At 35.1% G+C, this 144,179-nt stretch overlaps 3 protein-coding genes, 2 long non-coding RNA genes and 2 pseudogenes across 5 annotated transcripts; 5 read left to right on the top strand and 2 right to left on the bottom strand.

Moving 5' to 3' along the window:
- The first annotated feature begins 34,017 nt into the window (after positions 1-34,017).
- Positions 34,018-36,598, top strand: LOC131624230 (uncharacterized). The gene is made up of 4 exons (XR_009290541.1): positions 34,018-34,144; positions 34,318-34,434; positions 35,089-35,268; positions 36,070-36,598. It is a non-coding gene; the product is annotated as an uncharacterized LOC131624230 (long non-coding RNA).
- A 1,201-nt stretch (positions 36,599-37,799) lies between these two features.
- LOC131597302 (uncharacterized) lies at positions 37,800-38,156 on the bottom strand. The gene has a single exon (XM_058870010.1). The coding sequence runs from the start codon at positions 38,154-38,156 to the stop codon at positions 37,800-37,802; it is 357 nt and encodes a 118-aa protein (XP_058725993.1).
- Positions 38,157-61,570: 23,414 nt separating this feature from the next.
- On the top strand, positions 61,571-62,541 carry LOC131597293 (uncharacterized; annotated as a pseudogene).
- A 4,487-nt stretch (positions 62,542-67,028) lies between these two features.
- LOC131597280 (uncharacterized) lies at positions 67,029-67,999 on the top strand (annotated as a pseudogene).
- Positions 68,000-81,976: 13,977 nt separating this feature from the next.
- On the top strand, positions 81,977-85,984 carry LOC131597267 (uncharacterized). The gene is made up of 5 exons (XM_058869975.1): positions 81,977-82,091; positions 82,921-83,053; positions 83,203-83,330; positions 84,460-84,516; positions 84,615-85,984. The coding sequence occupies exons 1-5, from the start codon at positions 81,977-81,979 to the stop codon at positions 84,620-84,622; spliced, it is 441 nt and encodes a 146-aa protein (XP_058725958.1). The 3' UTR covers positions 84,623-85,984.
- Positions 85,985-98,339: 12,355 nt separating this feature from the next.
- Positions 98,340-127,744, bottom strand: LOC131645010 (uncharacterized). Its single transcript, XM_058915672.1, has 12 exons — positions 127,547-127,744; positions 127,207-127,332; positions 126,883-126,954; positions 126,732-126,798; positions 107,554-107,689; positions 103,871-103,944; positions 102,008-103,773; positions 101,880-101,938; positions 99,538-101,508; positions 99,387-99,447; positions 99,047-99,266; positions 98,340-98,596 (listed from the first exon to the last, which is right to left on the bottom strand). Exon 7 carries the CDS (start codon positions 103,768-103,770, stop codon positions 102,541-102,543), a length of 1,230 nt encoding a protein of 409 aa, XP_058771655.1. The 5' UTR covers positions 103,771-103,773; positions 103,871-103,944; positions 107,554-107,689; positions 126,732-126,798; positions 126,883-126,954; positions 127,207-127,332; positions 127,547-127,744; the 3' UTR covers positions 98,340-98,596; positions 99,047-99,266; positions 99,387-99,447; positions 99,538-101,508; positions 101,880-101,938; positions 102,008-102,540.
- On the top strand, positions 119,382-126,903 carry LOC131645011 (uncharacterized). The gene is made up of 3 exons (XR_009296844.1): positions 119,382-119,625; positions 119,863-119,984; positions 122,501-126,903. It is a non-coding gene; the product is annotated as an uncharacterized LOC131645011 (long non-coding RNA).
- Positions 127,745-144,179: the final 16,435 nt, after the last annotated feature.

The following is a 144,179-nucleotide window of genomic DNA, read 5'->3' as shown; positions in this document are numbered from 1 at the left end:
CTTCTTACTTACCTCATCCTTACCTAGGATGCATGTTGGATGCATAGGAGTTTTGGCTTCTTTGCAGTCTAGAAGATTAAACTTCTTCCGAAGTTCCTTCACATACTTGGTTTGGTGAACATACGTTCCTTCTGATGTTTGATTTATTTGTATTCCAAGGAAGTACTTGAGTTCTCCCATCATGCTCATTTCAAACTCAGCCTGCATAGACTTAGCAAACTCCTTTCCAAGTGTAGCATTAGATGTTCCAAAAATAATATCATCTACATATATTTGACAAATTAAAATATCCCTTTTAAAGGTTTTACAAAAGAGAGTAGTGTCCACTTTTCCTCTAGTGAAACCATTATCCAGAAGGAAAGAACTTAAGCGTTCATACCAAGCTCTGGGAGCTTGTTTCAATCCATACAACGATTTCTTTAGTTTAAAAACATGATTAGGAGACATAGAGTCTTCAAAACCAGGAGGTTGATGGACATAAACTTCTTCATCTATATAACCATTTAAGAAGGCACTCTTAACATCCATCTGATAGAGAGTGATGTTATGTTGAGTGGCAAATGAAATTAATAGACGAATAGATTCTAACCTGGCCACTGGTGCAAAGGTTTCTGTATAGTCAATCCCTTCTTGCTGACTGTAACCCTGAGCCACCAGTCTGGCTTTGTTCCTTACCACTTCACCTTTCTCACTGAGCTTGTTTCTGAAGACCCATTTTGTACCGATTATATTGAATCCATCTGGTTTAGGAACAAGATCCCAAACATCATTCCTTGTAAACTGATTCAGTTCTTCTTGCATAGCAATTATCCAGTCTGGATCTTCTAGAGCATGATCAACAGAAGTTGGCTCGATCAAAGATACAAGACCTAATTGACAGACTGCATTGTTCTTAAGGAATGCTCTTGTTCTGATTGGATCATCCTTCTTTCCAAGAATGACATCTTCTGAATGACCAGAAATGAGTCTGGATGATCTTCTGACAGATGGTTCTTCAGAAATGCTTAGATTCTCCAGAGAAGCTGATACTTGATCTTCAGATTCTTTGCTTTTGAGAAGCTCTGCTTCTGATGCGTTGCTTCTTGGCTCAACAACTTCTGATACATCAATATCACAATCTGCAAAATTATCATACTGCTTTGGTTTTTCAGAACCAAGCTTATCATCAAACCTGATATTGATTGATTCTTCTACAGTCAATGTTTCAGTATTGTATACTCTGTAGCCTTTTGAGCGTTCAGAATATCCAAGAAGGAAACATTTTTGTGCTTTGGAATCAAATTTACCAAGATGATCTTTAGTGTTCAGAATAAAACATACACATCCAAAAGGATGGAAATATGAAATGTTGGGCTTTCTGTTCTTCCACAATTCATAAGGAGTCTTATTTAGAATAGGTCTGATAGAGATTCTATTCTGAATATAGCATGCAGTGTTTATTGCTTCTGCCCAGAAATGTTTAGCCATATTGGTTTCATTGATCATGGTTCTGGCCATTTCTTGCAGAGTCCTATTCTTTCGTTCTACAACTCCGTTTTGCTGTGGAGTTCTAGGACAAGAGAAATCATGGGCAATACCATTTTCTTTGAAGAACTTTTCAAAGAATCTGTTCTCAAATTCACCACCATGATCACTTCTAACCTTTATGATTTTACACTCTTTTTCAGATTGAATCTGAATGCAGAAATCAAAGAACACTGAATGACACTCATCCTTGTGTTTCAAGAATTTTACCCATGTCCAGCGGCTATAATCATCTACGATGACTAATCCATATTTCTTCCCTCTGACAGATGTTGTTTTTACTGGGCTAAACAGATCAATGTGCAAGAGTTCTAATGGCCTTGAATTAGAAACAACATTCTTGGACTTGAATGCAGGTTTGGAGAACTTGCCCTTCTGACATGCTTCACAAAGAGCATCTGATTTGAATTTCAGATTAGGGAGTCCTCTGACAAGATCCAGTTTGTTAATCTGAGAAATCTTTCTCAAACTAGCATGACCTAATCTTCGGTGCCAGACCCACTGCTCTTCAGAAACAGACATAAGACAAGTCACCTTCTGACTCAAAAGATCTTGCAGATCTGTCTTATAAATGTTGTTCTTCCTCTTGCCGGTAAATAGGATTGAGCCATCCTTCTGATTTACAGCCTTGCAAGACTTTTGATTAAAGATTATATCATAACCATTGTCACTCAATTGACTGATAGATAAGAGGTTATGTGTTAATCCTTCTACAAGAAGTACATTTGAAATGGAAGGAGAGTTACCAGACTTTATAGTTCCAGAGCCAATTATCTTGCCCTTCTGATCTCCTCCAAACTTGACTTCTCCTCCAGACTTAAGCACCAGGTCTTGGAACATAGACCTTCTTCCTGTCATGTGTCGTGAGCATCCAGAGTCCAGGTACCATGACATGTTGTGCTTTGTCCTTTTTGCAACCAAGGATATCTGCAATAGGAATAATCTTATCCTTAGGTACCCACATCTTCTTGGGTCCTTTCTTGTTAGATTTTCTCAAGTTCTGATTGAACTTGGGTTTAACATTGTAAGCAATAGGAGGAACAGCATGATAATTCTTAATGTGAGTTTCATGATATTTCCTAGGTTGTGTCACATGCTTCTTAGTGTGTGTAACGTGAAAGCTTTGTGCATGTGATGTGTGCCTAATATCATGGGAGTGGCCAAATTTAAATTGGTTATACAGAGGCTGTGAATACAAGATTACACTCAAAGATGTTTTTGATTTATGGCAAACTCAAATGAGCATCCAAACAAAGCACAGGATGATCTACTATGCATATAGAATGACTCAACACAAAATGACTCAACACAAGCTGAACAAGGAAAATGCAGAAAATCAGCAATTAGGTCGACCTACTGTCAACCCAGGTCGACCTAAAATGATCAAAAATACATATACTGCTGCTAGGTCGACCTACATAACAACTAGGTCGACCTAATCTAAGAAAATGTTCCCAGAACGCATCAAAAGAGAATTCTGGTCGACCTACCCCTTCAACAGGTCGACCTAACTGGAAGCAAACTTCAGCAAGCACTGCTAGGTCGACCTAACCTCTACAAGAGGTCGACCTAACTGATCAAGAAAGTTCAAAAATCAGTTTTTCTTGGTTCTAACTGTCATGCAATCATATATATTGTGCAAGGGTAATTATTCCTAATATACCAACGACTGAAAGATACACAAACGCTTCTCATCTTCGTTCTTCACCATCTCCAACACAATTACACATAATCATTCTTGAGTTGCGGGTTAGTGATGAGTTCGATAACGTCCATGGAACGGAATTGAAGATTCCTAGTGGGTGAAGGTTTGTGGGGTTTGTTGGTGAATAAAATCTGCGGGTTTTGTCCTCCACGACGGATGGTTCTTGGGGGTTTTTATCAAGAGGCGTTCATTGAGGATTCGGCTGAGTGTAACGATTGAGGAACGGAGAGTTCAAGGAATCAAGACACTGCAGAAGGGAATCGAAGTGAAGCTCTTGGATAACCTTGATCTTGCTCAAGATTAAGGGGGAAGAAGATTCAAAGGATCGACATAATTGGTTTATCGTTTATCGCTTTGTTATCTTCTTTGTATATACTACTTTCAACATTAATGAAAGATTACCCAATTTCAATTTGGAATTGGGGGCAGACGTAGTCGTAGCGAGGACGGTCGACGAACTGCCTAAACAAATATCGTGTTCTTATCGCTTTTATCTTTTTCTTTTTATTCTGCTCATAATTGGTATAATTGCTAAATTGATCAATGATTCAAGTGTTAAAATTGTGAATTAAAAGTTCTGCATAAACATCATAATTCACCACATCTTGAATTAGCATCAATTTGAATATTGTCACCAAGTGTTTGTCTATTTGCTTAATCCACCTTACTGCGTTGTAAATCAAAGTTTATCAATTTAGAAGTTAATTGATATTCAGTTGTGACACGTATTGATTCGATAGCATATCTCCTTATCCGGAATTTCGAATATCTTGTGGTTTTGTAACACATATAACCCTTTGCAATAGTGGTCCGGAATAGACGCAAGTCGATTTAGAACCGCTTTCGCTATAGTCTGTAAAAATCCCGGAAAAACTGTGTTGGATCTATTCACCCCCCCTCTAGATCCTTAGGCCAGCGTCTAACAAGTGGTATCAGAGCTCTGGTTTATTCCGTGCTACGTGAAACACTTATTGGAAAGATGGCTTCCGGACCTAAAGGGGCTCATAATAGAGCTCCAGTTTTCAACGGCGAAAACTACGGCTATTGGAAGGATTGTATGTGTGTCCATATCAATGCAATTGATAGGAACATCTGGACAGCTATTGTCAATGGTCCATTCCAGATCACCATGACAAATGCAGCTGGTGCAGTTGTTCCAAAACCAGAAGATACTTGGAATGCTGAAGATGAAAAGAAATATGCATACGATTGGAAAGCGAGAAACATTCTAATCTCAGCTCTAGGAGTTGATGAATACTATCGCGTTTCCCATTGTAGATCAGCTAAAGCTATGTGGGACACATTGCAAGTTGCCCACGAGGGAACGGATGATGTCAAACTAGCTAGGATCAATACGTTAACTCAAGAGTTCGAACTCTTCCACATGGAAGATGGTGAATCCATCGAAAACATGCAGAAGAGATTCGTTCATCTGAAAAATTGATTAAATTCTCTTGATAGACCTGTTTCCAATGCAGTTGCTACTAACAAAATCTTAAGGTGTTTGAACAGGGAATGGCAACCCAAAGTTACAGCAATTAAGGAAGCAAATGATCTCAACACTTTAGACATTACCACTCTTTTTGGGAAACTAGAGGAACATGAACAGCATCTTAAATGCCTTGACATGCATGAGAAAAGGACAAAGAAAGAAAAGAACATGGAGAAAGAGGTAGAGAAGAAGTCAATAGCTCTAAAAGCTTCGAGCTCCAAGACCTCAAAACGAGAGCCAAAGGATAGTGACACAAGTGATGACGAAGACTCCGATGATGAGGAAATGGGACTGTTTGTGCGAAGATACAACAAATATCTAAAGAAAAATGGAGCAAAACATTCCGACAAAGGCTTGATCAACTATAGAAAGCAATCAAACATGCTCAAACAAGATGACGACAACAAAGGAAAGATCAAAGGTCTTTGCTTCAATTGTGGGAAAGCCGGTCACTACAAACCGGATTGTCCATATCTTAAGAAAGAAAAGGGGAAGAACCAAAGCAAAGGTCATAACAAATCTAAAAGAGCTTACATAGCATGGGAAAGTGATTCATCTAGTGAAAGCTCATCAAGCGATGAAGAAGAATTAGCAAACCTATGTTTCATGGCTCATCAAAACAAGAAAAAGAAAGCTGTAAGTCATCTTAAACCTGAACTCGTAGATAAGGTATCTCATTCTCAACTAAAACTTGCTTTTGAAGAATTACATAGAGATGCAATTAAAGCTTTCAAACTTTTGGCCTCAAATAAGAAAATATTTTCATATCTTGAATCAAAAGTTGAGAAAACCGAAAAGGATATGGAAGCTTTAAAACAATCTATGCTAGACATTCAAAAGGACAAAGTTGAAATAGATCCTACATCATGGTTTGGTTGTGAGACATGTCATTCTCAACTAAAACTTGCTTTTGAAGAATTACATAGAGATGCAATTAAAGCTTTCAAACTTTTGGCCTCAAATAAGAAAATATTTTCATATCTTGAATCAAAAGTTGAGAAAACCGAAAAGGATATGGAAGCTTTAAAACAATCTATGTCTCGTAGATAAGGTATCTCATTCTCAACTAAAACTTGCTTTTGAAGAATTACATAGAGATGCAATTAAAGCTTTCAAACTTTTGGCCTCAAATAAGAAAATATTTTCATATCTTGAATCAAAAGTTGAGAAAACCGAAAAGGATATGGAAGCTTTAAAACAATCTATGCTAGACATTCAAAAGGACAAAGTTGAAATAGATCCTACATCATGGTTTGGTTGTGAGACATGTCACATTTGGCAAAAAGAAGTGAGAGATCTAAAAGCCAAGTTAGACAAGGCTCTACAACCAAAAGTGACTTTTGCGGTTGATCCAAACAAGTTCAAAAGATCGTATACTCCTTTATATAGTAAATACACTTTTGTACCAAAAGTATCAACTAGCAAAACTCCATATTCTCATCATATTACCTGTCATTATTGTTGCAAAAAGGGACATACCATTGAAAAATGCAAATTTAGGAGAATTTTAGTTCCTAAAGGAGTATTTCAATGGTTGCCTAAGTGCAACGAATTGTGTACTCACCATCCAGGACCCAATGAAGATTGGGGACCTTCCACTCTAAATTAATTTTGCAGGAAAAGTGTCTTGACACCGCCGAAAGGTGGTGGTTCCTTGACAGCTGGTGCTCAAGACACATAAAGAAAGACATACCACTATTGGTATGTCACCTATAAAGACAGACTGAAGAACCATACTTGGCAAAGGATATGTAGGTGACCTGGCCATCACAAATGTATAAGATACATCACAAATACAAGTTAACCCGAAAAACACAAAAGACTCATTACTCGATGTGCAATTGGCAAATTGCATCACAAGAAGATTTAAACCTATTCTAAGCAGAATAATGTTTGGGACCCTGTCCCGCATCCGGGAGAACATCAAGTAATCGAGACTAGATGAGTTTTTCGCAAAATCAAGCAATCAGTTATGAAACATTCCATTAAGGCAAAGCCTCATCAAATCTAGGAGTGTGGCACACTGACAAGAGGATTCCACACAATGATGACAAAACACCTACATATTGAGAAAGCGGTAACATGCCTATTGTTCACTTCCAAAAATTCTATTGTTACTATAATATGCTATCAATTAACATGCTTACAGTGACTTCATGTGTTCTTATCTACTCTTCTCAATTAACAATGCTATAATATGTTATTGTATGTGTGTTCATCATTTTCATTCATAACATACAATGTTTGAGCATTCAAGCAAATGACAAAGCAAAAATACATCATATAGAAACATTACTAAGGCATTTTCATCATTTAAGGGAACTTAGGTCGACCTACTCTGTATTTGAGTCGACCTACAGAAGAATTTTCTTTACAGAAATTAAAAAGGTCTAGCTGCGTCGACCTACTCCTAATTTAGGTCGACCTAATTTGGTCATTTATTTTGTTACTTCTGTTAGGTCGACCCAGCTTCACTTTAGGTCGACCTACTGCGTTAATTTTTCCATATTTGGGTCTGTTAGGTCGATCCGACCCAATATCATTCATTCAAAACATTCCATTCTTGCATTCCCTCTCATTCTCAACTCTTTTGGTACGGCTAACCCTAATTCCTCAAACTCAATATTGTCAAAATATCATCCCTCTCTCACTCAAAGCATCTTCAACCATGCCTCCAAAATCAAGAAAAGGAAAGGAAATTGCTTCCAGTTCATCATCTCAACCGGTAAGTGCTCTCGTTCATCCTGATTGTAGAGAAAACTTTGAGAAGTGGCAGATGAAAAGGAAAATTGTTAAGCAATATACTTATGATCCAAATCTTGTCGAAAGTATGCATATTCCTGATGTCGCTGCGTTAATTGAACATCAAAATATTCATCCCTTAGTGCAATGTGATACCCCGTACTGTGAAAAGACCGTTAGGGCTTTCTATGCAGGATTTACAAAAGGGGACGGTTGTAATTTCCGTTTCAAAATGGGATCTAGGTCACACGTTGTTGACAAACGGGTCTGGATTAGTATCTTTGGTCTGACAATCGTTGGTGATGAACTCCGTATGGTAGACGGGGATGTACCGGGAAACTATGACCATGAGGCCTACATGAAGTCAATCCTCAAAGATCCTTCCGTATTTGACAGATCAAATGAAACAATAACAGCCGGTCATTTGAAGCGAGATCCTAGGCTATTGAATTGGGTAATCTCAAGAATCATTCGAGCAAGGGCAGGAGGATATTCGAGAATTGAAAGAAATGAAGTGGTGCTCATGTATCTGCTGCAAAACAGAACACGTTTACACTGGCCTCACTTCCTAGCTGCTAAGTTTCATGAGGTCAAACAGAAAACTACAGCCCTGTGTTATGGTTCAATCATTCAAACAATTGTCAATCACTTTGGTATGCGACTTGATCACTTACACTACACTCGCATACATCAATCCCAAGAATTCTCACAAACCACCTTGACTCTTATGGGATATCATTGGAATCCTGTTAGGAAAACCTATTATCTCATTCAAAAAGGAACAGGGAAGGTTATCTACAACTATGATGATCCTACGGAGTTTGGAAACAATGTAGGAAATGAGGAAGAGGGAAATGATCAAGAAATAGCAAATGATGAGGATCAAACCATGGAAGACATAGCTCATGACACGGATCCAAATTGGCAATATGTTCCGTCTCAACAGGAAGAAATTCCTTGGGGATACACTGCTCCACCTCCTCCTGATCAATCCAACATAATATCTATGCTTGAAGCTATGCAACTTCAACAACAGCAGAACTTTGAAACTCAACAGCTTCAATTTCAAACAATGCAGCAGCTTCAACAAGATAGATATGAGGAACAACAACGTCAATACCAATCTTTGTACGGATTGGTTCAGGAACAAAGGAACGATTTTGAAACGTTTGCATCCAACTCCATATTGAGGCAGAATCAGTTTGAGGAAACAGCATTGCATCGCCATGCTAACATAAGCCAAAGCTTCAACACTCTTAACATGTCTGTGCTGGATTTGTTGGAACAGGTTGAAGAAGATCGACCTCATACATTTCAAAGGGGAAGAGGAAGAAGGGGCAGGCGTTAGGACATATTGTTTACAATATCATCATTTCATTGCATTTCATGCCATTAAGTTTTTTGTCTTTAGTTGTTAAAAACATTATATGATGTAGTACTCTTTGTTTTCTTTTATAAATCTCTTGAACTACCATGTATGTTGTTGGCTTTCTTTAAAACATGATTAGTTCTTATGATTTCACTATTTACATGTTAACTATCTTTATGACTACCGGTATTCTTTATTTCTCTTGTTACTCTCCTACTCCGTTTTCCTTGTTTCTCTCTTTTTGATGTTGTCAAAGGGGGAGATAGATACAATAGATGCTGAGATATAGATGCAATAGATGCTGAGTGTACGGGGGAGCTTTGTGAAGAGATTGCTTGGTTGAGAGATAGATGCTGGATGTACGGGGGAGCCTTGTTGAGCCTTCATCACTTACTACCAAAGCTTTTGACTATTGGTTTGCCATCATCAAAAAGGGGGAGTATGTGAATACAAGATTACACTCAAAGATGTTTTTGATTTATGGCAAACTCAAATGAGCATCCAAACAAAGCACAGGATGATCTACTATGCATATAGAATGACTCAACACAAAATGACTCAACACAAGCTGAACAAGGAAAATGCAGAAAATCAGCAATTAGGTCGACCTACTGTCAACCCAGGTCGACCTAAAATGATCAAAAATACATATACTGCTGCTAGGTCGACCTACATAACAACTAGGTCGACCTAATCTAAGAAAATATTCCCAGAACGCATCAAAAGAGAATTCTGGTCGACCTACCCCTTCAACAGGTCGACCTAACTGGAAGCAAACTTCAGCAAGCACTGCTAGGTCGACCTAACCTCTACAAGAGGTCGACCTAACTGATCAAGAAAGTTCAAAAATCAGTTTTTCTTGGTTCTAACTGTCATGCAATCATATATATTGTGCAAGGGTAATTATTCCTAATATACCAACGACTGAAAGATACACAAACGCTTCTCATCTTCGTTCTTCATCATCTCCAACACAATTACACATAATCATTCTTGAGTTGCGGGTTAGTGATGAGTTCGATAACGTCCATGGAACGGAATTGAAGATTCCTAGTGGGTGAAGGTTTGTGGGGTTTGTTGGTGAATAAAATCTGCGGGTTTTGTCCTCCACGACGGATGGTTCTTGGGGGTTTTTATCAAGAGGCGTTCATTGAGGATTCGGCTGAGTGTAACGATTGAGGAACGGGGAGTTCAAGGAATCAAGACACTGCAGAAGGGAATCGAAGTGAAGCTCTTGGATAACCTTGATCTTGCTCAAGATTAAGGGGGAAGAAGATTCAAAGGATCGACATAATTGGTTTATCGTTTATCGCTTTGTTATCTTCTTTGTATATACTACTTTCAACATTAATGAAAGATTACCCAATTTCAATTTGGAATTGGGGGCAGACGTAGTCGTAGCGAGGACGGTCGACGAACTGCCTAAACAAATATCGTGTTCTTATCGCTTTTATCTTTTTCTTTTTATTCTGCTCATAATTGGTATAATTGCTAAATTGATCAATGATTCAAGTGTTAAAATTGTGAATTAAAAGTTCTGCATAAACATCACAATTCACCACATCTTGAATTAGCATCAATTTGAATATTGTCACCAAGTGTTTGTCTATTTGCTTAATCCACCTTACTGCGTTGTAAATCAAAGTTTGTCAATTTAGAAGTTAATTGATATTCAGTTGTGACACGTATTGATTCGATAGCATATCTCCTTATCCGGAATTTCGAATATCTTGTGGTTTTGTAACACATATAACCCTTTGCAATAGTGGTCCGGAATAGACGCAAGTCGATTCAGAACCGCTTTCGCTATAGTCTGTAAAAATCCCGGAAAAACTATGTTGGATCTATTCACCCCCCCTCTAGATCCTTAGGCCAGCGTCTAACAGAGGCTTGTATGATATTTTCATATCATCCACAGATTCAAGCTTGTATGGGATTTCACCCTCATAACCAATGCCAACTCTTTTGTTTCCAGACACAGCATATATCATAGAAGCTAGCTGACTTCTGCCAATACTTCTAGATAAGAACTTCCTGAAACTTAAATCATATTCTTTCAGAATATGGTTTAGACTAGGAGTGGATTTTTCTGAATCAGAAGGAGATCCAACATTATTGGATAATTTTAAAAGTTTTTCTTTTAATTCAGAATTTTCCAACTCAAGCTTCTTAGTTTCGAATTCAAATAGCTTTTTCAGCTTTTTGTATTTGAGACTAATCTGAGACTTGTATTCCAGAAGTTCTGTTAGACTGGAAACTAACTCATCTCTAGTAAGTTCAGAAAATACCTCTTCAGAATCTGATTCTGATGTAGATTCTGATCCGTCATCTTCTGTCGCCGTCAGCGCACAATTAGCCTGCTCATCTTCAGAGTCTGAATCATCTTCTGACTCATCCCAGGTTGCCATAAGACCTTTCTTCTTATGAAACTTCTTCTTGGGATTATCCTTCTGAAGTTTCGGACACTCATTCTTGTAATGTCCAGGCTCATTGCACTCATAGCAGACAGCCTTCTTCTTGTCAGATCTTCTGTCATCAGAAGATTCTCCACGTTCAAATTTCTTTGAACTTCTGACGCCTCTGAACTTCCTTTGCTTGTTCTTCCAGAGTTGATTTAGCCTTCTGGAGATCAAGGACAGTTCATCTTCTTCTTCAGATTCTGATTCTTCAGAATCTTCTTCTCTAGCCTGAAAAGCGTTAGCGCATTTCTTGATATTGGATTTTAATGCGATAGACTTACCTTTCTTTTGAGGCTCGTTTGCGTCCAGCTCAATTTCATGGCTTCTCAAGGCACTAATAAGCTCTTCCAAAGAGACTTCATTCAGATTCTTGGCAATCTTGAATGCAGTCACCATTGGGCCCCATCTTCTGGGCAAACTTCTGATGATCTTTTTACATGATCAGCCTTGGTGTAGCCTTTTTCGAGAACTCTCAATCCAGCAGTCAAAGTTTGAAATCTTGAAAACATCTTTTCAATGTCTTCATCATCCTCCATCTTGAAGGCTTCATACTTCTGGATTAGTGCAAGAGCTTTGGTCTCCTTGACTTGAGCATTTCCTTCATGAGTCATCTTCAAGGACTCATATATGTCATGGGCCGTTTCCCTGTTAGATATCTTCTCATACTCAGCATGAGAGATAGCATTCAGCAAAACAGTCCTGCATTTGTGATGATTCTTGAAATCTTTCTTTTGATCATCATTCATTTCGCTTCTCGTGAGCCTTACACCAGTAGCTTTAACAGGATGTTTGTAACCATCCAACAGAAGATCCCATAGATCAGCATCTAGACCAAGAAAGTAACTTTCCAGTTTATCTTTCCAGTATTCAAAGTTTTCACCATCAAATACTGGTGGTCTAGTATAACCATTGTTACCATTGTATTTCTCAGCAGAGCCAGATGTAGATGGAGTTGGATTTGCTTGAGATTCACCAGCCATCTTTTACTGAAGCGTTTTTCTCTTCCTGAATCTTTTCTAAACACGGTTAAGTGTTTGCACCTTAGAACCGGCGCTCTGATGCCAATTGAAGGATAGAAAAACACTTAGAAAGGGGGGGTTTGAATAAGTGTAGCTTTAAAAACTTGACTGATAAAAATAAATTGCACAGTTATTTTTATCCTGGTTCGTTGTTAACTAAACTACTCCAGTCCACCCCCGCAGAGATGATTTACCTCAACCGAGGATTTAATCCACTAATCGCACGGATTACAATGGTTTTCCACTTAGTCCGCAACTAAGTCTTCTAGAGTATCCTGATCACAACCTGATCACTCCAGGAACAAATGCTTAGACACAAGCTAAGACTTTCTTAGAGTATCCTGACCACCACGTGATCACTCTAATTACAACTGCTTAGACACAAGCTAAGACTTCCTAGAGTATTCTGATCAACACTTGATCACTCTAGTTACTTACAAATTAATGTAATCAATTCTAAGAGTATTACAATTGCTTCTTAAAAGCTATAATCACAAACTGTGATATTTCTCTTAACGTTTAAGCTTAATCTCACTAATATATTACAACAGCAATGTAGTGAGCTTTGATGAAGATGAAGATTCTGAGCTTTGAGTAGAACAGAGTTTCAGCAAGTTAATATGAGTTGTTTTGTTCAGAATCGTTAACCTTGCTTCTCATCAGAACTTCATATATATAGGCGTTGGAGAAGATGACCGTTGAGTGCATTTAATGCTTTGCGTGTTCCGTACAACATCGCATTTAATGTGATACGCTTTTGTCAACTACCTCGAGCCTTGTTCACGCTGTGTCTACTGACGTTGCCTTTAATAGCTTCTAACGTTCCTTTTGTCAGTCAGCGTAGCCTGCCACTTGTACTTCCTTCTGATCTGATGTTTGTGAATACAACATTTGAATATCATCAGAGTCAAACAGCTTGGTGCAAAGCATCTTCTGATCTTCTGACCTTGAAGTGCTTCTGAGCGTGATACCATGAGAACTTCAGTGCTTCTGCTTCTGATCTCATGTTCTTCTGATGCTTCCATAGACCCATGTTCTGATTCTGCTTCGACCATCTTCTGATGTCTTGCCAGACCATGTTCTGATGTTGCATGCTGAACATTCTGAGACAAAGCTTCTGAGCGCTGAATTATGCATACTCTTTATATATATTTCCTGAAAAGGAAATTGCATTTGATTAGAGTACCATATTGTCTTAAGCAAAATTCATATTATTGTTATCATCAAAACTAAGATAATTGATCAGAACAAATCTTGTTCTAACAATCTCCCCCTTTTTGATGATGACAAAAACATATATAAATGATATGAATTTGCGATCAGAAAGAGCAGACGGCAAAAGACAAATTACACAGCTATAGCATAAGCATGTGAATATGTCTCCCCCTGAGATTAACAATCTCCCCCTGAGATAAATAATCTCCCCCTGAAATAAATACTCGAAGAACTTTAATAAAAGACTTCCCTGATTATTTCGGTAGAGACGATCACATAAGCTTCTGTCTTCAGAGAATTCATAGCTTCTGACTTCTGCTTCCATTGGACAGCTTCAGAACTTGAATTTCTTTAGATCCCTAGAACACTCATAGCTTCTGATTCCTGCTTCCATTTAGGACAGCTTCAGAACTTGAATTTCTTTGATCTTCAGAACATTCACAACTTCTGATTCCTGCTTCCATCTAGGACAGCTTCAGAACTTGAATTTCTTTGATCTTCAGAACATTCACAGCTTCTGATTTCTGCTTCCATTTAGGACAGCTTCAGAACTTGAGTTTTCTGGATCTTTAGAACATTCACAGCTTCTGATTTCTGCTTCCCTCGGATAGCTTCAGAGCTTTGAATTTCTACCAACATCACTTCATGCTAGATTTGTATCAGAACATTGTTGAATGTACCAGAGCATCATCAGAGCATCTCTACATCCTGAAATGTTACAGAACAAAAACTAAACGACAAAAGTCAGCATGAACGAGTCAGAACATAAAATGTATATTAGAACACATGATATGTATCAGAGCCATATAGGCTAAAATAATGTATCAGAGCAAATAGAATTTTGTCAAAGCAAATAGACAAATTTTGGATCAAATTCTATTATCAGTGCTTCTGATTCTGAAGCTTGACAGCACTCAGCTTGCTTCAGTTTCCATAAGCTTATTCTGGTTTTGCTTTGAAGATTCTCTTCACTTCTTTATACCTGCAAAACACTTAAACCATATAGAACTTGCTGTTCTTGTTAGTAAATGTGTGGGAGCTTTACCCAGCAACTGATAGATTAATCAAATCATTTATCATTTATCTTCTCCCCCTTTTTTGTCATAACATCAAAAAGAATATTCCAAAAGATTCAGATGTAAAACAAGAGACAAACGGAAAGAAACATAAATAACTTTTCATTGATTTCAACAAGAAGGATTACAAAAGGTGTATGCAGAAAAAACAGATGCAATAAGGAAAGAAAACTACAAAGACTTAACGCCTAAGACTCTATCCTACGCAAAGACTGCGCAAACAACTCAAGAACCCTCTGGTCTTCAGTTTGTTCAGCCATGAAAACTTGAAAACTCTTCATGCCTGTCCAGACTAGAACCTCCACTGTAGGAGAGATCCAAGAGACCAGAGAGGAAGTGAGGGACAGTTCACAGACAGGGAGCTAATGTTGCAAACGGGCTCCAGTGACTCAAGAAGGTCTTCTTCCTTTGGATAAATGTTGATAACAGCATTTAAGAAGAGATCTGTCTTGAAAGAGACTTGGAGAGCCATCCCAAGATATGCTTCACATCCGGTAACTGAGTAACCCTTCCATCCGTTCTCATTGAGTTGAAAGGATTCATGATGAACGCTAGGTTGAAGATGAATGAACTAGGGTTTATGCCAAGGAAAGGCTTTGTTGGACAAGAGAGAGAAAGAAAGGGAAAGAGAGCCAAGACTTATTGAAAAGAATGCTACGAAATGAAGGAATAAATAGAGGAAAATGAAACGTTCGAGGAATATAAAAAGAAAAGAAGGACAAAAGAAATGATGAATGACTTTTAATGTAACCTGACATGAGGAGAGATAATAAAGACAAATGAGGTGACTAGCACAGTTACCTATGGTCGGGGTCCCTTCAACTGCACGCGCGCTTATCCATGAACAGTAAAGACAGGTTTACCATCCCGAGATAAAACGTTACAGCTGTTTTGCTTTAAAAGAGGTTCTGAATCAACTTAGACAATGAAACGTTAGTAATAACCGAATCATAATTTCTAAAAGATTTTAATCAGAACTTCTGATTAAAAAATAATCCACTTTCATTTCAGAAGATACTCATACATAAGAACTTCTCATCTTATCATTCTGGGCATAAATCCATACTGATGTTCTTCAGAATGAACTTAAACCTATCTTCAACCAGAGGTTTTGTAAAGATATCAGCCCATTGATGGTCTGTATCCACAAAGTTTAAAGATAGAACACCCTTCTGAACATAGTCCCTTATGAAATGATGTTTAATCTCAATATGTTTAGCTTTTGAATGAAGAATAGGATTCTTAGATAAACATATAGCAGAAGTATTATCACAGAATATAGGAATGTTACTCTCATATATCTGATAATCTTCTAGCTGACTCTTCATCCAGAGCATCTGTGTACTGCAACCAGCAGCAGCGACATATTCTGCTTCTGTTGTTGATAGAGCAATAGTTGCTTGCTTCTTGCTATACCAGGAGATCAAATGACTTCCAAGAAATTGGCAACTTCCTGAAGTACTCTTTCTTTCAATTCTGTCTCCAGCATAGTCAGCATCGCAGAATCCTACTAAGTTGTATTCTTTAGATTTTCTGTAAACTAAGCCAACATTAGTAGTACCTTTCAGATACCTTAGAATTCTTTTAACAGCAGTTAAATGAGATTCTCTAGGGTCTGATTGGAATCTAGCACACAAACAAACACTGAACAGAATGTCAGGTCTAGAAGCAGTCAAATATAGAAGAGATCCAATCATACCTCTGTATAACTTCTGATCTACCTTCTTACTTACCTCATCCTCACCTAGGATGCATGTTGGATGCATAGGAGTTTTGGCTTCTTTGCAGTCTAGAAGATTAAACTTCTTCAGAAGTTCCTTCACATACTTGGTTTGGTGAACATACGTTCCTTCTGATGTTTGATTTATTTGTATTCCAAGGAAATACTTGAGTTCTCCCATCATGCTCATTTCAAACTCAGCCTGCATAGACTTAGCAAACTCCTTTCCAAGTGTAGCATTAGATGTTCCAAAAATAATATCATCTACATATATTTGACAAATTAAAATATCCCTTTTAAAGGTTTTACAAAAGAGAGTAGTGTCCACTTTTCCTCTAGTGAAACCATTATCCAGAAGGAAAGAACTTAAGCGTTCATACCAAGCTCTGGGAGCTTGTTTCAATCCATACAACGATTTCTTTAGTTTAAAAACATGATTAGGAGACATAGAGTCTTCAAAACCAGGAGGTTGATGGACATAAACTTCTTCATCTATATAACCATTTAAGAAGGCACTCTTAACATCCATCTGATAGAGAGTGATGTTATGTTGAGTGGCAAATGAAATTAATAGACGAATAAATTCTAACCTGGCCACTGGTGCAAAGGTTTCTGTATAGTCAATCCCTTCTTGCTGACTGTAACCCTGAGCCACCAGTCTGGCTTTGTTCCTTACCACTTCACCTTTCTCACTGAGCTTGTTTCTGAAGACCCATTTTGTACCGATTATATTGAATCCATCTGGTTTAGGAACAAGATCCCAAACATCATTCCTTGTAAACTGATTCAGTTCTTCTTGCATAGCAATTATCCAGTCTGGATCTTCTAGAGCATGATCAACAGAAGTTGGCTCGATCAAAGATACAAGACCTAATTGACAGACTGCATTGTTCTTAAGGAATGCTCTTGTTCTGATTGGATCATCCTTCTTTCCAAGAATGACATCTTCTGAATGACCAGAAATGAGTCTGGATGATCTTCTGACAGATGGTTCTTCAGAAATGCTTAGATTCTCCAGAGAAGCTGATACTTGATCTTCAGATTCTTTGCTTTTGAGAAGCTCTGCTTCTGATGCGTTGCTTCTTGGCTCAACAACTTCTGATACATCAATATCACAATATGCAAAATTATCATACTGCTTTGGTTTTTCAGAACCAAGCTTATCATCAAACCTGATATTGATTGATTCTTCTACAGTCAATGTTTCAGTATTGTATACTCTGTAGCCTTTTGAGCGTTCAGAATATCCAAGAAGGAAACATTTTTGTGCTTTGGAATCAAATTTACCAAGATGATCTTTAGTGTTCAGAATAAAACATACACATCCAAAAGGATGGAAATATGAAATGTTGGGCTTTCTGTTCTTCCACAATTCATAAGGAGTCTTATTTAGAATAGGTCTGATAGAGATTCTATTCTGAATATAGCATGCAGTGTTTATTGCTTCTGCCCAGAAATGTTTAGCCATATTGGTTTTATTGATCATGGTTCTGGCCATTTCTTGCAGAGTCCTATTCTTTCGTTCTACAACTCTGTTTTGCTGTGGAGTTCTAGGACAAGAGAAATCATGGGCAATACCATTTTCTTTGAAGAACTTTTCAAAGAATCTGTTCTCAAATTCACCACCATGATCACTTCTAACCTTTATGATTTTACACTCTTTTTCAGATTGAATCTGAATGCAAAAATCAAAGAACACTGAATGACACTCATCCTTGTGTTTCAAGAATTTTACCCATGTCCAGCGGCTATAATCATCTACGATGACTAATCCATATTTCTTCCCTCTGACAGATGCTGTTTTTACTGGGCCAAACAGATCAATATGCAAGAGTTCTAATGGCCTTGAGGTAGAAACAACATTCTTGGACTTGAATGCAGGTTTGGAGAACTTGCCCTTCTGACATGCTTCACAAAGAGCATCTGATTTGAATTTCAGATTAGGGAGTCCTCTGACAAGATCCAGTTTGTTAATCTGAGAAATCTTTCTCAAACTAGCATGACCTAATCTTCGGTGCCAGACCCACTGCTCTTCAGAAACAGACATAAGACAAGTCACCTTCTGACTCAAAAGATCTTGCAGATCTGTCTTATAAATGTTGTTCTTCCTCTTGCCGGTAAATAGGATTGAGCCATCCTTCTGATTTACAGCCTTGCAAGACTTTTGATTAAAGATTATATCATAACCATTGTCACTCAATTGACTGATAGATAAGAGGTTATGTGTTAATCCTTCTACAAGAAGTACATTTGAAATGGAAGGAGAGTTACCAGACTTTATAGTTCCAGAGCCAATTATCTTGCCCTTCTGATCTCCTCCAAACTTGACTTCTCCTCCAGACTTAAGCACCAGGTCTTGGAACATAGACCTTCTTCCTGTCATGTGTCGTGAGCATCCAGAGTCCAGGTACCATGACATGTTGTGCTTTGTCCTTTTTGCAACCAAGGATATCTGCAATAGGAATAATCTTATCCTTAGGTACCCACATCTTCTTGGGTCCTTTCTTGTTAGATTTTCTCAAGTTCTGATTGAACTTGGGTTTAACATTGTAAGCAATAGGAGGAACAGCATGATAATTCTTAATGTGAGTTTCATGATATTTCCTAGGTTGTGTCACATGCTTCTTAGTGTGTGTAACGTGAAAGCTTTGTGCATGTGATGTGTGCCTAATATCATGGGAGTGGCCAAATTTAAATTGGTTATACAGAGGCTTGTATGATATTTTCATATCATCCACAGATTCAAGCTTGTATGGGATTTCACCCTCATAACCAATGCCAACTCTTTTGTTTCCAGACACAGCATATATCATAGAAGCTAGCTGACTTCTGCCAATACTTCTAGATAAGAACTTCCTGAAACTTAAATCATATTCTTTCAGAATATGGTTTAGACTAGGAGTGGATTTTTCTGAATCAGAAGGAGATCCAACATTATTGGATAATTTTAAAAGTTTTTCTTTTAATTCAGAATTTTCCAACTCAAGCTTCTTAGTTTCGAATTCAAATAGCTTTTTCAGCTTTTTGTATTTGAGACTAATCTGAGACTTGTATTCCAGAAGTTCTGTTAGACTGGAAACTAACTCATCTCTAGTAAGTTCAGAAAATACCTCTTCAGAATCTGATTCTGATGTAGATTCTGATCCGTCATCTTCTGTCGCCGTCAGCGCACAATTAGCCTGCTCATCTTCAGAGTCTGAATCATCTTCTGACTCATCCTAGGTTGCCATAAGACCTTTCTTCTTATGAAACTTCTTCTTGGGATTCTCCTTCTGAAGTTTCGGACACTCATTCTTGTAATGTCCAGGCTCATTGCACTCATAGCAGACAGCCTTCTTCTTGTCAGATCTTCTGTCATCAGAAGATTCTCCACGTTCAAATTTCTTTGAACTTCTGACGCCTCTGAACTTCCTTTGCTTGTTCTTCCAGAGTTGATTTAGCCTTCTGGAGATCAAGGACAGTTCATCTTCTTCTTCAGATTCTGATTCTTCAGAATCTTCTTCTCTAGCCTGAAAAGCGTTAGCACATTTCTTGATATTGGATTTTAATGCGATAGACTTACCTTTCTTTTGAGGCTCGTTTGCGTCCAGCTCAATTTCATGGCTTCTCAAGGCACTGATAAGCTCTTCCAAAGAGACTTCATTCAGATTCTTGGCAATCTTGAATGCAGTCACCATTGGGCCCCATCTTCTGGGCAAACTTCTGATGATCTTCTTTACATGATCAGCCTTGGTGTAGCCTTTGTCGAGAACTCTCAATCCAGCAGTCAAAGTTTGAAATCTTGAAAACATCTTTTCAATGTCTTCATCATCCTCCATCTTGAAGGCTTCATACTTCTGGATTAGTGCAAGAGCTTTGGTCTCCTTGACTTGAGCATTTCCTTCATGAGTCATCTTCAAGGACTCATATATGTCATGGGTCGTTTCCCTGTTAGATATCTTCTCATACTCAGCATGAGAGATAGCATTCAGCAAAACAGTCCTGCATTTGTGATGATTCTTGAAATCTTTCTTTTGATCATCATTCATTTCGCTTCTCGTGAGCCTTACACCAGTAGCTTTAACAGGATGTTTGTAACCATCCAACAGAAGATCCCATAGATCAGCATCTAGACCAAGAAAGTAACTTTCCAGTTTATCTTTCCAGTATTCAAAGTTTTCACCATCAAATACTGGTGGTCTAGTATAACCATTGTTACCATTGTATTTCTCAGCAGAGCCAGATGTAGATGGAGTTGGATTTGCTTGAGATTCACCAGCCATCTTTTACTGAAGCGTTTTTCTCTTCCTGAATCTTTTCTAAACACGGTTAAGTGTTTGCACCTTAGAACCGGCGCTCTGATGCCAATTGAAGGATAGAAAAACACTTAGAAAGGGGGGGGGTTTGAATAAGTGTAGCTTTAAAAACTTGACTGATAAAAATAAATTGCACAGTTATTTTTATCCTGGTTCGTTGTTAACTAAACTACTCCAGTCCACCCCCGCAGAGATGATTTACCTCAACCGAGGATTTAATCCACTAATCGCACGGATTACAATGGTTTTCCACTTAGTCCGCAACTAAGTCTTCTAGAGTATCCTGATCACAACCTGATCACTCCAGGAACAAATGCTTAGACACAAGCTAAGACTTTCTTAGAGTATCCTGACCACCACGTGATCACTCTAATTACAACTGCTTAGACACAAGCTAAGACTTCCTAGAGTATTCTGATCAACACTTGATCACTCTAGTTACTTACAAATTAATATAATCAATTCTAAGAGTATTACAATTGCTTCTTAAAAGCTATAATCACAAACTATGATATTTCTCTTAACGTTTAAGCTTAATCTCACTAATATATTACAACAGCAATGTAGTGAGCTTTGATGAAGATGAAGATTCTGAGCTTTGAGTAGAACAGAATTTCAGCAAGTTAATATGAGTTGTTTTGTTCAGAATCGTTAACCTTGCTTCTCATCAGAACTTCATATATATAGGCGTTGGAGAAGATGACCGTTGAGTGCATTTAATGCTTTGCATGTTCCGTACAGCATCGCATTTAATGTTATACGCTTTTGTCAACTACCTCGAGCCTTGTTCACGCTGTGTCTACTGACGTTGCCTTTAATAGCTTCTAACGTTCCTTTTGTCAGTCAGCGTAGCCTGCCACTTGTACTTCCTTCTGATTTGATGTTTGTGAATACAACGTTTGAATATCATCAGAGTCAAACAGCTTGGTGCAAAGCATCTTCTGATCTTCTGACCTTGAAGTGCTTCTGAGCGTGATACCATGAGAACTTCAGTGCTTCTGCTTCTGATCTCATGTTCTTCTGATGCTTCCATAGACCCATGTTCTGATTCTGCTTCGACCATCTTCTGATGTCTTGCCAGACCATGTTCTGATGTTGCATGCTGAACATTCTGAGACAAAGCTTCTGAGCGCTGAATTATGCATACTCTTTATATATATTTCCTGAAAAGGAAATTGCATTTGATTAGAGTACCATATTGTCTTAAGCAAAATTCATATTATTGTTATCATCAAAACTAAGATAATTGATCAGAACAAATCTTGTTCTAACACTTTGTCTCTCACAAGCCAGGGCTAGAGATGATTCATTTGAGAGATACAGTGCAAAAGATTACAGGTCATTTTCAGGCATCCTTCAAAAGCAATTTTTTGTCAAAAAGGATATGATCAAGATAAAAGCTCCAAATGAAAAATATGTTCCAAAGTGGCTTGTAGAGGACACTTTGAGGTTTCCAAAAAGTATTAGAACTCCCTCATAGCTTAAAAATTGAGTGAGATATGCTTGATCAAAGTTGGGTGCTTTTGGAGGACCAAATGTGAAAAAAGAAGGTTCAAATTGAGAAATTTTGCAAATGGGCCTATGGTTTTATGATACAAACTTGGTCCACAAGCCATTAGCATGCCCAAAACCATTTGCCACGAAAATTAGCATTATATTTGATTTAATATGATTTTTTAACTTCATTTTAATGATTTAATTAAGATTAAAAATCAAATATTTTGTTAGGAAATATATTTTGTTGATTTCCAATCAATATTTATGACAAAATATAATATATTTTCGTGAATGATTGATTGGGAAAAGGTTAATGCATAATTGGACCAAAATAGAAGGTTTGGATTCAAGAAGCAAATCAAATTTCTCAAACTTGCAAGATGGGATTCAATGATCTTTGGGCCTTTATTTTTGACCTAATTCAGTCCCCTTTAAGTAGTGAAGGCATGGCATAGGATTAGGTGGAAGAATTTTCGGAGCAGAGGCATAGTTACAAAAACTCAAGAACACTCAAAGAAATTGAAAACCGGTTCCAGAGAATTAGGGCGTTTCAATCCAATTTGAATGTTGCAAAAGCTTCCTTGGAGTTTCCTGAACGTGCCTGGATAATTACTCTGCTTCAGCAACCCCAGAATTTCTCCAAACAAGCCCAGGTATGTCTCACTGAACTTCGCGTCGATTAGGCTAATCCTTGCGTTATCATGTGAAATTGTTTGTATGTTATGCATTGTTACTATGTGGGGATCGTTTCTGGATCATTAGATTGAAGTTTAGGCGGTCGGAACTCGTTTTGCCATTATCGTCCGTTTTGAGCTTTTAGGGTTTCAATTGGGGGTTATTGGTTAGAAGTAGAATTGGGACAAATTGAAGGCATAGTCAGGTTCGCGTGATTATTACGAAGAGATTGGGGTTGTTGCGAAACATTTATAGGCAAGTATATGGTGTTCGTTGTTTTGCAGGTAAGTTCGCTACGAAAATAATCGTAGCTATTTCGTAGCTACTCGTGTCTGGAATTTGCAAGATAAATGGGGAAGATGATGATGTGCCTGCGTGCCATTGGGCTGTTTGAAAATTCGCGCGCATCAGTCCTGGGTCTCTTGTTCCATATATTATATTATGAAAGTGTTTGCTGAACAAAGTAGTGTGTTTGGTCTGGTGGATTTGCTACACGCTTGTGAGAGGGGGGGCGTGGGTTCGAGTCCCTCCTCCAACGTTATATTTTTATTAATAAGCCTCTCTCGATTCAATGCATGCGCAGCCCTATGGCCCACCATGTACTCCCAGATCTGGACCCTTAATTCTCCAGCCAGCCAGATCTCACGCTCCAGAATCAATACCCATACCATAGACACTCAAACCAACCTTATTGAATCATAACCCTAATAAACAAAATAATTTTAATTATTTATTTGTTTAAATTAAAATACTTTTAAGTATATTTATTAATATAATAATAATTGTTTTTTTTAAATAAATTATTATATGATATTTATATTAAAAGTTCCAATTTGTTGTTCGTGCCGATTAAATCGATTAATCGCTATGGTCAACAATAATTTTAATTAAAATTTTCTATTTAATTAAAATGCAATTCAATTATATTCGATTAAATGGTTGCAACTATCTTATTAGTTGTGATGATTAATCTTTTTTTCTAACTTCAAATTTGTTATTCTTTTTAATCGAATCAATCGATTGCGAGGGGTAGCGATACAAATTAATTATTAAAAATTATTAAAAAATACCTTAATTCATTATTAGTGATAATCGAATCAATCGATTAAAATTGGTAGTGATGCAATTTCAATCTTTTAACTATGGCGATCGAATCTATTGATCGTTGCGGTTAATAGTGCTAAATCAAACCAGGGTTGTACGCCCAAAAACTTAAAACACACTAAACCACGACACCACAGATTTTCATCTCTTCAATATTGCGATGTTCAAACTATGATAAGGTAACTCAAAATACCTTCGAACATTCGCATTTCAAAACAACTTCAAAACAAATTCAAATACATTCAATTCAACTCTAAGGCGTACAATCCTGTCCCCGAACTACGTAGACTCTGATCCTCCCTAAGGAGGTACGTAGGCACTTGGCAACAAGGCGAGTCCCCCTCTTCAAAATTCTAATCATGTCATTGTAATTCTGTTTGCCATATTTCTTTATGAACCCTGCCATGAAACCCTGATCTTTGAATTATTAGCCTTTAGGAAAGGGCTGGGGGTGCCTAACACCTTCCCTCAGCCTGATTATAATAACTTACCCCGAATCTCGCGTCTGCGTAAGGTTCCCTATTCGCCTTGGTAGAATAGGTGGCGAATCTCTAAAAGCTAAATTTTTAGGGCAGGTTGCTACAGAGCTTCAAACAAAGCACCCTCTAGTTAATCCTTTGTTCTATACCCTCCAAAGATAGCAGGGGCAGGCTTTCTGCTTCAAACATGTCCAGGGATCCTGACCTGCGCATTCTTCTCACTATACCCTTCTTGAGGAACATATAGGACAATAATCTTCCATAAGGAAGGCACGTCACCACACCTTGACGAGAAGCATCCATGGAAACAGCTTCGACAAGCCCTTTGAAGATTAGCAATGGAAAGTTGATCTTCTTTCCCCGGAGGGCACAGAGTATAAACTCCAGATCCTCCATCATGATGCTGTCTAGGTTATGGTTTCGTGGGCGGAAGTTGCCCACTAAAAGCTGGTGCCAAATCTTAATGACTTTAGCACTAAAGGGATCACTTTCCATGAGGGTCCTCAACATACGGTAGGAGGTCATATTGATGGTGTTGTCATCAAACGATTCTCCAGAATTGTTACATCTTAGCAGGTCAGAGATGGTTGAAGGAGTGATGGTAATGTGAGCCCTTCGAACCTCAGACACGATGGTGGTTCTCCCTTCTGGATCTATGCGTAGGGACGCAAACATCCAGAAATCTGCTAACATGTTGGGATAAACAGACCCCTCCAGGATTTCGTGATAGAATTGGAGTTGTTGATTAGCAAATAGTGCGCTGATGCTGATGTGACTCTCTTCAAACTCTTCCTCAAAAAGTTTGAACTCCTTTTTGATACAGGCTCTGATGGTATTGTAGGTCAAGGGTTACGCCATTTGAGAGAGAGAATGCAAGAGATTTTTTGTCAAAATTTCTGTGTTTGAAAGGATGCAAGAAGAAGAGAGCAAAGTTTGATAAGAGTTTGGGGAAAGTGTAAAGAAAGGAGTAGAATGCTAACGCCTTATATAGAATACGGTGGCCAAAAAGAACAGTTCATTTTTTAGTGTTGATTGGACTGCGTTTGGTATCCCCAAGAGAAGTTATGGCCTCCGCCGTTTCCCGCCTTGGAAGTTGAAGTGTAATCATGATTGAAAACTGATACACGCACGTCTCAAGTAGACGTTTTGAAAAGGTGATGTCATCATTTAATGATGGTTACGACTAAGGGAAGTGGAAACGTCAAGTCTAGGCTTAAGAGGCTGCGAAGGGTAATCGTGTCACGTGGGTGCATTATTAAAATCATTATGATAATAAAATAAATTTGGCAATTGTTAGGAGTTGCTAAAATGTTACTTATGACAATTGCAAAATCAAATATATGGAAGATGGAAAGACAAAGTTACTTATGTATTCCTGAGGGAAGTTTGATTACAGAGTAAAGAAATGAAAGAACTAAGTACGAAATACAAAAGATAAGTACAAGGTCCAAAATGGTTAATTAAAATCCTTGGGAAGGTTATCTTTCATCTTCGAATATTGAGTTTCCCATAAGGACATATGACGTTCGATTAATGCCTGTTGTCTTTTCAATTCTTTGATCTGTGGCACTAGCTTCTGTGTCGTCTCGAAGTGTCAGATCCCTAATTGCGCCACTTTAGTCAATTCTTCCTGATTGGTTTGTTGGATTTCTACCCGACGAGATTGGGCATTCTTTATCTTCTCTTCGAGGAGTTCAATTTCTTGCTTCCAGGATTTGATTTTCTTTTCACAATCTTCATATTCCTGCTGGTTCTTCGAACGCTCAAGCTTAAGGGCGTCAGCCTTTTTTGTTGCATCATTTGCAGCTTTCCAAGAAGAACTATGAGAAGTCACCTTTGTTGTGAGTTGCTCGTCAATATTTCGTTTTCGAAGAAGATTAGATTGGAGTTGATCAATCAGAGAACCCAGTAAAACAGTCACTTCTGAGACTTCCTTTGAGACTAGAAGTAAGTATACTTTCTTCAAAAGATTGTTTAAGCTATAACATTTGGTGGAATCCCTGCTTAGAGCTTCGACGAGGTTGGTTGCGAATAACTTTTCCCTTATTTGACGAAGGAGATTAGGAATATCATCCTTGTCACCAGTACCCGCCAGGACATTAGAAGAAGTTCCAAGTCCAATGGGCGAAACGTTATCAACACTCATCATGGTCTTGAGGAAGCTTACGGGATCAGTTTTCTTGAGTTGCTCCAGTTCTGCAGGAGTAAGTATCGCGGAGGCCTGCTTCGAAGTAGTCACAGGAGTAACTATAGTTCCGAAGGTCGAAGGTTCATGAAGACCAGGTGTAGGCTGTTTTGAAGTTCCCTCTACAGCATCTTGCTCAGATATAGTATCTTCGCTGCCAGTTGGTTGTCCGGCTGCATTATCACTACTCGAACATTGAGGGTTCTCCTCCATATTTTCATCTTGATGAATAGGTGGAGATCCATCATTTGAATGACTTTCTTTAGCAGGCACAGTTGGAATGATAGTTGCAAGAGGTTGAGTGTCTTCGAGAACTGGAGAAAGCATAGGAGATTTGTGTCGAGGAACACCTGTGTGGAATAGTTAGAATTGATAAAAATGGAAAGTTGCAAGAAATTCGTCTGTCATTCGAAAAGGCATACATTTACCTCGAAGATTGTCAAGATTAATGTTTAAACTTGAGGTTTTGAGATCAGAAGTAGTTGTGCCAGCATCATCCTACATTTACAAGGTAAGATGTGAACTTAGTCATTGGAATTAGAGTTTGAAAAAATGATTAGACTGTGAAATCCAAATACCTTGGTTGGAATGTTGTCTGGGCTTGAGTTATGACTATCCACAATGGGGATAGTACTAGCAGCCTTCAAGGGTGATTCATCAGAAGATATCTTGTCACTCGATGAAGTGAGCTTCGAAGTTCCAGATCCCTTTCCTTTGGCTAAAGGGGTGGCAACTTTCTGTCTTTTCTTTATTGCTTGTCTAGTACGCGGAGGAGATTTATCTTCGTCATCTGAAGCAGCTGTTTGAGGAACTTTTCGCTTCGAAGACGCTGGAGGTTTCGAGCTCTGAAATACATATTAAAACCAAGTGAGTAATATTCATAAATTTCACAAGTTAAAATGCAAGGTATGTATGTACCGTGGGTTTCTTGCCAGTGGTGACAGAATCACTCCCACTCGCCTTGGTATTCCTCAAAGCTCCAGAACCCTTATGTATAGGGGCTTCCTTGATTTGTCTCTTTCGAGTAACGGCTGTGAACAAAATGTAAACCAGTATTTCAGTAAAGAAAGAAAAGTTAGTCGAAAGATTGTCTAAACCCCAACCTTCGGGTATTGGAGTCAAGACGCGAACGTGCTCAAGACCTATATGAAGATGTCCTTTGAAAGTATCCAAGGTATGCTTAGTCGGGACCACTCGTTCAGCATGTTTTTTAGATTCTTCTTGAAGGATTTTTATGAGATTCCCACACACAATCAGTCTGGGAGAGGAGGGCTTAAAGCCACACCAAAATCAGCACTAGGTAGTGGAGGAAATTTTGGAGGATGAAGTTCGAAAGCCACTTTATAACGTAGTTCAGGTCGAACAGACGTGGGCAATTTCAACTTATCCAGTTTAGCATAAAACTTTTCACGTAAAGTGACTGCAGCCTCACGAACGGTCCGACTAAGATCATCAGGCCTGTAGATAGTTTCAAAGAATTTCTGAAATGCTTGGATTTCTTTAATATGAGTCGAAGTACCTTTATGGAAATTCTCCTGCACATCAGCAAAAGCTTCAGTTAGTTCCCGAGTAAGGCTTTCAGCATCAAAGATTTGCATGGAATAATAATCTGTCCACCATTGATGAAAATCTATGGTAGAGTAAAAAGCAGGTTCGAAAGAGATGGGAGACAAAGTGGTGATGCCAACATATTTGGAGATTTTTTACTCATATTAATCTTCTGCCAGATGCGAAGTGTGTAGACACATATGATTCCTTTTGTCATATAAGCATTTTGGTTTGAGTTGAACCAACCCAAATTGTCTCGAAACCAGATTCAGTTGATAACAAAGAAGACAGCAGTGACTCTTTGGAGATCGAAGTCGGTGATATAATAAATTTGGGGTGAGGAAAGCTTCCCAGATAGCCATGGATTCAGCTTGTTGGTCGGAAGAAGCTGTTGGGAATTCTCGAGTAAACCATTCGGGACCCACCTTCCGTTGTACGAATGTAGCCATCGAGGGACTGAATTGATAACGTTTAGCGAACATCATTATGTACGCCAAGAAGGTTTCACGAAGCTTGCCAGTTTCTTCTTTCGGGGTTAGGTAAGCCAGTCTGGTTCCTTCCACTGTTCAATTCTTTATCGCTGCACTTTCTTCATCCACGACACTTTTGTATGGGAGATGAGCCTCAAAAGTGGCACTAAGCCATAGTTGCAACAACCAGAAAGGACCAGCAAAAAGAAGAGATCCTGTTTTGTAGTTCTTAACAAGGTCTGTTGCTTCACCGAGATTCTCGTAGAGAAATCCTAGAATTAACTGGCTAAGGTTTAACTTTTTCCCAGCATTTAGCTGGTTAGCCATGCAAAGGTATCTCTTTGCCACTTGAATGGACCTAGAACAAAAGATGCATCTCGAAAGCCAGAGTGCTAAAAATGCAATATGTTCTTCGTCTGAAACTTCTGTGGTCGTTTCGTTGTGGTATTGTTGAATGAAAGCAGTGTAAGTGACTATTGCTTCATTAAAATTGATGGTGTCAGTATCCATGAAATTGGGGTTGAAGGTTTCCCCAGTTGATCGAAGCCCTGTTATAGCAGCTACGTCGAAGAGGGTAGGGGTAACCATTCCGCATGGAAGATGGAAAGCATTATGAGAAGCATACCAGAAATAAACTGACGCTACTAACATGGTTTGGTTATATTCTAGACCTATTTTGGATAACTGGATTAGGTCATAAATCCCCAATTGTTTCCAGAAAGAAGCCTTTTGTTTTTCCACCTTCGCTAGCCAAGCGTAATACAATTCAGGATCTTTTGCTAAAGGGATTGACCTAAAGACTTTCACAAAATTAGTTACATAGTTTAACCTAATTTTCTCTAAGACCAAAGAAGTTTCGGTTGAGGTTTCTTTTGTGTTATCAGGATCAGCTGAGATTGAATGACCTTCTTCATCTATCTTATTCTTGCTAACTAAAGGTCTAGTTTTATAATAAGCAGGGAAAAATTTACTCAAAGAGGGATTGTTTCCTCCTGGTAAAGGACCCATGAAAGCATGAGTTTTTCCAGAAAGTTCAAAAGGAATGATTACCTGAGAAGCATAGATGGCGCGTGTTAGAACAAGATTTGTTCTGATCAATTATCTTAGTTTTGATGATAACAATAATATGAATTTTGCTCAAGATAATATGGTACTCTAATCCAATGCAATTTCCTTTTCAGGAAATATATAACGAGTATGCATAATTCAGCGCTCAGAAGCTTTGACTCAGAAGGTTCAGCATGCAACATCAGAACATGGTCTAGCAAGATATCAGAAGATGGTCGAAGCAGAATCAGAACATGGGTCTATGGAAGCATCAGAAGAACATGAGATCAGAAGCACTGAAGTTCTGATGGTATCACGCTCAGAAGCACTTCAAGGTCAGAAGATCAGAAGATGCTTTGCACCAAGCTGTTTGACTCTGATGATATTCAAACGTTGTATTCACAAACATCAGATCAGAAGAAAGTACAAGTGGCAGGCTACGCTGACTGACAAAAGGAACGTTAGAAGCTATTAAAGGCAACGTCAGTAGACACAGCCTGAACAAGGCTCGAGGTAGTTGACAAAAGCGTATAACATTAAATGTGATGCTGTACGGAACACGCAAAGCATTAAATGCACTCAACGGTCATCTTCTCAAACGCCTATATATATGAAGTTCTGATGAGAAGCAAGGTTAACGATTCTGGAACAAAACAACTCATATTAACTTGCTGAAACGCTGTTCAAACTCAAAGCTCAGAATCTTCATCTTCATCAAAGCTCACTACATTGCTGTTGTAATATATTAGTGAGATTAAGCTTAAACGTTAAGAGAAATATCACAGTTTGTGATTATAGCTTTTAAGAAGCAATTGTAAAACTCTTATTAGATTACATTAAGTTGTAAGGAACTAGAGTGATCAAGTGTTGATCAGGATACTCTAGGAAGTCTTAGCTTGTGTCTAAGCAGTTGTAATTAGAGTGATCACGTGGTGGTCAGGATACTCTAAGAAAGTCTTAGCTTGTGTCTAAGCATTTGTTCCTGGAGTGATCAGGATACTCTAGAAGACTTAGTTGCGTACTAAGTGGAAAACCATTGTAATCCGTGCGATTAGTGGATTAAATCCTCGGTTGAGGTAAATCATCTCTGCGGGGGTGGACTGGAGTAGTTTAGTTAACAACGAACCAGGATAAAAATAACTGTGCAATTTATTTTTATCAGTCAAGTTTTAAAGCTACACTTATTCAAACCCCCCCTTTCTAAGTGTTTTTCTATCCTTCAGCGCGCGCCTCTGCATCGTTTGGGTCTGGAATGTGTTCTTGATTCTTTATGTGTGTAGGATGTTGAAACTTTTTGATGGGTTGAAGAGCATTGGAAGAAGACGCCATGAGTAAATTTGATTTAGGAAATAGGTTAAACTAAAGCCAAAGAGGATTTTTCTTGTCTATGTTGAAGGCAAGGAAGTTAGGAGTGGAAGTTATGCAAGGGTAGAAGTTCAAGTATTTAAAGGTTTAACGGAAACCCTTTCAGATCTTTTGGGTAAAAGTCAAAAGACACGCGGCAGGCGTTGATTTAATCTAACAGCGGTCGAATAATTATTAGCCTTACTCCTAGTATATAGGAGTAATGATCATGAAGTAATGCCAGAACGTGGGAATGTAAGTTCTGAGAAGACATGTTTGAAAATGACAAGACGTTTTGAAAGTGGAGTCATAAATGATTATGACGTTGGTCAGTTGTCTTGGAACTCTAAGAAGTAAGTAAAACGAAATCTCATCATGACAAGAAATGCCTATTTCTCTCATTTTCGAAATAGGCATTTATTGGGGGCAATTTGTTAGCTGAAGATTTCGTTTAGAAAGAATATCCTTTGAAGAGTTAGAATTCGAAGGAAGATGGTTACTGATGACCATTTTTTGAGTTATGGTTACTGATGACCATTTCTGAGTTTAAAAATGGCTACTGATGGCCATGTTTCGAGAATGATTGTTTAAGTTGAAATGAAGATAGTTAGAAATGGAGCTAGTTCGAAGAGAATCATCTTTGAAACTTAAACGTTTTTTTGCGAAATACGTAAAGTACTGAAGCTTAACGTGTTTTCGTGGCATTCTCGGTTCTGATCACGTTGCCACGCGTCGAAAGAGGATTCAGGCGGGAGGATTTGAATTTCGAAGTAGTTTGTGTAACTGCACAAGGACAGATGGCATCCCAGGGATTCTCGTGGGTAACGTGGCATCAGATTAGTGTAAGACCGTTAGGGTCGAAATTAGTATAAATAAGGGTCTTAATGTTAGAATTTCGTGTGTTCATTTTTTACAAATCACTCACAAACCACTCAAGTATCAAGTGTTTAGAGAACGAGTTCGCTGAGAAATGTACGTATGACACCAACACCAGTTTAATACATTTGTATCTTTCTTTATTCAAGTATCTTTTCATTATTACTGCTTTCGTTTACAGGCATGAATCAAATCATATCGAAAGACAATTGTTTGACTATGTCCTAGGATCAATCTAGTCGATCCTGCGAATAACCAAAGTATATTTTATAGTTTGGAAGACTAGCGGTTGTTTACCGGAAATCACCGTAAACACATGGTTATTTAAAAAAAATTCCCCTCTTTTCATATTTTATTTTGTGTGTTTTATTTCGAAAGCAATAATACTATTTAAATTTATGTCATATCATTTATTTAAGTAAGTTCGTATTAAATAATTTATGTTTGTATAGACACCTAAAATTTATTATAAATAAGTAAAATTAATTTTAATATATTTAATTTATTTTGAATAGAAATAATTTTAGTCCCAAAACTGATTCTAATTTAAAATTAGAAGTAGTAACTTTTTACTGAAAATAGGTTTTATACACTTTGATTTAATGTTCAATTCATCTTTGGATAAATATAATTAAACATAAATTTCTATATATTTAACCTATTTTAGTCAAAATCACATAATCAATTCAATTAAGTTTTTGGTAAGTGTACATTTATTTTTTGTTGCTAGCAATCAGTCATGGTTGAAGTACATTTATTATTCAATTTAATTTGATTTAGTCTTACCACTAGACTAATAATCAATAGTTCAATCAACTAATAAACCAATGATTCAACATTCTTACAAATTTAATAACTAGTCTGATATTTAAAAGGATTTTTAATTGAATTTCTGAAGAACTTCGTAAAAGATTTGTGATTAAACTCTCGAATAAAAAATAAAATAAAATGATTTTTGATTGGCTAATAATCAATAGTTCAATCAACTAATAAACCAATGATTCAACATTCTTACAAATTTAATAACTAGTCCGATATTTAAAAAGATTTTTGATTGAATTTCTGAAGAACATCGTAAAAGATTTATGATTGAGTTCTCGAATAAAAAATAAAATAAAATTATTTTTGTTTGAGTTCTTGAACAACTTAAAAAAAAATACCGATAAAATAATACACAATTGTTCCCATCTTTCTCTCGTCTCTTTTATCTTCTCTTTTTATTTTATAACAGGATGTCACTTTTTTTATAAATAATAACATATGTCGGCCACTATCTTTCACTGTCTCAACTAGAGCTGTCAAAATGGGTTAGCCCAAATGGGCCGGTCCGCCAGACTCGAAAAATCGTAGGGCTCGGGCCTTAAAATTAGAGCCCATATTTTTCAGGGCCTTTTTAGCCCAGCCCTGAAAAGCCTGCTACCCATTAGGGCTAGCCCATATGGGCCGTGGGTAGCCCTTTAGGCCCGCATAATTATAAATTTTTAAAAAATATTAATATTTATATTATCTTACTCCAAAATAGCACATTGAATTTTCTCACTTCACTAAATTTTATCTCTATTCTATTCAATCTTTCCCTTTTAAATATTATATATTAATATAATTAACATTCTTTCATCGTATTATGTATTATTTTTTCCCTTATAATAAATATTCAAGTATTATTATATACAATTTAGACATATATTGTATTTAGACACACATTATAGTATTTATAAGAGATAATATAATACTTAAAAATGAATCATATTTAAAATAACATAATTTTTAATTTTATTTATAATAAATATTATGGCGTTTTTATTTTAATTTTTTAAATAAAAAAATCTATTTAGGGCCGGGTAGTCCGAAACCTATCTAAAATCAAGTTCGGATAATAAATCTCGAGCCTATATTACACAGAGCCTTTTTGGCCAAGCCCTAAAATGCCCATGACCCATCAAAGCCGACCCGTTTAGGATCGGGTAGCCCATTTTAACAACTCTAATATCAACACATATATATTAAGTGTCCATGTGCATGAAGAGGGAAAGGGAACCATAAAGGACCTGAGACTGAGAGATCCCATCACTCAAATCCAACTAGCACCAACCACTTGCCAAAGTAAATACACTATCACCTACCACTTGTGTCCAATCCAACCACATCTTAAATAGACTAAGTGAGTAACCGAAGAAAACACAATAACAATAAATATATCCACTATCTTTCATCTCATGTAGCTTCACTTCTTCTTCACAATCTCATATCTAATCTCTCCCTATTGCTTTTCTATAATCGATCACCTTATAGTTGATAATAGTGTAAGTAGTATGGTGCATTTTTTCCATCAACTTTATCAATTTTCTTGCTTTTGAAATGGAGTCCAAATTTCTTTATATTAAGTTAATATTTATTTTTTTTACTTCGTAAAGACTCATATTCTTTTTTAGTATTGACTCATTCTCTAACATGTGATTATTTTTCCATTTTTCAGAGAGGTTCTAAGTTTTGGAGGTGTAGAAAGTATTAAGATGCCAAGTGATTATTTCGACCCATGGTTGTCGGTTGGTATTATATCAACTGTGATTTCCTTGATTAAACATGCGTTAAGGTATTCTAACAAATTACTTTATTATTTTCTAATATTTTGGTCTAAAATAATTTTCAGTCTCTAATAAGTGATAGTTCATCCTCCTAAAATTTTAAAACAGCCTCTTTCGTTACAAAATTTTAATTTTTGAATCACAAAATTATTTGATAGAGTAATAAAAAAACCATAATTAAATTTTATTTTTCTAAGTCGATATTTTTTTATAATATATATAGAATAGTCAAAGAAAAAAATTTCTTAACAAAAAAAAATTATTTTTGACATTTTTATTTGTATCACTGTAACACGATTGAAAAAAACTACACTAATGCGATACAAAAATATTATCCGAAGAAGATATGGACTGAGTGATAAAAGATATTCATGATAAAAGATTTATTGTAATAATTACTGAGTTAGCAATTAGTTGAAAATAGAAACTAATGAGAAGGCTAGTAACTAAAAAAATAGTCGCTTAGAAAAATAGTTTTCTCTCCTATATGAAAGAAAAAACAGTTGTTAATTAGATATTGAGACAAAATAGAAATGTCATCAAATTCATCACGTTTAATACAAGTTTGAATAAGAATACTGATTTTAAATGTGCACCGTTTGATCTCAATCAAATGGACTGAAAAAGTTTATCAGTGTGACTTCGTCCTTTACCAACTGCAGGGAATAGGAATATCCTGAAAACACATTATATAAAGAGAAGATGATTCATGAATTATCATCATAAACAATATTCATCTTACTCATACTTCAAAACCAAAAACGGTCCTTTCCTCATCCTCATTCAGTGCACACTCAAAGAATCAACTATCCGATTTCTTTCTTCCACTCTAATGGCAGGAGGTAATATACGCATACTTTATTTGGTTAGAAAATTCATCATATCTTTATGCACATTTGCTGTGCCATTATGTGTTATTCATCTTACTCATACTCATCTGTTTTTTCTTAAAAAGCTTCAAAAAAATTCATCATCCGACTTCTTTTTCACACTCTAATAATTTGTATTTAATTGAAGTTTTTTTGGACTTCGTGAAGATGAAAGACAGCCTATAATTTGTGATGTTACTGGTCATGATCAAAAATAACTAGTTTTGAAGAGTTATATAGTGGTAGTTTTTTTATGAAGATGATCCAGTAGGTACAAAGTTATATAGTCATTTTGAAGTTGCATTTAACTATCTTAAAGATCTTGTGAGGCTAAAGATCTAGAGTCATTTTTAACCTCTTTATTTCTGTTTGAATTAGTTCTGTTAGACTAAATATATATACTCAAGTTTTTTTTTAAATCCTTGGTCTGCTGTTGTCTAAACTTGTTGTACGTAAAAGTTTTTATCCGATAGTATATAGTCTGCTTGCTAAAGTCCTAGTCAAACTGGAGATTTGCAACGTGGGATTTTTATGGGAAATAGTTTGTGGTAGGTTTCTTTTTAGGTGTATATAAAATTTATTTTCAAATTCTTCCCTTAAGTTGCAAAGATATCAAATAGATATATTTGTTTGTATATTAGTACTTCAATTATTTATGCTTCTCATATTTGTATGTATACTAATACTAGTACACTAGTACTTCAATTATTTATGCTTCTCATTTTCTTTTGCAGATGTAGTTCAATTATTTATATTTCTCATTTTCTTTTGCAGTTGATTTTAAGACTTTGGAGGGAGTTACGATAGGATGTGGCATTGTTATAGTATTTTTGTTTTGGAAGCTTCGTCAACATCGACAAGCCTCTGCTCGGATAATCCGAGAGAGACTTACCGAGTCAATTTGACTCAAATGTGCCACTTCAACACGTTGAAGCTCGGTGCACAATTTGTGTCTACGAGTTTGAGAATGGACAAACAATTTATAGTTTGTCGTGCGGGCATGCATAACTGTCCATAAGTGTCCGAATTGTAAGGCAGCAATTTGAGATATTTTACCATTATTAATAAACATTTGTGGCAGAAAGATTATAATACGCACCAGTATATTTTAATGTTTTTATTATTTATATTATTTTTCATTGTGTATTAGGCCCATTAGAAATATTTATAATAAAGTGTTTAGTGTTTGGTATAATATTTATGTTCTCTCTCTTATTCTCACGTGCAGCTCATTCAAAGGTGCTCTGAGCAATGATGGCTCACCTGAACTTCTTCATTATGGAATAAAATTCAATTTGTATATAAAATAACAAATTCAATTATCAGCATGTGAGCATAATTTGGAATAAAATTCAATTTGGACCTTACAATCACTACAAAAAAATTTCCATATACCAATAGTAGAAAAAAAGCGTTGGTAACTTGTCTTGGAAATACATGACCTAAATTTCACTTTATAATAATAATTAAAAAATAAACAAAATAAAAATAAGGGTTAAATATGTTTTTGGTCCTTATAAATATCTCAATTTTGGCTTTTAGTCCCTATAAAAAATATATTGATTTTTAGTCCCTATAAAATCACTTTTGCACTCACTTTTGGTCCCTCTACAGGGACTAAAACTAAGTGCAAAAGTAATTTTATAGGGACTAAAAGTCAATATTTTTTTTATAGGGACTAAAAGCCATTTTGGGTAATTTTATAGGGACTAAAAACATATTTAACCCTAAAAATAAACAACTTCAATCGCTTCAGATTTTTCATCCCCTCAACTCTCACATTTCTCTTCACACTTCCATCCCTCAATCCTAAAACTTGGCACGCACAAAGCAAAACAAAAGTTCTTCTTCTTCCTTATTCTCATTATTCCCTGCGATTAGAATGTACAAATTTTGGAACCCTAATCTACCACATTTCATTTCACAACTTCATTGCAACCTCACAAAATACACTATTCAAATCAATATTCTCTGTTAACGTCGATTATCTCATCGTCGGAGTGTTATTACTTACCTTCGTAGTCATCAATGGCCATGATCGGTAACGAAATTCCCCGTCATTCCTCCGTTAACCCCCAATCGAGTCGGCTTCCTATCTCTTTGCCATGGAACCAAGTATTTTGCGGCAAATCGGAGTTTCGCCGCCGCTGTCGGAGGAACCTTTTTCGTCCACAACCACGGTGCTGAAACTCAATCGCTCGAGATTTCTTCTCACAAACCATCAATCCTTCAATCGCTCAACCCTTTCATCGCTGTTGAAACACTAATCGATGGGTGAACTAAATCTACTGGGTAGATAGAAAAAGAAGAAAAACAAATAGAAACTCACATTCTCTCTAAAAGAAATCACTCCATTCTTTGGTTAACTAAGGTAAAAATTTTGGACTCTTAAAATTGTTCATTAAATTTTACTTCTCATTTTTTAATGTAAAGGATAATAAATCAACTTTGTGATTTTTTTTTTTGGTAATGAGGAGGGTCGAGGCCCAAGAAACAAAAGAAAACTACAAGGGAATAACCCTAGAAACACAAACAGAATTTTGATCCTTCTTCAAAGAATTCCGCATCCAAATAGACGCCTCAGAAAAGAACTTGCTCTCACCAATCAACTTTTTACCCTCCATTGCAAGAATGTTAGCACAGTTATTCGCCTCTCTGTAGATATGTTGGATCTTCACTCGATCAAATGAGTTCATCAACTCAATAATACTCCACACTAAGTTTCCCACCACCATATTCGTATAGCTTCCTTTAAGAATACAGTTTGCTGCTTGTTTCGAGTCAGTCTCAACCTCAAGATTATGGTATCCAAGATCAATAACCATTTCTAATCCAGTGTAAATACCCCATAACCCAGCCATCAAGGTACTACAATTTCCAATACTTTTGGCAAAGCCACCTAACCAAAACTCGCGGTCATCACGTAAGATCCCTCCACACCCCGCTATACCATTATTATCACGAGTACCATCCACATTAATCTTCTACTTTGTGATTTTTGTGGTTCATGAGTGGCGCTATATCTTGAAGCGATATCACTATGCATTGACATATAGACATTGCATTAGAAATGAGTCTGAATTATGCTTTATGGATTATTATTGTAAATAATTATTTACATGTTTTAAAATGAAATCTCTAGCCATGTATAATGTATCTTTTGTTTATGTTTGTTGCTCCGCTCTTGTATATTTGTTATTTTCGAATTGATGACCCTTTAGTGGATGTGTGGGCGAATATGCTAATAGATCATGACGCTTTCGGGACACAAGGAGCCGCCACCGTTGAAGACGATGAACTTCACTTTCCCTGATAAGTGGACCAACACGTCCTAGGGGTTTGGCCCAACCCTAGGACAACTCACGTTCATCGGGAACGTACTAAAGACCACTGCTATCATGGGCATGGATCTGAAGACCCCTTTCTCATGCAGAGCGATCACCTTCTAGATCCCAACCTCTTTGATCATCTCTAGCTTCCTTTCGAGAGTGATTGAGCGTTTCAGATTGTCAATCTCTCCTGTAGTCCTACCTGGACCCCTATACGCCCCAACCGTGGGAGGGAAGCCGTTCTTTCATGATATATCCATACCTCCCTTGGATTTATATATGTCATTAGGACTACCCTCGATGTTCACTCGTGACATCTTTCCCGTAGATGAGCTCCTTCACATTACTCCGACACGCGTGTCGTCGTTGGAGCTAGACTTAGATGAAGCAAAGGACGACGAAACTTATGATCCCTCTAAGCATGATTATGAGAGCATATATGATGAGGATGACTCTGATCACACCTTGACGAGCACTTGTAGTGGATAGTACGGAGCTGGGGCGGGTGAGTATTTTGATTGTCGTTAGGTTTCGATCATCTTAGTTAGTGAGGAGAGTACATGGATTGTAGGAGTATTTTAGTACTAAATGACGGGTTCTTGTGACTTACTATGAATGGTCTGATATTTTCTCCTTGAGGCAGCTCTCCTGCGCGAGTTTCTGCCGGGGACTTTTATTCTATCATTCATGGATTGTATTCTAACTAGTATATGCACTTCATATATTATGACGCTTCGTCATTTATATCTATAGTATATTTTTATGTTCAAATTTGGTTTATCTAATTTCTTTTATAAAACATATGTTGAGTTCTTAAAATAAAATTTAAATACAAAATTCGTCAGTGTTTTATATATATATATATATATATATATATATATATATATATGCTTGCATCGAAAGTTTACACTACACCGTATTCCTTTTTTTCACATATCGATTTTTATGTCATTTTCGAAAATAGTTAAGGGCAACTTGGTAAATAGGGAGGGGATTAGGTTACATCCCCAAGTTTTCATGCCTCTCTCACATCTACTACAATTCATTCTCTCACATTTACTGTGATCTCTTCTTTCACTCTCCCCCAATTGTCTCACTTTCTCCAACTTTTTTTTGTGTGTTCATAAATCATCTTAGCATTTACTTTTAGTCCCTATAAATATCTCCCCTAAAGATAAGTGGTTGAATTTATACAAATAAGAAAATGGTTAATATGTTTTTGGTCCCTATAAATATCTCAATTTTGGCTTTTAGTCCCTATAAAAAATATATTGACTTTTAGTCCCTATAAATTTACTTTTACACTTATTTTTGGTCCCTCTACAAGGACTAAAACTGAGTGCAAAAGTAATTTTATAGGGACTAAAAGTCAATATTTTTTTATAGGGACTAAAAGCCATTTTGGGTAATTTTATAGGGGCTAAAAACATATTTAACCCAAAAGAAAAAGAAGAATCTTAAGTATTGTGTTAGGGCTCAAATAAGGTTAAGGGTTAGGGTTTTATGAATAGTACTTGAGATAACAATTGTTGAAAAAGAGACATTGAAAGAGGAATAAGGTTAAAGGTTAGGGTTTTATCAGGTTTTTATTTGGTTTTTTGTTTTGTACTAATTATGTTGTTATTTGGTTTTGTTTTGTTATTAGGTTGATTGATTTATTGCTGAAACTATGACATCATCAAAAATTTAACCGAAACTGAAGTAAGTAAGAGGAATAGATATAGTTCTTTATTTTTTTGGTTATTATAGTTGGATTGTTTCATTGCATTTATAAATGGGATTAATCAATTTTTTCCATAAATTTAAGGTACGAAGGAGGCATGACTGTATCCCGATTTATTTAAGCAGTGTCAACGAAAGTTTAACTGCGGTTTAACGTGCCCATATCTAAAGCACCCCATTCAAATGGGCGTTGGATATTTTTAACGACTTCTCAATCTCGGGTGGTTTATTATGGGAGGTAGTAAGTAGATGGGACTCACGTAGTAGGGGATTTCAGGTTAGGGATAGGATATTTCCCTTTACTCTCATTGATGTTTGTTTAGCTATTGTATTGTCTATTGTTGGTAAGAGCCTAGTAGTAGAAGAAGATCAACAATGTGAAACATTAGGTCTATTTAAAGGGGCTGGGGTAATCGTTTCCAATATTCGCAAACAACTTCTAAAACACAAGATTAAATTAGTTAATTTTTCTAGACTTTACATATTACTCACTTAATACATATAGTTGGGGTCTTGTTGTTTATAACTTTGTGGTTGCTAGTTTATGCGAGTCTTTAGTTGTGTTGAAAGAAGGACAAACCAAGTCACATAGACATTTAAATGAGTGCACTGCCATATTGCATGTATATGAATTATATAACTTTATAGTACCATCTTCTGTCATGTAATTTTTAATTTACATCTTATATTTTTTTATATATTTAGGCATTCAACCACTTATCTTTAGGGAAAGCACCTGCTGTTTCTAGGTTCACTTTTCCATGGGTATTGAATTAGCCGATTATAGGTATGCAGAAGAAAATTATTGAAAAGGCATTTGACAATAATATGGTAGGATTTTTTGTGTGTTTTAATTAAGAAAAATATGTTTTCATTTGTCCTTTTTTTGACTTTATTTTTTGTTAGATAATTGAAAGAGTGGTTGCAACCGAGAAAGAAATAAAATATGACATAGTCAATGCTGCCATGTTTGGACAAGGACAACAATTTGTGGATCCTCATGATTATCAAAGAATGGTGGTTGAGAATAGAGATTTCCAAGAGAGGATAACATTTCTTTAGGGTAAAGTGAGGATGCTCAAAGAGGAGAGAGTTAACACTCCATTTGAGAATAAAGATGTCCAAGTTGATCGACAGATTGTGAAATTTATCACTAAATATGAAGTAGGAAATTATGTTGGAGATGTTGGACATAACACTCCACCAAATGATGATGCCAATGTTGTGAAAAACCAACTAAAGTCTACATCCAACATGGCTACAAGAATGAAGAAGAAACCAAGGACAAAGCATGGAAAAATAGTAGAATGAATTTGTAAATCATTAGTGTTGTAGTGTAGAATTTGACCCACTTTGATGTGTTGTAGTGCAAAATTTTACACAATGTTGACAATTTGTGATTATATTTTGTTTATGTGCACAATGTATTTTGATTATGCTATAGTTCATTAGGTGGTTAAAATTTTGAGTTTCTTCTAGTTCATTTAGGGGAGATACCAAATTTTGATGTGGTCATGCATTAACCAAAGTTAAGTTCTGCATTTTGTTGTGGTTCTGTAGTTAACATTGAGCATGTGATAGTTAATTTGTTTATTTTGAAGGTTGGGCCTGCATTGACCAAAGTTAGACTCCCATTAACCCAATTATCGCACTATATTAATCAAGTTTTGTTTATTAATTTCCCCTTTATATAAGTATGGGTCTGCATTACCAATGTATAACTTTCATTAACCAACTTCCTGCACTATATTAACTAAGTTTCGTTTATTAATTTCCCCCTTTATATTAGTCTGGGCCTGCATTAATCAAGGTATAACTTTCATTAACCAACTTCCTGCACTATATTAACTAAGTTTCATTTATTAATTTTTCCCTCTATATAAGTCTAGGCCTGCATTAACTAAGATATAACTTTCATTAACCCACTTCCTACACTATATTAACCGATTTTCGTTTATTAATTGTCCTCTTTATATATATTTGGGCTTGCATTAACCAATGTATAACTTTCATTAACCAACTTTCTGCACTATATTAACCAAGTTTTGTTTATTAATTTCCCCTTTAATATAAGTTTGGGCCTGCATTAACCAAGGTATAACTTTCATTAACCAAATTTTTGCACCATAGTAACCAACTATTTTATACATTATAGGGTTAAATATACAATATTCCTGTAATATTAGCAAGATTTGGTTTTATCCCCTTGTAAAGTTTTTTTTTTTAAAACCCCCTTGCAATTTCCAGATTCCATCCTAAGTGTTATAAACCTACTAAGGCCCTTGAGTATCCCCTATCTTTGTAGGAATACCACGCATACATGTACATTTTGACTACTACACTAGGAACTAGAGATTCAACGGTCCACTATCATGACTAGGTACGCAATTGTCATTCTTGAGAAACCCTAACTACAGGCTCATTGGTCTATATAAATACCTCATCCATAACATGAGGAGAAGCCACTCAAATATAAACACAAAATATCTCAAAAATACATAGTTTCTCACCTCACGCGAGGTTACCATCTCCTTATCGCATCACTGTATATTTCATAATCAACTCAATTAAATTTTTTCTTAATAGTATATATATATATATATATATATATATATATATATATATATATATATATATATATATATATATATATATATATAATAATGAGACAATGGATCATGGATGAAGTAACAATTTTCTTTTACCAGCATATAGACGGACACATGTATGTCATTTTGCTTTTATTTATTGTGTTAATGGGTATAGCCACTTTAATCATACAATATAATAAAGTAAGATGAGTTCTTTAACAAGTTTGACAAGTATCATCTTCTTAGAAACCTTGTCATTTTAAAACTTGCTATTAATAAAAAATCTTACTATAATTAACTTTAATTATTTTATTTCACTAATTTCTAACCACTATTTTTATTATTTATCATTGATGATCCGGCTCATTCAAAACATTTATTGGAAAGATCATAAATTCAATTAATTTTTTTTATTGAAAAGAGCAATCGAATGAATAAGTTGCTATGTATTCCCTATTTTATCTCAACCACGTTATTTCTTTTTTTAAAGAGTCATTATGTATTCCTTTTTTATCTGAATTATTAATTTATTTTATTATACTTCTTATATTTTTATCTAATTTTTAGTAAAAACATAAGATATTTTGTTTTAAATCGATAGAAATTAAGATCTGCTTTGACAATTTTAAGTTGATACTCAATATATTTTAAAATCATTTTATTTTTAATTTATTTTAAAAATAAGTAATCAAATAATTTACATCTAATAATATGATTGAACATTGTATTTTTTACAAAATCCTTGCGATATAATAAAGCTTCAAAATGAATACGTTACTTATAAACGTTATGTTAGTAGATACATATATATTATTATTATTAAATTTTTATACCAAATAAATTATATAAATGGAAATATCAATCAATTTAGTATCAAATAAATAATAATAATAATAATAATAATAATAATAATAATATTATTATTATTATTATTATTATTATTATTATTATTATTATTATCTCAACCACATTATTTGTTTCTCTTTATGTATTCTTTTTTTTATCTCAACCATTTATTTCATTTTCTTCCCAATAAATAGGATTTAATTTGGAATTATTATAATAAATTGTGATTTTTTTTGTCTCTACGTGCAACATTCGTTTGAAATTTTCAACCGAATAAGTTGCTATATATTCGGTTTTTTTATCTCAACCACATTATTTTTTTCTTTTAAATTTTTATTTGAATAATTAAAACTATAAAATTATCGATTTATTTATTATTTAATTATACTTATTATATTTGTAACTAATTTTTAGTAGAAACATAATATATTTCATTTTAAACTAATAGAAATCAATAACTGCTTTGAAAATTTTAAGTTGATATTGAATATATTTTAAAATTGTTTTATTTTTAGTTTATTTTAAAATTGATTAGTCAAATAATTTACATCTAATAATTTACATCTAATAATATGATTGAACATTGTATTTTTTACAAAATGATTGTCATGTAATAAATCTTCAAAATAAATACGTTATTAAATAAAAAAATATTTTTTTATAAACATTATGTTAGTGGACACATTTATATATTATTATTATTAAATTTTTATACCAAACAAATTTTATAAATTCAGTTTCAATTAAATATTATTATTATTATTACTAATTATTAAATTATTAGTATTAATAGGATTTTAATTACCCACCACCTCTTTACTCAAAAGGCTCCATGAACAAAAATCTCCAAAATCTGCCTACTTTATCTTCTCCTCCATTCTTTGAATCAAACGTTTCACTTCTTCTCAATTATTTTCGGGTATTAAACTTCTTCTCTATTTTTAAGACAACGTTTTTCAACTTCCAATGCAAATTAAAAAATTTTTATTTATTAACTGCACCTATTGTACCTATTCATATAACCATATCATGATTTTATTAGTACAAATATATCCAACCTCCATACTTTTTTTATATTCTCCAAATTCCGCATAGAAAAATTTTATCAAGATTTTGCTTGATGACAAAGTGAGTGTTACAATTGTTGTTTATTATCTATCAACTGTTATTTAATTTTTTGTTATATTACCAAATTATTACATTTTTACCGCTTCCTGTGTTGTTTTTCAGTGTTCAAGTATCTAACCTTTGGTGAAATCGGTACTAATTGGTGAATTTGACTCAAATCTTGAAGAAGGATCTTGCTATATTATTTCTAATATATTGGTTGAATTGCATGATCCTAAATTTATTATGACAGATCATAAGTACAAGATTAACTTTATCAAAACTACAAGTTGTACTAAGATTGGAGATGTTCCATCCATCCCTAAAACTTATTTTAAATTTGTTGCTTCAAATTTAAATTTTGCTATTATTCTTTTAAAGTTTAACTCAATTTTATTTGCTCATATTTTGTCAGATGTGATTGGTTACGTGATTAAAAAAATTGACATGAAAGAAACATTGAGAAGTGGAATTAGAGTCAAAACTGTTGGATATTGTTTTGAAAGATTTGGAGTAAGATTTTGAATTATCATCTAATTATTATGTTTATAGTATACATAAACCACTATATATTATTTGACTAAAACTGTTTTTTAATAATATCATCAATGCAGAGGAAATAATATTGATTGTACTTTGTGGGCTGAACATGCTCAACATATGAACAAATATTTAACCGGTAATGGTTATGATAAGTCTGTAATAGTCATTTTACAATTGTGTAAGCCTAAAATTTTCCAATGTAAGTGACTCATATTTTAATTAGATTGTATTTTTATAGCTATACTATCTACAAATCATACTAACAGATTAATTTCTATTCATATTTTTTTAGCAATTCGTGGTATTTCAAATGTCTTTAATCGTACAATTTTTTTTATTAACAGCAGTCTAAAGGAATCTCTTGAATACAAAGAGAAGTAAGTTCAATATTATGCCTACAGTTTATTTTTAGTATGTATTTTTTATTTACTTTTTGTGTCAACATATAGTTGGAATTATATTTTAGTTAAATTTATTTTTGTTAGGTTGGAGAATAGAAATAAGTCACCGAGTCAGGTGATTAGTTATGTATCTTCTTAAAGCAATAATGCTTCAATATATGAGATACATGTTCACGTTGTTGATGTTAGTGGATCTTCGACTTTTATACTCTTTGATCGATTGGCTACACAAGAATTATTAAATATGCGTGTAAACCTATTTGAGGTATAAAACATTCATTTTTGTTAGTGCTTTTATTGGCTGATTGGCATCTATGTTTGATTAAAACATAATAGCAGCAAAACATAATACAATGTGTAATCTTGCAAATATAAAAGAACAAAGCAGGTACAAGTAAGATGTTATATGGAATGTCATGACATCAAATCATGACATCGCGCCTGCAGAACTGAAAGGAAGATTCAGTTTGATACTCAACAGATACAGGATATTCGTGGAATATTTTGTAAGCCTATGTGGCGTAAATTTAAAGGTCAAAATAATATTGAAGAATCAGATCAGAAGATTGAAGATTCAGGAAGAATCAGATCAGAAGATTGAAGATTCAGCAGTTTCTAATTTAGGAGATAAATTAGGAAACTTATGATTAAAAGACCTTGATTGTAGCAGAAGATTTCTGCAAATTTGTAACAGCAAGGAGTGCTGCAATTTGTAAGCCCAAGTTCAATTGGGAATAGGTTATAAATAGAAACCTTTGTAACCTAGCTTTATATAGAAAACCTTGTTTAGAAAAGATGTAGTCATTAGGGTTTCTATAGGTAGACCACCCAGGTTGTGGGATGGCTGCCATGTCCTTCTCGAAACCTGTAGGTAAGAGAAGTGATTGTTCTCACTCGAAACCTGTAGGTAAGAGTTGAGTATTGTGTTCTTGATTGAAGCTGTGAAGCAAGATCAGGTTATTGTTCATTGTTAATCGTGTAAATAGCTGTTGCAAGATTGTAACAGTTAGGTATCACTAGAGAGTGAGCAGAGGTTCTCTTGTCTTGGATGGATATCTGAGATAAAGGTTGCATTGGGTAGTGACTAGGTAAACCAGAGGTTGTTTACATAAAATAGTACTACTAATAGTGAAATGTTCTTCCTGGCTTGGTAGACCCTAGAGTAGGTAGTTAGACCGAACTGGGTTAACAATTAACTGTGTTATTTATCTTTTGCATTATGTTGTTTGTTCAGTCGTGGATGTTATGACATCGTGTATAACATCATGTTCAGAATTGTTAGCTGTTCCTTTACAGAACCATTAAAATTTACAATCTGGTTATGTTGACTGAACATATATGATCCCAATTCTCATTGACTCCTTCTTAGGGGTAATTATAAATTGGGGGATCTTTCTGTTCTGCCTCTGCTACATTAATAACAGATTAGATGTCTTGACATCGTGAATGACATCCTGAGTCTGTCATACCAGAATTTCAATTTTTGTCTATATGTACTATTTAAGTTTCTCTTTTTTCCTTTGATTAAAGATATCTAATGCTTGCAATACGTATAGGATAATGATGTCACTGCATGGCCTGCTGTTTTTAATTCATTGTTGGATAAGACTATGCTTTTCAAGATTTTGGTTTCGAATGGTAATATTGAAAATAAGTGGCAAAGCTATATTGTGATGAAAATCACTATAGACCAAAATTTGATTGATCAATTCAAAATGAAACAAGGCACGAATGTAAGATAGGATAAAACACCTTAATTTAACAAATATGATTTTTTATGATGTTGACAGATATTATAAATTTGACTTATGCATATAATGATAGGATGATGATGAAATTAATCAAGTTAATAATAACCCTACTGAAGTTGAAGACAACATGTTAAAGGTATTGTTGAGACAAGTCTTATATTATTTGCTCCCTTTATCTATAAATAATAATGAATTACACATCAACTTGGAGCTAATTAGTATATAAATAACTTATAGGAATCTGTTAAAGGCAAAAAAAAAACTTATAGGAATCTGTTGCTGAAGAGTTTAATCAAACTTATGAAAATGTATTTACTTAAAACCTATATTCATATGTTTTTCTAATTTATCATATGTTAGAAATTTAACAAATTGTAAATGGACTTTTTTTTTCTAATTTAAAAATATTCAGAATAATATTGAAGAGACTACTCCATCCACCTTGAGCAAAGGAAAGAGAATGTTCAGTGATGTTGAAGTGTTGTCCAAAACATTTGAAAAATTTGATACTCAAGCATTAACCACAAAAATTTCCCAAGTTTGTTCATATAAATAAGGAACCTGCCGAATAGATGTTTTTAATTTAGAATGCTTTTTTTTTAATGTTTTTGGGATTTTATACTTCGATGTTTGAACTTTGTTTTTAGTTTAGTTTTAGCCCAATTTTTGTTTTAATGTAGTTGTCTTGAAATCATTCCACCAGTTTAATATCCAAGATCATGTTGTTTTAATGTACTTCTGTTGAAGCAGGCATAGCGGCAAGCAACAAAAGATTTGGATATATTCATCCGGGATTTATCGTGTCCACAGAGATGGTGGAATGCCATTCAACAGTTTATATGGTTTCAAACTCTGGTTTGAATGGATAAAAAGATATAAAGATATAAACAGGAAAAAATAAACACATTCTTTGAAGAGAAATAACTTATCAGGAATGCAAATATATTCACTCGTCTCAAACTTAAACTTTTCTACCAGTTATACTCAACCTACGATACTCGTCTATGATATCACGTATCTCTCACATAAGTGTCCATCTCTGGAGCACCTACGAGATTAACTCACAACTAAGGTTATCTCTAACGCAAAGTCACGAGAACATCTATATTCTCGTGTCGACGATCTCTCGCGCGCCGCTTAAACACAAAAGCATTAAGTACAGATACAAACAGTGAATGTTAGCTCTAAAGCTATCTCTAGAGTTGAGAAACTAACCGATAATCATCCTAGATAAGGATTCAAGCAGTTTATCTCTAAAGCAACCTAAATCCATAGCACAAAGCAAAAATCTAGGACAACAATCAACACAGATTTGTAAAACAAGTTTTATATAACACCATGGACGATAAATATACATAAGATTCGAGTAAATATATAAACAAAACCCAACACAAAAGAAGTACACAAAGAAGAGAAGAGATAAACCAAACATCTTGCGAGTTGTCAGCTTCGATTGATGAGAAATCCACCTCTGATCATCCAAGTGCACGGTCCAGTGTTGTTTTCTAAGCTAATCCTACTCTAAGACTGAAATTGATGGAGTTGGAACCAAAAACTCTCCAAAACCATAACCTAAAATGTGTCAAATGAAAGAATAAAAAAGCAATTCTGCGCAGGTCCGCTGAGCGGGCTAGGCTCCGCTAAGCGGGGTACCCAACATGGAAAAAATATCTACAACAGTAAAGTCAAGCTCGCTTAGCGAGCTTGCTCCGCTAAGCGAACATAAAAATCTGGTTCGCCTCTGTTTTCCTCCGCTTGCAGCTCGGTTATTGAAATTTGATAGCATAAGTGTAACATCCCAAAATTTCTTATTTAATTAGTTTAATTAAATTTTAAATTAACTAATTTGAATTAACATTTTATTGGAATTATGTGGAAAGAAATATAAAATGTTAAGTTGTTGGGCCTTATGGTGGAATTAGTAATATGGGGGTGTAAGTGTGAGGGAGCCCATTTCTAATTTTATGTTTTTCATAAAATAAGGAAAAACAAGAGGAGAAAGAGTTAGAACGTGAAAAACAAGAAGTTGTGAGAAGAGGAGCTGAAGAACGTGAAAGAGAACCAAAGAGGAAGAATACCCATTCAAGGATTTGGCTAAGGTAAGGGGGGACTTGTCTGATTATCATCTATTATTGGGTTAGGGGTTAATAATATTGAATAGATGTAGGATTCGGGTCAATTGAGTCATATGATAGGTTAGGGATTGAATCAAATTGTATGATAATTGATCTTGTGTATGAAATCTATGATGTTGTGTGATCATGGCTTTGTTCGATGTGTAATTGATGTATTGTGATGTGTATTTCGTGGTATGTGTGCATTCCATTTCCTATAATTCGAGTTGGTGTGATTTGAATGAGTTTGGGATGGTTGGAATGCTGTTTTCTGCAGAATTTGGGGTTACAGGTACGCAGTAACCGGTTACTGGGAGCAGGGTAACCGATCACTGCAGTGAAAAAGGGGAAATATTACTTTCTGGGAGTCGGTAATCGGTTACTGAAAGCAGGGTAACCGATTACCCATACAAAAAACAGGGGGATGTGCTTCGTGAGTCATGGTAACCGGTTACTGGCCTTTGGGTAACCGATTACCACTGAAGGTTTTTGAAAAATGCAGAATTTTGTAAAATGCATAACTTTTGAACCGTTGGTCCGTTTCGTGTGCCGTATCCAGCTAAACGAACCTTATTAAATAATCTATGTGATGATTAATGATGTGATTGTGATTGAATGATGCATATATATATATAAACATTTGACGATGATGATGATTATGATGAAATGAGTATTTGATGATGTTACTCATAGACTTGACGATGGTATAAGTATGTTCATGTATGTTTGCATTCATTCATATTCATTGATGATGATGTATCCATGATGATGTGTTGGATCAGTAAAGGGCATGATTCCCATTGTGTGGAATCTGTGCTGGCAGGGCCGTATCTTGATGATGTTGGATCGGTCATGGGTTATTCCCATTTGATGATGTTGGTACCACATGCATAGTGTCAGTTCATACATATGCATAATTCTATAACATGATTGGATGTATTCCAGTGTTATAAATGTTGATGGTGTGTTGGTTGACTGTTTGTGATGAATGAAACTTGTCTGAATGTCTGTTTATGAAACAATTGGGTGAACAATACAGCTATGATGTGTTATTGCCTTATAACCTTATAACATTTGTTAATTATGATGAAGACTCACCCTTACATGTTGTCATTTTCAGATTGAGGATAGCGGCTATTCGACTCGGTAAGGATTAGCTCATGAGTCAGTTGTTTGGTTAGCGTCAGGTGTCATGCTCTGATAGTTGTAACACTGGGGACGCGATGTTTAGAGTTTATGTTTTATAACTCTAGTTATGTTTTGATGTTTGAAGGATTAGTTTGAAAGATGTTAAACTTAATTTGTTTGATTTAATTCCGCTGTGTTGACATGAATTGTTTTAATTAATGAGAATTGCCTCAGTGAATGCATGACATGACTGAATGATGTTTTTGATTTATTTCGAATTGTGACACCCTTATTTCATGTACTCTGAATACACTTATTTAATTTGCCGCGGGGTTTAGAAGGGTGTTACAATAAGCGCGCTGGAGCTCCGCTTAGCGGGCTTTCTGCATAATTTTGCTTATTCAGATCCAAAATTTCGCAATCAAAGCCGTGCCTTTGACACTTTATTCCTTGAGGCTCCGATATGCATGAATACCTATACAAACAAGGAAAAACTATTAAACAGTACACAAAATGAATAAAAACTTAATTATGCTAATATTTACATAAAAGTGGGGATTTTATTACAAAAACTGTGAGATATTGGATCGAACTCTAGTATGGTCGAAGGGTAGCTTCTTGGTTCGACAGGATTAAGCATGAAGTCGAAGGTTGTTCACATGCTTGTGTCGAAGATGCTAGGGTTGTTAGCATGTTAAATTAGGTTTAGTGTTTAAACCCTAATTCTTATGTTTAAGAGAAAGTAAAAGAATAGCAGTTATAGCCAATTCTTGTGTTCTTCCTATCTTCCCTAATTCCTATTATAATTTATTCTTGACATCGTTTTTCACAACAAATTGGTGCGGTGAGCGTGGAGAAGATGCCTTCAACAAAGTATGAGATTGAAAAGTTCACCGGAGTGAATGGTTTTGGTCTGTGGCGCTTGAAGATGAAAGCCCTACTGGTTCAGTAGGGTTGCTTGGAAGCGTTGAAGCGAGAGGCAGCCATGAATGCAGAATTGACGGCAGCGGAGAAGACGAATATGATCGAGAAAGCACACAGAGCAATTTTGTTGATCCTTGGTGATAAGGTTCTCAGACAGGTATCAAAGGAGACAACGACATCAAGGTTATGGGTGAAACTTAAAATTTTGTATATGACCAAATCGCTGGTAAATCGACTCTACCTGAAGCAAGCTTTGTACTCATTCAAGATGATTGAAGACAAAGTATTGGCTGAGCAGTTAGATATGTTCAACAAGCTGATTCTTGATCTTGAAAATATTGATGTGAAGATCGATGATGAAGATCAAGCGCTGTTACTATTGTGTTCTTTGCCTCGATCACATGCTCACTTCAAAGAAACTCTCTTGTATGGAAGGGAGTCCCTGACGTTTGAAGAAGTTCAATCAGCCTTGTATTCTAAGGACTTGAATGAACGAAAGGAGCATACACCTTCGACTGTTGGTGAAGGTTTGGCCGTTAAAGGAAAATTCTTGCGAAATGATGGTAAGTTCGACAAGAAGAAGGGAAAAAGTCAGTCGAAGTCTTATAGTGGCAAAGCATCTGGTATTCGATGCTATCATTGTAAGAAGGAGGGTCACACGAGAAAGGTGTGTCCTGAACGCCTGAAAGATCATGAAGGTAAGGATAATGGTAATGCAGCCATTGTTCTAGATGATTTCGAATCATCTGATGTCCTTGTGGTTTCGAGCAGTGACTCTAGGAAGGAGTGGATTATGGATTCAGGTTGCACTTGGCACATGACTCCAAACAAAGACTTGTTCGAGGAATGATGTGATCAAGATGGTGGATCAGTACTGCTGGGAAACAATAAAGCTTGCAAAATTGCAGGTGTTGGATCTGTGAGATTCAAGCTCCATGATTAGTCAATAAGGTTGTTAACTGAAGTCAGGTATGTTCCTGATTTGAAGAGAAATCTACTTTCTCTTGGTGAATTCGACATGAAAGGATATGTTTTCCAAGGAGAGAAAAATGTCCTAAGAGTCATGAAGGGGTCGAAGGAAGTCTTGAGAGGCGTGATGAAACAAGGCTTGTATACCCTTGAGGCTGAAGTTGTAAGTGGTTCGACAAATGTTGCATCCACGAAACCTTTGTCGAAGACAGAAATCTGGCACATGAGATTGGGCCATGTCAGTGAAAGGGGCCTGGTCGAATTAGGGAAACAAAATCTGCTTGGTGGAGACAAAGTTGAGAAGCTGAAATTTTGTGAACCATTTGTACTTGGAAAATCTTGCAGAGTGAAGTTAAACAATGGAAAACAAAGAACACATGGATCCCTTGATTACATCCATGCTGATCTTTGGGGGTCTGCAAGGTGTTCATCACATTCAGGAGCAAGGTATTTTCTATCCATAGTTGATGATTATTCCAGGAAGTTATGGGTATTCATCCAGAAGACTAAGGATGAAACTTTTGAGAATTTCAAAAGTTGGAAGACTCTGGTAGAAAATCAGACTGGCAGGAAGGTCAAAAGGTTGAGAACCGACAATGGCCTTGAATTTTGCAATAAGGCATTCGACAGTTTTTGTGGGGCCTCTGGTATTGTAAGGCATAGAACTACTGCAGGTACTCCACAGCAAAATGGTTTGGCTAAAAGGTTTAATCGAACTATTTTGGAGAGAGTCAGATGCATGTTGACTATTGCGGGGTTAAAGAAGGTGTTCTGGACTGATGCTGTTTCGACAGCAACATATCTGATAAACAGATGTCCTTCGACAGCGTTAGATATGAAGACACCTGAAGAAGTTTGGTCGGGACATCCACCAGATCTCGACAAACTGAGAGTATTTGGCTGCTTAGCCTATGCTCACATTAGGCAGGACAAGGTTGAACCTAGAGCTCTCAAATGCATGTTCATGGGATACCCTGAAGGAGTCAAAGCTTATAGGCTATGGTGCCTAGAGCCAGGTCACAAGAGGTGTATCACTAGTCGAGATGTAGTTTTCAATGAAGCTGAGATGGCTTTTAAGAAAACTGATGATGATGATGATGATGGTCGAAGTGCAGAAGAGCTGGAACAGGTAGAGATTCCTATTGAGGTGGAGTAAGTTGATGCTGAATTGCATATCCCTGATGAAGTCGAAGAAGAAGCAGAAGATGCTGAGGAAGTTGAGGAAACTGTCGATGACTACTTATTGTCGAGAGATAGGTCAAGAAGAGTCATCAAGCCACCTCAGAGAATTGGGTATGCAGATCTTATAGCTTATGCGTTAATCTCTGCCAGTGAGGTTCTTGATGATGAACCTAGAGATTAAAAGGAAGTTATGAGTAGTCGAAATAAGACTGAATGGCTGAAGGCCATGGATGATGAGATGAAATCTCTTCATGATAATCACACCTGGGAACTGATCAAGAAACCTGCTGGAGCCAGGTTAGTCAGTTGTAAATGGATTTTCAAAGTTAAGGAAGGAATTGAAGGAGTGACGTCGAAAAGATACAAGGCAAGGTTGGTCGCAAGGGGTTTCACTCAGAAAGAAGGTGTCGACTTCAATGATGTGTTTTCTCCTGTTGTGAAGCATAGGTCCATTCGAATGTTGCTTGCCATGGTGGCACAGTTCGACCTTGAACTGGAATAAATGGATGTGAAGACTGCGTTCTTGTATGGTGATATAGATGAAACGATCCTGATGAGGCAACCTGAAGGGTATGCCGAAAAGGGGAAGGAAGATTATGTGTGCAAGCTAAAGATATCTTTGTATGGGCTGAAACAATCTCCTCGACAGTGGAATAGGAGATTTGACAAGTTCATGGCACGCATAAGTTTCATTAGAAGTCAGTTCAACCACTGCGTTTACTTCAGATTTCGACCTGGTAATTCATTTGATATTTTGTTGCTTTATGTGGATGATATTCTCATAGCAAGCAACAATGTCAAAGATGTGATGAGGGTGAAGGCTGAACTCAATAAGGAGTTCGATATGAAGGATCTAGGAGCTGCTTCCAGGATCCTTGGAGTTGACATTCGAAGAGATAGAAAGAAGTCGAAGTTATGCTTATCTCAAGAGGCATATCTACGAAAGATTCTCGAAAAGTTTGGTATGTCGAATTCGAAGCCAGTTGTGACTCAGACAACCCTCAATTCAAGCTGAGTATTGATCAGTGTCCCAGTACTGATGTCGAAAGAGCCTATATGAATAGCATCCTGTCGCGCGCTCGGTTTTTTGCCATACCTCTCGTGGAGAGATACGCGAACTAACTCTTTTTGTTTCTGCTTTTGTGTTTGAAAATCAGAGAGTCGCCACCGACCTTTTATTTTATCCAATTAAGGAAAGGTTTATAAAAGAAACAGAAAAAAGACCTTTAAGAAATTCTGGGTAAGGGGGTAGGTTATACAAAGGGAAGGTGTTAGCACCATTTGTATCCATGGTTATCCATGGGCTCTTTAATTTGCTTAGCTCACTTGTTTTCAATTGCTTTTCGATTGCCTTGAAATGCTCGTATGTGGTTCCAAATACCTTTGTAAATTGACTTTGTAATGATCCTTGTGCGGATGTATACAAAGTGTTTTTATCTTTCAAAAGATGTTTTTGAAAAAAGAACGTTAACTTCGTAATGATCCTTGTTTGGATATATACAAAGTATTGTCTTTTTTTTTTTGAAAGTTTTATTTTGAAAAAAACAATGATATATGAGAGATTTGTTTGTTTTGATTTGAGCAAGCAAATTAGGAGGTCTACCCTGAGTTATAAGGTCTTTATCCTATTTCCTTTAAAAATCTATCATTTCACCAGATATAAACAAAAGTTCGATTTTGCGTTTGAAATAATAGAATTTGATTTTGATTTTGAAAAGAATGAGAAAGGGATTACCCTAAGAGGTGCAAGTGTGATTGTGTTTGGATTCAGATATTTTATCTTTGAAGTTAGTGATCTAACGATTCAATTTTATCTTTGGCATACACGCAGTTTATATGTGCTGGAATTTAAAATGCGGAAATGTAAAATGCGGAAAGTAAATCTACGCTATTACATCGATTGTGCAGGAAATGTAAACTACACTATTTACATGAATTTGACAACCTATACATTTATCTAGGAATTTAAATTGCAAGAAAATAAAAGAAGTGTTTTTGGATTTTTTATGATTGTTTTTAATTATAATTAATGCATGATTAATTAAATTAAAATGAAAAAAGATGAAAATAAATTTAAACCTAAAAATTAAGTTCAAAATATGTTCAAAATGCTTGTTAATTAATTTTAAAACAAAACTATTTTTTTTTTGGGATTTTTGAAATTGATTTGAAATCTATTAAGTTAATTAATACATAATTATATAAATAATTACACAAATAATTAAAACTTAAAGAGAAGATTATTCAAAATATGTACAAAATTAGTTCACAATATATAAACAATATTTAATATAAACAACAATTTTTTTTATGATTTTTGATTGGTTGAATATAATTAAAAGATAAATATATGCATATTATCTAATTAATTATACAAAATATTTAAATTATGAAGAAAAATAAAATATTTTTATATCAGAAAATAAAATATTATTTTAGAAACTTAAAAATATTTTTGTGTATTTTTTGGATATTTAAAACTATTTTTAATTAATTTTATAAAGAAATTAAAATAAAAATAGAAAATAAAAAGATAGTAATCAGATGTGGGAATTAAATGAAGTCCATGGTAAGGATGAGTGTTTTGATGCGTTGGATTGAGAGATGGATGGATCTGATGGTGAAAAGCATGAGGGACCATAGCACGTGACACACCTGCAAAACACTAAATCCAAGGTCAGTTTAAAAAAACACGCGCGCGCCCTCCAGCCAATCAGAGGACGCTACGCATCATCTTCTTCCCCAGGATGGATCTTTTACACCTTTCATTTGCAGGTGGTGTAAAAACTCCAACCTTTTACACCTGTTGAAAATAGCGAATGCAAGCAAACATCAATATAAATTTGGCGCGATGCCATGGTTTGGTTCGTCTTGTTCACATGAGTTTAATGGTACTATTTAGAGTTTATAATTTTGCATGGATCGTAAAGCCCTAAATTTAAAAGTAAGAACCCTAAAATGGTGGTTCTTCGTATAGGTGTCCAAACTTCAATTAAGTTTCCAGAAATGATTAGGACCTCAAACTAAACTTAAATATGAATCTACATCTTGCTAATCATGCATGTGTGATGAGATTTTTGTAAGTTTTAGTTCGAGCAAACCGTGAGGTGTCGTGGACGATTCTGAGTGTTTCAAGGCTTGAAACTGATTGGAATAGTTTCAGTGATACTTGAGGAAGGTGTTTGAATGTTTAGTTTGTATTGAAACTGACTTGAATTCAAAATTCGAATTTGGAATTTCTTTGAAAATTTTAAGTGATTACAAGTATGGTTACAAGCATAAATTCTGTTCTGAATTCGTGTTTTTTTGTTTGTGAAGTACTCTAAGCTATTTATAAGCTATGTTGTGCTTAGAATTGAAGCCAAGAAGCCTTTGGTTGCCTTTGTTGAATTCTTGATTTTTTTATATTAAAACCTTTGAATTGTTGACCAAGTCTTGCTTCTCTTCAATGCTCTTGCCTTGTACCTCAATTTTCTGCAGAAAATTAAAGATTCTTGGATGACTCATGCTTAGAAACTAAGCTATCCATTATCCTTCCATTTTCCATTTTCATTTAATCTTAAAATAGGATAAAATTAAACCAAAAATGGATAAAAATGGTGTGGGCTTTGTCTTGGTCGTGGGAGGCCCATTATATCATGGCAAACATGTTTGAACCATGAAAACTTGGCCCCATTTGGAAAAAATACATTTTTGAGCAATGTTGGTTTTATGCATTTTCCCAAAATTTAGCCAACTTCAACAAGGTGTAAATCCCTCAATTTTTGTCATATGAAGGAGATCTTGCACTTTTTGGAAACCTCAAAGAGTCCTCTAACCAATATCTTTGGTCTCATTCAAAATGATTTTTGATGCTCCTTGTGTGTCCTTTTGAAAAAAGTGTCTTTTTGTTGACTTTGAAAATGACCTGTAATGTCTTTGTTCATATTTTTCAAATGGTGAATGTAATGACCATGGGATCAATTGCATTTGAAATATAATTGAATTTCCTTCAAAATGAGCTTTGGTTTGAACTTTTTGGATGAAGGATGAGAGAGTTATGACCAGTCAAAGTTCAGTTGACTTTTTAGGAGAAAACCCTAATTTTGAATCTTAGGGTTTTGTTGATTTTTTATCTTTCCTTGATGAATTATGATCATCCAATGATCAAATGATGAATCCTTTGACAAAATATGGATGTTGACAAAAAATTTCATTTTTGACTGTCTGTTGACTTTTTGGTCAAACGGGTCGTCTGTTGACTGTTTGAGCTGCTGACGGTGCGTCTGAGTGAATTGAAATCTGAAAAATTGTATGATGGTACTTTGAGATGTATGGAGGTCCATGAAATCCATTTGAGGTCTCAAAAACTTGTTTCTCCTGAAAAAACAAGAAACCCTAATCATGGACTGTTTGTGTAGGAGACAGTTAAGCGTACCTGATTTTTGTGCAGTGCTGAGTCTCTGCTAATCATGTGATATTCAGAAGACTTCTAGGACAAAAATATTGGAATTTTGAAATGCAAAAGTTTGATTTGATTGATGGTACAAAACACGGAGAATTGTACTGTCAGCAGTTTGACTGTCAACTGACTATTCAGGCATGTAACAGTTAGAGTGAAAAATCAACAGTCAAAGTTAATTTTCTTTTTGTTGTTTTTGTTTTATGTGAAAGATGAAAGTTTATTTACATGACTTGTTAAAAAACACAGACATAATAAATAACTATTATTTACTGTACGCGAGCAAAATTACCGATAATAACCTTGAAAATCATTTAATGCACAGAAACATAAATATTTGACTGGCAGAAAACACACAAAATATTATCTGAATAATTAAGCAAAAATATGACAAATAATACAACATTTAATACTGACAGTACAAACATTACATACTATAATGAACGATACGACGAGTAAACGGTACATTTAAGAAAATAAGAGATACGACAAACTTTAAGAATGACGATTAATAACCCATGCTATGACCAACAGAAAATAGATAATCGGGAGTGTAACCATCGCAGGTCCACATTTTTCAGGACTATGTAGACAGAAGAAGGACATGATCACCGTAGCAATGGTGATGACCATAAGAAAACATGTTTCCATCCGCTTCGCCATTTTGCCGGGGGAAGAAGAGAGAATGGATATGAAGTAGAAATTTGAGAAATGATTTAGAATTTGATGTGAGATTTTATGAAAAAAATGAGAGGTATTTATAGAATGAAAAGAGGGATAGAGACGTTGGGGAATGAAGTGATTCCGTACAAAAGGAAAATTTGAGTGGAAGTAAGATTTGAAAGAAAGTGTATGGTAGTGTTGGGAAAAAGAGAGATGTATGGAATAAAGTTAAGATTTGATTTTTGAAAAAGAGATTTGAAAAGAGATTTTGAAAATAATGGAATATAGTACAAAAGTTAGTGGGAAACAAAAATTAGTAATAATTTACTTGTTACCAGTACAGTCTGAATCCCGGACTCTGCGTCTGCGAAAGATTTAACTCTGTACCAATTGTGTCAGTACTATTTATCTGTAAATAAATATCAAATAAATAGCGTGTGTGAAGTAATAAATAGTAACTGGCGTTTGCGTAAGAATAAATTCAACAGCAAGCCAAAATACTGTATAAGAAAAAATTCTAAAAATCAAGTATTCATAAATCAGGATGTGAAAATCCAAGATTATATAAACTCTTAATTTTTAGATTGAATTTTTCTTGAAAAAATATGCGGGCAAATTTTGGGGTATAACACATCCCATATGCTAATATAGTTGGTTCTTTGATGTATGCTATGGTCTGTACTAGACCCGACATAGCATATGCAGTAAGTCTTGTAAGCAGGTACATGGTGAATCCTGGAAAGGCCCACTGGCAAGCATTGAAGTGGATTTTAAGGTACATAAATGGGTCTCTGAACAGGGTCCTAATTTATGGTGGAGCCTTGGGTGAAGATAGTAAAGCAGCAATCGAAGGATATGTCGACTCTGATTATGCAGGTTGTATGGATTCCAGAAAATCTATTTCTGGATATGTTTTCACTATGTTTGGCACTACAATTAGTTGGAAAGAAACACTTTAGAGGGTTGTTGCTCTATCAACCACTGAAGCAGATTATATTTCCCTAACTGAAGCTGTGAAAGAAGCATTGTGGCTTGAAGGTTTTGCGAAGGAGCTAAAACTTCAAGGTCGAGGCATCACTGTTAAATGTGATAGTCAAAGTGCAATACACCTGTCGAAGAATTCAGCCTATCATGAGCGAACTAAGCACATTGATGTGAGGCTGCATTTCGTCAGAGGAGTAATCGAGCGTGGAGAAGTCCAAGTGCTGAAGGTTTCGACTGAGGACAATGCTGCTGATATGATCACAAAGACATTGCCGAGTTGCAAGTTTTTCCACTGTATGCAGTTGATAAAGCTGCATGAAGAAAGCTAGTTTGTTCCCTTGATGTTGTAGAGTTAGGTCCAAGGTAGAGATTTGTGAGATATTGGATCGAACTCTAGTATGGTCGAAGGGTAGCTTCTTGGTTCGACATAATTAAGCATGAAGTCGAAGGTTGTTCACATGCTTGTGTCGAAGATGCTAGGGTTGTTAGCATTTTAAATTAGGTTTAATGTTTAAACCCTAATTTGTAAAGTTAGCTTGTTTACTAAGTTGGCTTGTGTAATAGGGTTGTTAGTCTCTCATCATTGCTAAGCTGCAAATCCTAATTTAGGGTGAGAGAGGTTATTTGTTATTCTTGTAAACTTGTAATCTTGTTTTAAGAGAAAGTAAAAGAATAGCAGTTATAACCAATTCTTGTGTTCTTCTTATCTTCCCTAATTCCTATTATATTTTGTTCTTGACATCGTTTTTCACAACAAAAACCATAAGAATAGAATCGATAAGTGCAACAAATATATACTCAAAATATCGACATTTTGGCACTTATCAACTTCTATCGTTTAATTTGATATAATTTGTTGTACTTTATTATATTAGTGTTAAATGAATTTGGTAATTTGACAAAAAAAATGGTTTTACTTAATAATAATTAATTAAAAACTGAACCAATTAACAATATTTTGGTCTAACCTTTATGTTCAATCATCTTCCTACGTGTAAAAGTATATACCATCCTCTTCATCTATCATTCACATAGTTACAACAACATGCTTTCATCTAAAACCAGATTTTTAAAATTCCAATATTTTAGATTTTCAAAAATCATTGATCTGGAAATATAAAAACTTAGAATCTCACAAAATAAAATCTTCAATATTTCTTAGAATTTCATATAATCTAAAATATCAAAATATCAAAGTATCTTAAAATGATTTTTTTTAAATCTCTCAAGTCTCATATTTCCCAAAATAACCAAATCTCAGAATCTTTGGCATCTCAAAACCACGTTGTTTTTAAAATTCCAAGCCTCTGAAATTTCATTATCCTCTTGCAATAGCTTAACGTATTCTAAATAACTCTGTCTTAATTTAATGTTTTTCTCTCTTCTTTAACTCACTGTTTTCATGCACATAAATTACCATCTTTTTGGCATTCTTGCAATACAAAATTGTGGAAAGTTTGTTTATTTTGAATGTCTTTATACAATTAGTTTGTGGTTTGTTATCATCATATCTGAAAGACAAAATAATATATAATATAAAATCCATATCATAAGGCTTTAAACTGGATCGTCCAAATCTGATGTGTGACATTTATTCATCTTATCTATGGGATTTTTGTCAAGTAATGACATTAACCAAGAACATGAGGCTTCAAACTGGATTGTCCAGATCTGATGTAAAAGAAATGAAACAGTTTTCAGATTGGTTGTTGAGTATTGGAGAAGGAAAAATTAGTGAGGATAATGTGGAGACTTAAACATTGAAATTCCAGATGATATGATAATTAAAAATCCAGGAGACCCCATTGCTTCTATAGTTGTTGATACTTATCCATCTTTCTCTGAGAATTTTCATGACCCATCATATTTTCAAGATATGGCTATTTTGACACCAAAAAATTAAGTTGTTGAACTCATAAATGATTACATGTAACCTTTGATTTGTGATGAAGTTAAAACATATTTGAGTTTTGATACACCATGTGAACAAAGTGAAACTCTTGATGGTCCATATAATATTCTTACTCATGAATTATTGAATATTATCAAAGCTTCAGGCCTACCAAATCATGAATTGAAATTAAAAGTTGATGTGTCTGTTATGCTGCTCAGAAATATTGACCAATCATCAGGATCATGTAATGGCACGAGTCTCATTATTACTCAACTGAGAAATTTTGTGCTTGAAGCGAAGGTCATTTCAGGAAATAATATTGACCAAAAAGATTTTATTCTGAGGTTGTCATTAACTCCTTTTGACATGAGAATTCCATCCAAATTTTAGCGCAGATAGTTTCCTATGTTTGTTTCTTTTGCAATGGCAATAAATAAGAGTCAAGGTCAATCTCTTAAACATTTTGGGATCTGCATTCCTCAATCTGTTTTTACCCATGGTCAGTTGTATGTTGCAGTTTCTAGAATTACATCACGAGCTGGTTTAAAACTTCTTATCACCGACGACGATGGTAATGCCACTAATAAGACTTCAAACATTGTTTACAAGGAGGTCTTTCAAGATATGAATAACATACATTACCTATTCTATGCTTAATTATTATCAAATTGATATCGTTTTTTATTTTACAAATTATTTTCATATAGTTAATTTTTCTTTACAGGTTTAGTCCATTGGTTGATTATGCTATCAAATGATATTGGGATGGTTAGAAAATTTTTACTTCAATACTTTTATATCTCATTATATAAATAAATATACGAATTTATGTGATGTTTAATTTTTTTTAACATAGGTGGATAGTGTCAATTACAAATTCGAAAGGTTTTGCTGCACATTACATATTGTGTAAGTTTATTCAAATTGCTATTTTAATTCACTTTTAACATATTACATATGTATATTGTGTATGTTTGTTCAAATTGCTATTTTAATTGACTTTCAAACATATGTATAATGAATTAGATTATATGTCATTATCCGTGTTATAACAAGTTTAACATTTTCTTTCATATTTATTCTTTTTTCTTTCAAATCTCAAAGATGAATTTACTATATATTTTTATTCAATTGGAGGGAAAGTCAGAGAAGAGATATTTATGTTTCATATGTTATTCATATTTTGAATTTTTTTTTAGATATGTTCTTATTAAATTAGTGATGATAAAGCTATGTGAGCTCTACAATTCCATAGCATAGAGTGGATAAAGTTCACAACTGAATTCTGTTATTGTTGTTACAATGCATAAAGTTTGCTTACAACAATCATGTCCACATATATACAATCTATACAACAATGTGGATAAAGAGTAAACTAAAGCTAGAGGTGTGGGCCGGCCCAATCCTAGTTTATACTCTAGTACTCTCCCTCAAGATCAAGGAGGTGACACTGACACCACTTTGAGCTTTCTTCGAAGACTTGTAAATGCAACACTTGGTAAAGGTTTAGTCATGATGTCTGCAAGCTGGGCGGAAGCAGGTACATGCTGAATCTTTAGTTTGTTAGCTACTCTTTCCCTTACAAAATGAATATCCAACTCGATATGTTTTGTGCGAGCATGCAGAACCGGATTATGACTTAACATCACTGCACTGAGGTTATCACATAGAAGAGTATGAGCTAAGTATGATACCTTCAATTCTGCCAGTAATGATTATAGCCAGAGTAACTCAGAGGTGGTATGTGCAAGTGCTCTATACTCAGCCTCAGCACTCGATCTGGCTACCAGAGACTGTTTCTTAGAACTCCAGGAAATGAGATTAGGACCTACAAATTTACAAGAACCAGAAGTAGATCTCCTGTCATCAGGATCATTAGCCCAATCAGAGTCACAATAGGCTCTTATACAGAGATCTTGATTCACTCTTGCAGGTGCTAGCATAAGACCTAAGGTTGCAGTGCCACTAAGATACCTGAGTATACGTTTTACCATGCTCCAATGATTTTCTAGTGGATTAGCCATAAACTGACAGGCTTTATTCACACTGTAAGCTATGTCAGGCCTGGTGAGAGTGATGTATTGTAGAGCACCTACAATGGATCTGTAGAACTGAGGTTCTGCCATGGCATCAGTACCAAATTTGTTGGGCTTGCAATGACTGAACATAGGTGCTGCAACACCATTTGCTTCTTCCATGTTGGCTCTACTTAGTAGATCTCTAATATACTTTGTTTGAGTGAGTATGAGTGAGCCATTTGGTTGATATTTCACTTCAAGCCCCAAGAAGTATTCTGGTTTACCAAGTTGTTTAAGGGCAACCTCATGATGAAGCTTTGAGATTACTGTGTGGATGAGAGCAGTGGAGGAACCTGTGACAAGTATGTCATCAACATAGACCATGGCATATAGAGTTGTACCTTGATGACTATAGATGAACAGTGAATGGTCACACCTGCTAGCCACAAATCCAAATTGAAAAAGAGTCTTATGAAGCTTCTCATACCAGGATCTTGGAGTCTTCTTCAGGCCATAAAGAGCTCTATTTAGTTTGCATACCAACTCTTTATTTTCATTCACAAACCCTTGTGGTTGAGTCATGTACACTTCCTCTTCAAGAGATCCATTCAAAAATGCATTGTTGATGTCAATTTGCTCAATGTGCCACTGATGTGTGAGAGCCAGAGTGAGCAGAACCTTGATGGTTGCAGGTTTGATCACTGGGGAAAATGTCTTATTGTAATCAAAGCCATATTGCTGATTGAAGCCTTTGGCTACCAATCTGGCTTTGTACTTATTGAGAGAACCATCAGAATTTTCTTTTATCCTAAAGACCCACTTACAACCTATAGTTTTTCTATGAGCAGGAAGAGAGGTAAGTGTCCAAGTGTTTTTATTAATGAGAGCTTGGTATTCATATTGCATTGCTTCATACCACTTAGGATGAGCTAAGGCTTGTTTGATTGTAGTAGGCTTAGTATGAGCTAAGAAATCTTTAGGTTTTAAACTCCCTGTTTTACCCCTAGTGACCATAGGATGTTTATTTGTTGTAAGACTAGGTTGTGACACTAAGTTAGGAGCCAGAGATGCCAAGGGCAGCTCTATAGTTGTAGGGGTATTAGAATTATTTAAAGGAATGGAGCCAGCTAGTAGAACAGCCTCAAGGTGATCTGAATTTTGAGCAGATGACACAGACAAAGGACTGATGTTTGGACTATTAGAAGTGTCCAATAGAGGAAGTTGAAACCTACTAGGTAAGGACTGTTGATTATTAACAGGATTGCCAGACTGGATGATAGTGACTAGACCATGAGTAGCCTCAGTCCGAAGAGTGCTAGCAGAATTCTGAATAGGGTTAGACTGAGGAGCCCGTGGCTTGTTATGTGACATATGATGTGCATAATTGACTCTAGGAAGGGATAACCAAGATGAAGTAACATGACAGACAGGAATGGTATGACTTTCTCATTGGAACTATCTATGATAGACTGAAAGGGAAACTTTGTCTCATCAAAGACAACATCTTTAGAAATATAGATGTTTCCTTCATTACTAAGACACTTGTGCCCTTTATGCTGTGGGGATATGCCTAGATAAATGCAATCAGAACTTCTAAGTTGAAGTTTTTTCTTATTAAATGGTCTGAGATGAGGAAAACAAAGACAACCAAAGGTTCTAAGCATTTTATAATCTGATAGAGAGTTGAAAAGAGCATGAAAGGGAGAAGAGAAAGATGGGAAAGTAGAAGTTGATACTCTATTCAGAAGATAGACAGCATGTGTGAAACTGTGATCCCAAAACTCCATAGGCATATTAGCATGAGCTAAAAGTGTCAAACCCATTTCAACTATACTTCTATGCTTCCTTTCTACTGAACCATTTTGATGTGAAGTGTGTGGACAAGTCAGCCTATGAATAATGCCAAGTTCATTTAGGTATTTTGTAAGTGGTCTAAATTCACCCCCATAGTCAGACTGAACTGCCTTAATGTTAGTATTGAATTGAGTCTTAACATATGTCAGGAATTTTTTAAAAAGACCTATGGTTTCAGACTTATGTTTCAAGAAATAAATCCAAGTATACTTAGTGTAAGTATCAACTATGGCCATATAATATGAGTAACCTAGACTTGAGAGATTAGGTGAAGGACCCCATAGATCAACATGAACAAGGTCAAAGACAGCTGAATAAACAGTATTAGACAGTGGAGCATGTAATCTATGAGACTTTCCAACACTACAAGAGCTACAAAGTTCAAAATGTTCTTTATTAGGTAATGCAAGATTACAAAGTTTCAAAACAGACTTGAGATGTACATAATTTATATGGCCTAGTCTATTGTGCCAAAGAGAAAATTGATTGGAGCAAGTGCTTGAAAAAACAGAAACCTGAGCTTTTGAGGATAAGCAAAGATTGTTGGCATTTGAGGACTTCAATGGCTGAGGTAAGAAACAATAGAGACCACTAGTATCCAGGAAACCTTCTAAGAGAATCTCCTTAGATACCAGAGATTTGACAAAACACTTGTTAGCATGAAATTCAAAGAATACATTATTATCTTTAGCAAACTTGGACACAGATAATAGATTTCTAGTGATATTTGGCACATGAAGTAAGTGATTCAAGATTAGTGGTGTGTGAGAGTGCATAGAGGATTAAATTTAAGCTAATCCTACACTGCTAATTTTAAGGCTTTGCCCATTTCCCACTAAAACCTGATTAGAACCTTTGTATTCATGAGGATTTTTCAAGCAACTACTATAAGGTGTTAAATGGTGAGATGCACCTGAATATGCAAACCAAGCTTGAGACTCTAGATGAGCTGTAACTTCAAGATCTTCTTGATGTGCTAAGAAGGCTGAAGCTTGAATGGTATCAGATTCCTGCACCTTCTTGTCACCTTTAGTAGTTTCAGAAGATGAATTTGATGCTTGATTCTTTGAGGAGACTGGTTCAAAATTCTCATCATACCTGTGCCAACAATCCATAACTGCATGACCATACTTACCATTCAAGCTTGGTTTGTTTATTTTGAATGTCTTTATACAATTAGTTTGTGGTTTGTTATCATCATATCTGAAAGACAAAATAATATATAATATAAAATCCATATCATAAGGCTTTAAACTGGATCGTCCAAATCTGATGTGTGACATTTATTCATCTTATCTATGGGATTTTTGTCAAGTAATGACATTAACCAAGAACATGAGGCTTCAAACTGGATTGTCCAGATCTGATGTAAAAGAAATGAAACAGTTTTCAGATTGGTTGTTGAGTATTGGAGAAGGAAAAATTAGTGAGGATAATGTGGAGACTTAAACATTGAAATTCCAGATGATATGATAATTAAAAATCCAGGAGACCCCATTGCTTCTATAGTTGTTGATACTTATCCATCTTTCTCTGAGAATTTTCATGACCCATCATATTTTCAAGATATGGCTATTTTGACACCAAAAAATTAAGTTGTTGAACTCATAAATGATTACATGTAACCTTTGATTTGTGATGAAGTTAAAACATATTTGAGTTTTGATACACCATGTGAACAAAGTGAAACTCTTGATGGTCCATATAATATTCTTACTCATGAATTATTGAATATTATCAAAGCTTCAGGCCTACCAAATCATGAATTGAAATTAAAAGTTGATGTGTCTGTTATGCTGCTCAGAAATATTGACCAATCATCAGGATCATGTAATGGCACGAGTCTCATTATTACTCAACTGAGAAATTTTGTGCTTGAAGCGAAGGTCATTTCAGGAAATAATATTGACCAAAAAGATTTTATTCTGAGGTTGTCATTAACTCCTTTTGACATGAGAATTCCATCCAAATTTTAGCGCAGATAGTTTCCTATGTTTGTTTCTTTTGCAATGGCAATAAATAAGAGTCAAGGTCAATCTCTTAAACATTTTGGGATCTGCATTCCTCAATCTGTTTTTACCCATGGTCAGTTGTATGTTGCAGTTTCTAGAATTACATCACGAGCTGGTTTAAAACTTCTTATCACCGACGACGATGGTAATGCCACTAATAAGACTTCAAACATTGTTTACAAGGAGGTCTTTCAAGATATGAATAACATACATTACCTATTCTATGCTTAATTATTATCAAATTGATATCGTTTTTTATTTTACAAATTATTTTCATATAGTTAATTTTTCTTTACAGGTTTAGTCCATTGGTTGATTATGCTATCAAATGATATTGGGATGGTTAGAAAATTTTTACTTCAATACTTTTATATCTCATTATATAAATAAATATACGAATTTATGTGATGTTTAATTTTTTTTAACATAGGTGGATAGTGTCAATTACAAATTCGAAAGGTTTTGCTGCACATTACATATTGTGTAAGTTTATTCAAATTGCTATTTTAATTCACTTTTAACATATTACATATGTATATTGTGTATGTTTGTTCAAATTGCTATTTTAATTGACTTTCAAACATATGTATAATGAATTAGATTATATGTCATTATCCGTGTTATAACAAGTTTAACATTTTCTTTCATATTTATTCTTTTTTCTTTCAAATCTCAAAGATGAATTTACTATATATTTTTATTCAATTGGAGGGAAAGTCAGAGAAGAGATATTTATGTTTCATATGTTATTCATATTTTGAATTTTTTTTTAGATATGTTCTTATTAAATTAGTGATGATAAAGCTATGTGAGCTCTACAATTCCATAGCATAGAGTGGATAAAGTTCACAACTGAATTCTGTTATTGTTGTTACAATGCATAAAGTTTGCTTACAACAATCATGTCCACATATATACAATCTATACAACAATGTGGATAAAGAGTAAACTAAAGCTAGAGGTGTGGGCCGGCCCAATCCTAGTTTATACTCTAGTACTCTCCCTCAAGATCAAGGAGGTGACACTGACACCACTTTGAGCTTTCTTCGAAGACTTGTAAATGCAACACTTGGTAAAGGTTTAGTCATGATGTCTGCAAGCTGGGCGGAAGCAGGTACATGCTGAATCTTTAGTTTGTTAGCTACTCTTTCCCTTACAAAATGAATATCCAACTCGATATGTTTTGTGCGAGCATGCAGAACCGGATTATGACTTAACATCACTGCACTGAGGTTATCACATAGAAGAGTATGAGCTAAGTATGATACCTTCAATTCTGCCAGTAATGATTATAGCCAGAGTAACTCAGAGGTGGTATGTGCAAGTGCTCTATACTCAGCCTCAGCACTCGATCTGGCTACCAGAGACTGTTTCTTAGAACTCCAGGAAATGAGATTAGGACCTACAAATTTACAAGAACCAGAAGTAGATCTCCTGTCATCAGGATCATTAGCCCAATCAGAGTCACAATAGGCTCTTATACAGAGATCTTGATTCACTCTTGCAGGTGCTAGCATAAGACCTAAGGTTGCAGTGCCACTAAGATACCTGAGTATACGTTTTACCATGCTCCAATGATTTTCTAGTGGATTAGCCATAAACTGACAGGCTTTATTCACACTGTAAGCTATGTCAGGCCTGGTGAGAGTGATGTATTGTAGAGCACCTACAATGGATCTGTAGAACTGAGGTTCTGCCATGGCATCAGTACCAAATTTGTTGGGCTTGCAATGACTGAACATAGGTGCTGCAACACCATTTGCTTCTTCCATGTTGGCTCTACTTAGTAGATCTCTAATATACTTTGTTTGAGTGAGTATGAGTGAGCCATTTGGTTGATATTTCACTTCAAGCCCCAAGAAGTATTCTGGTTTACCAAGTTGTTTAAGGGCAACCTCATGATGAAGCTTTGAGATTACTGTGTGGATGAGAGCAGTGGAGGAACCTGTGACAAGTATGTCATCAACATAGACCATGGCATATAGAGTTGTACCTTGATGACTATAGATGAACAGTGAATGGTCACACCTGCTAGCCACAAATCCAAATTGAAAAAGAGTCTTATGAAGCTTCTCATACCAGGATCTTGGAGTCTTCTTCAGGCCATAAAGAGCTCTATTTAGTTTGCATACCAACTCTTTATTTTCATTCACAAACCCTTGTGGTTGAGTCATGTACACTTCCTCTTCAAGAGATCCATTCAAAAATGCATTGTTGATGTCAATTTGCTCAATGTGCCACTGATGTGTGAGAGCCAGAGTGAGCAGAACCTTGATGGTTGCAGGTTTGATCACTGGGGAAAATGTCTTATTGTAATCAAAGCCATATTGCTGATTGAAGCCTTTGGCTACCAATCTGGCTTTGTACTTATTGAGAGAACCATCAGAATTTTCTTTTATCCTAAAGACCCACTTACAACCTATAGTTTTTCTATGAGCAGGAAGAGAGGTAAGTGTCCAAGTGTTTTTATTAATGAGAGCTTGGTATTCATATTGCATTGCTTCATACCACTTAGGATGAGCTAAGGCTTGTTTGATTGTAGTAGGCTTAGTATGAGCTAAGAAATCTTTAGGTTTTAAACTCCCTGTTTTACCCCTAGTGACCATAGGATGTTTATTTGTTGTAAGACTAGGTTGTGACACTAAGTTAGGAGCCAGAGATGCCAAGGGCAGCTCTATAGTTGTAGGGGTATTAGAATTATTTAAAGGAATGGAGCCAGCTAGTAGAACAGCCTCAAGGTGATCTGAATTTTGAGCAGATGACACAGACAAAGGACTGATGTTTGGACTATTAGAAGTGTCCAATAGAGGAAGTTGAAACCTACTAGGTAAGGACTGTTGATTATTAACAGGATTGCCAGACTGGATGATAGTGACTAGACCATGAGTAGCCTCAGTCCGAAGAGTGCTAGCAGAATTCTGAATAGGGTTAGACTGAGGAGCCCGTGGCTTGTTATGTGACATATGATGTGCATAATTGACTCTAGGAAGGGATAACCAAGATGAAGTAACATGACAGACAGGAATGGTATGACTTTCTCATTGGAACTATCTATGATAGACTGAAAGGGAAACTTTGTCTCATCAAAGACAACATCTTTAGAAATATAGATGTTTCCTTCATTACTAAGACACTTGTGCCCTTTATGCTGTGGGGATATGCCTAGATAAATGCAATCAGAACTTCTAAGTTGAAGTTTTTTCTTATTAAATGGTCTGAGATGAGGAAAACAAAGACAACCAAAGGTTCTAAGCATTTTATAATCTGATAGAGAGTTGAAAAGAGCATGAAAGGGAGAAGAGAAAGATGGGAAAGTAGAAGTTGATACTCTATTCAGAAGATAGACAGCATGTGTGAAACTGTGATCCCAAAACTCCATAGGCATATTAGCATGAGCTAAAAGTGTCAAACCCATTTCAACTATACTTCTATGCTTCCTTTCTACTGAACCATTTTGATGTGAAGTGTGTGGACAAGTCAGCCTATGAATAATGCCAAGTTCATTTAGGTATTTTGTAAGTGGTCTAAATTCACCCCCATAGTCAGATTGAACTGCCTTAATGTTAGTATTGAATTGAGTCTTAACATATGTCAGGAATTGTTTAAAAAGACCTATGGTTTCAGACTTATGTTTCAAGAAATAAATCCAAGTATACTTAGTGTAAGTATCAACTATGGCCATATAATATGAGTAACCTAGACTTGAGAGATTAGGTGAAGGACTCCATAGATCAACATGAACAAGGTCAAAGGCAGTTGAATAAACAGTATTAGACAGTGGAGCATGTAATCTATGAGACTTTCCAATACTACAAGAGCTACAAAGTTCAGAATGTTCTTTATTAGGTAATGCAAGATTACAAAGTTTCAAAACAGACTTGAGATGTACATAATTTATATGGCCTAGTCTATTGTGCCAAAGAGAAAATTGATTGGAGCAAGTGCTTGAAAAAACAGAAACCTGAGCTTTTGAGGATAAGCAAAGATTGTTGGCATTTGAGGACTTCAATGGCTGAGGTAAGAAACAATAGAGACCACTAGTATCCAGGAAACCTTCTAAGAGAATCTCCTTAGATACCTGAGATTTGACAAAACACTTGTTAGCATGAAATTCAAAGAATACATTATTATCTTTAGCAAACTTGGACACAGATAATAGATTTCTAGTGATATTTGGCACATGAAGTAAGTGATTGAAGATTAGTGGTGTGTGAGAGTGCATAGAGGATTGAATTTCAGCTAATCCTACGCTGCTAATTTTAAGGCTTTGCCCATATCCCACTAAAACCTGATTAGAACCTTTGTATTCATGAGGATTTTTCAAGCAACTACTATAAGGTGTTAAATGGTGAGATGCACCTGAATCTGCAAACCAAGCTTGAGACTCTAGATGAGTTGGAACTTCAAGATCTTCTTGATGTGCTAAGAAGGTTGAAGCTTGAATGGTATCAGATTCCTGCTCCTTCTTATCACCTTTAGTAGTTTCAGAAGATGAATTTGATGCTTGATTCTTTGAGGAGACTGGTTCAAAATTCTCATCATACCTGTGCCAACAATCCATAACTGCATGACCATACTTACCACAAAGCTGACAAGTTGGCCTGCTTCCTGAAGGATAGTTTGATCTGGCTCTGCCACGACCCCTTCCTCTGAAATTTCCTCTGTCTCTCTGATGCTGAGGACCACCTCTGGTGGTTTTGTGGGTGAAACATTCTTTAGTATGAGCAATATTTGCAGTAGCATTAACCAATGAGAGCTCTTGACGATACTTATCTAGTTGTTCTTCTTGCACATAGAGCAAGGCTTCAATCTCATATAGTGAAGGTGGTTCAAGCTTCCCATACACCATCATGATAAACAGATTATACTCCTCTGGTAATCCTTGCAAGATAGCATCAATCTGATCACGTTCAGAGATAGGTTCCCCTACTGCAAGAAGAGCATTGCAGATTGCTCGAATACGAAGCACAAACTCAGAAATAGAACGATTTGCCTTCTTCGTGACCTTCAGCTCAGCACGACGTTGATGCACTCTTGCCTTTATCACTGCAGTGAAATACTTATGTATCTGATCCCAGATTTGATAGGAGTGCTTGCAAGAAAGAACACAAGGCAAGATGGACTCAGAGATTGTTGATAATTGCCATGTGAAAAGGGCTTGATCTTGGACAATCCAAGATTCATAGTCCTCTGATCGAACCTGGGCTAAACGATCCTCTTCGTTCTTGAACATTGTAGGAATTTGTGGATTAACAACAAATCGATGAAGCTTGTGTCCTATGATGATTCCTTCAACCTGCTGGTTCCAGAGAAGAAAATTCTTTTCTTGCAGTTTGATGGAGAGTTTGGGACCAAATATTGCGCGATTGGAAGCGGTGAAGAACGATGAAGACATGGTTACCGTTTGCGGTTATCTTGAACCGGAATTTTCCAGTGATGCATCCATGACTGACACTTCTCTGAAGTGATGTAACAAATTCTTGAACAGAAATGAGAACACTTCTCTAAGAAAGAGAAGATGCGTTTCAGTAGAGGACGAAGCAGTGAAATCGTGAACACCGTGAGCAACGGAAGATTAGATCGGAACGACGGCGAGTGATACCATGATAAAGCTATGTGAGCTCTACAATTCCATAGCATACACTACAACACGGAAGACATACAAAAGCGCTTTTTTTGGCCTTTAACAGCGCTTTAAAGCGCTGCCAAAGCCAGCGCTAGCGTAGGTAATGAAAGCGCTTTTAAAAGCGCTCTGGTAGACCCCCCTATAAGAGCGCTTTTTCTGGAAAAAGCGCTCTGGTAGACCCCCTATAAGAGCGCTTTTGCTGGAAAAAGCGCTCTGGTAGCCCCCCTATTAGAGAGCTTTTCCAAAAGCGCTTTGGTAGGTTGCGTTTTTTTTTTCTTTTTCTTTTTTTAATCTTTGGCAGCGCTTTTTGTAACAAAGCGCTTTCGTATGTGGACCTTTAAGAGCGCTTTTTAAAAGCGCTGTCGTTGCTAAATGAGGTATTTTAAAGTGCAGCCTGTAATTTCAGCCTCCCAGTTCAACCTGTAATATTTTCGACCTGTAATATATTTTCAACCTGTAATATTTTCGACCTGTAATATATTTTCGACGATATATTTTCAACCATAGGTAGGACTATATATATACTAATATAATACCATTATAATATCCAAAATTATATATATATATATATATATATATATATATATATATATATATATATATATATATATATACATCATTATGTCAAACAAACTAAATCTCTAACATCAACAATATTATACTTCAAATATTAATTGGCAACAATATGAACAAAGTTAGTAACCATATATCCTAGAGTACTATAATATTCTCTTCAAATCGACACAAATCCTACTACATGAATAGCTGATGAATATAAAATTGACACAAATCCTCTTTGATTTCTTCCAACTTAAGTCTCGTGTAAGAAGCAGCACGGAATTCGTCAAAGTACTACAGAATAAAAACATAATATGAATGATTTAGTTAAATGTAATAAATTATAAGAAGTTATCTAATTAAGTTATAAATCCATACCGTGATTGGAATCTCTAATTGATTCATTTGAAGGATTTCTTTCATAAACCTCAAAACAAAGTATCCGCAGTCTGAACTGTTTCGCTGTATCGGACACTACATAGAAAAACAAATAAGATTTTATAGTTGTCTTGTTTTATCAAGTAGCATAAATATTATAAGCAAAATTGTGAAAAATAATGTACCTGCACTTTGATCCAAGTAATGTTGTTTGATTTAGTCCGGGATACCTGTGCGTCTCGTTGAATTCGGAACACTTGTATTGATCTAACAAAAATTAAAAGCATATATTTAGATCAATCTCACAAATAATTAAATATATAAATATACAAGAATATTTAGAACGATCCCACTTACAAATCAATAATTTCCTTCATAACCGGATAATTGCTCCACTCACCATCTACCTAATTCAGAAAATATACCACTTCTCTTATCGGGTTGATAGCAAGCAACAACCAGTGTGCTCTATAAATTAAAACAATAGGTTATATGAAAATTTTGCTATGCAAAAGAAACAAAGATTAAATGAACCAAGAATGAGAAACTAACCTTACTGGTCGGGTATTATACACCCAAATAATCAGACTTTCTGTATTGCCGAATGACATGAATCTATCGACTAAGCGCTGTCTAACTGACTCCGGTTCCGAAGCAATTGTCATTCCGCTGCAATGGGCGGAAGACACGAAACGGAATCTGTTTGACGATGCAGTCCCGCACAACACTCTGTCATGCAACAACCTTAAATAAAAACATTATAAACATATTAGCAGATGAGTGAATAACCGGATGTATGAGTGCATATTAATGTATATTACCGGATGAGTGAAAAACATAATAAACATAATGTGTAAATAAATTGTTCGACTAATTAAATAATATATCGGATGAGTGAATATTACCGGATGTACGAGTGCATATTAGCGACGCCTAGTTGTTCTTGCGTAAAAATCTCTTCCAAGTCATCTATTGCAATATGTGACATGAATTCAACACCAAAGATACCTTCATCCATATTGATTTGACGGAGAGCACCTTCCTTCAAATCGGACATATCAACAAGTGTTCCGAGCGTCGTCTGGTATCGAGGCACAAAAGCACCACATTTTTTTGTCGCTTGCTTCGGAGGACCCTTAGGTGGTACGCTACGAACTTCCTGTGTCTGTTGTTTTGACCCCCGAGCAGATGCCTAAAAATCATATAACGATCGATAAAATATAAAATCATGCAGTTTTAGATTCAAATTATATATTAACACCTTAAATGTACCTCTTTTAGTGATGCAACAGACTCCTCCTCCTCCTGTAAAATCCCTTTGCCCTTAATTGCGGGTTTTGTAGGAGCAGTCTAAAATTAAAATGTAAAAAATAATTAACGTAACGGTGCAGAATTGACATTCGAAAACTAAATGATTCATAATGGTTTTCAATATACCTCATCACCAATGATAATGAGCTCCAAGGGCCATGCAACAAATGACCCTATTGCATCTCGCATCAATATTGTCTCTGAGGCCATGTTAGGTACCGGTAGCACCGCATCATGATCTAATACAACATCAACTGATACTTTCAGGTGTCCATCCGGGAGCGGTCTATGGTGAAGTAAATCTCCCACAGTGTTGTGCACTTTTCCCTTGCCAACTAGGCGATAATTCGGTGACGATAAGTATAGTTGGCAAGAAGAAATGCCCTAAACCAATAGTAAATATAAAGTCATTATCGTTAACAAAATAGAACAATTTGTAAGGAAAAGAAATTTATAATTACCTCGGGAAGTTTTCTTTGACAGTTGAAACTAGCTTTATCACTAGTTTCTTTCACCGATGCAGTATTGCACTTTTCTCTCATATACATATCTTTATCTCTTTGCAATTCAGAGACTTGTGCTTGCAATTCCTGCAATTTTTGCAACACTTCTTGATTGGTAGGATTTCTTCTCCTAGGATGTTTGTAAAAAGAGGTTGGAGTCACACCATGACCCTTACCCCTCACCCGACCGGGATACTCAGGAGCATCTAGTGCTCTACTAAGTACGCTTCTATCATCCTGGTCCTTACCGGTGGACACCGATTGCGACAAGGTCTCCTGTAATTCATTTACATTTCAATAATTATTAGTGGAGATAAAAAATCATTTATATATTAAAAAACATTTGATTTAATTAAAGACACGGTATTATACTTACACATTCAGTATAAACTCTCTGAACATCGGGATCAACAGCTTGATTCTTGCCCACACGAGCTTCCTTCCACAACACATGTACTGGAAGTGAGGTTTCCTCACTTTTAGTCTCCTCTAACTATGCATTGACACAAATGATAAAATCGTCAAATAAAACACATTTAGACAATTAATTAAAACGCATTTCTATTTACTTACAATTTTATCCTCTAAGCGTGCATATCCCAAACGCCCTTTTTTGTATGGATACGCGGGTTTTGATGCTCTCGCACTATTTGTGACACTCCTTTTCCGAAAATCTTCATCTCTTTGATTTACAAACTCAACCCAATCTTTTTCATCAATGAAGATCTCATACTTTTTTGGCCGTCCCGGTGCCTCTTCAAGAAATTTTCCATCTTTATCCTTAAGATAGGTGTTTGTCAAAAAAAGCTTTCCACCCTCTATATCTTTTTCCGGCCAAACTAAGTATGTAGCGTCTACGCTCATCTGGTATGTCAAAAGTCCTCTGCAAAAAAATATACGCATAGTGTGTTAGTATAAGTAATTTAAACAATTTATCGTCAAGATAATAACAACAACCATATATGATACCTGAAGCTCGTCCCAAATCGCTTTTTTTTTCCGCATCCAACTCTTCGCTTTTCAGATTCCATTTAGCTACGGAGGCTGGAATATGCATACGAACAAGTGTACCAATATAGCTTGTCAACTTTGCAGAATTAGGACCAATTGGTTGGTTATCAGAATTCCATTTTAAATGGTATACTAATCCTTGGTCTCTATGTCGAATGATTCCCTTCATTATGGTGATGCCTCGTGCAACTTCTTTTGCTTCAGTATCAGGTGGAGCATTTGTATCCGGAGCATCTCTTTCTTGAGCATCTCTTTCTTGTGAGTTTTCTTGTGAGTTTTCAGGTGGAGCATCTATATCCGGAGCCATTGAACCTCTATCAAACAAACTAAAGCACATTAGTACACTATTAATAAGATAACAATCTATACAAGTCAAATGGAAGTCAAACCATGCATGTACAAGTAAATCGGAAACGAAATCGGTGAAATCAAAATAAGCGTCAAAAAAGAAAGTTGTCGGAATTGAACGAAATTTACATGGCTATGGTAAAACGTCCCCACGGACTCAAAAATAAAGTCGGTTTTCCGAAATTCAGACCCTAAGCCCGACTTTTGATTACGGGCAGAAGCAAAACCGATAAAAAAACAGTCCCGAAATGTAAAGATAAGTGCATGAGCAGCTCCGGAATCGTCAAAATAATATAGTTACATGTAAAGAAGTCGACAAACGGATACATGGTTCAAAAGTTATGTACAAAAATGAGAATATGCACCAAAATTGAATGAGTATACTATTGAATAAAACAATCGGTACAAATTGAATAAAGCAAATTAGTCGGAATATGTATACTATTACCTTTATCACTAACGTCTCTTTCTTTTCTTGGTAGGATTGTGTTCTACGCGTCTCTTAACAACGCGGACGGTTGGATTGATCCAAATACCCTCATTATGATCATTTCTAGTACAAGATTCATTCTCATTTTGATCGTTTCTTGTACAAGATTCAATGCCAACACCAATATCACCTTGATCTTCAATGTTTTCATCAACTATTTTGTTAGATAAAAGCACTATAGACCATTTCGTACTTGTCGGATCATTGACATAGAACACTTGTTTAGCTTGAGAGGCTAGAATGAAAGGCTCATCTTTGTACCCTACCCTATTGAGATCCACTTGCAAAAATCCCGACTTATCCATTCGTATGCCACTATTATTTTCAACCCACTTGCAACCAAATACAGGAATCTGAAACTTCGCGTAATCAAACACCAAAATGCGCTCGATAACCCCAAAATATGACAAATTTGTAAATTTCGGATTTAAGTCATTCGCACTTGATATGTGCATTGCTTCAGCTACCAAGGTAACACCACTATTTTGCATAGTACTTTTATCATCCTGTTCTTTGGTATAAAATGTGTATCCATTAATTGCGTATGCGCTATAAGAAAACACAATTACACTTGGACCATAGGCTAAACATCTCAACCTTTCTGTTACTGAAGCAGGATCTGAACGATACTTTGAATAAATATGTTCCCTAAACCACTGAATGAAACTTCGATTGTGCTCTCGTACTATCCAGTACTCATTTCTATTCAGATTTAAATCTCGGAGAACAACCTTGTTAATTTCAACATACGGCTCAACCTCAATCTCATTGTGCAGAACATACTAGTGCGCTTGATCCCGTTCGACCATTGATACTGTCACAACTTTATTTCCAAGTAGCCTTTTTCCTTCTTTTTTTTCGACAATATGAGATTTGGGGAGTCCAATTGATTGAACATTTGACAGATATTCAGTACAAAACTCAACCGCTTCTTCAACAACGTATCGTTCGGCAATACAACCCTCCGGTCGACTTCTGTTTTTCACGTACCCTTTTAATATTTTCATATAACGTTCAGCAGGGTACATCCATCTCATATAAGCTGGTCCGACAATTGTGTCTCTTTCACAAGATGAACGACTAGATGAACCATTATGTCAAAAAACGAGGGAGGAAAATACATTTCAAGATCACATAAAGTAACAACTATCTCTTTTTGCAATGTTGGTAAGATCGCGGGATCGACCACCTTACTGCAAATTGACCTGAAGAAGAAACACAGCTTGCGCTTCTTACTTTTTCTGGCAGAATAGAACGTATACCTATTGGTAAAAAATGTTCCATTATAACATGGCAATCATGCGTCTTCAAACTCTTTAACTTGAGGTCTTTCATGGACACAAGTCTTCTAATATCTGAAGAGTAGCCTTCTGGAACTTTAACTTCACTGAGGAACTTACACAATGTTTTCTTCTCCTTTCTAGATAGAGTGTAAACAGCAGGTGGCAGATATGTTCGTCTTCCTTTCGTCACGGGTCCCAATTCAGTTCTCATTCCCATGTTTACCATGTCCTTCCTTATGTTAAGGCCATCCTTAGACTTTCCTTGTATATTGAGTAACGTACCTATGACGCTGTCAAATACATTTTTTTCAATATGCATAACATCCAGGAAATGTCTTACGTACAACGACTTCCAATATGGAAGTTCAAAAAAAATTGACTTCTTCTTCCACCCACCCTTGACAAGTGAATGTGCTAAAGGCTTGCCAAACTGAGTGCTCATATCTTTCACCTTTTCAAAAATTTGATCACCTGACAAAAAAGGCGGGGCTGTACGATGTTCGGCCTTTCCATTGAATGCTTTTCTCCACCCACGGTAGTGATGATTAGAATTTAAGAATCTACGATGGCCGAGAAAGACATTCTTCTGACAAAGCTCCAATCGTGTCGTATCGGTTTCATCTTCACAAACAGGACACGCCTTTTGACCTTTATTGCTGTACCCGGATAGATTTCCGTATGCTGGAAAATCATTAATTGTTCCAAACAACATCGCCCTCAAGTTGAAACTTTCTTTCCTATACCCATCGTAAACCTCCACACCGTTCTCCCACAAAAACTTTAAATCTTCGATTAAGGGTGCCAAGTATACGTCTATGTCATTCCCTGGTTGTTTAGGCCCAGAAATTAGCATAGATAACATCATGTACTTACGCTTCATACATAGCCACGGAGGTAGGTTATAAATCATAAGAATCACAGGCCATGTGCTATGCGAGATACTTTGAATACCATGCGGGTTCATTCCATCAGTAGACAATGACAAGCGAAGGTTTCTTGCTTCTTTTCCAAATTCAGGATAATCAGTATCAACTTTCATCCATTGTGGTGAGTCTGCCGGATGTCGCAACTTTCCATCAATAATTCTTTCATCTGCATGCCAAGTCAAGTGTCTTGAATCGGTCTCACTACGATACATGCGTCTAAATCTCGGAATTATAGGAAACTACCATAAGACTTTGGCAGGAGACAACTTTTTCTTATATCGAGGGGCACCGCATTTAGGACACTCATTCAACGCTGCATACTCGTTTCGAAACAAAACGCAATCGTTTGGACATGCATGTATCTTATCATAGCTCATGCCAATAGAGGACAACATCTTTTTGGCTTCATACGTTCGATTGGGAAGAACATTATCCTTTGGTAGCATATCTTTCATAAGGGCTAATAACTCTGTGAAACTTTTATCCGACCATCCATTGTCTGCCTTTAAGTTGTACAACTTTAACACCGCAGACAATCTTGTGAATTTTGAACAACCATCATACAACGGTTTCTCTGCATCGCTTACCAACCTCTCGAACATTTTGGGACAATCCTCAAGATCTTCTTCAAGCGCTTCTGCAATCTCTTCGACTCGATCGCAATCGTATGTGTCTGTGCAATCGTCGTTTGAAGCATACTTCCTATTACACCTCGACTCAGCATTCCCGTTACTTTTCTCACCATGCATTGTCCAACATGTATAACTTCTATCAATTCCAAACCGTAGTAAATGCGATGCCAACTTATTCTCGTCAACCTTATCCCCATAACAGCAAGCCAAGCAAGGACACGGCATTCGAATCGGGTCTTCGGAGTGCGCAACCGCAAACTCAACGAATTCCCATACCCCTTTCTCGTACTCTTTCGACAATCGGTTTGAATTCATCCATGCCTTATCCATGTCTTAATTAAGCTAAACAAATGCTTCTTGGTTTCTCTATCAGGTACTAAGGAATTCTGTCAAGATAATAAATAGCTATCATCATTATGTCTTGATCAGAATACCTAATGAGATCTTATAAAGTGTGAATAATAGAATACCTATCACATTATGTAGTTCTTCAATAATGTTATTCAAAACATATTTAAAATTCAGCTATTAAATTATATGTAGATTAATGTCTAAATTTTGTAAAATCATGTATACATGAATGAACATCGAGATACTACAACATGCCTATGTGGTTAGATTTAGTAAATTCACGTTCTACAAAATTGATGGAAGAGGTAAAGTAATAGTATGCCAATTTACACACACAACGACAAAAAAATCCAAATAAGAAAATTATCAATTTAGAAGAGCATGTACCTATTTCAATAAAGCAACAAATGACTGGTCATAAACAGAATTTTCAAAGATAAAAACAGAATTTTCACAGCAACAAACATATCGATTCGGCAGCATAACGACATAGTAATCTCTCAAGCTGAATGGGTACACAAGCTGAACTATACAGTTATGTTACATTGTCCCTGAATACAATATATATTCATTGGTCTATTCCATCCCCAGCATCACTCAGAGAACACAAAAATGCATTATTTCTGAAGAAACATACACTGTCTTTTTTGAAAGGTCTGAATAAAATACCTATAAACACTAATCTTTCAAATGTCAAAAACAGGACTATAAATCGTGTACCTTCGTCTTCTCTTCGTATTCGTTTTCTGGGCAGGGTTTCTTCTTCGTCTAGCTTCGTATTCTGGGCAGCAATGGAGTTTTTATGGAGATTAAGTGTTGCGATTTTGAGGATGAGATACGGTTTTGAGGAGTTTTTATGGAGTTCTTCGTTCTGGGCAGCGATGGTTCTTCGTTTCTTCGTTCTGGGTAGCGATGGCAGTGAAAGAAGAATTAGGGATTATGAAACAGCTATTATTTTGATTTTAAAAATTTTAATTAACGAAACAGCTATGAAAGCGCTTTTAAAAAGCGCTCTGGTAGCCCTGCCTTTACCAGCGCTTTTTAGGGTAAAAGCGCTTTCGTACCCCCCCCCTTTAAGAGCGCTTCTGAAAGCGCTTTCATAAGCCCCCTATAAGAGCGCTTTTTGAAAGCGCTTTCGTACCCCCCCTATAAGAGCGCTTTTTGAAAGCGCTTTCGTACCCCCCTATAAGAGTGCTTTTTGAAAGCGCTTTCGTAACCCCCCTTTAAAAGCGCTTTTTTTGCGTGTTTTTTTATTTTGTTTTTAGCGAAACCTATACCAGCGCTTTCTCCTAAAAGCGCTTTAGTAGGGGTGCTGCTAAAAGACAAATTTGACATAGTGATATAGTGAATAAAGTTCACAACTGAATTCTGTTATTGTTGTTACAATGCTTAAAATTTGCTTACAACAATCATGTCCACATATATACAAACTATACAACAACGTGGATAAAGACCACATATATACAAACTATACAACAACGTGGATAAAGAGTAAACTAAAGCTAGAGATAAAAGCCTAATAACAAATGTGGGCCGGTCCAAGTTAAGAGAAATATGTCGGCAACTATCTCTCTCACTGTATCAACAAGTTAAGTGCATGTGAATGAATAGGAAAAGAGAACCATAAAGGATTTGAGAGATCCCATCACTCTAATCCAAATAGTACCAACTACTTGCCAAAGTAAATACACTCTCACCAACCACATACTCCTTAAATAGTGTGAGTGAGTGACAGAAGAAAACACACTACTCACGATATATATTCATTATCATTACCTTTCATCTCATGCAATTTCACTTCTTCACAATCTCATATCTGATCTCTCTCCCTATTGCTTTTCTATAATCACTTTATACTTGATAATACTGTAAGTAGTATGGTGCATTTTTTCCCTCAACTTTATCAATTTTCTGGCTTTTGAACTGGAGTCCAAGTTTCTTTATGTGAAGTTAAAATTTATTTTTATTTAATATTGACCCATTTACTAACTGCGTGTAATTATTTTGCCATTTTCAGTGCAAGTGTTCTAAATTTTGGGGGTTTAGAAACTATTAAGTGGATGACAAGTGATTATTTTGACCAATGGCTCTCATTTGCTAATATATCAACTATGATTTCCTTGATTAAACATGATAAGCGTCAAGGTATTCTACCAAATTTCTTTATCATTTTCTAGCATTTCCAAAGATTTATACTTAAAAAAATTGCAGCTTATGACAAATTATAAACTCTCTTTCTATCAGTAAAAAAAACTATTTATATCAAGCGAGTTTGGGTTTTACTAAAAATATTTTAGATTTTTATTACAATAGTGACTTACCATAATTTATTTTTAAAAATCTTGATTTCGTCACTTTAATGGTCAGTAAAGTATTAATTTTTGAAATAAACTCTATTTGTGACGACGTTAGTAATAATTAGTTAAGTTGTTATACTCGTCTTAAGTTTCGAGGACGAAACTTCTTTTAGGAGGATAGAACGTAAAACTTGTAATTTTATAAATAAATTTTTTTACCGTAAATGTAAATTAAAGACAATAATTGACTTTATAATCATATATTATTTTGAGATATACTGTAATAGTTTTGCCTTTATAATTTATGTAAAGTTAACTTATATTAATTTTTTTTATTTAAAGGAGTATAATTTTATTGCATGTAATTATGTTTCGTATTAAGATTTAATATATTTATAGACTGCCTTCTAAACAACAATAATTATAAAATGTCCTACCAATACCATAACTAGACTATTTTGCTCAATACCAATAGATGATTTAAACTCAAATAAATTTTATCATATAGAATGTATTATTTGTATATTTAATATTTTATTAATATCAAAAGAAGATTATGGACAGTGTAGATTTTACATATACATCTAATTAATTCATATAGAAGTGTTTTTATAATTGTTCTGGGAAGAATCACCTTATAAATAGTCATATATAGGCTAGTTTTAAACGCATATGAAAAATAACATACTGTCTGATTATGACTATGTTTTAGCTCTATAAAAAGGTTTAACTCAATCTAAGACACTGTAGATTTTATTTATTTATAAACTTCGAATTTTTAACGAATAATTATTAATTTTGTCTTAGAGAAGAATAATAGACAAAATTAAATTGATGGACATTTAGGAGTTTTTTTTAAAATAAATAAATAAAAACTATAACTTAAGTTTTTTAATAATAAAATGAAAAATTGTCGAAGTTTACAACATACAAGTTCATTCTACATTAGTTGTTCTAATTTTTTGTTTTGGATAAAGGTGCACGATCATCCAACCAACTTCGACAAAACATCAATTTTTACGACGGTCGTAACCGTAAGGGCATCTCTGTATTTTTATATACTTTTCTAAAAAATAAAAATATATTTTGTATATATACTTGCTCTGTATCTTCTTACGTGTTTACTTTGAAGGTGGCTAATTGTGAAGGTGAGTAAATGCTATATAAATATGTTTTGTGCAAAATTTTGATGCATGAAATAAGTGATTACTTATGGTGATGTACCCATATGTTAAAATGGAGAATTGTATGCTCATACATTTCATGGTTATGTGGCTACCGGAGATGAGTTACGAAGTGCACACCGGAGAGGTGGCACGGGGTGCATGTCCAAGAGGGAACCACCTTATCCCGTAGTGGATCATTGAGTCTAATTGATGGATAAATACCTATAATCTTAGTTGCGCTAAATCCTGAAGCGATACCACGACCCTTTGCAGAGGGATTGGCATTCCGGAATCATATGCATTAATATATAGACATTGTATTAGGAATGAGTCTTAAGTATGCTATATGTATTATTGTTGTAAATGTTTATATACATGTGTTAGAATGAGATCTCTAGCCACGTATAATGTATCCTCTGTTTATGCTTGTTGTTTCGCTATTGTATATTTGTTAATTTTGGATTGATGACCCTTTTAGTGGATTGTGTGGGCTATACGCCAATAGATTATGACGACTCCAAGACACTGGGGGATGACTTCGTCGAAGACGATGGAATTCAGCTTTTCTGATACATGGATTGATGTGTCCTGGGGGTTTAACCTGGCCCTAGGACAACTTTCATATACCGCGAGCGTAATGGAGACCACGACTATTGTGAGACAGGATCCGGAGACTACTTATTCTCGCCGAACTCTGACCTTTTCGATCCCACCCTTGTTGATAATCTCCAGCTTCCTCTTAAGGGAGATTGATCATTTGGGATTGTTGACCTACCCTCCAGGCCCCACCTGGACCCTCATACGCCCCAGTTGGGGAAGGGTGGCCGTCTTTTTATGATATACTCATGCCCTCCCCAAACTTAGATATCTCGCTAGGACCACCATCGACTTTCACTCGCGATGTTTTTCCCGTGGGTGAGCTCCCCCATATTGATCCAGCACAAGTGCCGTCACTTGAGTTAGTCGTTGGCGAGACAGATGATAACGACACTAAGGATGACCCATTATAGCATGATTATGAGATTGGATACGATGAGGATGGATCCGATCACACTTTATCGAGCGCTTATAGTGGGTTATGTGGAGCCGGGGCAAGAGAGTATTTTGGGTGTAGATAGGTTTCGGTCATCCTAGGTAGAGCGCAACATATATAGATGGTAGGATTGCCTTTGTTCTAGATAGCAGGTTTCTAGTACTTACTACATGGTCCAAACTTTTCTCCTTGGGGCAGCTCTCCTGCGTGAGTGTCTGCCGAGGGCTTTTATTTCGTCGTTTATTTTGGATTGTATCATAACCACTATCTTCACTTTATATCGTATGACGCGTTGTCGTCTATATGCACTATATCTTTTATGTTCTAAAAATTTGGTTCATCTAAGTTCTTTTATATAACATAGTTTGAGTTCTTAAAATATTTTTAAATACAAAATTCGCCGTAGTGCTTTTTTTTAAAAAAAAAATTGTTATTTTGTATAAGGAAAACTATTAATTGATATATTTATAGAAATAGTCCCTTTTAAAAATACACTATCGCTGTTAAAAATCAGGGTGTTACGTATAAAATTTTAAAACAGCTGTTTGTAACAAAATTTTAACGGTAGAATCACAAAATTATTTTTGATAGAGTAATGAAAAAAAAATAGTTAATTTTATTTTTCTAAGTCGATATATTTTATAATGTAGTATAGAATAATCAATTTTTTGTAACGACAAAAATTGTTTCAAATATTTTTAATCAATATCACGTAACACCGAAAACTCCACTAATGCAATAAAAAATATTACCCGAAAAAAGATATGGACTGAGTGAAAAAATATTCATGATAAGAGATTTATGTGAGAAATAACTTGAAATACATAGTTAGCAAGTAGTTGAATATAGAAACTAATGAGAAGGCTAGTAACTAAAATCATGTAAATTACTTACGGAAGTCCTTTGACTATAAATAACATACTCTCTTCATTTTCTTTCCACCATCTCTCACTATCATTGTTTTTTCACTCTCTAAAAGAAATCACTTCTTTCTCTTATTAACTAAGATAAATCTTTGGACTCTTAAAATTGTGCATTAATTTTTACTTCTCATTTTTTAATGTAAAGGATAATATAAATCCACTTTGTGATTTTTGTGGTTCATGAGAAATACTATATTTCATGATCCTTCTTGCCACCACTTTGATCAAATATTGTTAGTATTTGTTCATAAACAATATGAACATTTTATTCTCAAAGTATAGATAAATAAATCATTCCTTAAAGTTACTCCCTTTAAACTTTAAATTAATTTAGTAGGTTTATTTGTTGTTGTTATGAAATTGTTAAAGAACAACTCATTTTTGTGGTGTGAAAAATATGTATTACAAATTATTATATTTTTACTTTTTTTGATCAATTTTAAGGAAATAAAAATTATACTTTTGTTATTATTTTTGGTTAAAAATCAGTTATTTAAACTATCTACTCACTTTGAAAACCACTTCCATCTTGTAGAAATTTTATTTACGTCATGTGAAAGTGAAAGTTTTTGAGAAACTTGACTGAATTTAAAAAAAAACAAAGTAATTATAAATAAAACTCTGTTGAATTTTAGAAAAATTTAGTAAATGTAATTTAAAGATTTTGTGGTTATAGAGTTGGTTTCACTAAATTAAAAATAAGTTTAAAATAATTTCATTAAATTTATCGTCTTTAAATTTAGAGTTATTATAAATTGTTGATTTGTTTTTATAAGATTATTAACTTTGAGTTAAAGAAGAAAAATACACAAAATAAAATTGATAGATATTTAAGGGTGTATTTTTGAAATAAAAAACAAAACTATATCTTAAGTTTACAGAATCAACAGATCACAAGGTTTACCGCATATAACTTCATTCTAATTTCTGTCAAAAAAAAATTCTAATTTAGTTCATTTTTGAATGAAGGTGCACAATCGATTGATAGTATAATTCTATCATTTTTGTAAGATCCGTAATTTTAAAATAAATAAATATTTTAAGATTATAGTATAATTGCACATTTATAGTTGATTATGATCATATATAAATTAAATAGTATTTATATCAATGAGTTCGAGTTATGCTCAAAATATTTTTATGATGTTTTATTCATTAGTAGTTCACGATAAAAAAAATTCTTTAACTCTTGATTTCGGTCTTTTTAGCGTTTCGAAAATTAGTCGTCTTAACTTTTGAAAACAATCCATTTTTATAACAAAATTATTCATGATAGAATTATAAAATAAATAAAAAATTCTCCGTCTGAACCAATTTCTAGACCCCCAAATAAACGATAGTTTTACTAGCTTAAAATTTGAAAACAATCTTTGTTCATAAAGAAATTTTATAGACGAAATCACAAAATTATTTTCGATAAATTAATAAAAAGATGATAATAATAATAAACTTTATTTTCTTGATCGATTTTTTTATATTATAGTATATAATAACCGGAAAAAAAGTTTTATTATCAGCAAAAATTATTTCGAGCATTTCTACCAGTGTCACATAACACCGGAAACTACACTAATGTTGAGAGAAAATAAAGCCATCATTTAGAAGAATATATGAGAGATATTTTGCAGATTAAGAAGTGATTGGTAATTATGATATGATGTCGGCAAGAATTATTTTATAGTAACTCATGAATATCTACCATATAAGAAAAGTTAAGTATCTAGAAAAGATTCTGATACCCCTTTGGCATGATGTTCCACGTTATAACATTTTGGAAAAGGTTGGTCTTTCCATACCACAATCGTAACAATTGGAAAAAATACTTCACATCTTACTCTCTCCTTCTCACACACCCCCCTAATGTTTCCCTATATTCCCAACTTTGCTGACCATCACCTTCCTAACTAGCTTCTGTTTGTGATTGAATTCGTACCATTCTTTCTGCTTTTTGCACATTTTACGATGTGTCTAATCAAACTAACGAGGTTGCTTCTACAATCCAAGCCTTTTTCACACATACTTTTCATTTCAACCAAAACTTCTTTCTAGGCTAGGTCATTGTTTCCCTTTCTCATAACCTGGTTTTCAAAAGCAACGATTTTGTTCAGTCGCGACCTCTGAGATGGCAAGACCTTTTGAGATGATAAGCGACATCAATAACCGCATGGAGTTGTGGAAGGTTGCTTATCGGTCACCAATTTTACTTATACTCTACCAATTATACGGTAAAAATCGGTCATTTCGATAACACTGTGGATTGTTTGTTCTTTGTTTTGAGTTAGTTCTTTCATGTTTTTCAATTATAAGTTATTGGTAATTTTCAATAGAATAGTTGCTTTTGATCACTTGTTTTGGTAGTTATTGGTGATTTCAGGTGCTAGGAAGGATCGCTGAGGAAATGGCACTGGAACAGTAGAAAACGAAGCTGTAAACACAAAGAAAGAGGCTGACACGGGCGCCAATATCGTGGGACACGGCCGTGTCAGCAGCAGCATGGAAAACAAGCGTTTTTGAGAGAAGGCAGAAGCTGACACGGGCGCCAGTGTCGTGGGACACGGCCGTGTCAGCTGGTGCGGCCAGGATTTGCTGATTTTCTTTATTTCATCATTCTAAGTCTCATTAAGGGCGTTCTGGACTTTTCACATGAAAGGAATGTAACCTAACACTACTTAGACCTAGATTGAAAGAGTTTAGAGTATCTTGGATCATTGGGAAGAAAAAAATTACAGAGAAGAGAGAGCTAGCAAGGGTTTGGAAGAGGATCTTCAAGAGCAAGCACAATTTGAGATCATCTCAACCGATAATTTCTTGTAATGTCTCCATTGAATCTTGTGATTTTCTTTAACATTATGAGTAGCTAAACATAATTATGCTAGGTTGATGTCCCTAAATTGTTTCCATGTAATGAATTGTTAAGACCGTTGTTTTACGAATTTGATGTTTTTATGAATTAAGTTTATGATTCAAAGTGTTTCATGCTTCATTATATTGGAAAATATTTTGTCGATCTACGATTAGGGCTAGGTATGATAAACCTTCTTAATGCTTTTTGAACTATAACACTACCGATAAACCGCTTAAAAATAAGGATTTTACGGTAGTGATCATCTATTCTAGGTTGCATAAATTGATCTTGATACAAAAATTTGATTGTCAAGGAATTAAAATCAAATTTTAGTACCAAGAAGTTTTTCACTAAGGAATTAGGGAAAACCAATACCAAGAATTGATCCTTAATCATATGAACATCTTTTCGGTAAAACGGTATTTTCATTAGTTGCAAAACGATTCATACATCCACCTTAGTATATTTTCTCATATTTGCATCAAGTCAACATTTACTTATTGCTCTTTACTTCCACATTGTCATTTTACATTAATCAAACAAATTAAAACCGCCCGATGATCTTTTGTTCAATTGAATTTTAGTTCCTGCTTATATTGTCTCAGCAGTCCTCGAGATCGATACTTGGATAAACTCAACTTTAATAACTACATCGGTAAAAAGTAGTAAACTTTCTATTTTTCTGATCAGTTTCTGTCAAAATACATCACAAATGGAAGGTAATGACGACTACAAATGATCATTTTGAGATGTTTGTGGTCGGAAAAAATGTAAGTTACACCTCTCCGCAGGTTTAGTTTGTATACACTGGAGTTTATTTGTTTATATCCACTGATGAACAATTGTTCACACGATTAGTTTGTTTAATGTTGTTATTTTGTGTTTTGATTTTGACAACACTTTTAGGTGAAGACCTCGGTTCGTTAGTATTTTTTTAAAACTCTTTAAGGTTCTCATTGTTTTGGTTTGTTTTCTGATCAACATTATGCTTTGTGATATGTGACCAGTAAATGCAATTGTATCTGTTTAATTTAATGCTATGGGTTGTTTTTGAAATAAGCGTTATTAAAATCATGTTTACATTTCAAGGCCATGACATTCATGTTGTTGTTTCAACTATCTTCAAGCAAACATTTGACTTGGTTTTTTGTCAATTAATGTGACATGTACGATGTCAAACTTTCAAGTTCAACCTAATGATTTGATGTTCAATTCAACAAACCTCGAGTTTTTCCTAAAATTCACTGGTGGTACAACCATAGGAGATATCGGCAAGCACAAAATTCCTGATAAGCTGAACAACGTAACCCCTTTTGCTGATATAATCTCAGGGAAATGGCAAAAGAATCTTCTTTGTGGTATTGTGATTCATCTCATCTCAACTTGTGTTTCTTTTTTGTTATGAATATTTCTTTAGATACCCCTAATAATATTCTTTTTTATAGATGTTATTGGTGTCGTTGACGAGGTAGGATAAAGTCAATCGCACGCGAGAGGGAAAAAACCCCAGGTCAACTTGGTAATGTGAGATTTGGGGTATGTCTTTTATCAACCTGCATTGTTTAATGTTCGTTTTTTTCAGGTTCTTGTTTGTTATGATCACTAACTATCTCCATTTCTCTGCTTAGAAATAACACATTGAATTGTACACTATGGGAAGGCTACACAATGGACTTCTTTGACTACAAAAAAAAACTGCTTGATTCTACTAAATCAACTGTAATTTTCCTCAAATATGCTAAAGTGAAGGAACAAGGTTGTCACCAACATCACATTTATAGTTTCTACTATTATTTACTCTACTTTATCTCATTAGTTTTTATGCTTCTTTTAATTAATATATGCTTCCTTGACTTTATATATGCCTATTTGTAGGCAAATTTCCCCTTGCTATTACAAACACCTACAATGTCACAAAAATGCATATCAATGAAGATATGCCCGACATCACTGATTTTTTAAAACTGTACACACCCACCTATATGACTTCTAATTTTATTGTTGTCTTTTTTTGTATTGTCTTATCTATTGTGTTGAATTTTTTAAATACTTTACTTCTACAACTTGCCTAAGGAATCTAACTTTGAAAAATCATTAAGCACTACTAGCACCCACACCCGTGGGTGGTCACAACAGTCTTCCAGCTCACAAATGTTTCCCACTAAATTATTTTTGGATAAATATATTCATATTTGACTTGATGAAATCATCCTATTAGGCAAGGTTTATAACATTGTTTTTTTTAACAAACCCTTCATTTCACAGTTGGTTTCAGAGCATTATCTAATATGTGCTTTATCTGCAGCCCACTTTCTGCGTAACTGTTGCAACCACTGACAAAACTTATTGCATCAGAAAATGGTTGGTGCTACAGGGCATGCCACCAGTGTCCTTAAGCTGCTAAGGGTGACAAAGCTCCTTTTTTTCTACAAGGATGGACACCGTACTAAAGCTGAGATTTGGAGGTTTGTGTTTCACTATATGGTTTTCAATTTATTTTGATGTTCCTTTGAATTTATGAGTTTCGTTTTTCTAGAGGCATTATATGTATAAGATAGTGATTGAAGTTGTTCATGAAGGAAACACTGTGAAATTAGTGTTCTGGGATCACGAAGCGGCTGAGCTGTTGGAAGCTTCTGCTGCACAACTTCGTGCAACCATGATTTAGGTTTCTATGTCCAGCTTTATCGGTGACTTTGTAATGTATGTTTACATATGATTAACTCCTATTGATTTTATTTTTCTACCTTAATACCATTTCCATTGTAGGCTGGAATCACTGGCCCGCTTGAGTTTCCTCTTGCATTGGATGCAATGTTGGGCAAAAAATTGACATTCAAAGTTAAGCGCCAACCGAGATGGAAAATTTATTTGGAGGGGACTTTAGACAGATATTGTCGGTAATACCCAGGGGTAGTCGTTCTGACATTGTGCATGCCACCATAAACGCTTCCTACATATGGAATTCGGTATAGGTGTTGACATTAGCCAAGAATATGTGTCTGACTAGCGGTCCAACTGAACAAGAGCGGACATAAATAGTTGCACCTTCGATTGACTGCTGAAAATTGGTGAAGGAAGAATTGGAGAACCAAATAATAGGACTGCTGAAATAGATGCTGATTACGTTATTTGAAGATCCCATTGTTTCCATTGTGACGAGTACGTATCCAAATTTTCTAGCTAACTATCGTGACTACAACTATCTTAAAATTAGGGCTATCTTGGCATCAACCATTGAAATGATTGACAAAATAAATGACCATGTTTTAGCCATGTTGCCATGTATTAATACTTCCCAACAACAATTAATCAAGCTTTCAAGCAATTTTTTAAATTAATGTCTCCCATTGTTTGGCTTAGGTGAGTTGAGGGATTATTTTAGTTGTAACTCTGTTGATCAATCAGAGATACATGACAGGGAAATGCTTGATGTCCTCAGTCCAAAGTTTCTAAGCTCTTTAAAAACTCCTGATTTGCCTAACCATCATATCAAGCTTAAGATCAGGACACCCATTATGTTAATTAGGAACATCAATTAGTCGGAAGGTTTGTGTAATGGTACACGGCTAATTATGACTAAGATGGCTACACACGTACTTGAAGCCCATATTATGGGCGGAAAAAAACATGGCAACGTCATCTATATTCTCAGGATGAATATGTCCCCTTCTCAATCACCCTGACCTTTCAAGCTAAGCCAGAGACAGTTTTCAATCAATGTCTCCTACACGATGACGATTAACACATAACAAGGTCAGTCCTTAAATTAGGTGGGGATTCACATTCCTCGGGACATTTTACTCATGGATAAATATATGTCACATTTTCAAGAGTTACCAGCAAGAAGGGAATTAAAATTGAAAATTTCTTTACCCACCTCCCTATGGGGGTCACCCCAGCGAAAACCCCACTTTACCCCTGCTTCGGAAGTGCATTTCCGAAAAAATCCCAAAAATTGGGATTTTGATTAATTCGGAGATGCATCTCCGAAAAAACAAAAAAAATCTAAAAATCCCAAAAATTAATTTTAGGATATTAATTAATTCATATATCATAAATTTGATATAATTTATGAGTAATGAATAATAATTATATATTTTGATATAATTTATGAGTTATGAATAATAATTATTATATATTTCTATTCTGATTCATATTTTAAAATTTAAAATAATTTTAATTAAAAAAACTAAAATAATTTCACTTACAAAATGAGTTATAATTTTTTATTTATATATTTATAATAATTATTATGTATTTACAAAAAAAATTAAAAAAATGAGGGTTTTAATTTATATATTTATATAATAATTATAATAATTATTATATATTTAAAAAAATTATTATATATTTATATATATATATAATAATTATTATATATTAATTATAAATATATTTATATATTTATATAATAATTATAAAAATTAAAAAATGAGTGTTTTAATTTATAATAATTATTATATATTTATATATTTATATTAATTATTATATATTTATATATTATATATTTATATATTTCACTTACAAAATTAATAATTATTATTATATATTTATATATTTCTATTCTGATTCATAATTAAAAATGATTTATAATTTTTTATTTAATTTAAATAAATTAAAAAAAGATTTTGTCTTAATTTTATTTAATGAATAAATTTTATATTTAATTCTATATAATTCAAAATTTACTTATGGAATTAAAATGTTTTTGATTTATATAAGTTAGTAAAATAATTTTTAACTTTAAAATTGTTTAGGAAATTTTGATTCACCTTGATTTTATTGATTCACCTTCATTTTATTGATTCACCTTGATTTTATACCTATTAATTGTATTGATTCACCTTGATTTTAATTTTTTAATAATTTTTGAATTCTTTCGGAAGTGTATATCCGAAACATTCCAAAACCAATTTGGTCTTGGAATATTTCGGATATGCATCTTCGAAGACACCCCTCTCCCAAAAAAAAGTGTTTTCGGAAATGCATCTCCGAAAACCCAAAAAAGGGGTGTTTTCGGAAATGCATCTCCGAAAACACATTTTTTTCGTGTTTTCGGAAGTGCATTTCCGAAATAAGACAAATTTTGAAGAAAAAAAAAACGTTTCGAAAATATATTTCCGAAGTGAGGGTATTTTGGGTTTTTCACCAGAGGTGACCAAGAAGATTAAGATGTGTGGAAAGAAATTTCCTTAAAATTTTGGTACATGATAAAAACAACAATGCCAAAACTACTACGACGAACATGGTACAAGGAGGTTTTCAACAACGTTGGAACCATCCCTTGATTGTTCCATGTTTCTTTTAAATTGTATACATGGGTTGGATGCATGCTTTTAGCTGTTGAATATTTTAGACTTATTATGCCATTGGCTGGGTATTTTTGACTTACTGTGCGATAGAATTGGTTGGATATTTGTTGCTGTTGAAATATTTTCCATGCAGTGAGAACATAGCGTACTTGCTGTCCCATGGAAACATGTCTTGCTATTTTAATGTTGTAATGAAAGTCATCATGTATCCTTAAATGTAATATCTAATACATTTGGTATAAATACCCTTAGTATGCATTTATAACGTCACTTATATATAGCATGATATAGTTGTTGACATCACTACAATGGGATAACACTTTGTTTATTAGAAAATTACAATGCAAGTAAACTACAACACTTTAACATTGCAAATATGACTTACGGAAAATTTATCTTATAGACGCGACATGTTTTGTTCGCAGCAGTTACATCCAATCTGAATCTAATTCTGTCTATGGCTTTGAAATTATTTGACTCGCAAAACACATCCCATTCATAACCTATTTTTATCCGGTGTGAATCGTCAATTTTCAATTTGGAAGGATAATTTTGCAATTGAAAAAATATAGGCATAATTAGTCCCTCAGTCTTATAAGATAATTTTGAGTTACGAAACAGTCCCACAATTAAAAAAAGTAACATTAAAGTCCGTTAGTATTTGTCCCGTTAACAAATTAGATCCCATTCTGTGAGTCCAGGTTTACACCGTCTGTTATTGCCACAGTGGCATGCCACCTGTTTCCATGAGTCAGCACACGATATATCTTTATTATATCTAGGGTTTTCTTTGATCAAATATATGTATTTCTTCTTAGAGCTCAATCTTCTTCTCCTTTCTGTATTCATCTTCTTCTTTCAACTTCTTCTTGTTTCATACTTGTTTCTAATGTCAATGTCAAGTTGTGATTCTAATACAACGTCCGTCATTCGCAGAAACAAGAGGAAGGAATGTTTTTGCCAAGATGAATATGTTCTGCGTACTGTGGGCGATATGAACAGTGTGAATTTTGGGAAAAAGTTTTGGGGGTGCCGAAATTTCCGAAACCATGTGAATAAGGGCTGTAATTTCTTCAAATGGTTCGAGGACGACATTATTGATGAAAGGGATTTGAAGATCCAGAGGCAAAAGAAGAAAATTCAGAAATTGAAGAAAGAGATCAACAACACTAGGGGATGGTTGAAAGTGGCTATAATTCTTGGAATAATGAGCTTAATGTGTAATGTTATTTTTGTAACAATTTTCTTATAGATTGGTTAGTGTACGAGCCTAATGTGTATTGTTGTTTTGGGGTTAGGTTTTCTTTTAGGTTGGTAACTTGTATGAGCTTAATGTGTAATGTTTTGGTGTTGTGAGAAATATTGCAATGAATTGGTTTGGTATCAGTTTTCAACAGACACAATGTATCAGTTTTCAACAGACACAATGTATCAGTTTCAGTTTTATGTGTAATGTTTATGTGTTATGTGTTGTATCAGTTTTATGTGTTATGAATTGTTTTATGACATCTATAAATAGAGAATATTGTTTATAGTTGTATCAACTTTATGTTTTAGAAAATATTGTGTTATGACATCTATAACTTTATGTGTTATGAGTTGTATCAGTTTTATGTATATATAGATTTCCTACAATTAAAATACCAACATATATATGTGAAGAATGTCTAAAATTTTAGCAAGATAGGAGCAGTTTTATTCAACCCAGAGTTGACGGTTATCCTTTATCCTTTACCCATTCAACCCAGAGTTGACGGTTATCTTTTATTCAACCCAGAGTTGATCTCTTTCCCACTCAACCCAGGGTTGACGGTTATCTTTTATTCAACCCAGAGTTGATCTCTTTCCCACTCAACCCAGGGTTGACGGTTATCTTTTATTCAACCCAGAGTTGATCTCTCTCCCACTCAACCCAGAGTTGACGGTTATGTCTTATTGATTTCTTTTTCCCACTCAACCCAGAGTTGACGGCCATCTTTTGTTCAATCTAGAATTGATTTCTCCTTTTTCCCACTCAACCCAGAGTTGACGGTTGTCTTTTGTTCAATCCAGAATTGATTCTTTTTTCCTCAACCCAGAGTTGATGGTTACTTTTTATTCAATCCAGAATTGATTAGTTCTTTTTTCCCGCTCAACCCAGAGTTGACGGTTGTCTTTTGTTCAATCCAGAATTGATTCTTTTTTCCTCAACCCAGAGTTGATGGTTACTTTTTATTCAATCCAGAATTGATTAGTTCTTTTTTTCCACTCAACCCAGAGTTGACGGTTGTCCTTTGTTCAATCCAGAATTGATTATCATTTCCAATCAACCCAGAGTTGACGGTTATCTTCTTTCTTTCCCACTCAACCCAGAGTTGACGGTTATCCTTTGTTCAATCCAGAATTGATTAATTCTTTTTCCCACTCAACCCAGAGTTGACGGCTATCATTTACCTTTTTCCTCTCAACCCAGAGTTGACGGTTACCTTCTTCTCCCATTCAACCCAGAGTTGACGGTTATCTTTTATTCGACCCAGAGTTGATTCTTCTCCTTTCCCATTCAACCCAGAGTTGACGGCCACCTTTTATCCTTCCCACTCAACCCAGAGTTGACGTTTATTCTTTTTTAACCCATAGTCATTATCCAATTACTTTCTCTCAACCCAGAGTTGATCTTCTTTCTTTCTTTCTCAACCCCGAGTTGACTTTCCTTTATTCTTCGACCCAAAGTTAACCCACTTTTCTCCTTCAACCCAGGGTTGAGTTCTATTTCATTTCTAACCCGAAGTTAATTTGTTCAATCCAGAGTTAATACATTTTTCCTCAGTGGAGTTGGCATCGCTTTTTCCCCAGTGGACTCTTCTTCTCATCAGGCAAATTTTTCAGGTTCCATTGATATTTAATCTTCTTCTACCTTGAATGATCGAAAGGCTAGCGCCAATCTCACCTTCAGGTTTAAGATGATTAAATAGGGGCAGCTGTTGCACCCCAAAATTTGCCCGTCTGATTTTATTTCTAATTGGCTTAAGATGCACATTTCATTTGCATGTATCCATTAGGTCATTAACATATCATGCATCATTTAATCAATAAACTTAGCATAAGATCAAGGGTCTTGGAAATTAAGGATTTCTACTTCACTCAAGCGCGGTTCATTTGGTTCTTCTTTGAATATGGAACTATGGGATTAAGGCTCGGATCCATGGGTATTGTAGACTTCTATTATATTTCAAGGAGCTTGGGTTATGGTTTCACCTTATTTATAATCAACAAAAGTATAACATGTCGGGTTATTGGTCCACAATTTATATATGTCTTAGACTTTGTGAGAGTTGGAGTTTTACTTGGTATTTTATGAATCCTAGCAAGATTGGAAGCATTTGGCCTAGACTTTTGAGCAAGCCTATATTATATTTTGGGGTTATCTCGTCATACATTCAAGGTTACGAGAATTGATGAAGCCAGAAAATTCAAAAAGACAATGGAAAGTCATCATCCGAATTCAAATCAAGCATCAATGCTATATCATTTCATCATCATTTGCAAGAAAATAAGAAATTCAAATTTTATTTATTTGAAAATATTACAAAGCCATCACCATTGCATAAGTACAAAACATCATGAAATCCACATAAATATATCATGACCCAAAATTTCTAAATCTATTCCTTTCAAGTGCTCAGGCCTGTTTCTCCAATCTCCAACTTCATAACCACGCCTTCATCAGCCTTCAAGCATTGTCACACAAATGTATATTCGCTCCATGTCCACGCCTGCACGACAAAACCGAAACTGCAGCCCCACAAAGTTCAATTTTTCAACCTAAACTCTCATCCTGTATCAATAAACCAACCTGCAAGATCAAACCATATCAGTACCATAAAAAAATACCAATTCAAATCTACTACAACCTGCCAACAAAACTGCAACAACAGCATCAATATTTAAATGTCCAAACATTCAAGCAAATCTGCATATAGAACAGACGCAAATTCTCAACCAAAACACATCCATATTAGTTCATCATTCAAACATACAAGAGCAAAGAATAATACATTTTCCAGCCCTGCATCCACACAACTTAACCAACATTCATCAAACCCTTTTAAGCTAATTAACTTTTTCTAAACTATATTCACCCTAGTATTTCAGTTACAAAACTCTAACAACCATAACTACCTCCTAACCGATTTCTAACTACCAAATAACAACCTATAACTAACCTTCAGAAACAGTTACAAAATTCTAACCAACTGCTAACAGATAACTGAATCCAAACAGAAAAATCAGAGAGTGAACTAACCTCCACCTCCTATAAATCAGAACCTGGACTCTCTCTGCAAGGTCTCCACCATTTTTCCACTTTCACTCTCGATCTTTTCTCATCTCAGCCACTCTTCATAGACTCTCCATGATTCTCTTCACTTCTTAACCTCATCTTCATTTTTCTCCACAAATCTGCAACTTCATCCACCTCCATAATCTTCAAGTTTCAATCATCACCTTCAACCTCCATTGATAACCTGCAGAAGCATCATAATCAGCAAAACAGAAAATCATCAGCTTCCATCAACTTCGATACAATCATCGTCACTCTTCAACAACGAGAATCAGAGAAACAAATCGCAACCGAAAGCCATTACCGATTCTTCATCCTTCTCCAATCAACAACCTCCAACGTTCATCCTCTTCTACAAACCGGACCTGCGAAGAATTATCACCAACAGAAATCAAGAAGGAGAAGAAAAGGTGTGAATCAGATAGGGGAAATAAAAGATTGACGCTAACTCTTACCTCAATTTCCTGTCGCCGGCATCTTCGAATCTGCCATAATCACGATCTCCATCTGAGGTTCAATGAGGTTCATCGTCCATTAATCATCTCCACCGCACCTTCCTCACTGCAGATAACAACAACATCATCATCATCGCGAACGGACGGGAGACGAAGGAGAAGAGAGGTCAATCGGTGTTCGCGAGTTATTTTCGATCGGAGAAGGAAGGGTATTACCGGCCGCCGCGCGCATTCGCGAGAAGGAGAAACTGAAGCGAAGAGGACTTCACCGGAGTAGCTTTCCGCCGCCGCTGCGTTTGAGTGAGAGAAGGAAGAAGAGAAGATATGTTGAGAAGCTGATCCGTCACAGGTAATTGAACCCTAATTTCCTTTCTTCCATTTTCTTTTTCATATTTGTTTTATTTAATTAATTAAATTTTGTTAATTAATAAAAAATCAGATAATAAAATCTACATGTGAAAAGTCTGCTGAATAAGCCTTGGGCCTTCACCGAAATTGCTAGCACCTTCCCCTTGCGTAACCGACTCCCGTACCTTATCTCTGGTCGCAAGACCTTCTCTTATCCTTATTCTAGGTTTTCTGATATTCCTTTCCCTTTGGGATAAATATATTGGTGGCGACTCTGTTCTTATTTCGCGAGCGTGCGACAGACATCTATAACTTTATGTGTTATGAGTTGTATCAGTTTTATGTATATATAGATTTCCTACAATTAAAATACCAACATATATATGTGAAGAATGTCTAAAATTTTAGCAAGATAGGAGCAGTTTTAATAAATCTGTATGAAGCAAGGTCAAATGCATAATTGGTATCAATTTTCAACAGAATTGTGCAAAAGAAAGTTACATTGAAGGTGGCATTTATAAGCCATAGTCATTGTACACAAAAGGTGGCATTTATAAGCCATAGTCATTGTACACAAAATGTGCCATTTACAAGCCATAGCCATAGTACACAAAAGGTGGCATTATAAGCCAGTGTCAACACAACACAGAAAAAGATAGTTAAAACCTAGTACACAAAAGAGACATTAATTCACAGCACAAAAGTGACAGTTAAAACTTAGGACTGACTTGCAACTTGCTTTTTGGGACCCTTTTGAAGTCCCTTTTTCTTTTTGGGTGGTTGTTGAGATGAGCTTGTAGTTGGTGTAGCAGAAGAAACAGTTGTTGTTGGTGCAGCAGAAGAAACATTTGTTGTTGGTTGTTGGCTTGATGGAGCAGTGGTCTCAGTTTGTTGGCTTGATGGAACAGTAGTCACAGTTGGTGGCAACTTGCAAGTGGCCTTGTTGTGGCCATCCTTATTGCACCTACTACACTTGATACCAAACTTTGCCCTTTTAAGTTGTGTTGCACTTCTTACTTGTTCCCCAGCCTCTTTGTTCCTTTTCTTTTTGGGTCTACCGGGTTATCTTTTTATAGGAGGTGGTTGTAGGTCAACAGCATCTGTCTTGGTCCAAAGAGTAGCTCCATTGGCCGGATATATCACAGGAGTATAGCATGCTTCATAGCACTCCTTTTTGTAATAATCAGGAACAAAATCATCTACTTCTAATCGTTGATCCTTCAAACATGCATATGCATGACAGCATGGTAGCCCAGTCAGCATCCATATTCTACATGAACATTCATCCTTTTCCTGTTAGACTCCCATCTCATCATCAGATACACCCTAATCTCTTCAAGCATAGTCATAATGGGCTTGGCTCTTGCAGTTACAAAGACAGAGTTAAATGCTTCAGACATATTATTCACCAAAGTGTCACATTTTGGACCACTTTTAAACATTGATTTACTCCAAAACATAGGTGGGATCTTCCAAATGTGATTAAAGGCATCTGGATTCTCATCTTTAATCTGTCTCATAATTTTCTCCCAAGCATTTGGATGACTTGCATAAGCAGCCTTCCACATCAACTCCTTTAATTTGACACCAGGAAACTTCTTCTTGAAATTTCTATATAAGTGCCTACTCAACCAGATATATTAGTACACAACCAGAATAAGATACACAAGCAGAATAAGATACACAACCAGAATATATCACTACACAACCAGAATAAGATACACAATCAGAATATATAGGTGCCTACTCAACCAAATATATTAGTACACAATCAGAATAACTACACAATCAGAATATATAGGTGCCTACTCAACCAAATATATTAGTACACAATCAAAATAAATACACAATCAGAATAAATGTTTACCTAACACAAATATGTTTATCAACTAGCCTGAATAAATACACAATCAGAATAAATACACAATCAGAATAAATACACAAATATGTTTACCTAACATAACCATAATAAATACACAATCAAATATGTTTACCTAACACAAAACCTTTGATCAACTCCTTGTAGCAACTCTTCAAGTGCAGGTAACAAACCCTGTATCAAACTCATATAGGTTAGAGCATGTAACAAACTCAATATCAGAATAAATGTATTAGTACTAACCTTCTGTTGATCACTTATAAATGTGTATGTCTTGCATATTCTGACACCTCCCAAATCAGTTGTTAATAATTCCAGAAACCAGTTCCAAGATTCTTTGGTTTCTACCTCAACTACAGCATATGCTATGGGCAGCATTTGATCATAAGGATCCCTCCCAATTGCTTCATGGATTTGTCCCCCATAGTAGCCTTTCAAAAAACATCCATCCAAACCTATAATAGGTCTACACTTGAAGAAACTGTCCTTGCAAGCTTTGAAGCAGATATAGATCCTTTGGAAGTGTGGATTCAAAGGCCTATCAAGATTCTTAGTATTGTCCTCTCCACCTTGACTTGGTTGACAAGGTTGACTACTAATAACCACAATTGAACTAGGGTTGGACCTTAAAAGCTCATGTCCATAATCATGGATTCTTGTATATTGATCCCTAAAAGAACCATCTACAATGTCAACTGCAATTGACTTAGCTCTGTATGCAAGTGTCTTATTGATCCCTACATTCCACTTTTGTTTTGTTTTCTCCATGATATCCCTTATGGTTTCAAGTCAGGATTCTCTCTCACAGTGCTGGTAATTTTTTTACCCAACCATTTGGAATTCAAAAACCTAACCTTATAGTCTCTGCTACATGTGTGATTGTCAACAATCTTTCTCAGCTGCCATGTCTTTTTGTCTGCTAACCTTGCACAATATGACTCCCATGGACATCCTTGCTTACATATGACTCTCATTCTCTTCCTATCATTTTTCTTAAATTGGAGATTTCTACCTGAGTGTATGGCATAAGTTCTAATTCCTTCTTTAAAGTCTTCACTAGAAGCAAAATAAGTCTCTAATTCCCATTTGTAATCATCCATTTTTTTGGGAAGTTTGAAAGTTGGAAAATCATCTCTTATAACCTCATCATCTTCACTATCATAGTCAAGTGGTAACTCATCAGTATCATACTCCTCAGAATCACTCAAACCTCTAAAGTTCTGTTTATTAACCTCAGTTTCACAATCATCATCAAATAAACCATTACCTTGAACTTCCTCTTCCACCACCTTTTGTTTTCTTGGTCTTCCAACCTTGGGTTTCTTGGCACCTTTGCCCTTCTCCTCAGATTCCTTGTTACTATTTAGTCCTTCTGTATCATTGTGGTTACCAACTAGTCCCTCAGCTATTTGGTCAAATTCAACAGCCTTAGTGGTCCCATCTAAAGTGATATCCACTATAGCATCAACAGACACAATGTTCCCCTCAAAGTTAACATTCTCATTTGAGTTCCCAGTGGTCCCATCCTTATTAAATTCCCCAAAAGGATCTTCTTGGTTTGCTGATTCTTCTACACCAGTGGGCCCTCCTTCATCAACATTGTCACCTAGATTATTCAAGTCTTCAATGGTCCCCAACTCATCAAAGGTTCCTACTATAGCAGCATTATTCAATTCATCCACATCCTCATTAATTAGTTCAGCTTCTGCTTCAACTGGATGCATGACATATAGATGCACATTCCCATTAATCAATGCAATAACTTTCATTCTAGTTGTTCCTGTGTCGTCTTTCAACATCACTAACTCATTATCATCCATTGCATCGTAATACCACAAACTATCTACTTTTGGGTACCCTAGTTCTTTTATACCATCCATAACCTCGAAATAACTCCAATAATCCGGGTCAACCCCCCAAATCTCCTCTAACCCATCATAACCTAACCTATTAAACTCAGTAAACACACCCCCATGATGTACAACACACTCAAACCGATCACTCATGACCTAATCACAACGAATACGGAATACGTGAGACTACGGAGAAGACAACAAGCTAATAACGACAACTATGAAAACGAAATGCAGAGGGATATCCACGTACCTTAGCCTGCAAATGAGTTACTGGAAACAATCTTCGTCTTCAGCCTGAGGGTTTCTTTGCATCTGCTAGGGTTTCTGAGACAAACTATGGAAATGAGGAGAATGACAAAATGACGTTCTTGAAACGAAAAGCTTGAGGAAATGAGGTTACTATTTGTGACACATCAGTATATGCATAATTGACACATCATATTACTAAATGCCACATAATCTTTTTTTAACGTCTGTTAACAGAATGGATTTAACTGACTAACAAAGACTGTTTGAAGGAGGCTAATGAAACGTTTTAAATTTGTGGGACTAAACTGAAACAATAAATTAAGTTACGGGACTAAAAGAGTAATTAAGCCAAAAATATATAACACCTCACTGTGAACTAGAAGCCTTGTCCTCGACATTGCTATGGAAAACTTTTGTTAGGAAGAGATAGAGGGAGTTTTAGTGGGTTATTTTATTGCTACACTTTGGAAGGTTTAAACTTTTGTGTTAGGATAATCACCATCCATTGAAATATATATTCATGGACATATTTTGTCAACTTTCTAACCAAATCACGTGTGAACAATATAGATTCCAATGTCTTTACGCACAATAAATTGGCTTGTGCATCTTGGACTTTAGTGTTGTCACTTTAGATTAAAATTTGATTAATAATTTCTCTTTCCTCTTGATTTAGTGAAGATCACAATTTAATTTCAACTATTCTTTTTTCAATCTGACGATTCTTATTTATTCTCACATTCTTATATAACTTATTCATTCTCTCTATATATATATATATATATATATATATATATATATATATATATATATATATATATATATATATATATATATATATATATATATATAGATTACATTACATAAATTTATTGTAATGTATAAAAAGTATGCATTTTAGTTTTATTTTATTTTAAATAAATAGTATGTTTGATTTAGAATAAATTTAAAGTGTTAGTCTTTGAAATTTTTTGAAATAAAATAATTTATTCAAAAACAGGAAACACTAGTATGTGAGATGATTTAAGATGTATATACTGTGATAAATTTTTGAAATAAAATTAAAATAATTATTATGAGTTAAAATTTTTCCATGTGATTTTGTTAAATAATAATATATTAGAACAACATTTATTTTTCATGATGACCCTTTTAGTGGATGTGTGAGAATATGTCAATAGATCATGACGCTTCTGGGATACGAGGAGACTCCACCGTCGAAGACGACGAACTTCAGTTTCCCTGATGAGTGGACTGACGCGTCCTGGGTGTTCGACCCGACCCTGGGACAACTCACGTTCACCAGGAACATACTGGAGACTACTGTTATCAAGGGCATGGATCTGAAGACCCCTTTATCCCGCAAAGATAGTACCTTCTAAATCCCAGCCTCTTTGATCATCTCTTACTTCCTTTTAGGAGTGATTGGCCGTTTTGGATTGTTGACCCCCATACGCCCTAACCGTGGGAGAGGATTGGTAATTTTGAGATATATCCATACCTCCCTAGACTTAGATATGTCATTAGGACTACCCTCGATGTTCACTCGTGACATCTTTCCCGTAGATGAGCTCCCTCACATTACTCCGACACATGTGCCATTGTTGGATCTAGACTTAGATGAGGCAGAGGATGCCGACACCTATGATCCCTTTGAGCATAATTTAGAAAGGGAGATTTCCATGGAAGAAGAGGAGAAAAGCTCAAGCTTAGGAACCATCAATCTAAGGTTAGGGTGGAGTTCCAACTTTCTAAGGGATTGTATAATTCTAGGTATGTGGGGGTTTGATTGTCATGGTTGTATCATTTTGTTCATGAATTTCTTTGTGAATGTATGAACCTAAATGATAAATTCTTGACATATTTGTGGTTGAATTGATGCATTTGTTTGTGTAAAGTGTGTAGAAATATCGTATAATATATGTGTGTAATTGTTGGCATTTTAAAATATGATTTTTGGTTGCAATTTGGGGCTTTGGGGTTGAAGTAAGAAGATTTTCGTATGCAGAAAAAGGCAAATTTTTTAGACTGGTTCAGGTGTAACCGGTTACCAATTTGAGGTAACCTGTTAGCATGTTTTAAAATAGCGTAAAAAGGCAATTCTAAGATGATATAACCAGTTACTAGTCTAAGGTAACCAATTACCACACAAGATAGAAGCGCAGTATTTTTGGGTTACAGGGATGTAACCGGTTACCAGTTTGAGGTAAGTGGTTACCACTGTGTTGAACTGAATTTTCTTAAACTTAAAAAATTCATTACTTGCGTTTCGGGTGTCCGTTTGACGCGTCGTTTGAACCTGTGGAAATTTAATACCCTGTACTTTCTTATAAAAATGGTTTCAAGTTTCTAGAACTAAATTTAATTGGTGTGTAATGAGTTTTTGTGGTGTCAGTGTATGTTGAAGTATGATTTTGGTGTTTACATTTTCGTATAACTTCAAAAATCTATAACTTTTTACTCGGGTGTCCGTTTGACGCACCATTTGAACTCACGGGAAGCTAAAAATATTTTTTTTCCTACAAAAATAATTTCGGACAAAGTGGGTGATTATTTATTGGGAACTGACACTTTTCCCTGCGAGATTTTGTTTGTTATGCCTAGATGTGTGTATGTTGCTATGTGTGATGATGTTGTATGCTTTTGTTGAGTTGTATAAAATTGTATGTTGAGTGTATGGACAATAGGTTGCCTGTATTGGCGTGTTACATTGATGGATGTAGACATCAATGTGTTGTGTTTGTTGCATGATTGTCTCGCATGCATGTCGTGTTGTGGACTTTAGTTCAGTTGTTGGACCTGATTCTAGATGGCATGGATCAGAGAGTGATGTGAATCATATTATTCACGATATTGGTTGGCTCTGATCCAAGATGGCGTGGATCAGGAGAAATGTGAACCAAATTGTTCGCGATTAATGGTGGCTTTGGTTCTAGATAGCGTGGATTCGGGAGTGATATTGGTACCACATGTATTGAGTCTGTGAGTCGGTCTCATTGCATTGCATTATTGTTTACATTGATATGTTTATAAATAATTGAGCAAGTTTATGTATCTATAAATAATTGAGCAAGTTTATATGTTTGAAAATGTGACATCCTAATTGTATGTTTATTATTTTAAAAAATTTACATTGAATTTATATTAATAATCACCCGGGAAATTAGCATGTCTTTGTAAATGCAGTAGGTCCTTGTGCTAGCCTTATTTATTAGTGTTCCCATGAACTAAATCCTACAATAGATCTTATTCCATAATTTAGAACAATTCAAACTTCTGAAAAGGCTAACTACTTTTGTGACTTCTTCAGGCGCAATAGGGTTTATAAAAAAGTCACAAGTAGGTGCATTGATTATTATCAAGACCTTGTTTCCAATATTGTTGGAAGTCCAATTAGAAGTCTAATATGTTCTTAGAAATTCAACTATTTTTGAGATGAAGTTAAGTAATTTTCTTCTTATTTCCTTTTTTAATTTTTAATTTTATATATATATATATATATATATATATATATATATATATATATATATATATATATATTGGAAAATAAAACTAAATATAGGTTCCTTCACACCTAAACTTAAAGTAAGGACAATGTCCTCACTGTCAGTCTGATGAGTTCCGACACATTAAAAAACATAAGAGAATATTTTTGCAGAAAGTAGAATGATTGGTTGGAATTACCAGCCAGGCCTGAAGCCTGTTGCTTTTTCTTGTTGGTTTCAATTTGTACCCCATCTTTCTCTTGCTCCAAAACTTTTCATCTTCTTTCAACCTCCCACTTTCCATTTCTATAACATGTTATTGTCATGACACACAACTTTAAAAGGTGTCAGAATTCCACCAGTTTTCAACTTCATCATTTTAACTAATTAAAATAAAAGCACAAATTTATTAAGCTGGATTGCCTCCCCATAGTCCTATTTTAGAGTTTTATAGCCCGATTTAAAATAAGAGCTATTAATCATTCAAGTTCATGGTGATCCTTGTGTTGTTTAAGGGATCAGCAAAATAATTTTTCACTCTTTGACCATTAACTTTAAACTCATTCTTCATTTTTTCACTAAAAAGGTATACAACCCCATGTGGATAAATTTTCAAAAGTTTGAAGGGGCTTGACCATCTTGACTTCAGTTTGCTTAGGAATAGTTTTAATCTTGAGTTAAACAAGAGAACTTGTTGGCCTTCTACTAATTCCTTTTTATGACATTCTGTCATGCCATGTTTTGGTTTTTTCCTTTTATAACTCGGCATTTTCATATGAGGACAATCTATGCTCTTCCAGCTCATTGAGTTGGAGCATTTTTGCTTTTCAAGTAGATGGCAAGTTAAAGTTCAAACTTTTTACAATGAAAGAGGAGAAGATGTATCTCATGAATAAATTATTCTATATTTTTTGAACTGGTTACTAAGAAGTAAAAGGAGAATTTAGTAATTCGAACGCTTCTCTGTGGAACAATCACTTTTTACTACTTTCAAAATCATTGTATTTTTTAAAGTTAACACAAGTCTTCCTTTTATACTAAACATTTAAAAAAAAATGAAATTTGAAAGGTCCGAATTCGCATCATGATCAATTATGTTGTGGCTATAATTGATTATAACCTAGCAAAAAATGGAATATTTTTGCCGAATATGAAACATAATCAATTATAAGACTTCCATAATTGATTAGTAAGCATGTTCACCTCATAATCAGTTATACAAGTACCATAATCTATTATAGGTCAAATTTCACTATATAATCGATCAAATAAGCTTCCTAATCATTTATACTTTGATTTAAAATATTTTGGCTCAATCCAAAGTAATTTCATAAGGGGTTTCAAAAACATATGAAGTTTGAGAAATAAGTTTTAATTTAATGTGAGTATAACCTTAGTACTATAAGAATGACCCACTTAATATTAAAAATTTGGTCTTAGAGAGAAAATGAAACAGCAAAGAACAAAATCATAGGAAAGTTTTTAGCAGATGGAACTGTTTCTTGATGATGTTCTTTAGCATTTAACTCTTGAAAATTTCTTTACCCACCTCCCTATGGGTGGTCACCTCCTGCGAAAAACCAAAACTACCCCTGCTTCGGAAGTTCATTTCCGAAAGCGTGTTTTTTTAAAAAAACTGACTTACTTCGGAAGTTCATTTCCGAAACAATTATTTCGGAAGTTCACTTCCGAAATACTGCGATTTCTGCAGATTTATCAAAACACTCCCCCTCCCCCAATCATTTACCCTAAATCAAAACAAAAAGTGGCAGAGGCGAGAATTTGTGCAAACAGAATTCCAAAGCTGCATCAAGGCTCCAATCACACTGCTAAACAACATTCAAAAGCCCTCAATCCTAACACTTTGTAAGTTTTGAAATTTTTAGATCTATTATTCAAATGCATGTTATTTAGGGTTTTAATTGCATAAATGATATATGGTTAGGTTGTTAGTAGTATTTAGGTTGTTTAGAAGCATTTTGATTTGGTTTGAAGTTTGGTTTAGGGGTCTGCCATGGAAGTTGCAGAAAACTCCATCGCAGGGGTGTTTCGGAAGTTCATTTCCGAAAACACCTCCATCCTAGTTTTCGGAAATGAACTTCCGAAATGTATCAGAAGTTCAAATTTTTTTGTTTTTTATTTTGTCTCGCATATTAATCGATTTCAATTGTTTACAGGAACATGTCTTCTAGAGAGGGCGCTAAGGGGGGAAGAAAGGATTCTTCAAAGAAAGAGGTGAAAGAGGTGAAGGAGGTGAAGGAGGTGAAGGAGAAGAAGAAGGTTTCGACCGGCTCTACTTCTCGTTCCCAGGGGGCCCGGGGCCCGGATGCTCAAGCTCAATCTTCAGGCGTGAGAGTCGTGATCAACGCTGATGGTTCTGAGACTGAGTGGGATGAGGATTGGTATAATTATCTTCATTCGGAGGAGTTCGCTCGTCGGGAAGAATAACGTGTTTTTTTTTTTGTTTGATGTGTATTTTGTAACGCTCGTCGGGCAGAATAACATGTTTTTGTTTTGTTTTGTTCTGATTTCGGATTGTATCGCACAGTGTATTTGTATTGGATTTATCATGTTAGTTTTTGGAAGTGGTAACCGGGGTCGGAACATATGACGGATGAGGTGGATGTCTGGAGGAAGTAGAACTGGAGATACGTCCACCACGAGACAAAGTAGCCAATCAATGTAAGCTATAGTTTATGATTATCATCTGGGGAGGTCATTTCTAAAAAATCAAGATTAAAAATAATAAGATTTTTTTTCCAATTTTTTGTAATGACGTCCCCTGATGATAATGATAAATTATAGCTTACATTGATTGGCTCCTTTGTCTCGCGGTGGACGTACCTCCGGGTCTTCTTCCTCCGGACATCCACCTCCTCCGTCATATGTTTCGGCTCCGGTTACACCTCCTCCGTCATTTGTTACTTTCAGTTGTACGTATTTTTATTAAAATAATAAATAAACCTTTTGAAATTTGGAAGCCTTTTTTTCTCCCCACCACTCTCTCATCCCCACCTACCCGTGTTTAACAATATGTAACTTTAATTTTATGTAATATTATCGTTGTAATTTTCACCCGATTAAATAAAGCGAATTGTTCATTTTCTTCTGTCCAGACCTATTTTCGGAAGTGCATTTCCGAATTCCTCCAAGGGGGGTGCGCTCGGAGATGAACTTCCGAAACACCACATTTTCTGAAAAGTGACTTTATTTCGGAGATGCATCTCCGAAATCAATATTTTATATTAAAAAAAACACGTTTTCGAAAGTTCATTTCCGAAAACACCTTTTTTCCAAAAAAAAAGTACCGTTTCGGAAATGAACTTCCGAAACAAGGGGTATTGTGGTAAATTCACCGGAGGTGGCCAAGAAGGTTGGGAGGTGGGTGAAGAAATTCTCTAACTCTTTTGGGTTAAATTTTATTTTTGGTCCTTATAAATATCTCAAATTTTAATTTTTAGTTCCTATTAAAAAAAGACATATTTTAGTCCATACAGAATTTTTATGCATGCAGTTTTAGTCTCTGCTATTTTCTAAAATTTTGAAAATTGTTTAAATACCCTTTAACTTTTAAATTTTTGAATAAGTTTTCTCATACATGTTTAGAATACTGTAAAATATTTATTTACCAAATTTTAGAATTTTTTGAAATGAGAATAATTAAATATAAAATTTTTAAATTTCAAAAGATAATGATGCAAGTAATAAAAATTGGATTTAATTTCTAAAAACGGCAAAAGCGTTTTAGTAATTAATTAGGACTTATTTGTTTTCAAAAACTTGTTTCGAAATTGTATTTAGTGGAGCGACATCATGACATTTACGGTTTCGAAACATGACACGGGCTGCACGAAAGTGAGCAGTGTTTTAATTTAATACCTCCTCCGAAAATTATTTTAATCCAAAACAAAAGTGCCATTATTTATTGAGTCCTAAACGAACGTTGGAAATTATATATTTTGGTCTCATTTTTATTAAATTTTCTTAAAATAAATTTTATTCCCCGTTTTAATTTCCCTGTTTAAAGCAAAATATATCCGATTAGCCTTAAATATACATAGTTGTAGAAGATCCATATGATAATAATGAACAAGGGATAAACCCTAATAATGTGAAACACTAATCATTATGTGAAACCCTACTCACCATGATCATTGATCCAAATACCAAGCCTTATTATTTAGGGAATGCATGAATGCTAATGACCTAATGGAGGATTATCCAAATGAGTGTGAGAATCATAAGTCAATAAATTGAGTGAAAGGATAAGACAAATTTGGGGTATGACAAAACTATGTACTTTATCTTAATAACATTTTAGAGTACTCTTGGATTCTTTCAAGAGAATTCTATAGAGTAACTCACTCACTTTAATTTTATTATGTTTACTTACGTGAATTTTTATGCCCACCATAAGACTACAGTAAAAATTTCCAAGGACTATAGTGAAAGATTTGGAAGTGACATCCTGAACCAAGCGGGTCCATACTGTCGACTTGCAAATGGTGCCATAGTCGAAACAAATGTTTTACACTTGTAAAACATGTCAAAAATACTTCTCAAAATTCTCATAAGAGGCAACTTTGTCATCATGTGGAGTGAGTTGAGCAAGTCTCATTCCTTCAATACCTACTTTTGTGTTGGTCAAAATTTTGTTTTTAAGATGGGGTTCGCAAGTGTCATTGAGCCACAACTGCAGGAGCCTGATGAGGCAACCCATCTAGAGACTTTCGGGACTTTTTTCATTTCATGAGGTCGCGAGCCGCCAACCCTAAAGATTTATAAAGACCGTATAAAAGTAGTTTGCTGAGGAAACCTTCCTCCTCTCATGAAGTTGGGTGGCCAGAGGTACGATGTATGTGGCCACTTGGATGGAGCGAGAATAGAAAACATAGTGGGAAAGAAAAAAATACGAAAGACTATGTGTTCATGGTCTCCCACAATCTTTATCAAAGCACAATGATCTTCAAAGAATATGTTGTATGCAATTTTGTCGAAAACAAATTCAGGTTTAGTCTTGGTGATTGTTTAAGGCTCAAAAGCCTCTCAAGTTGGTTGAAGGATGACAATAGCACTAACGTCGATAAAATGTAGGAGTTACCATCCCACAGGAAAGATGAAAAGTGTTGGTGGTGGTTTCCCAAAAGCACATGGCAGCAAGAAGCATGTGGAGATTGTACCTAGGGATAACTCTTGAGAGTTGTATCAGGTAAAAAATACCTTGGTCTTGCCATATAAATTTATTTTTCTATTCAAACTTGTCCAGCCACTTGATATCTGTTGGGTCATTGCCAATAGGAGGAGATGGCCTAAAAACCTTATTTTAAAAGAAGCTAAATTCAAAGGGTTGGTCGTAGAAAAACAAGGGTTTGCATCTTGGGTAGCCGGGGAAGAAACGCTTCAGATGGTAAGGTTTTTTAACACGCCAAGGAAGAGCATCCATGAAAGCATAACCAATACCTGAAATGAAATATGGTATTTGTACATCAGAATACCAAACCTTTCTTTTCTCATCATCCATGGAAGGCTCTAGAACATACATGCGATCATCCAGGAGCGAGGCTTCTTCAATGCAAAAGGAAAAAGGAGGATGTGGAGCATTTCTATTTGTGCTTTTGGGAGCCATTGTTGATCCTAAAAAGTTTGTTTGGGAAGAAAATAGGTGGAAGAGATTGTAGGAATTACATAAAACTCATTGGTTTTTCTTTTCTCAGAGAAGGAAATGGTGGAAAGGAAGGGAGTAGAATAGAAAGCGTTTAAATAGCCAAGATAGATAAAACTTTTTAGTTTTTCCCTCCAAAATGTGGACACGTATCATGTTCAGATTGAAACTTGGAATCAAGGGTTATAGGAAAAGATGAAAAATGAAATTGAATTATGTTTTTAGTTAATTTTATTTAAGTTAGTGGCTCTTTAATTTCCTAGGAAATTGGAGATCATCATGATCAACCGTATGCACGTCTATGACGTGACAGTTTGGTAGAAAGTTTCCATTATGATTAAAAACGTCTACTTGATGTGATGTGTATAGACGATTGGAATAATGTTGAAGGGTTACAAAAATTTCCACTTTCTTCAATATGCCACGTATGATCAAAAATGGCATTTTTGGGGGGGTATCTGTTTGCCTGGAAATTCCAACTAAAAAGTCAAAGTAATTCGTGTAACACCCCAAATTCTAGACTAATTATTTATTTAATTATTTTAGCGTGAATCTATGAGTTATTGTGAAGTATTGAAAATGTGATGATATATTGAGTCCTTATTATGGTTTGTGATGATCTGAGATGTTTGAGATTATGATGACTTATGTGATGTCTTGGTGATTCATCTGATGTCGTGGTGGTTTGCGTGAGGCTTATGCGCATCGATAAATTTTGGCGTATTTTAGAATAATTAGAATAATAAGTGGAATTATTTTAATTAGTAAAATAAATTAATATCAGTGTTAGAGATATTAAGGGTAAGAGTGGTCATTTGTGAAGAGTAAGTGAGGGCAATATGGGAAGACCATATTAGGGGTCCTAGGGGTGAAAAGAGAAAGGAGGAAAGAGGGATTCATTATGTACGATCAAAGTTTTGAGAAGAGGCAGAGGGAGAGAGCTAGAGCACGAAGAACATGGAGGAATGCGTAGAGAGAATGTGAAGAGAAATAGAATCCAACCGTGAATCGAGGTAAGGGGGGACTCTTCCTTTCAGTATCTCTTATGTGGTCTTAGGTAATAGGTAGATTGATGTATGGTTTGATTCAATTGGATATTGGGATTGTTAGGTTAGGATGTTATGATTTGGATTGAATTGATGAAATTGTATGATTAATGGTTATAATGCGTTATTTTTGAGGTATGATGATGTATGATGATAAATTCGATGTTTGTGTACCTGGATATGATGTCTGGAATCGTTTTTGGGTGAAAAGGGTGTGAAATCGCAGGTCAGTCGCAGACCTGAGAATTGGTAAAATCGCAGGTCCGCTGAGCGGAGGGGGGTCCGCTGAGCGGAGGACCCGACCTGGTTAGCTTCTGTCTAACGTCGCTAGAGGTTCGCTGAGCGGAGGTCTGAAGGAATTCGCTTATGCCTCGCGTCACTAAGCGAACCCTGCTGTGTAGAATTTTCCCAATACTTTAGAATAGCGTATCTTTTGATCCACGTATCCTTTCTTAGTGCCGTTTTGGGCGTTGTGAAGCAAATTAAATATTTTATATGATGAATTGGTGAGATGGGTGATGGCCCGAATTATTTTTAAAAAGATTATTTAATTGCTTCGGTGATATACATTGTGCGTATGTGGAATTGTGTAAACATGACAATGTTTTAGTGTGATGGTGAATGAACCGTTATTATTATTAATGTGATGATTATATGTTATATGTGGACATGTATGATTGAATGTAACATTGTGTGCATATATTCTTGAATGTGACAATGTGTTGATGCGGTGATAGATTTGTTGTGACTATTATCATGATTGTTGTGGTAATATGACGGTGATGATTGAATGATATATTTGATGTAAATATATGTGAATAATTGAATGATTGTGCAGCGTGTACATACTTATTCAGTGATGAAAATGGTGAGTTATGATGAGACTATGCGGTGCATCGGATCGGTGATGTTTTTAAGTATGGTATATGTGTACATTCATTCATATGCATTCGGTGATGGATCCCGGTGATGTTTGGATCGATGGTGGACATATTTCCCATTGTGCGGAAATTGTGTCGGTGGGCCGTATCTCGATGAGGCGTAGATCGGTCAGGTGGATTGATTCCATGGATTATTGGTACCACATGCATAGTGTCAGTTGTGTCATATGCATTTTGTCATTTCGTGATTATATGGATTTCTGTGTTATGTGTTGTAATCTATTATTGTACGAATTGATGAATAATAGATGTGAATGTGAATATGTATAATTGGGTGAACGGTATATTATGATGCTTGTTGCTTATGAATTGCATAATATTTACTAACTGTGAATGAGACTCACCCTTACATGTTGTCATTTTCAGATTGAGGAGTAGCAACATTAGTGCTCGGTGAGGATGACTCGTAGAGTTTATCCGTTTATGTTGGGTTGAGTCGGTCATGCTCTGATCTTGTAACACTGGGGAACGATAGTTTTAGAGTTTTATGAGATTACCCTATTTTATTTGGTGTTGTATTATATTTCCATTTGGTTGTATTGACGATGTTTTTCTTATTCCGCTGTGATAAACATGATTATGTTGGTAAATCGTTTCCTAATGAAGCATGACTTTTGACCATAGTTGGTTTATTTGTTTTAAATAATTGTGGCACCCTCGTGTTTATGTTTTTACTCTGATTATTTATTTAATTTCCGCGGGGTTTAGAAGGGTGTTACAATTTGCGGTGAGGAAATGCTGAATATTAGGAAGCATTTAATGATAGGCCTCGACAGGAGCAACCACGTTGACGAAAGGAGCTTCGACTAGCATGGTGATAAATGGTTTGGAAAAATATCAAGAACAAATACACAAGGTTAAGATCACTTTCTCCTCTAAAAATGTCTAAAATCTTGAAAAGGATTTCGACAGAATGATTAATTTCAACAGAGTCACCAGTTGGCCAAGACTTCGTATACTTTCTAAGTATAAGGATCAGTCAAAAGACGAGATGCTTCGACGAGTGATAAATCATATATTATTGAGAGGCATTTAGGTTCTTGGAGCAGTTACAAACATGGGATAATGGGTTTTCAGCTTTTACAAAGCCCGACGACATGGAAACACTTCAGAAGATTAAACTTCATATTCTTGATACGTCTCTTCCTTCTAATGGTATAGCTATCAGAGACAGTTATCTTTAGACTAGTATAAATAGCAAACTCATGAAATGTAATCAGGGTAAAAAATTCAAAAAATTCCCTATAGAACTGGAGAACCTGAGTCAAAGAGCGAAACCGTTTGTGAGGAACATGTAGGAGCATGTGTCCCTTCTTTTCATTGTTTTTATGCTTCCTTAGATGAAACACTTTGTTTAATTTCATTTATTGTACTATTTTCTTATTACTTTCATTCAAACCTTTTTGTTATTAAAGTTTGTGTTCACTTTGTCTTCATTCAAACCTTTACATTCAATCTGCACACACATTTTCTTGTACACGTGTTTTGTAGAGATTTCTCTCGAGATTTTTCGAGTTAATCTCACAAGCAAGGTAAACTCGTGATTATTCACTAAAAACACTTGGAAACACCTGGGAATTGGGGTGGTGGTGCGAGCCTTAACCGTATAGATGTCTCGCACTATCGTTTCCCTATATAAGGATTCAAACCCTCGATGAGGTATGGGGGGAAAACTGCTCGCGAGTGTGTAGCTTTCATCTGAATCAAGCGCTATATTCTCTTATCGGGAGAAGTTTCATCCATATCCTCTACAAAAAGGAACGATATTAGAGCATATAAGATAATAAGTAGTGGATCAGATTAAAAGGTATTCTTCCATACTATAAAGCATACTCAAGTACTTCTTTACCCCATCAATGTCTTTACTATCCTGGATGATTAGAGTACAAGAGTTCAGAGTCCTGAAGCATTTCAAAATCTGAATCACCTCTTGGTCAATAAGGGAAAGAACACTTGGATCCACCCCTTTGATAAGCCGAGGATCTGGCATCCACGATATAGGAACAAATAGGCTACCCCTCGCCCCTGTATTCATTGGAGAGGCATTGCCCCACTCTCTCACTCGCACCGGCCTATCTTTCCAATCCTCATAAGGGATCACACAGAATTTATCAAGCACCTGCCTTGTAGGGAGCATAATGTTACCAATCATTATTAGGAAGAATTTATGCGATAAAGAAAGAGAGGAACACCTAGATAATAGGGGGGGACACCTAGATTACAACATATTATCTAGAAAGCCATTAGCATACTCCATATGCTAGGGGTGATATGAGAGGGGGGTGAAATTGACAGTCGTGATGAAATCTAACTCAAAAGAAGAAAAAGGGACCAAGACTACCAACTTGTAAATAACAAGTATGTGAACAGAGATGTAAGGGACAAATTGCTCACCAGAGGTGTCAATATTGGCCATCTCTATTTCTAAACAGGGCTCCAATATCTCATCCTCCTCACGTCTTGTATTGAAAAACCTAATGTCGTGGCTGAACCAGCTGACCATGTTAGAATTGGAGTATAAGGATACAATGTCTCGAGCATAAATATGCTTTATGTTCTTACCCATTTTTACTTCGGGTGTAAAAGCAGAGATGGTTGTGTTTTTGCCATAGGAAGAGAAATGAATTTTCACCCTCCTCTTATTTCCTCCTCCAAAGTTATATTAGACCAATGTCTTTTTTTGGAAGAGGAAAAATAGAAAAAAAGAGGGAGAAGCGAAAAGGATTTTCCAGGGTAATGTATCAATCTCCTTATAGGAATCCAATAACATAAGCAATATATCAACCAAATGGGATAACTTCCGCGAGGAGTTGAAAATTTGGTATACATGGAAGACCCGTGTAAGAAAAAGAGGCCAAATTGGTTTTCCTAAGAATGCTATCATGAGTTGCATATTAAATGCTACCCACAATCTTTTTCACTAAAGCACTCAATCTTTCAAAATTGATTGACGTTTTGACGTCTCAGAGATCAATCAAAAGAACTTGGCATATCCCAATACCACATGGCTATCCAGGAAACACCTAGCTAGAAGGAGGGACTCGCCCTAAGCTAAGGGACTCACCTTCCTTCAATAGACGGCCTTCAGTTGAGGGACTTTCCCTCATATCGAGGGACTCACCTTGCTTCAACATGTGACCTTCAGTTGAGGAACTCGCCTCCCCTCAGGGCAGATGTTGAGATAAGCCTTAAAACACTTCGCCCTTTTACAAGCTTTCATGCATGAGGGGCTGTATAGTGTTATATTTGTGAGAGTCCTAAATAGAGGCGACTCTAGAATCCTCGCCCAATAAGGCGTTGTCCGGGCGCTACCTTTACATTGTATTGGTTCTCGCCCTTGGGACAAATGTTATGTATAATGTTGTTATCTCCTCTCTAAGTCATATCAAAATGAGTCATTCCACGATTCACTTGATAATAAGTGGTCAACAGTCTCCCCTAATCAAGGGGCTATAGTTACCACTTTAGGGTTTACTAAACCTCAGGCCTAAGAGCATGTATATATACCTCTACCTTGATGGAGAAGAGACAAATCATAACTTGACGATTATATCGCATAATACAGAGCCTCTCACCTCACGTGACCCGGTCTCTCTTATAATCATAGACACCATAAACATCACCATACATGGCCTCACGCCGCTGCGGGCTGGCCCTAACCAGCCTAAGTGTTATAAACCTACCAAGGCCCTTGAGTATCCTCGACCTTTGTAGGAATACCACACATACCTGTACTTTTTGATTATTACACTAGAAAATATGGATTCAACGGTCCACTATCATGACTAGGTGGGCGGTTGTCATTCTTGAGAAACCTTAACTACAAATCTATTGGTCTATATAAATACCTCATCCATAGCATGAGAAGCAACTCAAATATACACACAAAATATCTTAAAAATACAAAGTTTCTCATCTCACGCGAGGTTACTATCTCCTTATCGCAATCACCTCAAAATACTGTTTTTCATCACCGCAAGGTAGATTTTAAACCACAATATTTTTTTAAATATCTAAGTACCACGCATTTGTAACTTTTTTTTTGACAAGTACAAAATTAATAATTTTTATTCAAAACACGTTTTATATACTTAATTTTAGGTTCAATTTATTTTTGTAGAAGTATATTTAAAAATAAATTACTGTATATTTCATAATCAACTCAATTAAAAAAGTGTACATTTTGTTTTTATTTTTCTTTCTAACAATGAGACGATAGATGAAGTATCAATTTTCTTTTACCAGCATATATTAATATAGACTGACACATGTATGTCATTTTGCTTTTATTTATTGTGCTAATGCGTGTAGCCACTTTAATAAATATGTCGGCAACTATCTTTCATTGTATCAACATAGGTTAAGTGTGCATGTGAATGAATAGGAAAAGGGAACCATAAAGGACTTGAGAGATCCCATCACTCGATTCTAAATAGCACCAACTACTTGCCAAAGTTAATACACTCTCACCACATCTTAAATAGTAACCGAAGAAAACACAATTACAATATATATCCATTATCTGTCATCTCATGTAGCTTCACTTCTTCTTCTTCACAATCTCATATCTGATCTCTCTCTCCCTATTGCTTTTCTATAATCACTTTATAGTTGATAATACTGTAAGTAGTATGGTGCATTTTATCCCTCAACTTTATCAATCTTTTTTTGCTTTTGAACTTTTTTTTTTTCAATAAGCAAGTTATAAGATATCGCACTAGGGGTGCAACCCTTACAACAAAACTCTAAACCGATTTTTGCTTCTGAACTTGAGTCCAAGTTTCTTTATGTTAAGTTAAAATTTATTTTTATTTTATATTAATCCATTTTCTAACATGTGATTATTTTGCCATTTTCAGTTCAAGTGTTCTAAATTTTGGAGTCGTAGAAACTATTAAGAGGACGGCAAGTGATTATTTTGACCCATTGGTTTGCTTTTATAGCAACTTTGATTTCTTTGATTAAACTGCACTGCGTTAAGGTATTCTAATTTATTCTAACAAATTACTATATTATATTATTTTCTAGCATTTCAATAAGACTTATACTTTAAATAAAAAATTGCAGCTCATGACAAGCCATGAACACTCTTTCTATCACTACAAAAAGACAAAAGTTACTATCTAGGTTTTATGCCAAAGACAAAATTTCTTGTATAAAAAAAATATATTTGCCGGAGATAAATTCCCTTACAATAACAATTTCCTAAAAAAAAATTAATAAATATCGAGTGATTTTTCCTCCCAAATTTGAAGGAGGAAAATTGAAAATTATAATTTCTGCTTTTATTTGAGGGATGAACCTAAGTACTTAAATAATTTTAATATTAAATTTGGATATTAGAAGGCTAACCTATAGTTTTAAAAATAAATAAATATTTTAAATATAATATAGTGTATTAACACATCTATAATAAATTATAATATGATATAAAATTAAATAGTATTTATATTAGTATGTTTGAGTTATATTGAAAAATTTTAGATTTGTTTACCAAAGTGATCCATGATAAATTTATAAAAAAAAAATCTGGATTTCAAATGGTCAGTAAATTGGCTGTATTAATTTGTGAAACAATGTTTCTAAAGAAATTCTAATTGTAGAATCACAAAATTATTTATAATAGGATTATATAATAAAAATACTTTTTTGATCTGAACTAATTTCTAATTTCTCTAATAGGCGATAGTTTTTTCCGCGTAAAATTTTAAAAACTCTATCTGTAACGAGTTTTCAACTATAGAATTACAAGATAATTTTTTATAGATTAATAAAAAATAATATTAATTAAATTTTAATTTTTTCAGTCGATATTTTTGTAATATAGTATAGAATGATGGGGGAAAAGTCTTCTTATCAGTAAAAATTATATAAAATATTTTTAACAGTATCACGTAACATCAAAAGATTTTTTTTTTAAATAACCATGTTTTTAATAAAAAATACAAAAAAAAAAAAATCAAGTTTTCAGATTATTTACCAAAGTGTCTAGGTTTGGAACTCTGTAAAGGTGTATGCGCCATGTAAGACCCGTAATTTTATAAATAAATTAATATTTTAAAATTATAGTATATTCGCACCTCTATAATATATTTTTGATCAAATATATAGTTAAATAGTATTTATACTATTAAAATCTTAGAATTTTATTTCATTAGTAGTTCAAGACATAAGTTTCTTAAAAATCTCGAATTCAGTCTCTTTAATGTTCGGTAAAATTAGCCGCTTTAATTTTTTAAAACAATTTTTTTTTTATTAAACTTTGAACCATAAAATAATTTCGATAGAATAGTAAAAAGATAATAATAATAAAAATAATAAACTTTTATTATTTCTCAACATATATTCTTATATATATATATATATATATATATATATATATATATATATATATATATATATATATATATATATATATATATATATATATATATATATATATATATATATATATATATATATATATTGCAGTATAGAATAATCGGAAAAAATGGTTCAGTATCGACAAAAATTATTTCGGACATTTTTATCAGTGTCACGTAACACCGGAAGTTGCACTTATAATGTAAAACAAAACAAAATATTGCCGGGAAAAATATATACTTCTAGGGATGAATAATGATGATGAAAGTAATTAAATTATGAAGTGATGGCTAATGATGATTTTATGTCGGCAAGTAATATTGTATCATATCGTAATAACAACGTGTAGAAATTTTTACTGATATGACTATTGCCAAGATGGTACATAACGCTATGAGGTATCTGTATGTTTTCAAATTGTACAATAATCTCCAACTACACACTTCCATCTAAGGTGCAAGTACGACCAACAGATTCTAACGAAATTTCATTTCCCACGAAAGTTGTATTTGTAAGGGCATCTCTCTATTTTATATATTTCTCTCAAAAAAAAATGACATGTATCTGCTTACGTGTTTATTTTGAAGGTGAATACTTGTGAAGGTGGGTAAATGTTATATAAATATATTTGTACGAAATTTTGATGCATGAGGTAAGTTATTACATATGGGGATGTTACCCATATGTTGAAATTCATAGATGGAGAATTGTATGCACATACATTTCATGGTTACGTGGCTACCGGAGAGGAGTCACGAGGTGCACACCGGAGAGGTGGCACGAGGTGTGTGTCCGAGAGGGAACCACCTTATCCCGATGTGGATCATTGAGTTTGATTGATGGGTAGATACCTATCACCTTAGTGGTGCTAAATCTTAAAGCGATACCACGACCCTTTGCGAAGGGATTGATATTCCGGAATCATATGCATCGACATATAGACATTGCATTAGGAATGAGTCTTAATTATGCTATATGTATTATTGTTATAAATGTGTATATACATGTGTTAGAATGAGATCTCTAGCCATGTATAATGTATCCTCTGTTTTTGCTTGTTTCTTCGCTCTTGTATATTTGTTATTTTTGGATTGATGACCCTTTCAGTGGTTTGTGTGGGAAATATGCCAATAGATCATGTCACTCCCAGGATACAACGAGATGCCGCCGTCGAGGACGACGGAACTTACTTTCCCTGAAGCATGGACAGACACGTCCTGGGGATTTGACCCGGCCTCAAGACGACTCACGTTCTCCGGGAACGTGTTAGAGACTACTACCATCGTAGGACAGGATCCGAAGACCACCTACTCCCGCAGGACCATGAGCTTTCAGATCCCAGCTTCCTTGGTCATTACTAGCTTCCTCTATGGAGTGATTGACCGCTTCAGATTGTTGATTCCCCCTCCAGCCCCACCTGGACCCGCATATACCCCAGTCATGGGAGGGGGGCCATTCTTTCACGATATACCTATGCCTCCCTTAGACTTAGAGATGTCATTAGGGCTACCCTCGATGATTCCTCGTGACATTTTTCTCGTGGGCGAGTTACCTCATCTTGATCCGACACACGCGCCATCATTGGAGGATGATATAGATGGAGCAGAGGACAATGACGATTATGATCCCTCCGAGCATGACAACGACGAGGATGGCTCCGATCATACATTGTCGAGCGCCTGTAGGGGATTATGTGGAGCTGGGGCAGGGGAGTATTGTGGATGTCGATAGATTCAGATTAGCGTAGTTAGGGACTAGACGGTAGTAGCATTTAGTACTAAATGGCGGGTTTCTATATGAGTGGCTCGAGATTTTCTCCCTGGGGTTGTTCTCCTGTGTGAGTGTCTGCCGGGGACTTTTATTCTATCACTTTATGGGTTGTATTTCCTAACCACTATTCGTACTTATATCTTGTGACGCTATGTCGAGTTTATGCTTAGTATGGTTATTAAGTTTTAATCTAGTTTAACTAATTTCCCTTTATAAAATCTAGTATGAATTCTTAAAATCAATCTAAATATAAAATTCACTATATGCTTAAATAAAAAAAAAGGGGGACACTATTTCTCACAAGGAAAACCATTAACTAGTTTAGTTGTCGAAATAATCCATTTTTTAATTCACTCTTGTTGTTAAAAATTGGGGTGTCACACGCCAAATGATATGGCGCATTAGTTTACAATATGCCAACCAATTTGGCGCAAACAATAAAATTTTAGGGCAAAATGTTGCTAGCCAAATCATTTTCCGCATTAGGGCATGAAGCAACACATAGGCGCCATTTCATTTGGCTCCTATGTGTTGGGGTATTTTTTTAAAAAAAATATTCGTTTTGTGTTTTTTTTCGCACAGTTTCTGATTCCGGTATTTTAATTTCATAAAAAAGTTCGATAAACCGATTTCATATGGTTCTTATTAACCCTAAATAATGTTTGCGTTGTCGATTTCGGTTTTTTAATAAAGCACACTTTATTGATGAAAGACTAAAAAAAGGTTACAAAAGATGGTAAACGAAATTGATACATTGTCGTAAAAATAAATTACAAAGTAGATTAAACTTGCGACGAGGTCGAACCACGACTAGGACATTTATTTTTATTATGCCCCACCTGATGACAAATGCTGCATTTTCTTTCCATTTTGTCGTGGACGTCCATTTCGGTTCTAATTCGCGTACTATTGGGGCGACCATTTTTCTTTCGCCGCATTGCGTCATTATGCCAAACTACCTCCCCATCATACTCAGACCAGTAATCCTCCTTGGCTACCACTGGAAACGCAGCACTGTAAACTCGGAGCAATGTCTGAGCCATGTAAATTGGAGATAGTATTGATATTGCGTCGCGGTGCGCAAACTCACATGCCGCTATGACATGTGAGCAAGGCATAAGGAAAGCTTGAAACTTTCCACAGTCGCACCAATGGTCGTCTAGCAGAACCCGATATTCTTGTCTTGGCAAACCCTCGTTGAGAATTACGAATCCATCCTAAAGTAGGTTGCCTCCACCAGTGCAGTGATAGGAAGGCTATGAATGCCTTTGAAAACTCCATTCATGGATTCTACCAGATTTGTCGTCATGTGGCCCCATCGCACGCCTTTGTCATAAGCCCTTGTCCATTTCTCCCTGGAAAGGTTATCTATCCAAGTTCCCGCATCTGGATTTGTCAATACAATCTCACTCTGATAATGTTGGAATGTATGTTGGGTTAATGCATAACCAGCATTGACCAGGGCCTTCCTGAGCTGCCTATCCTTGATCTCCCGCATGAAGTTCTGGACAATATGGCGAATACAATACACAAGAGTTGATGGTGGGTCATGCCATCTGTTTGCTTGATTGTTATAAGCACTCTCAATGGAAGCGTGCCTATCGGAGATTAAACAGAGGTCAGGCTGAGGAGCAACATGTTCTCGAAGATTCCTTAGAAAGAAACTCCAAGCCGCGGCAGTTTCACCTTCAACTATTGTGAATGCAACTGGAAATATATTGTTGTTTCTGTCCCGTGAAACCGCCATCAGCATGGTTCCCTTGTATTTTCCGTATAACCATGTTCCATCGATTTGAAGTATGGGTTTACAGTACAAAAAAAAAAAAACCAATACTGCAAATTGATGGAACTTGGTTATATGGTAAATACAAAGGAACCGTGTTGATGGATGTTGCACAAGATGGAAACAACAATATATTTCCAGTAGCACTCGCAATAATGGAAGATGAAACTGCCGCGGGTTGGAGTTTCTTTCTAAGGAATCTCCGGGAATATGTTGCTTTTCAACCTGATCTTTGTTTAATCTCTGATAGGCATGCTTCCATTGAAAGTTCTTACAACAATCCAGCAAACGGATGAAAACACCCACCATCAACACATGTATACTGTATTCTCCATATTGCCCAGAATTTCATGCGGGAGATTAAGGATAGACACCTCTGGAAAACACTGGTCAATGCATGATATGCATTAACTCAACCTACATTCCAACATTATCGGAGTGAAATTGTATTATCAAATCCAGATGCGAGAAGTTGGATTGATAACCTTTCCAAGGAGAAATGGACCAGGGCTTACGACAATGGCGTGGGATGGGGCCATATGACAACAAATCTAGTAGAATCCATGAATGGTGTTTTTAAGGGCATTTGAAACCTTCCTATCACTGCACTGGTGGAGGCAACCTACTTTAGGATGGCTTCGCTATTCTCAACAAGAGGTAAGATGTGGAGTGCTGTTGGAGAATCAGGTCAACTATTCAGCGAGAGTTGCATGAAATTTATAAAAGAACAATCAGCGAAGGCCAACAGCCATCATGTAATTGCTTTCGATCGATTCAACCGCACCTTCAGTGTTCGAGAAACAATTGACCACAATGAAGGATTGTTGAGACAACAATATCGGGTTCTACTAGATGATCATTAGTGTGACTGTGGAAAGTTTCAAGCATTTCGTATGCCTTGCTCACATGTCATAGCAGCATGTGCATTTGTGCACCGAGACGCATTATCACTACTATCTCCAATTTACAAGGCTGGGACATTGCTCCAGGTATACAGTGTAATATTTCCAGTGTTAGCGAAGGAGGATTACTGGCCTGAGTATGATGGGGAGGTAGTTTAGCATAATGACACAATGCGACGAAAGAAAAAGGGTCTCCCCAACAGTTCTCGTATTCGAAATGAAATGGACGTGCATGACAAAATGGAAAGAAAATGTAGCATTTGTTGTCAACTAGGGCACAATAAAAAGAAAATTCCTAGTCGTGGAACAACCTCATCGCATGTTTAATTAACTTTGTAACATATTTTTACGATAATGTATATACTTTGTAACATATTTTTACGATAATGTATCGACTTTGTAACATATTTTTAATCAATGAACTCTACTTTATTAAGCGCCGGAATCGATAACATAAACATTAAATAACATAATTAGGGTTAATGACAATTTTACGAAATCGGCATATCGGACATTATTGAAAAATTCGGAGAGAAAATTGAAGACCGGAATCGAAAACTTTGCGCGAAATAAAACGAATTGGGGTATTTTTTATATTAAAAACCCTAACACATAGGAGCCATTTCAAATGGCTCCTATGTGTAAAAATCAACACATAGGTGCCAAATGGTATCGCTCGTTCACCAAAATTTTATACCAATGCGCCATTTGGTTTGGCGCATATCCCAGGGTGTACTGCCAAACCTAAACACTTTGGTAAATTTTCTGAAAAACTGGTTTTATTTTGTATTTTTTTTAAACCTGGTTATTTAATTTTTTTTTTTGAAAAAATTTTACTCTGATAAATGTTCTAAATGTGATCAACTGTTTAAGATTATGTTATGTCAAATAAAAATGATATCAAACTAACCTCAAGAATTGGTAAATATGTAAAAACCTGTAAGTGTCGAAATCCTGTTTTTGCTGGCAGCTAACACCTGCAACAGATTACTTTATTGTTACTCAATAAATTGTTAAATAAGCACACACAATATGATCAATACTTGATACATCAAAACAACCTGGAGTCAAGGTTAACTTGCCATAGGGATAGATTTCAACTTATTTTGAGCTACGAAGAGGAACTACAAAATCTAAGCATAGAAAATACAAATGTTAATGAAAATAAAGTTGAAGACCAAGAAAATAAAATGTAAATAAAATATCAGAAAACCGATCAAGTTTTTTTAAAACTTGCATCCAAATTGAGAAATTGTGGGAGACTTTCCATTTATGTGATTTGATTTCTAGCAAGATTGAGTTGCTACATAAAAGATATGAATTCCATAATGTGAATATTAAAACTTTACATATAAATTGCATCCATAAGGTAAAAGAAAGCTTACCCACATAAATATATGTATAGCTGCAGTACTTTGCAACTCTCAAAAGGCTCAAATACAGGCCCTTTAAAATCATTAAAACTCAAATCAAGAACCTGATAAATCAAATTTGACCAAGCAAATAGCAACCTATAATCCAAAATAACAATTTGACAACATCAATTTTGAGGAAACAGAAACCCCAAATCAAAACCCTAAATCCCAAAATTTCAAATCACAAAACTCAAAACCCCAAATCAGAACTAAAAACCTAACTCAACACCAATCAATATTATAAAGATGGGAAAGGAAAAGGTTATCTTCAATAACAAACACAAAATATCATTCTGAAAAAGATAAATACCTACGATTGGACAAAGGAGATAGAATGAATCTTGAAATGAGGAGATCAAATAGTTATCGTGTGAAAGAGATAAAATAGTGATTGAATCTTCACCCATTCCTTCATGTGCGTTGTCATATATGGAAGTTTCAGAGAAAAGATCAGTTTTAGGAGAAGTTGTTAGCTGCTGCCTCTTCTCTTTTCTTTCCTTTTGACACGTCTTTCATTCTAATTGTTTATGCAATATTTTAAGACAAAAAATTATTATATTTTTATTTAATTTTTCGGGGGTTTTTAACCGCCGCAGATAAACAGCATGTTTTGCCTCAATTAATGTCATCCTTACTTTTTAAATTAATTTGAGGGAAATTTTTAAAACCTCCTCAAACAAATCTCCGCAATCAAGCGCATTTTTTGTAGTTTGTTGAAATGTATATATGGGGAATTGTATGGTCATGCATTTCATGGTTACGTGGCTACCGGAGAGGAGTCACAAGGTGCACATTGGAGAGGTGGCACGGGGTACATGTCCGAGATGGAACCACCTTATCCTGACGTGGATCTTTGAGTCTGATTGATGGTGTAGATACCCATCACCTTAGTGGCGCTAAATACTTAATCGATACCACGATCCTTTGCGAAGAGATTGATATTCCATAATTATGTGCATCGACATATAGACATTGCATTAGGAATGAGTGTGAATTATGCTATATGTATAGATATTGTAAATAATTATATACATGCGTTAGAATGAGATTTCTAGCCATGTATAATGTATACTCTATTTATGCTTGTTGCTCCGCTCTTCTATATTTGTTATTTTTCAAATTAAGGACCCTTTCAGTGGATGTATGGGCGAATATGCCAGTAGATCATGACGCTTTCAAAACACGAGAAGATGCCACCGTTGAAGATGCAAACTTACTTTCCCTGATGAGTGGACCCACACGTCCTGGGGGTTCAACCTGGCCCTAGGATAACTCATGTTCATCGGGAACTTACTAGAGACTACTACTAACATGGGGATGGATTCAAAGACCCCTATCTCCCACAGAGCTATGACCTTTCAGATTTCAACCTCTTTGATCATCTCTTGCTTCCTTTTGGGAGTGATTAGTCGTTTTGGATTGTTAACCTATCCTCTAGCCCCACTTGGACCCCCATACGCCCCAATCGTGGGAGGGGAGTTGTCCTTTTGTGATATATCCATACCTACTCTAGACTTAGATATGTAATTAGGACTACCCTCGACGTTCACTCGTGACATCTTTCATGTAGATGAGCTCTTTCACATTTCTCTGACATGCGTGTCATCGTTAGAGCTAGACTTAGATGAGACAGATGAAGCCGACACTTATGATCCCTCTAAGCATGATAATGAGAGCGGATATGATGAGGATGGTTTCGATCATACCCTAGAGAGCCATTGTTGTGGATTATGCATAACTGGGGCGGGTGAGTATTGTGGTTGTTGTTAGGTTTCAGTCAACCTAGTTAGGGAGTAGAGTACGTGGATTGTAGGAGTATTTTAGTACTAGATGACAAGTTCATGTAACTTACTATTCATGGTACGGAATTTACTCCTTGGAGCAGCTCTCCTGCGAGAGTGTCTGCCGAGGACTTTTATTCTTTCACTAACGGATTGTATTCCAACCAGTATCTGCACTTCATATCTTATGACACTTCGCTGTCTATATGTATAGTATGTTTTTATGTCTAATTCGGTTTATCTAATGTAAGCATAATCTACTTTGTATATCTATAGATAAGAACAAATTTTCCAATAATAAAAATTTGTTCATATCTATACCTACTTTGTATCATCTTTCGTAGATATATGAACAAATTTTTATTATTGGAAAAAGTATAAAAAAAAATAGAGATACATCCTTACGGTTACAAATTTCTTGAGAAAAGAAATTCCATGGAGTTTGTAGCACCCCGATTTTTAACATCGAGAGTGTATTTTTGAAAGGTACTATTTTCATAAATGAATTAATTAGAGGTTTTCCTTATACGGAAAATAGCATCCCTTATATATATATATATATATATATATATATATATATATATATATATATTAGATTAACCATATTAGAACATAAAAACATATTATACATATAGACGATGAAGCGTCATAAGATATGAAGTGCATATACTAGTTGGAACACAATCCATGAATGAAAGAATAAAAGTCCTCGACAGACACTCTCGTAAGAGAGCTGCTCCAAGGAGAAAACTTCGGATCATGCATAGTAAGTTACTGGAACCTGTCATCTAGTTCTAAAATACTCCTACAATCCACGTACTCTACTCCGTAATTAGGTTGATTGAAACCTGACAAAAATCATAATACTCATCCGCCCCTGCTCCGTACAATCCACTACAAGCACTTGTTAGAGTGTGATCGGAGCCACCCTCATCATATCTGCTCTCATAATCATGCTCAGAGGGATCATAAGTGTCGCCATCCTCTACCTCATCTAAATCTAGCTCCAACGATGACACGCGTGTCAGAGTAATGTGAAGGAGCTCATCTATGGAAAGATATCACAAGTGAACATAGAGGATAGTCCTAATGTCATATCTAAGTCTACGGTTGGTATGGATATATCTGGAAAGAACGATCCTCCTCCCACAGATGGGGAATATGGGGGTCCAAGTGGGGCTATAGGAGATGTCAACAATCTTAAACGGTCAATCACTCCTGAAAGGAAGCTAGAGATGATCAAAGAGGCTAGGATCTGGAAGGTCATAGCTCTGCGTCAATAATCCTTATCAACTAAGAACCTCATCCTAGTGGTACTAGTTTTTCTACTGGATATTCCCTATCAGATTATTTCTTTAGACTAGAACATATTCGGTTCAAGCAGGATTTACATCTTTTGATTGTAAGATAAACATGAATGAATACTAGTAATAAAAATAAACATACATAAATAAGTTAAACTAATTGCTAAAAACTCATACCTTTTGAGAGCAATAGGAATCAGGAATAGGTAATTTAGTGTGGGAATTTGAGGCTAAGCATTTTGAAAAACATATATTATTGATTTCATATTTTGATTGTGTATATTTACAAACATGATGAGAGCTTCCTTTTATAGGTGAAGGGGAAGTCTCTTAGAAAACAATACATTATTGTTCTTACATTATGAAAACATAAAGTACTATTTGCTAACCTTATCTAAAGCCCTATTTGCTTTAATACAAACAAAAAACTTTACCTAACTTTGCCTAATGATAATGTACATGATAAAAAGTTGAAAGGGACAAACCCCCTTTCATAACCTTGTAAGTCAGGATTACCCTTACATATCTTACAAGGGTCAAGTAACTATTCCCTTAATATTTGTCTTTTTCAACCTTTTTCTTGTCGGCAATAATTTCTTTAATTTTACGTCATTAGTGACGTATCTTTTTTGCAATTTACAAAATTAATGGATTACCTTGTGAAGATTCTGATTATCCTGATCTTTTTCCCCAAGACGTGCTTCTTCTCCTGTACGCCTCTACCAATTTTGGTCTTGAATGTTTGACTTTAAAAGGGAAAAGGAAATTTTTTGTAATATCTGAGTTAGAATAAATTTTCCCTGTTTTATCTTCTCGTATGAGATTTTTTCATCCATTTTCTATTTGGACCAGCCAAAGTCTTTGGAAATTATTTTGACTATGGCAATTTCTATTTGTTGTGGGAGATCTTCTAAGTGTAAGGTCTTTGGACACGAATTTTGTACTCGGAATTCTTCAAATTCAATATCCATATTCTTGAGATATAACCAAATTAAATGATAACTTAGACAGTGATTGTGAAAATCTAGAAATAACATCAAATTAATGGAAATAACATCATTATATCTAGATTTTCACAATAACTGTCCAAGTTATAATTTAATTTGGTTATATTTCAAGAATATGGATATTGAATCTGAAGAATTCCAAGTACAAAATTCGGGTCCAAAGACCTTACACTTAGACGATCTCCCACAACAAATAGAAATTGCCATAGTCAAAAGAATTTCAAAAGACTTTGGCTGGTCCAAATAGAAAATGGATGAAAAAAACTCCTAAGAGAAGATGAAACAGAGAAAATTTATTCTAACTCAAATATTACAAAAAAAATCTCTTTCCCTTTTGAAGTCAAACATTCAAGACCAAAATTGGTAGAGGCATACAGGAGAAGAAGCACGTCTTGGAGAAAAACATCAGGATCATCAGAATCTTCACATGATAATCTATTAATTGTGTAAATTGCAAAAAAGATACGTCACTAATGACGTAAAATTAAAGAAATTATTGCCGACAAGAAAAACGTTGAAAAAACAAGTGTTAAGGGAATAGTTACTTGACACTTCTAAGATATGTAAGGGTAATCTTGAGTCACAAGGTTATGAAAGGGGCTTGTTCCTTTCAACTTTTTATCATGTACATTATCATTAGGAAAAGTTAGGTAAATGTTTTTGTTTGTATTAAAGCAAATAGGGCTTTAGATAAGGTTAGCAAATAGTACTTTATCTTTTCGCTAATGTATTGTTTTCTAAGACTTCCCCTTCACTTATAAAAGGAAGCTCTCATCATGTTTTTAAATATACGCAATCAAAATATGTAATCAATAATATATGCTTTTCAATATGCTTAGCCTCAAATTCCCACACTAAATTCCCTATTCATGATTCCTATTGCTCTCAAAAGGTATGAGTATTTAGCAATTAGTTTAACTTATTTATGAAAGTTTATTTTTATTACTAGTATTAATTCATGTTTATCTCACAATCAAAATACGAAAATCATACTTGAACCGAATATGTTCTAGTCTAAAGAAATAATCGGATAGGGAAAATCCAGTAGAAAAACTAGTACCACTAGGATGAGGTTTTGAGATGATAAGGAACATTGACGCGGAGGTTGTCTCTGGAAGAAGCTCTGTGGAAGTAGGTTAGGGATGAAAAGGTGAAATTTTTAGATAAATAAGGACTACTTACTAGTAATAAGAATAAACATAAATAAAAAAGTTTAATAAATGTGAAGAACTCATACCTCAAGAGAAACAAGCAATAGGAAGAAGGAATAATAATATAAAACAAAAACACCTTTCACTCAAAAGAAAATAAACTTACATTATGGAACTCGAAAATAAAAATTCTAATTTCACAACTCAAAGGTATTTTTCAAATTATTTTGGATTTAATTATTCTGAATTTTATTCCACCACACAATTATTAGGACTCGTATTCATCCAAAGTTTTGATGAAAAAAATAACATATTTACTAAAGACATTCCCATACCATGATCTAGTTAAAATTATTCTAAAGAAATTAAAATTTTCTTATTTTCAAGAAAAAATAATATTAGAAACATTACAAGACATAATAGAAAAATATTTTGAAGAACATGAATTGAAATGTTTAGTCAGTAATTTAAATGAATTCACTTCCACTTCACATCAACTAGATTTTTTTGAAGGACATTTTTATGGAGATCATTCACAAGTATACTATAGAATGATAAACCATAAAAAAATTCAACCAATAATAAGTATAAATTTTAGGTGTTTTAATCCAACAAATCCTGACGGTTCTATAAATTTTAATGAAGATGGATATGAAACAGATTAAATTCCCTGCACATAACTCTGATCACATGGAGCTGATTAAAGAAAGAATAGAACTACAAAAATATAGACGTTCCATATCTGAAATAGAACAAGAATTAAGACATGTTAATATGCTTTTACGATTCAGTACAGATCTAACTTGTCCCAACTTATTTTTAAGAAAAATTAGAATTCTCAGACAAAAATCGAATTTTGAAACAATGATACAAATTATTAAAAAAGATTCATACACTTTATCAAGAACATAAATTCATCATTCATATTTTAATTTTGTAAAAACCATTTAATTAAGTTATAATAACTATTGATTCATTACACCACATCTCCACCCACTCAATTTATTATTTGATAAAAGTTAAAATGATTTGTTATACCATGCATTTATTACACCACCTCTTCACAAATTATCACACCTCTCCACCTAAGAATAATTAATATGTCTCACATCTCTTTTCAAAATATAATCACATTTATTGGTGACATGCATCTTGTCACACTCACTTTAATCTATAATGATTTACTATGTCATCGAATTACATCAAAATTAACATTACATGAAAGTCCATTTTGACATTAATCTTTGTGTATCATGGTGACATAGTAAATCATTACAGATTAATCTCAAACTTTATATGTATGATTTATATGATAATATGTTTCAATTCAACGGTTGATTTTAAAAAATAATTATTCGATGTGAAGTTATGAGCGAGTGTAACTCATGGTGTAACTATTCGGGTATAATTTGATCCCTCGGCTCATAACATGCCATAAATTAGACGGTCAAAACTATACCCAATGGATAAGGTCAGTCATGATCTTCCTCTAAAGAAAAGGAAGGGAAGGCAACATCACTAGAGATACTAAGTGTCTTGAGAAAGGAGAGAAATTTTTTTTCCAAAATGGAAACTTAAGAACAACCAAGTAATGTCATGACTACTCAATACCATGACAAATGAAAATGGTGAAAATTTCATGTTCTATGATACTACAAAAGAGATATGGGATGTAGTGAAGGAAACATACTCAAACGTTTACAACACATCTGCCATATTTGAGATAAAAATCATTCTTCATGACCTTCGACAAGGATAATTTTTTGTTATTGAGTATTTTAACATACTTGACAAACACTGGAAGCAACTAGACATATATGAAGATGTTACATGGTGTTGTACAGAAGATCAAAAGAAGTCTAAGGAATTGCTGGAGAAAGAAAGGATTTACAAATTCCTATTGAGACTAAACAAGGATCTAGATGAAGTTTGTGGAAGGATTCTTGGAACCAAACCACTTCCCAAAAATTGAGAAGCCTTTTCATAAGTGAAAAGGAAAGAAAGCAGAAGAAAAATCATGTTAGGGACACCCACCTTTGTTCCGTACAACGTGAGTTCAACAATGGCAGTAAGAGGAAATCAGTCTCGACCATCACAAAAAAAAAAAACTCGTCCTTGGTGTAATCACTGCAAGAGACTTGGTCACAAAAAAGGAAACATGTTGGATCATACATGAAAAACCTTCATAGGCCAAATTATTCAAAGCCAATGAGGGAGGAGGTAACATAACATTTAACAATAAAGAAACAGAGGTATACTCTAACTCATCTCCTTTTAGAAAAGAAAAAATTAAGGCTCTTCAAAAACTCTTTTAGCAAACTATCTTAACTATAGAAAAAAGGAGGTACTGCCATAGTCGCTCAAAGAGGTAATTACTTACATGCTCTAAACACTAGTAATGAAAAAACAAAGTCATTGATTATTGCCTCAGGGGCTTTTAATTACATGACTGGAGATTTCACTTTATTTATTAGTTATTCTCCATGTCCCTATAACTATCATGTCTGGATAGCTGATGGTACATATTCTAAGGTCATGGGTAAATGATCATTTATCATTTCACCAAATATTACACTTGACTTTGTTTTGTATGTTCCTTAACTTGATTGTAACTTGTTCTATATTAGCAAGATTACAAGAGATTTAAAATGTGTTACTAAGTTCTTCCCTAAGTTATGTGAATTTCAAATTTTGGAGTCAGGAAAGACGATTGGCAATGCTGAAAAATGTGTTGGACTTTATCTCCTTCAAGTGGAAAAATCAGAAGAAAAATCAAGAATCATTATCCTGTAGCGGCTGCGATTTTGAATAATAATGATTATGTAATGATGTGGCACTATAGATCAAACTACCCAAATTTCATGTACTTGGAAAATATTTCTCTCTCTTTATTCAATAAAAACAAGGAAAATTTTCAGTGTGAAGTTTTCCAATTGTCTAAACATACTCCAAACCATTACCCACCCTAATCCTATAAACCATCCAAACCCTTTTCACTAACTCATAGTGATGTATGGGGACCATCACGAGTCCGCAATATTACTGGATCGAGATGGTTTGTCACCTTTATTGATGATCACACATGTGTTACTTGGGTGTTTCTAATGAAGGGAAAATCAGAAGTAGGGAGAGTGTTTGAAATTTATCATAAGATGGTACAAACACAATTCCTAAGAAAGATTCAAATTCTTAGAACTGATAATGGTCGAGAGTATTACAACTATGCTCTAAATTCCTATCTTTAAAAGGTTGGAATTATTCACCCAAGTTCGTGTATGGACACTCCCCAACAGAATGGAGTAGCAGAAATGAAGAATATTCACCTTCTAGAAGTGACTAGATCAATCGTGTTGGCCTCAAATGTCCTACAACATTTTTGGGGAAAAGCTGTCTTTTTTACAACTCACCTTATAAATTGAACGCCCTCATGTATCCTTAACTTTAAGATCCCCCTCTTCACACTTCAAAACTTATTCTTAACCAGAAAAACCATTTCCTCCATTCCATTAAAAATATTTGGATGTTCAACTTTTGTCCATAACCTTAACCCTCACCGAAGCAAATTGGACCAAAAAACCATCAAATATATTTTTCTTAGTTACTCTCCTCACCGAAAGGGATATAGCTGTCTCCCTATACAATTTTTATTTACCACACTATGGATGTAACCTTCTTGAAAATCAACCTTATAACACCAAAATAGGTATTCAAGGGGAGCAACCATACATACATCCTATTGAAAATTCAGAATACCAACTTTTGTATCTTGAACTAATCGAACATGAAATATTCTTACCAGACCAAACCTGTGATACTAAACCAATCAAACCTACACCTAAACCAACCGAAAAATTACCAAATCAAACCTCTATCATTTAGCCAAGTGAAAGGATAGCAGAAGCTGTGAGGGAAACAAGAACAAAATAGAACGGGGTTGTAGTCTCAACCATATCTCAACAGAATTCTGGCCCAAAAATAGGTAACTTGAAGATTTATGAAAGGAAAAGAAGGAGGGAAGTAGAGTCAAGTAAAACTCCAATGCAAGGCCATGCGTCCAACCAGTCTCTAGGAAATGAAGTTTCTACAAGTAATATTCTCCCTATTCCTGAACAGGTTGATATAAATACAACAAGTATTGATTTTCCTATTGATATGAGAAAATGGGTTAGAAGTTGCACTAAACACCTTATCGAAAAATATGTCTCCCATCATAAATTGTCACAAAGTTATGGGTCCTTTGTAGCAGTTGTTGACAACATAGAAAATCTAAATAATATTCAAGAAGCATTGCAGAAATGTGAATGGACACCAGCTGTAACAAAAGAAGTTCAAGCACTTGTAAAAAATGAAACATGGGAGATCAACACTATACCAAAAGGGAAGAAAGCAGTAGGACGCAAGTGGATATTTTCAATCAAGTACAATGCTGATGGAAGTATAAACATGTACAAAGCCCGGTTGGTTGCTAAGGAGTTCTCACAATCTTATGGAGTAGATTATGAAGATACTTTCACACCGGTTATGAAACTTAATTTTGTTCGGGTTCCCCTATATTTAGCAGCAAATCTAGGTTGGCCCCTGCACCAATTAGATATAAAGAATGCATTTTTAAATGGGGAGTTAGAAGAAGAGGTATATATGAAAATTCCTCTGAGACTTGAATCACCCACGACGTCCAACATGGTGTGCCGACTTCGCAAATCTATATATGGCCTCAAATAATCACCATGGTATGGTTTCACAGATTGACAAAAGTTTTCAAGCAAGATGGTTATGTTTAATGCCAAACAGACCATACGATGTTTGACAAGAACTCTGTGAATGGAAATATTTCCTTATTTATGTCGATGTTAATGATATCATAATCACGGGAGATGATGATGAACAAGTCAACCAGCTAAAGAAACTTCTAGCCAAAGAATTTGAAGTCAAGGACTTAGGCCAGCTCAAGTATTTTCTAGGGATGGAAATTGCGCGGACAAAGAATAGTATTTCAATTTCTCAAAGGAATTTCACCTTGGATATACTTCAAGAAACATATATGCTTGAATGAAAAGTTGCCAATACTCCCATAGAATCAATAAGAACGAGTGAAGAAGAAAGCGTACCATGTAACAAAGATAGATATCAAAGTCTAGTTGGAAAACCAGTCTATCTAAATCAATCAGGCCAGACATTTGTTTTGTTATAAGCATGGCTAGTCGTTATAGGTCAAACCCAACTGAAATTGACATGAAAAACCTGAACAGAATACTCCAATACTTGAAAGGTACACCAGGTCGAAGACTCTATTTCCAGAAGAACTCAAACAAAGGTATTGGAGTCTACACTGATTCAGATTGGACAGGGTATTTATCTGATAGAAAATCGACTACAAGTTATTGCATATTTGTATTGGGCAATATGGTAACTTGGAGAAGCAAGAAACAATCTGTTGCGGCTAGGAGTAGTGCATAAGCAGAATTCTGAGCTATGACACAAGGTATTTGTGAAGGAATTTTACTTAAACGAATGCTTAATGAAATCAAAATTCCAACCAGCCACACCATGAAGATATTATATAATAACTAGACTGCTGTAAGTTTTGCGAAGAACCCAGTTCATCATGATAAAACAAAGCATGTGAAGATAGAAAGAGACTTCATCAAGGAGAAAATTGATCATGAAATTATAAGTGTTGATCATATTCCATCACGCCAGCAAACTGTAGACATTCTAACAAAATTACTTCCAAGCAATGTATACGAGAATCTTAGATCCAGTATGGGTATGATAGACATCTACCACCCATAACGAGGGGGTGTGGAATATTCCATCACGCCAGCAAACTGTAGACATTCTAACAAAATTACTTCCAAGCAATGTATACGAGAATCTTAGATCCAGTATGGGTATGATAGACATCTACCACCCATAACGAGGGGGTGTGGAATAATCAATACAGAGTAAAATGATTCTATTTTGCACACCTCATTAAGATTAGATTTTAATGTAATTAATTAACTATTATTTTTTATTAGAATCAACATTTATAGGAAGATTAATTCTCCTGATTTTAGGATAGATTTCAATTTCAAATTGTTCCCTAAAAGATTTGTGTATAAGAAAAAAATTTAATTGAGTTATTCATGAAAAGAGTCCCTTTTAAAATACACTATTGCTATTAAAAATTGGGTGCTTTTCTATAATCACTTTATGTTTGACAATAGTAAGTAGTATGGTGCATTTTCCCCCTCAACTTTATCAAATATTTTTGATTTTGAAATGCAGTTCAAAATTTTTTACGTTGAGTTAAATTTTATCTTTTAGTTCGTAACTAGTAAAGGACCCGTGCATTCGCACGGGTCACGTAAAGTCGATGAATATTAAATAAATATTATATAGTTATGATTGAAAAATGTATATTTAATTTATACGAATTAACAGAAAAAAAATTTCAATGTTGATTGTCATACAGATATTAATTTAATTTATTAAGTTGTAGTAGTTGTCAGGATATATATAGATTTATTAATTGCTATTAAACCAAATATATGGTAGAAAAACATGTTTGTCCCGTCGGGCATGCCTGTAATTTTTACAATTGTTTATAATTTTAATTTTACAATTTCTATTAACAAATATTATAAAATAAAATATATTATATACCAAAAAAACATATTGGTTTAATAATTTGATTAGATTTAATAAATTAAATAATATTATGTTTGTTAAATTTGTGTAGTAATTTAGAAGTTATACGCTATAGTAATTCAGAAGTTATTAAATAAATGATCTCTAATATCTGTTCAATTTAAGTAAATATTTTGTCGGTCCGTTAGAAAAATAGGTTCGGCCCATCGAGCATGGCTATAATTTTTAAATTCTTCTATATTGTAAATTTATGGATTATGTTGATATTATATGATTTTATTATCTAATATAAAATAAATTTAAACATAGTTAAGTTGTATAAATAACCATGGTTGAAAAACTAAAAGAAAATTTTTTGAAAAATTGAATGTGATAAGTAAATTATAAAAAATAAAATAAAATCGAATTTGGTAAGTAAATTAATTAATTTTTACGTGAGAAAATTTTAATCTCAATTTTAAACTGAAATCTTATCCTTCCATTTTTACGTGAGAAAAATCTAATCCCAATTTTAAATTTTTATGTCCCTACTTGTAATTTAATTTCCTAATAATTTATAACTATTAAATACTTATAATTCAAAAATATTCTTCATGTCCTATTAAAAAAATGTTACATTCAAATATTTTCTTTTCATGAAGTTAAAGAGAAGAGAGATACTGAATTGTGTGTTTCTATTTATTTATTTTTTTTGGGAACGAAGAGATCGTGTTATATAGTAATTTAGAAGTCATTAAACATATGATCTCTAATATCTAATCAATTTAAGTAAATATTTTGTCGGCCCGTAAAAAAATATGTACGAATTATTACCATAAATATCTTCTATTTATCTTAATAAAAATATTTGGATCATAGAAAAAATTCATAAAATTTTTTTTCGAACTATTACCATAATTACTTTTGTAGAAAATGTATAAAATAGACCTCTAATTCAATATATAATAAAATAAATTGAATGAAAAGAATATATTGATTAATGAAATAAATAAGATACGACACAAAAAGATTTCATTCTACTTAATAGAATATAAATGATTTCATTCTACAAAAATATCACTAATTTATTGAGTAAAAATGGATGTGAATTGGAAGAAATTAAGCCCATGTCTTGAATTTGATATTCATACCTCCTATGGTTTTAGGTTGTTTATTTATAAATAAGTTGGATTTAATAAAGTTATGCAAAAGTTTTAACTTTATGCTTTCAAATAAAAGAAAAATAAATGTATTATTAGAAACCTGAAAAAAACTTTATTAAGTGTTGAATACAAAATCTTTTGAGTTAACATGAGGATTTGGAATTTGGAATATATGTTGATTATTTAATGGTTATTTGCATTGAGATGTTTTAGAAACGTGTAGATAGAAGTAAACATTATGAGCATATGAGCCTACTCAATAGGTCTCCACATAATAATAGTAGTTGGAAGTTAAAAAAATAAGATGGTGAAGAGAGGACGGGGGCGTCCGAAAACTGCGGTACCGATGTCACCTCGAATCCCTGCCACACCGGTGAGTCAGCCGGTGGTAGTTACTCCACCACGACCAGATGAGCCTACGCATACTGAGAACATCGTGAAACAACCGGAGATGGAATCCCAAGCTGAGAAGAAGGAATCCCCAAAGCTTTGGGTGGATATTCTGAATGAGAATAGAAACCCTATAAAAGGTATGGCCATGGCTTACGTTTCTCCATACAGTATTGAAGGGGAATTTGATGTTGAAATTGAAGATGAAGATGTCTCATCAGAGCTGAGATTCTGGGAAAATACCCTTGTGCTATACGGATTGGGTGAAGACCTCAGTATGAATGTGATTAAGAACTTCATGGCGAAGACCTGGAACTTTGTCTCGTTGCCAGATATGTACTACCACGAGGATGGTTATTTTCTGCTGCGATTCAAGAGTCATGACGATATGGATGCTGTGATGATGAAGGGGCCTTATACACTTCGCAACATTCCCCTTATTATCAAAGAATGGAGACCAGATTACAATGTGAAAGAGGATCTACTCCGAACACTCCCCATTTGGATCAAGCTACCGAAATTACCTCTTCACCTGTGGGGTGCTCGAAGCCTGAATAAGATTGGAAGTATATTGGGAGTACCTTTGGTTACAGATGAGTGCACAGCTCACAAATTATGGGTATCCTATGTCCGGATCCTAGTGGAAGTTGATATTACAAGAAAGTTAACTGATGAAATAACCATTAAGGATCTTGAAGGGAGAAAATTGAAACAACAAATTGAATATGAGTGGCGGCCAAGATTTTGTGACAAATGCCAGAAAGTTGGGCATACTTGTGGAATAGAGAAGCAGAGGAAAGTTTGGCGGCCAAAACCACCTGATACCAAGGAGCTGACATCGGATACTCCTACCATTGTGGAGACTGCTCAAGTAGAGGAACAACAATGGACAACTGTGGCAAAATCTAATGGTGACAGAGGTAAGAAAAAGATTGTGTACACTGATCCTCCTAATGAAATAGCCTGTGATAATGGATTTGATGTCCTAGGGGTTTTGAATGATCCACTAGGCATAGGTAGCACCTCATGATAGTATCTTGGAACACAAGGGGGTTGAATAATATAGGCAAGCTAAAGGAGATTAGCTCCCATCTCCATGAGCTTAGGCCTGATATTAGTATACTTATTGAAACAAGAGTAAAGAGAAATAATGCCGAGAAGGTTAGGGCTAAACTTCATCTACCTGGTAGCTATGCTGATAATTACACTGCTCATACTAATGGTCGTATTTGGATACATTGGAATGATAACAATATTGATCTCAAAGTTATTAAAACCTCTAGTCAATATGTTCATTGTGGTATATATGGTAATGATGGTACCTTTAGATATTAGTTGACAGCAATATATGCTCATAACCAATTGGATCAAAGGAGAATTTTGTGGAAGAATCTGGATGGGTTGTTCAAATCTCAGCAGGGGCCCTGGTGTGTGGTAGGAGATTTTAACAATGTTCTAACTTCCAGAGACAGAGAAGGTGGCAACCTTGTGACTGAAAAAGAGTATGAGGATTTTCAATGCATGATGAATGACACAGGGCTGGGTGAAATGGATAGCACTGGGGAATTCTTCACATGGTCAAACAAGCAGAGTAGGAATCCTATCTACTCAAGAATTGATAGGGTTCTTGCAAATGTCCAATGGTTCCAAGAGAATGCTGATGCTGTTCTGCACATCCACCCTCCTAGCATATCTGACCATGCTCTTCTGCATATATCAATCCCAAAGGTCAGAATTAATTCCAGAATTTTTAGATTCAGCAACTATTTGACTGAGCTTGATGACTATGATTCTACTGTGCAACATAGCTGGTTCAAGCCTGCTAGAGGTAGACCTATGGGTGTTTTGTGGTATAAATTGCAGAGATTACAAAGAGACCTAAGGAGATTGCATACACCAAAGAATGACATTAAGAGGAACATTGAGAAGCTCAGGGTGGATCTGTTGGTAGCCCAGAATAGCTTGAGGAATAATAGGCTGGATGGTGATCTGATTGATAATATCAAGAGAATTACTGATGAATTGCTTAAATGGAATGCTATGGAGGACTCCAAACTAAGACAATTAACTAAGGTGGATTGGCTGAGGAGAGGGGATGACAACACTGCTTTCTTCTATGCTCAATTGAAGGCCAAGCAGAAGAGGAAAACAATTTCTATGCTCAAGAGGGCTGATGGTTCTGTAGCCACTAGCCAGGCAGACATAATAAAGGAGATTATGGAGTTTTATGGTGGGTTAATGGGATCTGATAGCCAGGTACACACATCCATAGATATCCAGGCAATGAGGGCTGGCAAACAACTCACATGGGATCAGAGGACATTCTTGCAAGGGAACATTACCATGAAGGAAATAGAGACTGCACTTAAAGGTATAGGAGACCTTAAGAGTCCTGGGCATGATGGCTATGGTGCCAAATTTTACAAAGCTAGTTGGACTACTATAAAAGCTGATGTGGTGGCAGAAATCCATGAGTTTTTTGATAATGGGATCCTGCATAGTAAATTCAACCAAACTATGGTGACTTTGATTCCTAAACATGCCTCTGCTAGCACTATCAAGGAGTATAGGCCAATAGCAGGTTGTACCAAATTCTACAAAATCATTGCTACAATTCTCACTGCAAGACTTGGTAAGGTGCTTCAAAGCAATGTCAGTTTGTGTCAGGCTGCCTTCATTCCTGGCCAGCAGATCCATAACAACATAATGCTTGCTTATGAAGTTATTAAAGGTTATGGCAGGAAGTATGGAACTCCAAGATGTATGATGCAACTGGACCTCCAGAAGGCCTATGACATGGTTGACTGGAGGGCCCTCAATTGTATAATGATGGAGATGGGATTTCCAAACAGATTCATAGGCTGGATCATGTCAACAGTTACTACAGTTTCTTATGTGTTTAATGTAAATGGGCAAATGACTAATTCTATGAAGGCCTGCAGAGGGATCAGATAAGGGGATCCCCTATCCCCACTCTTGTTTGTCTTAATGATGGAGTACCACAATAGACTTCTTGTCAAAATGCAGAGCAACCCTACCTTCCACTTTCACTCAAAATGTAAGAAACTTGGCCTGAGTAACCTAATCTTTGCTGATGATATATTGTTGTTCTGCAGGGGAGACATAGATTCTGTTAGCTTGATGATTGTTGGAGCGGTAAAGCGGCAAGCAACAAAAGTTTTGGAAGTATTTATCCGGGAAATTATCGTCTCCACAGGGACTAGTGCATTGAACTGCCGTTCAACAGTTTCCATAGTTATGAGTTTGGATTGAATTTGTTAAAGATAAAAAATGGAAAAGTAAATATTAACACAAAAAGAATTCATTATTTAGAGAGAAGAAACTATCAAGTATTGCATATAATCTACTCTTCATAAACTTAAACTTATTGACCGAATATACTCAACTTGTAACCTATCAATATTACCACATGTCAACAACACAACCCACAAAATTATCTAAGTGACGATCTCTCAGACACCTAAACAACACATGAGAAATCCGAGCTTCCCGTAAATGTCGATCTCTCAGACAA

Source organism: Vicia villosa, linkage group LG1 (genome assembly GCF_029867415.1).
Source record: "Vicia villosa cultivar HV-30 ecotype Madison, WI linkage group LG1, Vvil1.0, whole genome shotgun sequence".
Taxonomy (NCBI): Eukaryota; Viridiplantae; Streptophyta; class Magnoliopsida; order Fabales; family Fabaceae; genus Vicia; species Vicia villosa.
The sequence above is the reverse complement of the archived record's forward strand: the minus strand, read 5'-3'. Positions and strand labels throughout refer to the sequence as shown.

What these genes read in the sequence shown, in the direction of transcription:
- LOC131597302 (XM_058870010.1), bottom strand. Translation starts at nt 38,156, where the DNA reads ATGGCTGGGTTATGGGGTATTTACACTGGATTAGAAATGGTTATTGAT.
- LOC131597267 (XM_058869975.1), top strand. Translation starts at nt 81,977, where the DNA reads ATGGAGTTTTTATGGAGATTAAGTGTTGCGATTTTGAGGATGAGATAC. An exon ending in TCTTCGTTTCTTCGTTCTGG is followed by an intron (nt 82,092 to 82,920) that starts GTAGCGATGGCA and finishes AGTGAGTGACAG; the next exon opens with AAGAAAACACACTACTCACG. An exon ending in ACTTTATACTTGATAATACT is followed by an intron (nt 83,054 to 83,202) that starts GTAAGTAGTATG and finishes TGCCATTTTCAG; the next exon opens with TGCAAGTGTTCTAAATTTTG.
- LOC131645010 (XM_058915672.1), bottom strand. Translation starts at nt 103,770, where the DNA reads ATGAGTGATCGGTTTGAGTGTGTTGTACATCATGGGGGTGTGTTTACT.